Below are 144,179 nucleotides of genomic sequence, written 5' to 3' on the forward strand. Positions count from 1 at the left end.
AACTAATAACTCGTGGTTGAAGGTGAAGAAAGCATAGAAGTCCATACCAATAGCTCATGCATAGCAAAGGAGACACGAAATCATTAGATTTAGCAAGCCATAGCTAATGGTGGTTAAATATGAACCATTTCCCAATAGAGAAGAAGTTATAGCAAACGGAAAAGAACAAATCTCACATGTAGCAGGATGTAATAACAGAAATATGCAAACATCCAGTCACAGAATGCAACGAGAATAACAGTTTCTAGCAGCAAGAAGAAACCACCACTCACGGCATCATCCCACAAGGAGAAACTAGAGCCATGGCATGTAAGATAGCAGAGACAGCTCCAAAAGAAATAACCAGCACCAACACTCATGTCAAAATAGCTCAGTGGAAAAGAGGATTCATGGCAAGCAGAGCAAGTGAGAACCAATGTCTAGCTCCAAAAAACAACAAGAGGGGACCAGCAAAGAATAAGTCACGAGATCATGGATGATCAAAAAATTACAAAGAAAATATAGTCATTTTCTCCATATCGGCTAGGGTTCTCAACCGTATATTTTCCTTGTCCTTCCAATTCTAAATGATGAAAATGACTATAGTTTACCCTTTTGATAGCCCCTCAAACAAATTGAATTTTATTTCTAGTCGGAAAGTTTTCCTTTCATATGGAGATGTAATTTTATTTTTTTAAATGATAATGTATGACTTGGTTTTAGCTTTTGGAGTAAAAGATTTGGTTGTATGTTTTGTGGTGATTGATGTTATTCAGTTGTGTTTTATTGATAGACCTTTTGGATAATGTCTAATTTTGCATCTTTTATTTCTGATATATGTTATTCATAGGTTTTGAGTTGTGTTTCCTTGATATATTCGATTGTGATTTATTTCCTTTCGTATGTTCATATTTTAACCTTCTCCTAAAATATTTATGTGGATTAGCAATGCTTTCAAGCTGTGTTTTTGTGATTATTTGTTGAAATTGTTCATTGTGTTATAAGTATAACAATAATTTGCATTATCAATTCTGGTGAATCACCTTAGTTTTTATCATTTAGGTTTTCCATTTCCAAGTTTACCTCTTTACCCTTTTTCCATAGAAATTTCTCATCTTCATTAGCATAGGAGATATCAGATATATCAAATAAGAACCAACCTAGAATCTGGAGGTTCAATTAGGTCATAGGTTATCCACAACCTTTGGTTGATCCAATGTTTCTCCAAAATCAGTGGGGTTTTCAGGACTTAAAGCAATTAGGCTATAGATTTTGGTGATAACAAAGATATTAAATGATTTAGCCAATCAAGTCACAAATAAATAATTTATAAAAATTATCAACTTCATGATATAAAATATAAAGTGTATAACAAATCAAAAGAATGACTATTTCTAATTGGTTGATATGTATAATTTTAATCACAAGTTAAATGAAGTGATTCAAAAAGCAGTAAAATGGTACTTAGCCTACCGGCAAGTACTAATAAATGGAAATACATGGAATTATAAACTTTGGAGATATAAATAATCTTTTTTTTGGAAATTAAAATATAAAAAAGTTAAGTGAGTACTAAATAAAAATATATGGAATTCTAAATATTTTTAGATGTAGTAAATTAATTTTCAATCATTTTATAATGGATATCTATTGGCATTTCTTTAGATAGATTTTTTTAGTATATCTATACTAGTAAAGAAAATAGACAAATCTTGCTTAAATGGAATGACATTTGAAATAAAATGTATTTTTTTGCTAGAACAATAAAGATGGAATTATTCTACCAAATATTATAGTATATAGCAAAGAAATTTATAACCATGCTTTCTACACCAAAAATCATCTAATGAAAAGATGAAAATGTTTCTATAGTTGGCATACGGAGCGATTTTTTTTTGCTCTGTTAGAGTTTCTTGCTTCATGCAATCTTTCAATTTTTTTGTATGGCTTTTTGTCTGAACTTTCTCTTTGTTAGCTCCACTTGTCACACCACATTTAGTATAGGAGTTTTTTAGGCTAGGATATAATGGCTCTAGCCAGCAGTGAACCATTTGTTTCTGGTGTTCACGCTGCTGCTTCGATCTACCATGGTGCCTCGATAAAACAAATGTCTACGCACATTTGCCATGAAGTTTTTTCATGAGGTAATCCTAACATTATCCTTTATTTGCAAGAATTTGATGCTGCATGTGATTGGTTAGAACAGCACACCTTAATAGGTTATTTTGTGGGTAGGACTCCCCCTGAAGCTATGCTCTGAGAATGGGTTAACAAGAGCTGGACTCCTCATGGAGTCTGTCTTGACGCTATGCAAAACCTTACCAAAGGTTTTTTTTTTAATTTCGCTTCGCTAACCCCTCGCAGGCAGACGCAATCTTTAACAACAGACCATGGTCTGTGCGTTCTTCCTTGCTTGTTTTTCAAAAATGGTCACGAGACTTCACAGTCTCGAATGATAAAAAGCTTAGGGTTCCTATATGGGTCGAGTTCCTAGATTTACCCCTACCTTGCTAGCCTTTCATTGAGTCCATTGCCAAAGCCCTTGGCAAAGTTGTCACCAAGGAGCCTAAGAAATTCTTCAATGCCTGCCCGCAACGACGTGTTTGCATAGAGGTGGATCTTTCCAAGTATCTCAAGGATTCTGTGGAAATTCAGATTGGGACTAAAACCTTCTCTCAGAAGGTTCTTTACTTGAACCTCCCCAACACCTATTATAGGTGCTAGTCCATGGAACAAAAGATCAAGGACTGCCTTTTGGCTACGCCTAGGGTCAAGCCCATGCCTAAAGAGGCGCCTGTCAAATAGGTCGAAGGGAAAAAAGAAGAATGGGTTACTATTGGGTGTAAGGGAAAGGCTCTCTCAATTCTCTTTCCCCCCAAGCAGTCCTCTGCTGCAGTCGTCGTGGTTCCTCCTATCCCTACAAGAGCATCAATTCCAGCTAGCGTAGGGATGCAAGCGGGGGACAAAGGAATTGCTTCTGGAGTTTTGTAGGTTTCAAACCCTGCTGGCTCACAAGGGATTAAGGTAGCTGCCAGGGTTTCTGCCTTGGTTGGGGTGTGAACTCCTCTTGTTGCCTCTTCCATAGCAACACCAATGATGTGGTGTTCTCGCAGTCCTCCAGGATGTGTAGAGATACCAGAGGTGAAACATCAGGCTGTAAGTCTAGAGGGTTTTCCGTCTGACTTCAACCATGTTTCTACCTTCTTGCAGAATAGCTACTCCTCTCTTGAGGATGAAGATGATATGGAAGAGTTCTCATGAACTTCCTATCATGGAATGTTCGAGGTCTCACAGACCTCCCCAGAAAGTACTATGTTCAGGATGTTTGTCATAGACTTGGTAATTTAGATTTTCTCTATCTACAAGAAGTTAAAATTTTTGGTTTCGTGCTTGCTTCAGCATGTCGCATAATTTGGCAAGATGGCGTGATGTTTTCTTCCTAACATGAAGCTGCCCCAGGTGGTGCAGTTACTCTCCTATCACCTCACCTTCATTCTACTATTATTTCACACGGTTGTGACCACACACATAGAATTATTTGGCTTTTGGTTTCCATTAACAATAATTCTTTTGGAGTCATTAATGTTTATGCTTCCAATGATGCTATGGAAAGATCCCAGATGTGGGCTTGGCTAGCTAACAACTTGCCTCCAACTACTTGGGTTATGTGTGGGGACTTTAATATGGTTGAAGTGGCCTCTGACAAAGACAGCATTCTACCTTTTCACTGGACAGCTGGGGAAAGAAAAGCCTGGTATTACATGCGCAATAAATTGGGGCTTTTTTATCCCAATACCAACTGCTGCCAGGATAGTGGGGTTTGGCACACTTGGTCCAACTTTTGTGCTGGCTCTAACCGCATATTAAAATGCCTTGATTGTGCTATGATCATTGCACAATCTTTTTTGTCTTTTTCTGAGGATCGAGATTTGCCTATCATTCCCCAACCAGATGTGACGTCATCTGACCACTACCCCATTTATTTTGTCATTTCTTGGCAAACCGTTGTCCCAAAGGTGGCCAAGTCTCAGTTCTTCCTCAACACATCTATGTTGATGCATGCTTCCACCATTTCGCACATCCTACGTGTTTGGAACTTGGAGCCACGTTCGCATTCTCAAAGGGGTTGGATTCAATGGTGGAATGATGCCATTACTAGAACTGCTCGGTTCTTGCACATTTATGGGCGACAATTGACTATGTTCCGTAAACAGTCATATGAAGCCAGCACGCTTGCCCTCAAAAAAGCCTCTGAGGCCCTCACCCTCAATCCCTTTGATGTGGACTTGCAAATTCAGCTTGCCAAGCTTCGCCATGACAAACAAATTGCTGATAATTATGTTGCGTGGGGAGCCCAAATCAAAGCCCATCTCCACTAGTTGGAGGTTGGCGACAAAGCCTCGAAGGAGTTTTTTTAGGCTCTTTGTGCTCGTCATACCAATATTGGGATTAAAAAAATCAAACAAGGAAATGTTGTTCTGTCTAGTCTCCCCGCCATCCTACAAGCATTTGTTCATCACTATGAGAACATGTTTGCTTCGCAGGGAAATTCGGTTGCTCAAGAGGAAGCTCTCAGAAAGTGTATTTCTGTTACTCCAAACCATCTAGCAACTGAGCAACGCGCTTTCTGTGAGCAACTTCTTTCCCTCCGAGACCTTAAAGAGACAATCTACTGCATGGTGGATGACAAGTCCCCTGGGTGTGAGGGGTTCCCTTGTGAATTCTACAAACACCTCTGGGAGCATATAGGTCTTGATTTGCAAAAAGTTTATCTTGAAGCCTATCACTCTAAAAGCTTAGGAGCCATTATAAACAAACGAAATATCAAATTCATACCTAAAGCTAGTGATCTAGAGGATATATGTAATTGGAGACCCATTACCCTTCTAAATGTGTCATAAAAGATCATTGCGAAGGCACTCTCTCTCAAAATTAGGCAAATGTTGCCCTTAATTGTGCAACTGGAGCAAACTGGATTCATCAAGTCCAGATATATTCTTGATAACATCATTGTTGTCTGGGAGGGAATGGAATGGGCTCACAAGTCCAACCAGAAGGCCATCTTTTTAAAGATAGATTTTGCTAAAGCCTATGATTGCATTGAATGACCCTTCATCTTGGCTATGCTCCAAGCTCTGGGTTTTGGCCCCAACTTCCTCCAGTTTGTGGAGATGCTCTTTGGGGATGCTAATGCTTGCATTACCATCAACAATTCACAATCAGAGGCTTTTGAACTCATTCGTTCCATCAGACAAGGTTGTCCATTAACTCCTACGCTTTATGTCCTTGTTGCGGAAGGTTTTGGATATTTACTTGCGCATTCTGTGTCCTCAAGACTGGTTCATGGCATTTCCTTGCTTGAATCATCCTCCCAATTAGTCAATGGACACTTTGTTGATGATTCTTTTCTCACTCTTTTGGAGGATGAAGAAAACATCAATAATGCTTTAAGTTGCCTGGACACCTTTTGTCAAGGTTCTGGTTCTACCATTCAATGGCATAAAATGCTATGCTTCCACCAATTCTTTTTGCCAACTCCACCTTGGCTTAGCCAGTTTGAGTGGAAATGGGTTGCTCACAGAGAAATCTTCTGCTTTCTTGGCATTCCTTTTGCATTCCAAGCATCGCTTGTGGAACTTTGGAATGTTGTGCTAGCTAAGATTAGCAAAAAGCTTGACTATTGGATTGCAAAGCTGCTCTCCCTCGTGGGAAAATTCCAGATTTGCTCTAAGATTCTTGCAGCCACTCATGTGTATTACTCATCCTGTTGGGCTCCATCCAAAGCTTCTTACATGAAGTTGGAAAGATTGCTCAGGGATTTTCTCTGGGCCTCTAGTTCTGATCACCATGGCTTTCACAAAGTGGCCTGGGATTCATGTTGTCTCCCAAAAGAGTCTGGTGGTCTTGGCTTACTTTCCACTCGGAGACAAGGCCTTGCTCTTTGTGCAAAATAGATTATTAGGGCTCTCTCAGGATATGAAGCTTGGAAGATTCTGGTTCGGCACTGAATTTCTTCCGGCTTCCCTATCAACAGGCCTGCTTGGAAGGGGATTGGTTTCCAAACCCTTCTCATTATGTGTGAGCCTATGGTCATTCAGGGCTCCTTCGTCATCAAGAGCATCTAGAAAGCTTGGGAGGTTGTTAAACCCTAGCTTTGATGGGCTGGAGATGAATTCTGCAATGGCCTCTCCTTGAATTAGCATAACATATGGTGGTCTCCCCTGTTTTCCATTCAGGGTACTGCCCTCACCAAGACTCAAGGGGCTAGTGCTCTGGGTTTTTTCAAACATGGTATCAGAACTCCAAAGGACCTCTTTTCACAGGTCACCATGAGTTTCAGGACCTAGGAAGATATGCAAGTACAATACTGCCTTGTCCATTCAGACCGGCAGACTTTTGACCTTCTACTTTCTTCCATCCATGTTCACTTAGTTCATAAAGTAGGGATTCAATCTGTTCGCCCTTCATGGCTTGATTGAAGGTGGTTTCCTGCCACTCCTTTTTCTAATTACAAGCCAAGTTTTGGCTACAGATGGCTTTCACCTCATCTTCCCATGGTGGATACACTAAACCACAGATGGCATTTGCAATCTTCCCTTTCTCAATGGAGAAAACGCTTTGACACCATCTGGAATGCTATAACTGAACCTAAGATTGCACATTTTTCTTGGTGCCTGGCCTTCCAAGGTCTTCCCCTAGGGCCTCGGCTCAAACACATTGGGGTTCCTAACCCTAGATGCCCTTGTTGTGGACAACCAGAGTCTTTCTTGCATATTTTTTGGTTCTGCAAGCGTGCTCAAAATTATTGGCACTGGATTCATGATTTTTTCAAGCCATTCAGACCTGAGTTTTTCTCTTGGCATATGATTTTACTGAGTGACTCCCCCAAATTTCCTTGGAAGTTCACCCAGATTTGGCATACCTTCAGGCCAGAGATCCTGTTTTCTCTGTGGAAAGATAGGAATGTTGTTCTTTTCACACACGGTTTTTTGGATGTTAACATTGCTATGTATACTAAGGCATGCATTTGTAATAATGTAATTATGCAAATTCAGGTGCAAGCTAATAAAGTTGCTCACCTGTAGGAGCTGCTCAATCACTGGGGCAATGCTCCTTGTACTATCGCCAGAGTTCCTCCAGATGCCTCAGCAAAGACCTCGACGCCTCGCGGCCGCTGTCCTTGGCACTACTCCTCTGGCTGCCACTCGCACACCCCATGCTCCCAAGCTTCCCGCCGTCGCTCTCCCAGTGGTGGTGATGGCGGATGGAGTTTCCGCTTAGCTTCCCCACCTTGTGGTGGTACTCGTTGGTCCCCGGCTCCTCCTCCTAGTTCCCATCATGCGCACTCGGGGAAGTGGCCTCACCTAGACCTTGTGATTTCTCCTCTCTGGCCAGAGGTTAAAGATGCAGAGGCTACCACTATTGTTGCTACTGGTGACAATGGCTGGACTATTCCTAGCTCACCCCCCAATCCTAAAGTGATTGGGGTTTTCAAGATAAAGATGATCCACCACCCTCGGCTAGCACTACTTTGGCAGCCTAAGGTTGCCTTATTTTTATTTTTTATGAATAGTTTTTTATTCCAACTGCGGCCGTGTTTTTAGTCTGGCTTCGGCCGATTGAACTCTTGCGTGGGGTGATCTTGTATCCCCTAGCCCCTTTTTTGTGAATTGTAAACTGAGTATATTTTATTAATAGAAAAGGTAACTATTCATCAAAAAAAAAATCATCTAATATCTAACTTGTAAGTACTAGTATAATTGAAAAGAGAGTTACGAAAAAAAATTACTAAAGAAAATAGAAAGACCAACTTTTAAAGTATTAAATTGTCTTGCAATGTCTAACATTGCAAAATGTAAACCTTTATTGTCAAACTTCACTTATTCCTTCATCATGATTAATTTTTTGTAAAATATATTTCTACTTTCTCATATATGTCATAAAAACAAATCAAAAATTAAATTTTAGTTGCTTATCAACAAGAAATGAAGAAAATAAAAAAGACTTTTGATTTTTGCTTTCTTCCTTATCTCACACTTTCTGATTTGTGTTATATAAAGGAAAAAAGAACAATTGTATATCTTTTTTTAAAATAAGAAATCAAGAAAATAAAACACTTTGATTTTTACTTCATTCCTCATTTATACTTTTTTTTATAGTAAAAACCATGTATGCTTTGACCATATGTAGAGTAATGAGAAATTTCAGCATTCTGCATTGTGAGAACAGGTTCATAGTGCCTTTTTGCGATTTCTTTTTTCTGTAGTTTTCAATCCTCACTCTGTGAGCATGGAGGGGAAAGGACAAGGGTAGAAGCATGAGAGGGCAATTAGAATAGACTTGGGAATAAGCTATTGTTGTGTTCCGGTATGGCAATCACATCATAATATGGTTGAGATTATTGTGGATGAGCCAAGTAACAGAACCACTCCATCCATGGTTGCTTTTACCGTCTTGGAGAGCGTCATTGGTGAGGAGGCCAACAACCTTATTGCAACCAATCCTATCAACACCATCTTTGATGCCAAGCGATTCATTAGAAGGGGCTTTTATGATTCTTGTGTGCAGGATGACATCAAATTATAGCCTTTCACTGTTATCCAAGCAAAGAATGACAAGCCTTTAATCCAAGTCACCTAGAAAGGAGAAACTAAATTATTTTTGCCTGAAGAGATCTCACCCATGTTGCTCATGAAAATCGAAACCATTTCTGAGAGATATCTTGAGTGTAAGGTAAAGAATGTAGTTATCAATGTACATGCTTATTTCAATAATGCGAAGAAGAGGCCACAAAGGATACAAGTAAGATTGCAGGCCTCAATTTCATGTAAATAATTAATGAACCAACGGTTACAACTATAACTTATGGCTTTCATAATGTATTCATTGATGAAACAAACATTATGGTCTTCGATTTGGGCATGGGTACATTTGATGTGTCAATTTTGTGTGTTCAAAAGGGTAAGATTGTGGTTAAGGGTTAAGGCTATTAGAGGGGATATGGATTTGGGAGGTCAAGATTTTGATAACATAATGTTTAATTAGTGTGTCCAAAATTTCAACACAAAATACAAGGTGGATATGGGTAACAGTGCTAGAGCTCTTTGAAGGCTTCATACTAAATGTGAGAGAGCATAGATGGATCTTTCATACCACATAGAAACTATCATCGACATCGACTCCCTATATCAAGGAAATGACATTTTCCTAAAACTTGTCAGAGCCAAGTTCAAGGATCTCAACACAGACTTATTCGAGAGATACATAGAAATAATGAGAATGCCTAAAAGATGTCCACATGAGCATCAGCCAAATCAACAATATTTTATTAGTGAGAGATTTGTCTTGTATACCAAAGCTGCAAGAACTAGTCAAGCAAAAAGAGCTCCCAACAAAGTAAACCCTGATGAGATTGTTGCTTATGGGGTATTTGTGCATGCAACATCGTTGAGCAATGAAAGGGTGTCCCTATCACTCATTGATGTGACACCTTTGAACCTTGGAATTGATTCTGAAGGTGATCTCACGACTCTACTTGTTCCTCGAAATACCCCAATTCCTCTTGAGAGGGAGAGATTTTTCACTATAGTACATGATAGTCAAAATGATATGGATATTGGCATCTATGAAGGAGAGAGATTATTGATCATGCAAAACAATTTGTTGGGGAAATTTCAATTGAGTGGCATTCTACATGCTAGATGTGGAGTGCAAAGAATTAAGGTTTGTTTCAAAGTAAGCAAGGATGGTATTCTCACAGTCTCTGCAAAGGATGTGGGTAGCGGAGCAAGCAAAGAGATTACAATAACTGACGCTAGTGGAAGTTTGAGCGAAGAGGAGATTGATAAAATGATAGCCAATGGAGAGAAATTTCGAGAGGAAGACGAAAAAGTTAAATCCTAGAATGTGGCCAAAAAGAGATTTGAGTACTATATTTACAACATGAAAAGCAAGGTGAGTGAGACCAAGACCAAACGTAAACTTAAGGCATTTGATGTAGAAGACATCATGTCGATATTGGAGAGTGCTAAAGAATGGTTAGATGAGAATCAGGATGTTGAAGCTTCTAAATTTGAAAAGGAGTTGAAAGAAGTGCAAGTTGAATGAATGCCTCATTATACCAGGAATCTTGGTATGTCAATTCCTGAAAATACATATTTGAATTTGGTGGATGAGGAGAGTGTGCTACGCCAATTTGTTAGTTGCAGTTAGGAATCTCTTTAGCCATTTACCTCTTAGAGTAGTATTGAAATATCTTTTCATAAGTTTGAGTTGTAAGTTCAATTTTTTATTAGAAGAGACTTTTTTAAGGAGTTTTCTCATGATATTTATAACTTGTCTTGTTTACACCTCTTTATGCAAGTTTATGTAAGTGCAATTTTTTATTAGAGAAGGAGACTTTTGTAGGGAGTTTTCTCATGATATTTATAACTTGTCTTTATGCAAGTTTTTCAAGTACACCGATCAGTGTTGCATTGCACTCTATCTCCATGAATCCTTGCAACTTCATGATCATACTTTGCAGCTTTCATTTCCTAGAAGTCAGGCCCAAACACAACTTATTACGACCTTCTTCTCGCCCTTAACTCCGGTTTGGGGTGTGAAGCATCTGTACAGTCTCCCTAATATGGGCCATTCCAGATCTGTGAGACCCTGCCTTCGCCAACGACACTCCTCTCATACCACTCAACTTCATCACAAAGCCTTTGGTAGCCACATTGATTAGTCGTTGTTGGACTTTTTCCCTATGATGACAGATACCTAATCTTTTCCATGATGTCTCTTGCTTTCTTCTTCTTTTTCGTTTGTTGTATTTGTTCTTTTGTGGTCACTGTTTGGTGCTCTATTTGTCCACTATTTTCTTGTTGTAAGCTTCCAATCCCATAGACCCTCATTGTTGTCTTCTGTTGGACATTAATAATATTATCTTATCTTATCTTATGTGTTCTAATTATGTGATAGAGTAGAGCTTTATGTTATGTGTTCTAATTATGTGATAGAGTAGAGCTTTATGTGTAGCAAGTAATAGAACAAGAACACTTTAAAAAATAATTTCTAGAAGTGATTCAATTTCAAGACAAATTAGATAGCTCATTACAAGTCAAGCATGTTTTACTAAATAATAGATAAATATTGAATATATATACTTTGCATAAACTAGATATTAACATCTAAATTGAAAAAACAAGTATTACAATTAAATGGCTTGATAAATGTGTCACAAGAACTTATTGGTGATATTAATTCACCTATTTTCTTAGAACTTAATACATTAGATGCTTGCATTTGATGTTGAGATTAATATCTTATAATATACTTTTACATTGTACATGGATCTCTGCTATGAAAGTGACCTCCCTATTAATTTCCATCAATCTATAAAATTTGAATGTAAGGTCATTGTTTATAGCATTTGTGCTAATGAGTGTCATTTAAGTATGTTCAATTGACTAAAGCTAACAATGATATCATTTTTCAAATAATTGATAGCCAAATCAACCACAACCAAGGATTCTTCTCTATACAACCTCATAATTGGTGCACTACTTATCTCAATTATTTATACAAAATAGAATGGTGATGCAAACTTAACATACCTCCTTAATTAATGAGTCCTCACAATTTGGCCAATAACCTTAACCGCAACTAGTTCCACTATTATCAAATGGTCTCTTCCAACATTTTATGATTGTAATTATGGTGTTAAGACATTGTTTAAGATGCATCACCCTCTTGTTCTCTCTTCAAAAATGTCAAGACTTTGCCTTTTTTATATTGCAAAAATATGGATATATAGGAAAAGACCTTCAGCATCAAAAAATTTGTATATGTGAACATCTTATTAAATAATGTTGCAATAAAGTGAGTATTGAATATATCCCTCCTAGTAGGATCCATTTCTTTGTTTCCTTTCTCCTCCAGTATTCTATTGTTTTCCATTTTCTGTTCTTTCTTAATATGCATGTCATAGGCTTTCATTCTTTCTTTCTTTTCTAATATGGAAAATAATGTTACTACCATTTACACCTGCACATTATTTTTCAAACTATTGCCCACTCATTTGATTCTTGTCATTTTTAATCACTTCAATCACCCCTTCCCAAAATTCACAATCAACTCAAATATCTAATAGAGGCTAATCTTCAAATGTACCACGTGCACCACCCCTAGTTATATTTGGTGATTCTTCAACATGACTATAGTCATGCTAATAAACATCAAGTTTGTAGTAGTCTTAATCTTGGACTTACTAGATTGTTGCTTATTCACTATTATTGACTTTAACACAATAGTTCTCTTCATTGGAGAGATTGGAGGGATGTAGTAGAGATCAGTCAAATAGTCAATAGGCTAAGGTGTTTGTGGCTCAAAGAAGCTACACCTCACTAAAGTTATGTAACATACATGTGAGGACTGGTGTCCAATAGTATAAGGGTTAACATTAGGAAATTGAACACTATATCTTTATGAGGGTAATGAGACATTTAATGTGAAAATGGGATCCAATGATGTTGGGAACTTGAATGATAGTATGCAAACAACATCCAATGGTTTTGCATATTGTATAATTTTATGTTGTTATTCATTTTGTTATTGTAGTGTTAAGAGGGGGCATACGCTCAAATAAACGTGTCCATAAATCTTAGTTATAGGAAAGTTGAGTCTTTTATATGTAGAAATACGCACATTTAAATGATGGATGGAATGAGTCCTTAAAGCAGTTTGTTCTCTTTGGCAAGCTTTCATCTTTTTTGTCTTTTTCCTTGTTTTTTAATTTCAGGTGGAGCCCTACTTTTATATACTTGTGGCCCTACTGCCCTTCTAGTTTGTTCTCTTTGGTAGATTATGTTGTTGGATGGGTTGAGCTATAGCTCATATAGACCAGCTAGGATTCAAACCTAAGACCTTCCATTACTGCTGGAGTGCTCAATCAATTGAGCTACTGGCCCCTCTTTGGTCCACCCATCATCAGTTATTTCCAACACCCTCCTCAAGCCATAATATAGGTGCTTGGGGCTCCGAACTTGGCTTTGGTACCATATGCTGAGCTACAACTCATATTGACCACCTAAGATTCGACTTATGATGTTCCATTGTTGTTAGAATGCTCTACCAACTTAACTATTGAATCCTCATTGCTCAGCCCATCTATCAATCCAAGTGTGGTTTTTTCGAGCATCTAGGTGTCAAGGTTTACAAACTGATATTAACTTCGGTAAATTTATGAGTATTTATTTCTAGTCATTTTCCATGGACAGAATGGTAACTAAATATTAGCATTGTCCTCACTGGTAGTGCGACAGCTCATCTACACAAAACAAAGCTACTCTAGAAGTTTAGTACAACTGTTTAGTATCAATTAAATTTAATAAGCTAGGTAGGGAGATCTTAAGATTTTCTCTCTTAGGACTCACCCAACACAACAGAAAACTTAAATTAGGCGGAGCACATATATAAGCTTTCAAAAGAACAAATTGTATTTGTAAGTGTTGGCCGTACAATTATTCTACTGCCATTAACCTTTGTATCTTTCAGTGGACATATTGAATACGATGCAGCACTACAATTGCTCTACTGCCTTTAATCACTGTATTTTCAAATAACAATATTGAATATGATGTGGCATAAAGGAAGAATAGATGGTACACTTTACTTTCACCTTGAACTTAACTCACCAGAATCCAAAGTTTGCGTTGTTTGCAGCAACGTTGAAAAGTAATATATGCAATCTACACCTAATAAAGTTAGATTTTGTAAATTAATTTCTACACGATATTTAAGTGTCTCATTCACAACAAGCTCATCCAAAAACAATATGCACCAAAATATCATGAACAAGTTCTGTTGAAGATCAACTTGAGAGATGTAGGTTCAAGCAAATTAAATTGGATTTTCATGTCAAATACTCGATCCAACTTGTGTCCCTTCTAAACAGATTTTAAACATCATCCTTTGAATTTTCTAGAAGCAATAAAAGATTGAGTTTCAATATTATATTAAAAAATTGGAATATAAGATCATCTATACTTGTGCTGAACATGTTATGAATAAGCACAGATTAAAAAGGATTACACAAATGAGTGCTGTGAGTTATCAGACACTGAATAATGAAATTGAAACAATGAAAAATTAACACAGGAAACTAAAAGTAATCTATTATACTTATTCCTTGATTGATAAAGATTGAACAGTGTCAATTTTAACTTTCTGCATGGAATTTGCTTCCTAGAAAAGGGCTCTGGAAATTATAATTGAATGATTAAAGAATATTCATGTGGGCAATTGTAGAGCTTGAAATTTCGCATTGGATAAATATTGCCAGTCCAAGCCTAGAGAACCGATACCATATGTTTATTAAATTTGGCCCATACAGGCAAAACTTGAATGTTTGCAAATAAACAAGAAGAGAATATTTATATGGCTCATCACCAATACATACCAATGACATTCATAAATTAATTGTCAATTTCTATCAATGCATTCACGAATAGACTTTCCAAAGGCCAAGGCAAACAAGAAGAGAATATTACAATGGCTTGTTGCCACTATATATCACTAACATTTGTAAGTTCATTTTCAATTATGTCAATGCATTCACCAACAGACTTTCCAAAAGCCATTGCTTCTGCAAGTTTGCATCGAACTTGTTCATGGCGCGCAGAAGTGTTACTGTGTTTAGAACTGCCCAACGCACTTGAGAATCTGATTTCTTCTGAGTGAAACTCAAACTCTTAAATAAGTTATCAAGCTGGTTGCACAAAAAGATAAACATAGAGTATTATAACAATGACTACTGAATAATATAGAGAGTTCAAATAAGAATGCAGGATGTGTAGATAAAAATATGTGATAGAACATTAGAATGTTCAAGGGAAGGGAAAAACAAGGACTGAAGGGGGAGTAAGAGATCTGCATGAAAGACTCTCAATGGGAGGAAGAAATGGAATAAACAATAGAATGTATTTATTTGGTGTCACAAGATGAGGGAACTGCTTGGCCAGCTGGCTATATGGTGGCCAGGAGATTGCAAGTGGTGGCTGCTTAGCAGTAGTAACATTGCAAATCAGACATGTTATTCTTGCATAATTTAGATTTGAATTTTGCACATGATAAACCACTTTCAAATTCAACCCAAATTTTGACCATAGGAAATGCCAAGTTATAATATTTCAAAAACAAGTTATAACCTGTTGTATATCACTAAGACCTCCCTCTGAAAATCCAAAGAGTAAGTATTCGGTGGCTACACCAGCTAATGCAATGCAGGAATATTTGCTCAATGTCTGCAATGATCATGTCCAAATGAATATGTTAGCCCGGTGGATGAAAACACAGATTTTCAAACTGCTTGATACATACACGAAGCATAAAGAATTATTCTTGTGAATCATGTATACAGTTGGAGAGCATTGTGTATATTGAGATGTTGTCCACAGTGTATTACAATGGTAAAGTGCAGGAGTGGTTTACAGCATGTTGTACAAGCACAAAAAATTATTTGTTTATTAGAGCATTGTAAAACTTGGATTCCGAAGTTCTAGAACACAATCTGCTTCATCTTGGACTGACTCATAAACTAGCCATGCATGCCCAAACGAATTTGTTTCCAATTTCCTGAGTTACTGGGACAAATATCAAATCTATCAGTGAGATGAATCCAGACTGAACAATTATAATGATAATACCACTATAATATCAAAGCCAAGTTACCATATTCTCTCCAGCAACCCTCAAAGTCTGGTTCGATTCTGTACAAAGTCTGGTCCTTGTCAAATTCTGCCCAAATTCTCTAGCAGAACTACATATTTGCTGCAAATTCTGTCAGAGGAACCCAGGCAGAATTTGCAGCAAAATTTGAAAAATTTGCTTCCCAGTAGCCGAACCTGGGCTGAATTTGGTCTCAAAACATTTCTTTAGACTTTTTTGAAGTGTTTTTTTGCCTAATTTGGTCTATTTGATTGTCCCAACCCTAAAGTGACCACTAAAAAGACCAAAAAAGATGGTCTATGTTTTGTTTATGCATTTGTGAATGAAAATGAACACTTTCTTATAGAGGAAATCCAAATTGACGATTATAGAGGAATTTCTTTAAAAAAGATATGATAAATGTCAATTACCAAAAACCATAGATTGGAAATCCTAGAGCTTTGCCAATTCTCCAATAGGATTCCTAAATCAGTTCTGGCCAACGGACGGGAATAATACAAATTCCCCTGCACTTTAGGCTTCGCTACACGTAGGCGGGTAAATCTTCACCTCATACCTAACCACCTGGTTCAAAGCTTTTCTATAGACTTGGTGTTCTTAGGTTGGCAAAATCTTTAAAACAATTAAAATAAAGTTATATGAATGCTTTAATATGTGTTTGTGAAATGAATGTTATTTTAATGAAAGGAATAGTGTTTATGATTATGGATATGATGGAATATCAAACTTCAAGACTTCAAATGTTAACCCATTTTCTTAACATAAAACGCAGACCAATTCCTTATTACACCTTGGGCGAATAGAGTCAAACTTCTTTAGATCCTTGTATACAACCTTGAGATGATAGTACTTACACCATCCACTACTTTCTAGACTGAAGCTTCAATTGGCAATACAAACCTTAGTCTAGTTGAATATAATTTCTTTGGGAAACCAACTAGACAAAACTTACATAGACAACATTTCATATGCAACTTCTGATGATCAAAGACTTGTATTGGAATCAATTTTACAACTTTAGCAGCAATTAACTTTAAAATTAATAATCACAGGGGATAAATCTGAAAGAATATTCTGAACTTCAATTTTCAAGACAAATAAGCAAAACGGGGCTCTTGCATTAAATTTGTAAATTGAGTACAAATGGTCTTTACTTATTAGTTATTTACAATAATCAGGATATCGAAATTGCAAATATTATTCTATTCCTCTATTTTCTTTAATATCTCCTTCACTGCTCCTTTTGTAATTTTTTTTTTCTTAACTTCTATTTTTCACTCTAATACGTAATGGGCACCCCTGGATGTCCCAAAAAACTAAACCAATTTGCTGAAAGGAATTTTGTCAAACAGTTTGCATTCAACCTCTTATTTCTCCGTTTAATGTTTTAAACCCCTTATAACTCCGGAAATCAAACGTTTATTTGTTTGTTGTGTTTTGTGCATGGAATTGGTATCATACAACATAAACAAGAAAGAAACTACAATAATATGCAAAGTGGAAATGAACTGTTGCTAATAAAATGTTATTTTCAGAATTCATAAAACCAAATACATGGCAGATTTATCAACTCACTAATTACTTCAGCAGTATTGACATAATACTCTAGCCCATACTTTCGAACTTGCTACTACAATGCTTTGTCCTTCAATCAGTCCACTACCTTCATAATATCATTCCCTCAAAGCGGCATAAGCGTCGGAAAAGTAGTGAAGAAGATATGAGCAAAATAACAAATCTGCCTGTAGCTGGAAATGCAACTAAATTGCCTGATAATGAAGCCAATAACAAAGAATTCCAAAGGTCAAACCCTAAGGGAATGACGTCTAGAATGTTACAAGAGAGGATAGACGTCCTCAAATGCCAAGAACGGAGCTGCAACTCACACACCAATTTCTTCTCATATTCAACCTGGCTAATGAAGCCACAAATGCTTCCTTTTATTCTATTTCCAAGGGTCCGCTCAACTCATATGAGCAATGTGGGATAAAAGATTTGTAGTATATAAAACATATATTAAAATACCCCTTATGTCTCCCTTGGGTACACATCCCCATAAAATAAATATTAAAGTAACACTTTAATATTTTACAATTAAATTAGACGTTACTTTAATAAAACTTCAGGCATTAAAATGTATTAGCAATCGGACTCCGAATAATGTGAGTGATAGCTCATCGGAAAGCTCTCACCAAGGAGTATCAAATCCAATCACCAAAATTGACTTGCACTATGTCCTGCCGACTTACTAAAAATAGTATGCCTGAAACTAAGTAAATCAACTTCGTTTTGGCCCAAACTGGAAATGACTAGGCCAAAACACTCCAAGATCTCATTAAACCCTTCGTTAGCCCTCGGGACCATGTAGAACAAGGCTAACGAACACACACTTGGTCAACTGCTAAAATGGGGACATTACAGTCCGCCCCCCTTGAAATTGCTTGTCCTCAAACAATCTCAGTCCAGCCTGCTGAATAACCTGCTCACTCTCCCATGTAGAATCTTCCTCCGGCAGGTCTCTCCATCTAACCAAATACTCCTTCACTATCCTGTTTCTAAGCTTCCTCTCTCTGGTGTCCAGAATAGCCTCGGGTACTAACACAAGCTTCCCCTCCTCATCCAAAGGGGGTAAATCTGCAGAAGGCACTACATTCTGACCAATGGCTTTCTTAAGCCTAGACACATGAAACACATTATGCACTTGATTGCCCTCTGGAAGCTCAAGCTCATAGGCGACTTTGCCCACTTTGCGAATCACCCGGTAGGGACCATAAAATCTAGATTTCAACTTTTCAGCTCCGCTCTTCTTGAGCGATGACTGTCTATATGGTTGTAGCCTCAAGTAAACCATATCCCCTACCTCGAAGCTACGCTCTATTCGGTGCTGATCAGCATACAATTTCTGTTGATTCTGGGCCTGTTGTATATTCTCTTTGAGCACTTTCAGGATGTCCTGACTATCCTGCAATAAGTTTTTGGCTTTGGGCACTCTACTGTCCCCCAAAACTAAATCTATGAAGCTAGGTGCTTCATAACCATAGAGTGCTATCAAAGGAGTCATCTTGATGGACATATGATAAGTGGTGTTATAACAATACTCTCCCATATGCAACCATCTGATCCAAGCCTTTTGTTGTGCAGTTACATAGTTCCTCAAATATCCTTCCACCCATTTATTCACAATCTCTGTTTGCCCATCTGTTTGTGGATGATAACTAGTGCTAGGTGTAAGATCTGTACCACACAACCTAAACAACTCTTGCCAAAAAACACTCATAAACTTACTATCCCGGTCGCTGACAATGAATCTGGGCAGCCCATGTAACCTGAATATCTCTCTAAAGAAAAGATCTGCCACCTGTGTTGCTGTGTAAGTGGACGGAATAGCAAAGAAGTGAGCAAACTTCGTCAAGCGGTCCACCACCACATAGATGCAATCTCTTCCCTGCACTCGTGGTAAACCAGTGATGAAGTCCATCGAAATACTTTCCCATTTCCTATCAGGAATGGGCAAGGACTGTAATAAACTTGCAGGAAATGTGTGCTCTCCCTTATTCTGTTGACAAACCACACACTCCCTAACATACCTCTGAACATCATCCTTGAGCCCTTTCCATGAAAATTGCTCTCGGATCTGCCTGTAGGTCTTGAAGACCCCCGGATGTCCAGCTGTGGGTGCATCATGAAATGCCTTCAATATCGCCTCTCTCAAATGTGATGACGGAATCAAATAAACCCTGTCCTGAACTCTAATCAATCCATCTATCACCTCATAGTGATCATCCTATATGGTACCTGAAATCAATCCAGAAGCTCAAGCATCTCCGACATACTCTGCTATAATCCGATCTCTCCAATCTCCTGAAATCTCTGTCAGAGCACATAAGTGAGGTCTCCGAGATAAGGCATCAGCCACCACATTTTTCTTACCTTTGACAAACTCTATGTCAAAGTCATAAGCTTGCAATTTAGTCACCCATTTTTGTTGCCAGTCATTAAGATCACGCTGGCTCATTAAGTATTTAATACTGTTGTGATCAGTCTTGATCACAAAACGTCCACTTACCAAATATGATAGAAATTTGGCCAATGCATGCATTATGGCCAACATCTCCCGGTCATAGACAGAATAACTCTTCTCAACTCCCTGGAGCTTCCTACTCTCGAATGCAATGGGATGCTTCTCCTGCATCAATACTGCTCCAATCCCATCACCTGATGCATCACAATGAAGCTCAAAAGGCTTCGCGAAATGCGGTAGAGCTAGAACTGGACATTAAGACGTTACCTGCTTGAAATGCTCAAAACACCTTTGTGCTGCCCCTGTCCACACGAAGGCTCCTTTCCTGGTAAGATTTGTCAAGGGTGTAGCAATCTGTGAGAATCCCTTAACAAACCTCCTATAAAAACCACATAAACCAAAGAATCCCTTAAGCTGTGTAAGCTTTGTGGGAGTAGGCCACTCTACAATAGCTATAATCTTTTCGGGATCAACCCGAACGCCAACTGCACTAATGATATGCCCAAGGTAAAGGAGCTCAGTCATGCCAAACTCACATTTAGATTCCTTGGCATACAATGACTCTCTCTCCAAAATAGATAACACCTCCTCCAAATGATGTAAGTGCTCCTCCCAGGTCTTACTGAAGACCAAGATGTCATCAAAGAAGATCAAGACAAATCTCCTCAACTACTTCCTGAATAACTGGTTCATACAACTTTGAAATGTAGCGGGTGCATTGTTTAGACCAAATGGCATAACCATGAACTCAAAGTGGCCATAGTGACAACGGAAGGCTGTTTTCTCAATGTCCTTTGCTCTCATCCTGATCTGATGGTATCCGGATCGCAAATCAATTTTGGTGAAGAAGCATGCCCCATGCAACTCATCAATCAGCTCATCAATCCTAGGAATGGGATACCTATTTTTAATTGTTTTCTTATTCAGTGCCCTATAATCGATGCACATGCGCATCGTCCCATCCTTCTTCTTTACCAATACTACTGCTGAAGCAAAGGGGCTCTTACTGGACCTGATATGCCCCATCTCCAACAAATCCTTAATCGCCTTCTCTATCTCATCCTTGTGTTTTTTAGGATGACGATAGGGAGTAATCATAACTAGTTTGGCTCCCTCCTCGAGCTCAATAACATTTTCCATCCCTCTGTCAGGAGGAACCCCATGAGGAATATCGCTAAATACTTTAGCGTGTCTATCAATTATCTTTTGGATATCTGGTGGATGACTCTTTTCTTGTGGTTCTGGTGAAGTTGGCATAATGTAGCACTCTACCGCCCACTCTATGTCATCATGATGCAAAAGTCTCTGCATTCTCCTCAAGGACACTACTCTGCAACCTCCATCTGAAAGACCTCTAAGTACCATAGTTCTGCCCTCATGCTAGAATCTCATCTCCAATTTTGCTAGGTTGAGTGTGAACTCCACTAGTGAAGCCATCCATGTCATGCCGAGGATGACATCATAATCTCCCATGTCCACAACATAGAACTCATCCTTCAACTCGTAGCCATCTCCAAACCTGATGTGAAGATTAGATATCTTCCGAGTGCATGATAATTTATCGTCGTTAGCCACCATGACTCTAAACCCATCATGCTCCTCTGTCTGTAACCCTCTCCTGGCTACCAACTGTGCATCTATGAAGTTATGTGTAGCCCCAGTGTCAATAAGAGATATCACTTTCTACCCCTGGATAGTACCCCTGACCTTAAATGTGATTGCCTTTTGGGCCCCTGTCAAGCGTGCCAACGATCTATCATCCTTAGGAATGCTGCTCTCCTCTATAGTGTTACCCTCATCTGAATCGGAGTGCTGATCCTCCCCCTCTGACTCTGAATCTTCTGCTGAAAAATACTCCATTTGATTTGCCTTAGCCTTGAGAGAACATTTATGAGATAAGTCCCAAGGCTCTCTACAATGGAAGCACAGCTTCTTCTTTCAAAGTTCATTCAAGGTTTCATTGTCTAGTCCTTTTGATCCTTCTTTGGGTTTGCTATACTCTTTCTGAAACGGTTTTTTGTCTTTGTCCTTGCAGTAGGAAGAATCTGTTGAATGGTTTTTTCCTTTGTATACCGAAGGGGCTAAATCTCGTGCCTTTTTACTTGCTTCAGCTAAGGTGAGTGGATCATGTCCCTTCACCCAACCTCGTAATGGATCAGCAAGACCATCACAAAATAACACCACCAATCTCCTAGGAGAGATATCAGTAACAAGTACAGACAAGCGTTGAAACACGGCAATGTAAGCATCCACAGAACCTGACTGTTTTAACTGTGCTCGTTCCTTGAAATGTAACTCGGGATCCCTAGTGTCAAATCTCTCAATCAATGTTTCGGTGAATTCCTCATAGGATGTAATCTGATTATGCCCCAAAGTCACCATGCCATGATGCCACCATTCATGTGCAACGCCATCCAAGTGCATAGCTGCATACTTGATAGCCTCCTCCTCAGGCATAGGATTTAGCTGCAAGTATTTATCTACCTTCTGCACCCAAGCTCGTGCAGTCATCTTCCCTGAAGCATCATAATAAGGTAAGGAAAGTTTTCCAACTTTCTTTCTTAGCTCAAAGTTTTGATTCCTCCCTCCTGCTCTAGGCATGTGTCTCATCCTCAAGTCCATATAATCTCTAAGGAAAATATCCACCTGAAACTCCAGTCCACTAGCCTCCCAGTCCCTCCTGAATTGATCCTGTAACTCGGTAATCTGCGGTTCGTTTACTGGTTGAACCGGATCTTTGGGTGGGAAGGTGGGTAGAAGAGGTCTCGAGCTCGCAGTCCGCGCTGGGCGTGCAACGTGTCTAAAGTTATCAGTCTCATTCCCATTGTTGCCGTGTCCATTATTACCATTAATGTTATTCTCAGGACCATTGTTGTTGCCTTGGCCTCCATGGTTATTGTTTCCCCATTGTTATTGTTTCCCTCATTGTTATTGTTTCTGTTGTTGGCATCACCTGGATTAATATTGACACCCATCTGTCTAGCCATGAGCTGCAACATCATGTCCATTCGCCTATTCTGCTCCTGCTGCATACGTTGCCCCTGCTCTAATGTATCCAGTAATTGTCTGAACATTACGTCCCCTTGATCTGGACCGGCATTCCCGCCTCCGCCTAATCTTGTATTCCTGTCATCTCGATCACCCATATTGTTGTCCTGATCAAAGAATATCTCCTCTGTGTCTGTATGGTTGGATTCAATGTCCCCCTGCACGGATGTACTAGACTATTTGCTTTGCAAGTCTGAAATCCTATTTTGTCTTGCTCTGGTATCGCGGAAATTATAAGGCCCCTGTCGCATGCTCAAACATAAATGCTTAGCCTGTGTTTTTTTTATTTCTGATTTTAGTGTTTTGATATTTCGTCAAACACTTTTCCCTCTATCCGACTATTCCAAATTCCCTATAAGACCTCCACAGGATGGCAGGACTTATAGCTCCGATACCACTGTAATGGGCACCCCTGGATGTCCCAAAAAACTAAACCAATTTGCTGAAAGGAATTTTGTCAAACAGTTTGCATTCAACCTATTATTTCTCCGTTTAATGTTTTAAACCCCTTATAACTCCGGAAATCAAACGTTTATTTGTTTGTTGTGTTTTGTGCATGGAATTGGTATCATACAACATAAACAAGAAAGAAACTACAATAATATGCAAAGTGGAAATGAACTGCTGCTAATAAAATGTTATTTTCAGAATTCATAAAACCAAATACATGGCAGATTTATCAACACACTAATTACTTCAGCAGTATTGACATAATACTCTAGCCCATGCTTTCGAACTTGCTGCTATAGTGCTTTGTCCTTCAATCAGTCCACTACCTTTGTAATATCATTCCCTCAAAGCGGCATAAGCGTCGGAAAAGTAGTGAAGAAGATATGAGCAAAATACCAAATCTACTTGTAGCTGGAAATGCAACTAAATTGCCTGATAATGAAGCCAATAACAAAGAATTCCAAAGGCCAAACCCCAAGGGAATGACGTCTAGAATGTTACAAGAGAGGATAGACGTCCTCAAATGCCAAGAACGGAGCTGCAACTCACACACCAATTTCTTCTCATATTCAACCTGGCTAATGAAGCCACAAATGCTTCCTTTTATTCTATTTCCAAGGGTCCGCTCAACTCATATGAGCAATGTGGGATAAAAGATCTGTAGTATATAAAACATATATTAAAATACCCCTTATGTCTCCCTTGAGTACACATCCCCATAAAATAAATATTAAAGTAACACTTTAATATTTTACAATTAAATTAGACGTTACTTTAATAAAACTTCGGGCACTAAAATGTATTAGCAATCGGACTCTGAACAATGCGAGTGATAGCTCATCGAAAAGCTCTCACCGAGGAGTATCAAATCCAATCACCAAAATTGACCTGCACTATGTCCTGTCGACTTACTAAAAATAGTAAGTATGCCTGAAACTGAGTAAATCAACTTCGTTTTGGCCCAAACTGGAAATGACTAGGCCAAAACACTCCAGGATCCCATTTAACCCTTCGTTAGCCCTCGGGACCATGTAGAACAAGGCTAACACACACACACTTGGTCAACTGCTAAAATGGGGACATTACATAATATCTTTCCTTATTTATTTCCTTTTTATTTTAAAGATGTGACTTTTTAAATGAAGAGTCTCACCTTCTCTAAAGTAATCACACCTTACAACTAATCTTAATCTTTAATTAAGATTGCTGCTTTTGATGGACTTAATCATTTTAATGGTAACGTAATTGAACCAATCCATATCTTCCAAAGTTCTGATGATGTGTTTGATCATTACTCAAGCATATGCTATCGATTATTATTGAGGTCCTTTTATTCCAATGATTTCTTTGACAACATATAATATTTGTGAATGCCTTTTTTACTATGGATGTTCATGTAATGTTTTTTGTCTCTGCAGATGTGGATGTGAACATATGTCATTCCAAGGAAGAAACTCAAAACAATCGATGCATACATATCATCAAGTCTGAAAAACTCCACGATTTACATAGTGTTCAGAAATCAATTTGCCACGGTGTGCTTAATACTTTGTTGGATAAGTGCGGGACGTGAAAAGCTTGTGGTGTGATGATGGAGCAGAGAGCTCTATTGATCTTGCCAAAGTTTGTGTTTGAGGCGATGAGCAAAATTTCGATGATGGATTAGATGTGAGGACTTTTGAGTTGAAAGATTTCTTCTAAAGATCACCGTTTATTATGATGGAGTAGAGAAAAGCATTTACGGTGACAAAAAAGGCAGGGGATTCAATGGTGTTGGGGTTGTTGAAGGTGACAGCAATGGAAAGAGCGATGGAGAGAAAAGGTGAAATTGAAGTGACAAAGGCGGGAAGATTTTAGCCAGCTATTTCAGAATTGTGTGTGCGTTGGTTGTGTTAATTTCTTTAATCATATTACTTCTTTAATAACTTCTAAAGCTATTTTCATCTTGTCCCTTGAATCTTTCTCTTAACGACCATCTGGTAATTTATCCCCCAACAATCTTTCTTGGAAGTAATGCAATTATCCAAATTTATTAATCATTGCATATGATATGCCACTGTGCAAATTCCTTTTGTGGCCAGACTCTGAAAGTGATCGTTATCATATTTGGAGACCAGGTTGGACATCATTTCTGATGATAGTATATTTTATTGGACCTGCGGCTTCTCCACTTTACTTGTACATCTTCTTGTGACTCACAGATTGAATCACACACACCATGATTTTATGAGATTGAACTAGTTTGAGACATTTTGTCACATGGCTTACAGTTTCACAAGGTATTAAGTTCAAACAAATTGAAGATGTAGTCTTTGACAACAACTATCATTTAGCAATACTTCTCTTCATGTGTAAACCGGTTCCAAAGCCACCCACATCCGAGCCGCTAAGTTGGTGCTTTGATGGACAATCCTTTTATTCATCAATCTTATGTGAAACTGGAGATCAATCATTTCACAAGGCGTCATTGCATATCACGATACCTGCCCGATTCCCTATTTCAAAGCCTTTGACTTCTATAGAATTGCCATGAGAACATTGACAAAGGTTGTAGCATTTGGTAGTGCACAAAGGATAAGAATGCGTCGAAACTTTCTACCAAGGTGTTCACCTACATTTGAAACTCTAAGATTCTTCTTTGAAATGGTTGCACCCCATCCGAACACAGTTCGTTGTAGTTGCCTGTCAATTTGTGACTACCACACTAAATAAATCTCCCACTGATCTCTCAACCCAAATCTCTCCCTTGTCAACACAATCACCTGTTGAGTAGAAAAGAGATTCATTTCCACTAATTTTCTACCCTAATTTCACAAATGGAGGCCCTAAGTTTTGCAAAAATTAGAGCTCCATTAGTGGGTCTTGCTAGGGACATATGCCCCTTGTGGGCATAATGAGATTCCAGCTATCTCTAGAAAAGAAAATTGTATCTAACTTGATGCAACATGAAATTGGGTGGCCCCAGCACCCCCGAAGGTGAACCTTGATTCTTTCCTCTATCAAACACATAATTTTGATCATGTAACAACTCGCTCCTTCTAAGCATAGTATGCGTTCTCGTCATAATTTCGGTCGACTACCCATATTTCAAACTTATGTTAGGTGCACTATCCTCCTGGAGAATATTTGTTGGTTCGATTTGATTAATGTGGTCTTTGCTATCCGACCTTTATCTTGCCATTGAGAAATTGACAGGTACAACGTGGTCCTTGTTGAATTGATGGTCACTAGCATCATGCATTTTATTAATTATAAAAGCACTAGAAAAAATCTTCTTTACATGATTGTCCTCTTGTACATAATTTTCTATGTCTCCATATTCAAAATGCAGATCCTTTATGAGCTTTTGAAGATGATCCATATTTATAAGATGTCACTTTACAGGTATCAAGAGTTTGATTAGATAGGACAATTGAAAAAAAATCAGAACTATTCAACACATTCTCCTCATTATGTATGTCTGATTCCATTTCATCCTCACAAATCTGATACAACTTCTGCTCATAGGATGAACTAATGCCTGTCTCACTTTCTAAGTACCCCTCTCCACACATATCTTGAGTTTCATCACCTTCAAAATCATCACAAGGCCTTCTATATTCACTATGATGCTGATGAACTTGATTGCATAGAAAATCCTCTTCAAACAATGGATTTAAGAACATGGAGAACTCAGACATATCTTCTTCTACTTCCTCTTTGAACAATGGGTTCAAGAACACAGAGAATTCAAGCATAACTCTTCTAAAACTTCCTCTTGTTCATTTACCGTATGCAATTCTACTTCATCTCCACAATTAGATTCTTGGAAATTATCATCTCCTTCTTCTAGTACCCCTTGAATATCCATTGATCCATTAACTTGTCCATTTTGATGGATTGAGAAAAAATTTGAACCATTTCTCTCAACATGTTTTTTATACTCCATGTCTAACAAATCTAAAATTTCTTCAATGCTAAGACATTCATCTTCTTCAATTCTACATTTGTTGTCATTTGTTGTTCTACAACTTTCATTATGGATGCATTCTTCTCCAAGGTGTTCAAAAACTTCTTCTATACCTGAATCTGAAACATCATTTGATTCTTGTTTCACTTTGGTATTTCTTTCTTCATTTTCAGCAACTTCTAATATCTGAGAAAAAAAAGTTTGAAATCAAGGTCATCTAGCAAGATTCCCAATTCTTTGACCTATCTTATGGATTCTTTTCATGAAGGTGTATGTCTGTAGGTGTCCTTCGATACATATTTACCATCCTCATGAATAAGTGTGCCGAAGACTCCCCTTCAAATCTCTCCAAACTGAAAAAGTCATCAAGCAAAGACATGTTAGGATCTTCCTCCATGCTGCATTTTTGATCTTCATACAATTCAGAACACATGTTATCTTCCTCACTTGCACCATGAAATTCATATGGGAACCATTGTTCAAATTCTTTCCAAGATGAAATACCATGTGTAGGTAGTGATTCATAAGCTTGTCTCACATTGTCTTTGAATGTCCTAACAAATAGTTTCATCGCTTGATCTTCTGCACCAATCTCATTATTTTCTATGAATGTATAGAACACATCCAAATGTTTTAGTGTTGATCCATCCCATTCTCCATGGAACTTTGGTACAAGTTGTGAAAGCTTCAAGAACAACTTTTTAGGTTGACAATCAAATCTTCTGAGATCCAATAGCCTAATGCCATCTGAAATAAAAGGTTTTGTTTAAAATAATCGATACATTTCAAGAAACTATATACCATTTCCTTCTAAGTCTTCTCCCTCAACAGAGTTACCAAGTGAAATTTTATTGAAACGAGTTGCCACCTCTTTCAAAGAAAGTATTGATTTGTTGATCTTCTGGGTTCTTGTTTCCAGCAGAGTATGGTTCCAAGCAAATTGATACAATCATTTTTTGATTCTGATCTACAAAATCTAAGATTCTAGGTAACTTCACAATATATATTGTGAGCAACTCTCCCCAGTAGAGTCATCAATCTATTAGTTACCAAAACCACAGATTGGAAATCCAAGAGTTTTGCCAATTCTCCAATAGGATTCCTCAATCAGTTTTGGCCAACAAACGGGAATAATCCAAATTCCCCTACACTTTAGGCTTCGCTACACCTAGGCAAGTAAACCTTTACCTCAAACTTGACCATTTGGTTCAAAGCTTTTCTATAGCGAATTTAGACTTGTTCTTAGGTTGGCAGAATCTTTAAAATTGTTAAAAATAAAGCAATGTAACACTAGTACAAGGGTATGTCAGGACGAGTTTGGACGGGGGGAAAATGAACCTCATTTCCAGGACGACAGAAGGATGGCCAGGGGATGGCAGAAAGAGGACAAAACAGGGACGAGTGTTGTATAGCATACATATAGAACTTCAAATGCTTGTTATGAAATGATGTTTCAGTAGAACATACCAAATTAAAATACTTGAACATAGCAAAATTGCAATATGAACGAGAACCATTGAACATTCAACATAGTAACATATTACATACCCAATAGTAACATTCAAAACTCAAAATTCATAGAGAAATCCAAGTCCCCATTCCAACAACAACATGGTTGCAGAATGGTGGAGGTGGGGGTACTTGGGTATGCAAGTACCCGGTGCAGGGATGTCTTGAGGATGGGTACTCTGAGGTTTGGGAGGGGGGTGCGAGTCCTTGTGTGCCACTGAAATAAAGTTATATGAATGCTTTAATATTTGTTTGTGAAATGAATGTTATTTTAATGAAAGGAATAGTGTTTATGAATTATGGATAAGATGGAATATCAAACTTCAAGACTTCAAACATTAACCCATTTTCTTAACATAAAATGCAAACCAGTTCCATATTCCACCTTGGGCAAATAGAGTCAAACTTCTTCAGTTCCTTATATAAAACCCTGAGATGACAGTACTTACACCATCCACTACTTTATAGACTAAAGCTTCAATTAGCAATACAAACCTTAGTCTAGTCTAGATGTGACTATTAAGCAAAACAAGGCTCTTGCATTAAATTTGTAAAATGAGTACAAACGGTTTTTACTTATTTACAATAATTAGCATATCCAAATTGCAAATATTATTCTATTCCTCCATTTTCCTTAATATCTCCTTCACTGCTCCTTTTGTAATATCTTTTTTCCTTAACTTCTATTTTTCACTCTAATATCTTCCCTTATTTATATCCTTTTTATTTTAAGGATGTGACTTTTTAAGTGAAAAGTCTCACCTCTTAAGTAATTGCTCCTTACAACTAATCTTAATCTTTAATTAAGATCGTTGCTTTTGATGGACTTAATCATTTTAATGATAACGTTAGTAAACCAATCCCTATCTTCCAAAGTTTCGATGATACATTTGATCATTACTCAAGCATGTGCTATCGATTATTATTGAGGCCCTTTTATTCTAATGATTTCTTTGACAGCATATAATATTTGTGAATGCCTTTCTAACTATGGATGTTCTTGTAATGATTTGTCTCTACAGATGTGGATGTGAACATATGTCATTCCCGTGAAGAAACTCAAAACAATCAATGCATACATCAAGTCTAAAAAGCTCCAGGATATGCGTAGTGTTCAGAAATCAATTTTCCATGGTATGCTTAATATTTTGCCGGATAAGTGCAAGACGTGAAAAGCTCAAGGTGTGATGATGAAGTAGAGAGCTCTTTTGATCTTGCCAAAAATTTGTGTTTGTGGCGATGGGAAAAGTTTCAATGATGGATTAGATGTGAGGACTTTTGAGTTGAAAGATTTCTTCTAAAGAACACCATTTATTATGATGGAGCAAAGAAAAGCCGAAAACTTGACATTTACATTTATAGGACAAAAGGCAGGGGATTCAATGGTGTTGGGGTTGTTGTAGCCTATAGGTGATGGGGATAAAAAGAGCGATGGAGAGAAAAGGTGAAATTGAAGTGACAAAGGTAGGAAGGTTTTAGCCAACTATGTAGGAAGTGTGGGTGCATTGGCTGCGTTAACTTCGTTAATCATATTACTTCTTTCATAACTTCTAAAGTTATTTTCAACTCATCCCTTGAATCTTTCTCTTGACGACCATCTAGTAATGTATCCCCCAATAATCTTTCTTGGAAGTAATACTATTATCCAAATTTATTAATCACTCCATATGATATGCTACTATGCAAATTTCTTTTGTGGCCAGGATTTGTAGGTGATCGTTGTCATATTGGGAGACCAAGCTGGGCATCATTTCTGATGATAGTATATTTTCTTGGACCTATGGCTTCTCCACTTTACTTGTGAAAATTCCTGTGACTCATAGATTGACTGCACATACCATAATTTTATGAGATTGAACTGCTTTGAGACATTTTGTCACACGGCTTATAGATTCACAAGGCATTAAGTTCAAACAAATTGAAGATGTAGTCTTTGATAGCAACAGCCATCATTTAGCAATACTCCTTTGTGTGTAAACTAGTTCCAAAGCCACCCACACCCGAGCTGCTAAGTTGGTGCTTTCATGGACAATCTTTTTATTAATCAATCTTATGTGAAACTGGAGATCGATCATTTCACGAGGCGTCACTGCATATCACGGTACTTGCCAATTCCCTGTTTCAAAGACTTTGACTTCTATAGAATTACCATGAGAACATTGGCAAAGGTTGTAGCATTTGGTAGTGCATAGAGGATAACAATGCGTCAAGACTTTCCACCAAGGTATTCACCTACATTTGAAACTTTAAGATTCTATCTTTGAAATGGTTGCACCATATGCGAACACAATTCATTGTAGTTGTCTGTCAATTTGCGACTACCACACTAAATAAATGTCCCACTAACCTCTCACCCCAAATCTCTCCCTTGTCAACACAATCACTAGGTGGAGTAGAAAAGAGATTCATTTCCAATAATTTTCTACCCTTGATAAGTTAATTCGCAATGGTGGCCCTAATTTTAGCAAAAATTAGGGCTTCAAGAATATCTTTGAATCCAAGGCTTAAAATTTGAATCTCAACTTTTAATCTAGCCTGGTTGGAAATCCTCTTAACCAATACAAACTACAAATTCAGATCACTTATCTTTTGGCAATTCCTTTATTCTCAAACTGTCCCCTTGATATGGAAATATGTTCCATGCATGTGACCAAGCAAGTGTATCATGTTGTATGTATGGCTAAATGATGCAACTAATATCGTATTGAACTGAAACAAAGATATGGTGGTGTATTTTGCTATATTGCTTTACTATTAGCATAGCGATGTATGGACTTTTTTGTTGTTGCATACGTATACACACACATACATTTTTTTTTTTTTAAACATATCTTTTTGTACAGATGAACCCAAAACGAATCCGAACCCAACCCCAAAAAGATTTTGACGAATTTCAAACCCACATCCATACTGGAATCCAAATCGACAACTTAGATTATAAACAAAATATGCCAAGACTCTAGGACAAGATTGATAACTGTTAAAACAGTCTTAGATGCTTCCATGTAAGAGTCATAAAATACAGATAACAAAATTATTTGAATTATGCACATATATTATGGCTATGCATTTGTACAATCTTCTGGACCTGAAGATGTACCTCTTGAATCTGAAAACTCTGATAGAAGATTAAAGTGATCATAAGAATTATCTAGTAATTTACTGGAGCTAACTTTTCCGCCGAGAAGTAGCAGAATTTGTTTTGACAGTGCAAGGCATATGGAGTAAACTAACAATCAGAAAACTCAAAAAAAAACCTACTGAATATAGTTTGTACCTAAATAGGTGCAGAAACTTCACATGTAATAATTATTTCACAAGAATGACTTTAGAATAGGTAAAGAAGCAAAGTCAATTAGTAAAATCTTAAAAATAAGACATATTAGACAAACCCAGTTGTAGGCAATATTAATAATATTTGTACAATAGGGTGTCCTGACCAGCACATATTTTATGCCTATGCTATTACATAAATTTTATGAAGTAATTCCTATAGGGGTAAAAGGTCACTGAAAAAGACAAGCATAGTTGTCACTAAGTATACTCATTTGGACTTTGTACATGACAAACAATTGAGCAGTTCATGTCTGCCAAAGATCAAAACAACAGTTCATGGTTTCAAACCAGGTCTTTGGTTCCCTTAAATGATTTGGGAGCACCATTAGAATGAAAAAAGTAAAGAGCTGGCATTTTAACATCTTCATTCATGATGCCTGTTTCTGAAAGAAGATGACATTATGCTGAACAGTTCATAGGCTAACAGTTATCCTGCTATCTTATTTGATCTCAAGCTTGTAGAGACTCCGGGGAACAGACTTGGAAGGTAAGCTTGGTACTAGGTTTGCAATCATCATCATTCTTGGTGAAAAAGCTTAAAATGTCATTATAAAAAATGAAGCAGAAAAAATTTGAGAAATCACCAAACACTACTTTCTTTATTGTAATTTTCTTTTCCAAACTCTACAAATAGTTATTTTTATAAAATTTAAATCATAACTGCCAACCCAAAACGCACAGAACATGAATAGATAGCGTTCCATTCAAGCATTTTTTATAAGTGAATAGTAGACAAAGTATGGAATAGATATATTTTGTGTCATTTTAAATGGTTTCAAGGATCAATTGTTTGATTCTTGAAAAAAAAACTTACCCCAGATGATAGCTTTCCTGAATTGACCTGCAAATCAAGAACAATGGTTACCAATTTGTAGACAAACAGAAAAGTTGAGAGAACTCTAATGTTCATAGCCTAAAATTATCTGACAATGCCTAAAACATGTGATATGGGTGCTAAATTTCTGCCTCCTGGGAAGCATTTGCTCAAAGTAATGATTAATCAGCACAATAACTGTAACAGAATGAATATAAGCATTTTTAAAATAAGAGAGCTTATTTTCTCCCAATTAGTTTTATAAATTTCATAAACAGTGTGAAATTGTTCCTCCATAGGGCATGCTAGGTATGGAAGTTGTGACTATTGAATACAACTAAGCAATATTCGCAAAAGAATATCATTACTTCTTCAAGAAACTGGAAATCCACAAAAGCTGTCCCTGCCTGGATGTTGAGAGACCCATTTTTCTTAAATGCATCTAAACTGGATAATGAATATCCCTTTGGAAGAACACCAAGCAGATAAGCTATCAAGAAATGCCCCGCTTCATGCTGCAGAGCATCACTGCAATAAATAAGAGAAATCAAGAAATCGCTTCACTGAATTTTTGAAAATGAAAATAAGAAAGTAGCCTAACAAAGAGACTACTTGGATTTGTACAATAGCCAGACAAAATAAGAATCACACTGCACATAGTTATTATTTTAATCCCCACCAAGTCTCTAATTTTGATCCCATTAAGAGAAACTCTTTTGCATTTATATCCAATCTGATAAGCATTCAATGCTTAAAACAGAAACAAATCCGTAATTAAGAAAATTCTAACATGTTTATTCATTTCACCAGCAATCAGTTTTAGCAGCTTGATAATAGTTCATCTAAAAGGAGTATGTCAAGCCTAGATTTACAATTCTCACAAAGTAAGATGGGTATCACACTAAAATACAGGAGAATCCTCCTTTTCAACATAAAGTTAATCAAAATTACCCATATTCATTATTAAATGTCATTGAATCCAAGCACATTAAACTTCTCTATACATTGCTAAATGTCCTATAATTGATTTTAGTGATTTTAGTTTTTCTTTATGTACTAATTTCTGGCATTTTAAATTTCCATACGATACAAGAATTTTAGCTTTGTCCATGACAATCCAATTTCATGCTTCAGGCTTGTTTGGCAAGGTTCTTAGGCTAACATAAATTTGTATGAAATGGAGAAATTCTCATGCCCTGATGCCTCATGTTATACTACACTACAGGTTTTTCCATGAAATTACTAGAGTTCCTAACACTCGATTTCCTCCATGACATCAAACAGCAAAGATAAAAACAGATTGTGTGCAGTTCTATTGAAATTTAAAAGAAATCAATAACACTTAGTCCTGTTCACATATATGACTAATCTATCCACGAATAACCGTGGTCCCTTGAGGATAAGCGATGTATAATCTACTATAGGTGTCCTAGTTCAAGCTCAATCAACATTTACAGCAGAATTTTGTCATGCCAATGTGTGAGGAAGAGGTTTCTCTACGAGGAGATAATTCACTGGATGCATTCTATTTAAAGCAATATTGTGGAACCCTCTGTCATTTCTGGAGAAAGGTTTTCTCCTATTTAATTTTCAGACTATTGAAGACAATGAATTGGTATGAAAAAATTATCCCTTGTTCTTTGAAAGAGTTGGTGTTTTTTGCATACCCTTGGGGTTTTTTTGGCTCCCATGGTCCCATTACAAAAGATCCAATTTGGATTCACTTTCACAGAATTCTGTTGTGGATGAGAATTCCTGGCTTTGATTCAGAGGTTGGTAAAAATTGTGGGTGACTTCATTAGTACTGACAAGCTGAATGACTTTCAGAACATATTCGGGAGGCTTTATGCAATGGACTTACCTAAGCCTATCTGTCATTTCATTAGGATCTTTTCTTCTTCGGTTTTGTGGACTTAATTTCAAGGATCTGCTCTTTAGATCATTTTGATGCACTCAATTGGCCAAAAGGTGGTATCCCTCCCAGATTTCATCAAGATCTTTTCGTCTGTGTGCAGAAACGGATTTAGTCATCAGGTGGGCAGATCTATATTTTCTTCCTCTCCGGTTTTTGTGAGATGAAAGAGGATCAGTAGCACTTTTGAGATTTCTTTAGGAGACTGACAGTATGACTATGGACCAAATGAAGGAATCAACTACTCCAGTTGCAGAATATGAGTTCTTTGGGGAGGCTGTTATAGAAGTGATGGGATTCAAGGTCATCTAAAGGGAGAAATATTGTAGGTTTGAGGAAGATTTTGTCACAGACTTTGAGGGTAAGATTTTGCAGATTTGAAGGACATGCTATGCACACCTTAAGGACGCTCATCATTTCATTCTTTTGGAGCTTAGGTGCCACATTCCAAAACAATTGGTCTCTTACTGTGATGAACTCAAAATACACCTGCTTATGAAACAACAAATTTTGCAATAGCTTGAGGTTATAGGGAAAATGTAATTACGCAGACTCTGAGTGAAAGACTCAGAACACACTATTGAGAAATAACAGTCAGATGCAAACACCTCTACAAATACAATCCCATCAGCCCCATTCCCATAAACCATCATTTCCAAGTTTAGATTAAAGATTACAAAAAATCAATCTAGTTACTCAGACTTCTCTGGCAAATATTCCTAATTGAATGACCTTGATATGGCTGGTGAAGAACAGGCCATCTCCCTTACAAACCAAAATCCCTTCTAGATCTGCAGGTGACTAATCTGCTTCAGATTCCAAACTCGAGATCTGTATTTCGTGCAACTTCTTTAAGCATTGCAGCTAAGCTTTGCCATGTCAAAGATAAAGGCAAAGAAAACATCTTTCGCTAACTTCCCTGAATCTGAACCTGAATTCCGTGACTTCTTTGGACTGCTCTACTTTACTGCTTAGATTAGCATCCAAGCATAAAAAGACTAATTCGGAGAGATCTCATCCTGTAAAGAGCTTCCTCCAGGTTTGTGTCTGGAAGAAATTAGCATTTGTTTGATGCCAGAATGAATAAAACCTTCCAATGCTGCATTTCTGTATCCTCATTGGAAACTACCTCTATACAGTCTATCTATCCTTTTCCCAAACACCCATGGCCGTGCTGCAATGATCTTCTGCATATGAAGCAGAGCTTTCTCCTTTGCAATTTGTTCTTAGACACCTCAATTGAACTAGGCTAAAGGTGTAGCAAGCTCTTCTGAAAATATTTCTTTGATTGCATAGGCAATTCTTACCTGGAGTTCAATCTGTCTTTAGTCACTGAATCTTCAAAATAAAAGCCCCTTTTGGTGGCTTCTTGAAATGGCCTTGGATCAATTGCCCTTACTAACCCTTAAGGGTTTCAGCTAGGCCTTCTATAAAGACAAGTATAAGCCTTTTCTCTAACACATCAGAAATCATAATCAATAGCCTCAGAAATTCCACTGTCTTCCAACTCCCTCTTGCTTGAGATGTGCTAACTCTCTAAAATGAGTATTTGGATCTTTCCTATTGAAACACTCAATCAATCTTTGGCTGAGGTATTCCAAGGTGGTGATAGAATCATGCCCTTGGGTTACCCTGTCATGGCACCAACATTCATGAGCACTCCTTCAAGATGCAAGTTGGCACATTTGATAGCCTCTCCTTCAAGCATTGGGTTTTAATAAAGAATATGTATACAATTTATTCAACCCAACCCTCACTAAGGAATTACTAGCACCATCAAAAGCTGAAGTAGTTATTTTTCCCAAATAGTAAATGTATTTCCTATCTTCATACCTTCTTCCCTGCTAGTTTCTTTCATCAAATCATAGCAGTTCCTACTTGTCAAATATCACTACGTATGGAAAGGCTTAAAGAATAGTACGAAATTCGAATCATGAAATCTTGTCACATCTTCCTCCGAACCAAATTGTTCTTCCCCAATACCTACAGGTGCTTCTTTATCCAGAACTCAGCTCTGAAGGGTATTGTATTAACCGAAGCGCTCCCACCACTAGCACAGTTAGCATCAGAGCCAGTTACAATAATTTCTAAGCATTCATTGATTTTATAAGACTGGCTAAATGAAACTTTAGTAAGGGTTACATCTTACTAGGAGCAGACAATCAGGTTTCCGTCTGAATCTCTGATTTCATTTGTTTAATGTAGAGGCGATGTAAGAAACTTAATGCTCAACTCCATCCCAGAACACCTATAAATTACTAAGTTAATGAATTGTGCAAATTTCCCAAGATTGCAGTACAAAAATACCAGAATCTGATTCTGAAACAAATCTCCTGTGTGTACACCTGGGATTTGTGATTTTAAATGCCAAAATATTTAGTAATTCTAGTTTCATCTTTTAGATATTTTTAAGAAGTCGACTGCTGATTAGCAAACTCTTATCTATAATGAGATTTTGACTTGATTGTTTTGATAAAGAAACCTGAATTAAAATTTTAATGATATGTTTCAATTTTTGAAATTTATAATGGTTTCATTTAGCATGTGTATTGGTATAGAGCATACCAAAAATGTACCTAACCACCTACAAGAAATTCTGCCGTACCACCATTTTGTACCCAAGTACCTGTACCTGTTTCATTTCCCAATTCGGTAACTTAGATAAAGAAAAACTAAATCAAGTTGGCCACAAGGGAAAACCAATCTAGCCAAGGCATAACTTAGGTTGACCAAAGGGGAAGTAAAAAAAAATACAGATTTTTTTATTAAGTCTGCCAAAAAGATAAAAATAAATAATAGTTTTATTTGTTCCTGAATCGCTTGAGCAACTGGTCGGCCAAACCTTATATTAGGTTCATTGCATTTACTAAGTTGGTGCTCAGCTGTGGGGATTGGTGTTTGTAGTGGGTTGGTGCCTATGAAATCATCTCAATGGAATTGGTGTCTCCTCTAGGTTGGCACCCACAGAATTTGTAAGACATTTTGAGCACAAAAGCAACATTTTGCCATGATTTTCTCGCACAAGGGTTTCAATTTAAATCATGTATTCTTTTGTTTCTTCTTGCTAGATCTTGCATTCATGGTTGATCATTTCTTTGAACTTTTTAAGTATTGCTATTGTATCTAATCAAGCTTTGAAATGTTCTGATATACTAATCACCCCACGCCCTCCCCCACCTTCCCCCAATGATGCTAGCTTGAGTTGTGGAATGTGTAAAAGTAAAAGCATGCAATAGACCAGGTAAGCATTACCACACAAGAATTTTTTCAGTAAAAACGATGCTTCTCAAGCATCAACCCTGGGAAAAAAATTGACTTTATCTTAATCATTCAAAACATTTTACTTTCAACATATGTATAGAGATGGAACACAAAATTTATAAAGGATGCACTGCTTATACTTGAGCAACTCTGTCTCTGTATTTTTTACTGAGCATCCGTCCAATTGTATCAATTATCAGAGATTCCACACCACCGCCATATACAACCTGCAGCAGAAAATAGCAACAAATTAAAATCAAAAACATCGTGGTCCACTCACCACATTTAATTTTTCACAATAGGCATTCCTTATTTCCTATGTTATGTTTGAAACACAATGGGCCATCACAATAACTTTTCAACCTTTCTAAAGGTAAAAGTCGTCATCTAAAGTTTCTTTAACATGATGAGAAATATTGACACTCTTAATATGCTGTATACAGAACCACTAGGAGCTCATGTACAGACTTCGCTGTGTAAGAAATATTGACACTCTTAATATGCTTAAATATTAAATAACAATAATGCCAAATTATTTAAAGTGCTGGTGCTGCCATCGATTCTCTGAATTGAAGCTACATAAGAACAATTCTAGAGAACCCATTAATGCAGACACATTCATCAAAGTATTCAGAGGAAAGACAATATGCATTGACTCAAAAAGAAAATAGCATTACATGAAGAACATTATAATTAAAAAGGTTAAAAACATTTATGTAATTGGCATAAAGTCATTCTAGATTACTTCCGAGTCCTCTATCCTCACCATGCAAAAATACTTGAGAGCATACTCCCATCTTCTGTTTTACATTTTTCCTATCTTGGATGGCTACACTTGGCTTTTTCTTAACAATAGGGCAATCAAGAATTTAGCTAAAACAGAATATCATTTCCAATTCTTTAACAACAGACTGAAGACCCAACTTGTAATATTGTTACATGGGGTTACTTATCTATTAGTTCATTATAGTGTATGGAAGTGCTGGAAATGTTATCATTAAGCATTGGTAGTATTGTGTAAGAGGTGTACCAGGTGGTTGGAGATCAATGCAAATAAAGAAAAAAAAATTTGGTACTCAGTGATGATTTGTGAGAAAATGTGAAATATAGAATTCATAACATCTATTTTAGATGTTATGAAGCGTGCTTACACAGACTATCCTAACCTTGGACAGACGTATGAGACACCTGACAGTACACTTGGCTGGATAAATCATTCCTGATAGATGTTGCACATTATCATCCTACAAGTAGCAACTTCAGCCCATTTGTTCAGCAAAGAGGGAAGTAACGAACACTCCATTGGACATGGCAATATATGCACTTACTCCCAAATGGTATCCGCTATTGATTTCGATTTGGTGAAAAACATTCCTATGAAAGCCGTCAGAAAGATGTACAATATAAATGAGGAAGAGACACTTCAGAACCAAGGTTGCAGGGTTTCACACGAAAGTGCTTCAGCACAGCAGACTCAAATATTTGCACTGAAACGCTACTGGATAATGGAAGCTAAAAATTATGGAGCTACAGGTGCTGGCATTCACCTCCTTTCCTAGATTGTTATCTCCTCTACATATGATTGGAAACAATTGAGCTTAAGAAGAAATCAGCAAGCTGAATTCTGACAGAAGACTTGAAGTTGAAACTAAGCAAAACCTTATTTTTCGGAGAGAAGAGTCAACCTCATTATACTCAATCACTTGGGAAGAGCATGATGATGATGTTTTCCACTGCTAAAATTAAGTTTTGTAAGAAAATGTTGAAAAATGTCCTCCCTAAAGTTACTAGTAGATTTGGAGTCCCTATCACTTGATATACTTTAGAGTAATACATATTTTGAGAAAACATGTGTTTAGGTCGTATGTTCTTAGCTGAGTCTTTTGACAGTATGAATCTAGGTGGCTTCACTAATCTCTTTATTTTTCTTGGTTGTTTTGAGTAGATTGTACTAGAGTTAAATCTCTCTATTTTGTTTCTCTATCTTCCGTAGATTTACTTCTATTTCTAATGGTCACTCCTCTTCTATGCTTCCATATTCTCTCTATGTTCAATATGGAAACTTTCTCTCTCTCTCTCTCTTCAGAATGTTTCTATTTCTCTCTTTGTTCGTTTTTGGATTACGGTAAAAACAGGTTTTGAGGAGACCTGAAACCCTATACAAAAAACAAAAAAGATATCCAATATAGAGTCCACTAGGTTTTACAAGGACCTGGAACCTAGAGTATCAACAAAAAGCCCAAACCCAGGTTTTTACAAGGACCTAGAACTTAAATAGTAGCAAACATACATAATAAAGCTGGAAAAGGAAAAACAGAAGAAACAACCAGCAAACAGAGCCAGGACCAAATATCCGGACCGACAACCAGAACCTGCAGCAAAAAAGCAGGAAACTACTCCAGCTCCTCCACAACCTTAGTCATGTCTTTGGCAGTATCAACAACCTCCAAAAGGAGACCTTCAACAGTTGAGACAGGACCAGCTTCAATGGCCCTTTTTGTACTCAGCCTAGTCCTTCTACTTGGTCCACCAGTCATCTAGGCAGGCATAGGGGAAATGATTTCCTCATTGCTCCTTCCAATGCTAGCCGCCGCCACACACAAATTGAAAGTAATCGTGTCCATATGTTGGCTGCTATCCTTGACGAGTTGCCTCAGCCCTGCTTCATAGGTTATCAATTTTCAAGAATATTCCCAACTTTGCTCTCTAGTGTGGTCCTTTTGGTTTTTTCATTAACTAGACTCTTCTGCAAATCTTTTCCAATTTTCTTTAGGGGCATGATTTCATTGTAGAGCCAAGCATCTACCTCAAGTCACATCCACCTTCAATTTGGCTTTATTAAGAAACATAAGCCTCCCACTGATATTCGTCTCCCCATTAACCTCATCAGCAATGTAATCCTCGAGATGATCAATATCATTGTGGACATCTTCAGGCATAGAGTCTTTCTCCCCAGCCAAAGCCTTTTCCTCAGTGTCATTCTTCTGGTTAGTATCATCAATTTTTGGCTCTTGAGTAATAAGGATTGTATTCCTATCATTATCATCCTTATTAGTATCCATGGATTGCCCCTTTTTCTCATCAGCTTTAGGGGTAGGCGTATTATCTTTCACATTCTTGTCTTTGCCCTTGGAGGAATTTAGAGACACAGCTTATTCCTTCTTTCCCGGGTTCAAAGAACCCACATTGCTCCCCGTACCACCAGACTTAACCAAGGACTCATCCTAACTACCCGAATACCCGTCATTGTTGGAGTTGTAATCTCCACTCTTTGTTTCTCCCTCCTCTTCTCCATCAGTCTCCGCTTTTGAAGTGCCCTTATCATCTTCCGAAATTTCTTCAAGTCTAACCTTTGGTTTGCCCTTGATTTTACCTTCACCCTTAGTGTTTTTATTTTTCTTTTTCTTAGCATTTTCCTTCTCACTTTCTGAGTCACTATTTGACTCACTGTCCATTTCCTTAGCTCCTCACTTTTGAAATTATGGGTTTTAGTTTTTTTTTGCACTAGCCTTATCCAATGTTTCCTTCTCAATTATCTTCTTTCTCTTTCCAGCTGAGGGAGAGAACTTCACAACATTCTCTCTACAATATTCCTCAATTAACAGAATGAGCCCTTCGTGGAGAACAGGCCTGGAGCTTTTTTTCCTATGAGCACTGAGGCTATTTAACAAGGAGAATTTCACGTAGAAAGGGAAAGAAACCCTATCCTTTTGAAATGGTTTAAGAAAACAAAATGAAAACTATGCACTCATTTAGACCTCCCATCAAGAATGAAATACTCACGAATGCAGGACAACACATCTTAACATAGTTCCTTAATTTGGTCAAGATTGAAGAAATCCCCCTCCTTAACTAGTCTTCTTTCTTCTTCAAGGTTCTTCAAAAATTTCTTTACGGCAGCATTCAAGATTTTGGTCTCTTTTTTTAAATTTAATTCCCCCAACATGGAGCCCAGTAATTTCCTCTATAAACTCTTTGGTGATAGACAAAGAAACCCCATGCAAAGTCACATCCTCCCCAACCCAATTTTTCAAAAATTCTTCAGTAATATGGGTTTTGTAAGCATGCAATTTCTCAAGGTAACCAGTTACCTTAACTTTGTGAAGAATGTTCCAGATCATCGTTTCTCCTCCCAATGCTTGCAACTTGCAACCTCTTACTTCCTCGGCTCGCCACCCATACTGCAACCCACGCTAATAAAAAGACTTCTATGAAGAGGAAAAATTTTACAAGAAAAAGACTTGCAGACTTTCACCTTTATTTTCGAAATCGCCCACAATACATGCCAAATTAAGAGGGTAATAATAAAGAGGTGCCTCCTCGTTAAATGATTACCACCACCATTAAAGTTACAGCTGCCTTCATATTTTAAAAAATTCTTAATTAAGCTTTGCTTCCACTACATTTGTCACATCAAATTGAATGGGCACCTTTAATTCAACTTCATTGCTTAGGTCATCCACCCACGACAACAGCCTGTCCATATGCACTGCTTTGTTGGCAATCCACTCAGCAATTCTATTATCTTCACGAAAAATATGGGTTATGAAAACTTTCTCAAAATTATTAAAGAGACTTTTTATTTCCCAATATCTCTCTCTTTGTTCGTTATAGAAACATTCTTGTGTATATTCTTGTGTATATTTATATATATAGATCATTTATGGTATTAGAGTAGGTCAATGGGATTTCATAAAATTTGGGAGATTTTTTAAGGAAAATTTGAGCCTATTTAGATTTGGAATTTTTTCTAGAAATTTTCTTTTCAATTTTTAAAAATAAAAAATGTTAAGAGGTGTTTTATGAAACTTTTGTGGTTCATCTTCGAAGATTTTTGTTGGAAATCACAAGCCTAGTTAAGGGTTTTGATCCCATGATTTCTTGGTTGTAGCAAGTCTCTAATTTTTAGGGTTGCATGTACTTGCATGTCCCTATATGTTGCTTGCATGTGTTGTTTTACCATGTGAAGTCTTTCGTGTTGCCGCATGAAGGTTTCTTTGATGGGTTTTCCTAATTTTTCCCTTAAAAATTTTTTGATGGGTTTTCACAATTTTTTTCTCTTAAAAAATTTCTGAAGGGTTTTCATAATTTTATACCTTAAAAATTGCTATTGAGTTTTCATAATTTTTTTCTTTTAAAAAATTTCTATTGGGTTTTCATACTTTTTTCCTTAAATTTTTTTGATTCTGTAATTCGCAAAGTTGCATGGGATTCCTTTGTGGGTTTATAATTTTTTCCTCAAAAATTATCAGGTGGGTTTTATTGCTTTTCCTAATAAACAAAACTTTGTACAATCCATTTTTTATTAATTTTTCACCTCAAAAATCATGTTGGGTTTAGATCAATTTTTCACCTCAAGAATCGTATTCAATTTTTTTTATTTTTCTCCTCAAAGCTTGCACCATTTTGCAGTTTGTTTTGGGGCATCATGCTCATCTACAAAGTTTGGAGGGTTTGTCGATTTTTGCTAGTTGTTCTGTGTTAGTCTCTGTCTCTAGGGAAGAACAACTTCATTATCCAACATTAGGTTGAATATTTTGTAATGATTTCTAGTTAGATGTTTTGTAGATTCTGAGAGGATTTGAGGCAAACTTATCATAGTGGCAGAGCTCTCTTTCTAAAGAAACAACTATTCTCTATTATTATGGATGAGCACATGTCCTTACAAAAAAGATTAAGGACATCAAAAATTAGCTTGAGGTCATTGGTCGTACAATGGAGTAAGAGGATATAGTGGTCATTACTCTGAAAAGTCTACCACCATCTTATGAGTAATTTATTGAGACGCTCAACACTACAACTAATGTTGACCTCAAATTTCTAGATTTGTGCACCAAACTTTTGTAGCAGGACCGTTGGAAACAACGGTTTGGTAGTCGTGCTCCTTCATCCTCCTCTAAACAAGCATTTTCAGTCCAATTCTTTTACAAGGATAAACGCCCATCTCAATCATCCACTCAGTCCCAATATAGCTCCAAGAAGAAGCAACACCGGTGCAACTATTGCCACAAATTCGGTCATGTGAACCGAGAATGCAAGACTCGCATTGCTCCTAAACAACGGAAGCAAGGAGGGTCTCAGCCACAGGCCAATATTGCAGAACATATAGAACTCACTGATCAGCTCGAGTCTACCTTTTACGCCTTTTGAGGATTCGCCTGCAATGTTTTCGTTTTGAAGTTAGATTGACCATTAAGGGAGGGTATTAGAGTTAAATCTCTCTATTTTTGTTTCTCTCCCTTTTGTAGATTTACTTTTATTTCTAATGGTCACTCCTCTTCTATGTTTCCATATTCTCTCTCTGTTAAATATAGAAATTTTATCTTTCTCTCTTTAGAATGTTTCTATTTCTCTCTTTGTTCGTTGTACAAACATTCTTGTCTATACTTGCATATATGGATCATTTATGATCTCTATTTAATAACACATTCATTGTTTTACCATGATAGATTGGCCATGACGTAGTCAGTTAAAATGCTCCTCCATTTGTTGGAAGATAGCAATAAGGCATCATATTTCTTGCTAAAAGTACTTCATTTATTTTAAAATATCAAAGGAGCTTATACTTTTGAAAATCCTATAATGTCCCAACTAGGGGATCTACCTTTATTTGGTCCTAAACTAGTAGTTTCGACTTGAAGTGAGAATTGCAGTATATTTACAGATATAAAATTATCTAATCTAAAGATCTTTCATTGTAATATTTAACTTAAAATCCTACGGATAATTTAGAAGATAGAACTTATCTTGATTTAGTGCAGCAACTCCCTTCTCCTAAGTTGAGTATTTTCTTGTTCTATTATGAAACTAATCCTTGGGAAGGGATCATAATCAGATTCTTAGCTCTCTGGAGAGGACCTTCCCGAGATCTAGCTAGCTTATGGTCACTCTAGAATGGCCTCAAGCTATATCACCATCTCATTACGACTTTCTCCACGTAAGGTCTCATGGATATCATTTACTTCATATCCCATCCTTAAAATCCTTACGAGAAACTGTATCTCTTCCTAGGCATTATCAATATTAACATTAGGCATTGTGTGCTAAAAATGTGTCACACTTCTATAAACCTTTATTCTCAAGAACACGCATGAAAGAGAGCATCTAAAGAGGCGGCTTATAGCTCTCTATCTATGACGTTCAAAGGCTATGAGATGGTGGCTCTCAAATGAACCAAGCTATGCAACCCTTGCAAGGTACACCAAAGAATGAGAGATTCAAAGAGTAGAGGCAATTAGTGCCAATATCCAAAAATCCTCAAATGGGTATGCAAAGCAAGATGAAAGATAAACTAAATGAGATGCAAGATGCAAGCTAACAAGTATGAAAGATTACAAAACCCCTATTTAGACTAGGTGAGCTACTCTAGAGCACAAGAGGAAATCTAAACTAAAATGCCATAATGCAAGAATGAGAAAGCAAATATAAAATGCATATGCAAGAGTGCTCCAAGTGTGTACTGTACAAGGTAAACGGTTTATTAATGCATTTAGATAATACACAAGAACATGTAACACAGAAGTATTCCTTTTATTATTTGCATGTATACAAACGATATTACAATATTCGATATGATTGATTACAATGATGATTATAATTCTCCTTAGGATCCAAAGTCCATTCCGGACGGTGTACATATACCTTCCCGAAGGGGTGACTCAACCGTCACACGCCCATTCGGATACAATTATACCCGTCGGCTACAATATAGATTTTCCCGACAACATCATCCCCCAAAAAGAAAAGTCGTCTTCGGATGATAATTACAAAATATTTGAGACAAATTAACAAAATAGAATACACTAATTGTGACTAACTATAACAGGATAGATCTTTTTCCGTCACATCACATTCACATTTTTTCCCGTGCCTGCACCAAACTGGTCTTCAAAAACATGTTGCATCTGTAGCCTCTACTAACACAATACTATCACCTTAGCCAATCTGACCTTGATAGCCACCTGTGCTGCCTTCTCTACTTCCAACTCCTGGGTACACTGAGGCAAGTGTCACTCTATTGTCTCCAACTGGATGATTAGCTCCTCTCGAGCTCTCTATGCATCCACCAAGACAGCCTCCCATCCAACACCTACTCTAAGTGCCTCAAAGCGTAGCAACCCTCTCAAAAAGCTTGCTCCAGTGCTCTCTCCATCTCTGTCACACAAGCACTATATGCCTATAGCAGCTCCAGGTCTTATCAATTGATCACACTTTCCCCGACTGATAACTGAACTGACTGGGGGTCTAGGGGCCATCACCCCTAGCAGGGTCAAGGGGCAACGCCACTGTCAAGACCAAATTAGCACTCTCAAACCCACACAAAAGTCCATTGACCACACCATTTTTGTGATTTTCTTCCAATCCCACACTCTTTCTGCCAACCGCTCATGTTTTCTTCATTACCTGTTTATGTCTGTCCCTCCAGTACCATACGTTTTCCCTTCTCAACTGTTTTGATTTGTCATTGTTTTTTTTTTTTATACACTTCCTATCCCCTTCTATCAATCACCTCTACCCCTATTTTAATAATGGTCGCTCTGTCTCTTGCAACCCTCTGATTGATAGTACGGCAATGCTTCCTTCATTTTCCCACCGATCCTGCAAGGGTCGTACAACTTCTTTCACTCCTGAGCATACGGTCCAAATTTGCTCTTTCAATTGTTCAGGCCGTATGACCGTATGGGGCTCTTATAGGCTTCTTCCTCCAATCTAGCCATACGCACTGGATAGGTGTACGATATTCTCTTTTTTTCCTTAAGCCATGTGATCATGTCCATACGATTGTTGTTCAGTTTAATAACCCCCTTGCCTTTGTTGTCGTACGGTCTGTACTGTGTTGCTACATCTGGTGATCTCTTGTTGACTCTACAGTATGTCTTCTTTCTTTCTTTCCATACTTTCTCCCTTCCAATTTGCCTGTACAATCGTACGGTATCTTCCCAATGTTCACTGCTCTGTTTTGGCCGTACCTTTTCCTCTGCTTCTAGTGGTCATACGACTCTCTGTTTGGCCGTACAGTGCGTTGTGTGGGCCATATGGTGCTCTCCAAGGTTCTCCTTGAGTCTGTACAGTCCAATTCACTATCTAGTTATTACTCGTACGGTGATACTTATTCCCCTCTTGAGCCGTACAGTGTGTCATGTACAATATCTTCTCCTATTTGGCTGTATGGTGGATCACCTATGATTTTTTGTTGTCTTTTGCTTGGCCGTACGGCATCCTTCCTAGGTCATACAGCGTTTTGTTTTTCTCTACTGCCTTCATTTCTTGTTTACGCTCCTAATAGGCCATACGGCCTTGTTTTATGGCAAACGTACTCCCTTCTACTCTCCTCCACACGTGCCCGTACGGCCAAAATTCCTTTTGACGCTTGTCCATATGGTGTACTTGCTTTGCTCTCCCAAAAGGCCGTACTATTTTAAATGCAATTGTTTTTAATACTGGATTCTAGTTATCTCCCACCAGTATGTTCTTTGGTTCGGTATCATCTCCTAGATTCATGGTTTGTACTGTGGCCTCTTCATATTTTATTGACTTTTCCTTATTGAATACATATGCAAGTGTTTCATCCAGCTATGTGTTCCCTTCTTTTATTTCCCTAAATTCTTTTGGAAATCCATCTCCATTACGTTCTTCCTCTATCGTTAGTATGTTGCAGCTTTGGAAGAGTTCATAATCCTCCATCTACCAATGAAATAGACCATTTACCGAATCCAGATTGTCATCCTTCAATCCACTCTCTAACCATAGAACTCCTTCCTCATCTAGTTCCATTTGCTTCTTTCCTTTGTCCTCTCCTTTTGAATTGGACGATCCGGCTTCTTCTACCACCATTTGTGTGTGTAAATAGATAATAAAGCTCCATCCTTTGCTCTCCATTGATAGTGTATTCTTCTTTCAGTCATGTTTAACCTTTGTTTGTACGAGCCATCCTCGCCCAAGAATGGCGTCATATCCCCTTCTTTTTAGCGGGATGACTACAAAGTCGAGCAAGAATGGCTGTGTTCCAATAGTTACTGGTTGTGCCATCAGGATCCCTAGGGGCTTAATGCCATGTTGGTCTACAGTTAGCAATTGCAAGGTGGGTGGCCACAATGTCGGCTGTCCCAACTTCTTCCAGGTATCTTCTGCTAGGACATTTACCCCTAAACCTCTGTCCACAATTGTGTCTGAGAGGATCGTTCCCAATATACCCATTTCTACGACCGTCGGATGCCTTCCCGATGTGAGGGCTAGTCACATTGGGTCTGCCACACGTGTTCCACTTTCCTTCTCCTTCCTAGGTTCTTTTGGTAGTTTAGCAGCCGGAGCCATGTTTGTGAGTGTCGTTCGTAGTTGGGGCATTGTGAGGATCAGATCATTTAATTTTACTGGTACTTCAGTTTTTAATATTCACCTTATGATGTTCTGTTTTGCGCAGTTCCTCATTGAGGTACCCGCAGTGTCCCCTTTCTCCGTTTGTGATTTCTCCGTCTGCATCCCCTTCTCAATTTCTGCCCGTGCTTCTTCCAGTCTCTTCTTTTCTTCCATCGGGTCTAGGTACAGCTTTGCCTGTTTACGTGTAATTGCCAGGACTTCCTCTTCGTCCGTTCCTGATTCGATGTTGATCAAATTCACTCCTGATTTCAAGTTTGGGCACTTGGCATCTTCATGGTCTCTAGGACCACACCATCTACATAACAACTGCGGTGTGTTCGTCATTGTATAGTTTCATACAAAGTGGCCCCACAAGTTGCATGCCCAACATTGAACCATCGGTCGGTTGTTCGCATCATACTAAATTCGACTACAGCCCTCATTATTATTGTTATTATTGTTGTTGGTGTTGTTGTTTTGTCCCCTTCTATTGTTTTTGTACCCTCCCGAGGTGGCACCGTCATTGTTTGTGTTTCCGTTCCCTCCTGACGTGGAAGCTTCTTGTGTCAGGAGCACTTGTTGATGCCCTCTTGTTTTCATATTGAACAGGCATTCCTTTGTGGAATGTCCTGCCATTTGGCAGATATCACAAAACTGATTCTTCGGACAAGATCCCTTAGTGTGACCTTCTCTCTTGCATTCTGTGCACCATAGCTCGTCTTCTTTGGTCTAGTTATTCCCTTTCTGCATATTCTTAAACTCTTTCATCATCCTGATCATATCCTTCTGGAGAGCTCGGACCTTCTTACTACCCTTTTCATCACCACTACTATCTTTAGAAGAGGATTCATCCAAGTCGGATGATCCGTTTTTCTTCTTTTTTGTTTTCTATTCACTCTCTAAGTCCGTCACTCGATTGTATGCTTCAGTGTACGATGATGGTGGTACAATTTTCATTTTCATTTTTAACTTCGAGCGTAGTCCTTCTATGAACCATCTCTTTTTCAACCCGTCTGTTGCCTTACTTTCTATTTTATTTACTAATTCTTTTAGCTTTCTAGCATATACACGAACTGTTTCATTTTTTCCTTGTTTTGTGGTGTAGATTTCTGCTTATCTCATTATCATCTCGTAGCAGTTGAAAATCTGTAATAAATTCCTTCTTTATGTTTTCCCATGTCGTTAGCTTTGCCAGATCGGTGTCTAAGAAAACCAATCAATTGCTACACTTCGTAAGGTGGCTGGAAATAGCCTTGCCCATTCGTCCTGGTCATTTTCTCCATTCACTATCCAAATCGTCTCTCAAGTTTTGCAGTGTCTGATCGGGTCAGTCATGCCATCCCCGTCAAACTTTGGTAACTTTTCCTTTGGACCGGCCATCAGTACCCTTTCTTTCTTTTGTTGTGTGTTGTTGTCTGTACCTGCATTGTTCTGTACTCTCATACTGCTCTGAACACCCGCATTGTTTTGTACACCTACATTCTCAAGTGGCGTGAAGGCTTCTTCAAGGACTTGGTTGTTTCGACCAAACTGTATTTTCTCATCAAATGTATCAAGGATGAAGAGTTCACCCCACGCTCATGTTCCTTCAACACTCTGAGCCGCGCTGGTCCTTTCCCTTCCGTTCGGATTCCCCCTTGGCGTATACCAGTTTGCCAATTCTTCCTTTGTTCCCTCCATCACCTTTCGCCTTTCTCGAGCTTCTTCTATCAACCTCTCCCTTGATCGACTTGGCGACTGAACTCCATTCATCAGTGCTCCCGTGGTACCATGGTCACCTCTTGTGCCACCACTGCCATACCCTTTGCTGAGTTGTCAGAGTTTGTGCCTCCGGTCGCTTTGTTGTGTGTGGTTTAATACTTCCTGTGCCATACTTATGCCATCATCTTTTGGATTCTTATTTCTATCTTTATTCAATGTGTTCGGCATTCATAGCACCCGTTCCTTATAGGCAACGGCGCCAAATGTTTACCGTACAGGGTGTTGGTTCCCAAAACCGCAAATTGGAAATCCAAGAGCCTGCCACTTCTCTAGTAAGATCTCTCAATCATATTTTGGCCAACGAATGGAAATCGCTTAGATTCCCCTCCACTTCGGGCTTCGTGACACCCAGGCGGGTAGACCTTCACCTTGAACACTAACTACTCAATTCAAGGGTTTTCTATAGCGAATTTAAACTTTGCAAGTTCCTCGGTTGGCAAGGTCCTTGAACTCGATCAAAATGAAACTGGATGCTGAGTATTTGGATAAAATTTTAATAATAATGAATTTGATTTTTTGTAAGAAGGATATTTTAGATTTTCTGACTTTAATAACAAAAGACCAGTGCTTTGTTAATCCAGGCAATAGAGTCAACTTCGGTGAACTTTCACATACAACTTCATAATGTTCAATGCACTTATACTGCCAACAATTTTAATAATCCAGATGCGATAGACCAATTATAATGCAATCTTAAATTAGTCCAGATTGAATTTTTAACTCCACTGAGGAGACAAATTGGACAAAGGTACGGAAACAATTTAATATTTCACAACACCTATGATGATCAAATCTAAAATGCTAATTGACCATGTCCACTTATCTGATATCAAAATCATATACAAAATTCTAAAATATAATTACGAAGGACGATTCGCCTGTAGTTTAAATCTCCATGCCATTAATGATAAACAAAGAACAGTTTATTTTATTTTAAAAATAAAATAATGGAATCTACATTACAAAGCCATATTGAGCCCTTATTCCTCTTTACAAGAAAAAAATATAAATATAAAAATGCTTCTTCTCAATATCTGAATGTTCTGATATGTTATTTCTTCTTGTTCTCCCCCTATTACTTCAATTTCTAACTCATATTTATATCCTTTCTATGTAAAATATGTGACTTTTCAAATGAAAAGTTATATTACATTTTCTTTTTAATTGCACCTCTCTACCATAGCAAATTAAAATCATTTGTACACAATAAATATAATTTTAGCACCTTCCTATAATATAACTCATAAACAATTTTAAATAATTTAAAATCAATAGGCTCCCGTGAAAGGCTTGATCATCCATGGTGTATCTCTATTGAATTTGTCGCTGCTCTAGATTAATATTTGTCTTTGAATATTATTATCACATATCCCTTTGTGCCAAATTCGTTGCAAACCTAATTTCCTTTGGGCTTCCATTCATATAGATTCTTATTTTAATTCCCACAAGTATTTCAGGCCAAACCCCTGTGTTGACGTGTATAAAAAATCAATTCATTCTTGACGGAATCTAAGAGGTGGCTTCTTCTATTGGTCCCGTGCCTGATGATTTTGTACACATTAGTCTTGTTCTATCGTAGGTGTTTATCTTGGCTAGTTATTTTTCATGAGCACATAGATACCTTTGCTTCAAACATTTCCGAGTGTGCAAATCCATGATATCTGAAGTGGGAACTCCATATTTTGGTTTTTAGGTTATGGCATTTTCATACTTACCATTGATGATGGTGTTTCTACTTAGAACCAAATCATTAAATTGTTTTACTGGTTTGTGATATTTCGATGCCTCCTGTATGTCACAAAGTTTGCACTTCAACCATCTGCGGAGACTTGAATCTCATGCCTCTGGATGTTGTTCCCATATCTTGTTACTGTATGCAGACAAACAAACTCGTTCAATTTGGCACAAGACTCTAGAATTCATGCTCGCACATAATTGTTTTCATCTACTCGACCCCCTGTTGCTGTTGATTCCTTTATACACTACTTTTTTCTTCATAATGTGTCGTGGGTTCGAGTGGTATCCAAAAGTCTATGAAGAATTCATAGTCAAATGCTAGTATAAGCCTCCAAATAGAATCCCACTTCAACGATGCCTCCCAGATTCAACAGGCCTATCTTCTCCAAATTTTATGAGTATTTGCTCAGGAAACTGGTTCTCATTGTACACCTATAGAAGTATATTATGAATTCAATTAGATTGTGACTGAGATTGTAGGTATTCACACTGACCTGGACTACATTTGCACTGGAACATCTGTGACATCGTTGTGACAATTGTCCATTGTGCCTTCCTTGGATCAAAGAACTGTAGAGTCATATGCTCGAAACAATTATCCATTTGTTCATTCCACTATGTATTCACACTCCTTAATACCAGACTAGAGGCATTAGTGCTAGGAGAGCAATAATATCGTTTCTGCCCCTTTTCAATAACTATCACGTCTTCCTTCATACAATTCCCGTGACATGCAACTGTTCCATCTATGCCTTTATTATTTCTTTTTCAGTGGATTAACGAATATTAACGTGTTGTATTTGATTATTGTATCATCATCCTAGCCTCCATGTTGTCATTGAGAGTCTTGTTCTTCAAATTATTGTTCTAATCATTCATGTGGTTGTCAAGTTACATTTAGGCTATATACCCACAATGTCTGGTATTCAAAATTATTATTATTATTTAACCTCATCAATGCTATCAGGCACATTTGGATCCTTCACACTTATTGCTAGAGAAATTGGGCTTCATAAGTTCCTTTTATTTATTGTGCCATTTTATCAATAGTCTCTCACATTACTTCACAATGGAGATCCAAAATTTTGCAAACATTTTAGAGTTCCATCAATGGCTCTTTCTGGGGACGTATGCTCCCTATGGGCATAATGAGATTCCAGCTATCTCTGGAGGAGCAGACCAAACATCCATGTTTAATATGATGCACGGTGAAATTTGGGTGGCCCCCGGCCCCCCAAAAGTGAACACCAACTCTTCCCTCTATCAAACACATAATTCTGATTATGTAACACCTTTCTTTTGATCATAGCATGCTGCTCCTTAGTAGAATCTGATCCATTAGCAAATGTTAGAAAACAATCATCATGCGACATATGCCTTTCTTTTATTTCCTTGGTTTTCTGTCCATCTTTCAAATCTGCATTAGGTGAATCATCTTTATAGGCAATATATGCTGGCTTTGTTTCATCAACGTGCTCTTTGCTGAATGGAAGCTCTTTTGAGTGACACATTTGAGCAGTTGTACAAGCATCTTCTTGGACATCCTTCACACAATTTGCCCCATCACCATGCTCAAGAAATTGTCTCCTTACAAAAAGGCTTAACTTTATGAAATGCTACTTCACTTTCATCAAAGATCTGATCAGATAGTACATTTGGAAAACTTTCAGCACTGTTCTTCAACACATTCTTTTCTTTGTGTAAGTCTAATTTTATCTCACCTTCACATGTCTGATGTACTTCCTGCTGATGGGATGAGCTGAAAGGTATCTCATCTTCTATATGCATATCATGAGTTTCTTCAAAATCAGACCTGTTATCTTCATCATGATGCTGATGGACTTGATTGCAAAAAAAATCCTCCTCAAACAATGGATTTGAGAATATAGTGAATTCAGATCTGTCTTCAATTACTTCTTCTTCAAACAATGGGTTTAGGTACATGGAGAATTCAGGTGTACTATCATGAGAGCTTTCATCAACAAATGTTTCATCAAATGGTGTACTAATTTTATCCTTCTGGGAATCATCATCTTCTTGACTAGTAAGAGATATCTTCATCAACAATATATCCTAAGACTTCTTCATGTTCATATGCCATATGCAATTCTATATCATCTTCACTATATGATTCTTCAGAATGATCATCTCTTTCATCCAGTACTACTTTAGAATGTACTGATTCATCACATTGTTCATCATGGTGATTTGAGATAAAATTTGGACCATTTTTCTTAACATGCTTTTGATATTCTAAATCTAACAAGGCTGAAATCTCCTCCACACTAAGAGAATCCTCTTCCTCATTTTCACATTCACTGTCATCTGTAGGCATACAAGTATCATCATGGGCTGATTCTCCTTCAGAATGTTCCAGCTTTTTATCTCCATTTGAATCTGAAATTTCATTTGACTCATATATTACTTCAGTCTCGCATTCATTTTCTTCTACAACCAGCTCATTATCCATAAGTTTGAGAAAATTAATAAATTGATGATCATATAAGAGGTCTAATTCCCGCATCCTGTAGAGAAGATCAGATGATGGAGGTTTGTATTCTGAAGGTATTTCCTGATAAGCATTAAACATTCTCATGAAGAATTCTATTGCAGATTCACCTTCTTGCTTTTCTAAATTCAAATACGCATCCAAAGGAGATATATAAGTTGGACTTTCATCCAACATTTGGAAGAGAAGCATCAAATCAGGATCTTTTGGCGAGATTCCCAACTCACAAAACTTTCTTATCAATTCCTTGCATGAAGGCATGATGTCCGAAGGTACTTCCCGAAAAATATCCACCATCCTTATAAACAAATGTGTCGATGTCTCACCTTCATATCTTTCCAGATTGAAAAATGCATCTAAGGGGTGTATGTATTCTTCCTCCATGGTGTAACATAGATCCACCTCCTGATCATAGTATACTTTCTCCATGTTAGGTAATCAAATCATTTCCTTTTGAGTCCTTTCCCTCAACAAAGTTACCAACTGAAATCCTTTATTAAATAGAGTCGCCACCTCTTTCGAGGAATGTATTGATCTTCCAGGTTCTTACTTCCAGCAGAGTACACTTCCAAACAAACTGATACAACTTCTTATACTAATCTAGGAATTCAGAAATTCTGGGTAACTTCGCAATATCTATATCAAGCAACTATCCCCAGTAGAGTCGCCAATCTATTGGTTCCCAAAACCGCAGATTGGAAATCCAAGAGCCTGCCACTTCTTCGGTAAGATCTCTCAATCAAATTTTGGCCAACGAACGGAAATTGCTTAGATTCCCCTGCACTTCAAGCTCCACAACACCCAAGCGGGTAGACCTTCACCTTGAACACTAACTACTCAATTCAAGGGTTTTCTATAGCGAATTTAAACTTTGCGAGTTCCTTGGCTGGCAAGGTCCTTGAACTCGATCAGAATGAAACTGGATGCTGAGTATTTGGATAAAATTTTAATAATAATGAATTTGATTTTTTGTAAGAAGGATATTTTAAATTTTCTAACTTTAATAACAAAAGACCAGTGCTTTGTTAATCCGGGCAATAGAGTCAACTTCGGTGAACTTTCACATACAACTTCATAATATTCAATGCACTTATACTACCAACAATTTTAATAATCCAGATGCAACAGACCAATTATAATGCAATCTTAAATTAGTCCATATTGAATTTTTAACTCCGCTGAGAAGGAGACAAACTAGAGAGAGGTACAAAAACAATTTAATATTTCACAACACCTATGATGCTCAAATCTAAAATGCTAATTGACCATGTCCACTTATCTGATATCAAAATCATATACAGAATTCTAAAATATAATTACGAAGGACGATTCGCCTATAGTTTAAATCTGCATGCCATTAATGATAAACAAAGAACATTTTATTTTATTTTAAAAATAAAATAATGGAATCTACATTACAAAGCCATATTGAGCCCTTATTCCTCTTTACAAGAAAAAATATAAATATAAAAATGCTTCTCAATATCTGAATATTCCGATATGTTATTTCTTCTTGTTCTCCCCCTATTACTTCAATGTCTAACTCATATTTATATCCTTTCTATGTAAAAAATGTGACTTTTCAAATGAAAAGTTATTTTACATTTTCTTTTTAATTGCAACTCTCTACCATAGCAAATTAAAATCATTTGTACACAATAAATATAATTTTAGCACCTTCCCGTAATATAACTTGTAAAGAATTTTAAATAATTTAAAATCAATAGACTCCCGTGAAAGGCTTGATCATCCATGGTGTATCTCTATTGAATTCATCGTCACTCCAGATTAATATTTGCCTTTGAATATTATTATCACATATCCCTTTACAGTGCCAAATTCGTTGCAAACCTAATTTCCTTTGGGCTTCCATTCATATAGATTTTTATTTTAATTCCCACAAGTATTTCAGGCCAGACCCTTGTGTTGACGTGTATAAAAACTCAATTCATTCTTGACGGAATCTGAGAGGTGGCTTCTTCTATTGGTCTCGTGCCTGATGATTTTGTACATGTTAGTCTTGTTCTATCGCAAGTGTTTATCTTGGCTAGTTATTTTTCATGAGCACATAGATACCTTTGCTACAAACATTTCCGAGTGTGCAAATCCATGATATGTGAAGCGGGAACTCCATATTTTGGTTTTTAGGTTATGGCATTTTCATAATTACCATTGATGATGGTGTTTCTACTTAGAACCAAATCATTAAATTGTTTTACCAGTTTGTGATATTTCGATGCCTCTTGTATGTCACAAAGTTTGCACTTCAACCATCTATGGAAACTTGAATCTCATGCCTCTGGATATTGTTCCCATATCTTGCTACTGTATGCAGACAAAAAAACTCGTTCAATTTGGCACAAGACTCCAGAATTCATGCTCGCACATAATTGTTTGCATCTACCCGACTCCCTGTTGCCGTTGATTCCTTTATACACTACTTTTTTCTTCATAATGTGTTGTGGCTTCAGGTGGTATCCTTCTATGAAGAATTCATAGTCAAATGCTAGTATAAGCCTCCAAATAGAATCCCACTTCAACGATGCCTCCCAGATTCAACAAGCCTATCTTCTCCAAATTTTATGAGTATTTGCTCAGGAAACTGGTTCTCATTGTACGCCTATAGAAGTATATTATGAATTCAATTAGATTGACTGAGATTGTAGGTATTCACATCGACCTGGACTACATTTGCACTGGAACATCTGTGACATCGTTGTGACAATTGTCCATTGTGCCTTCCTTGGATCGAAGAACTATAGAGTCATATGCTCGAAACAATTATCCATTTGTTCATTCCACTGTGTATTCACACTCTTTAATTCCAGACTAGAGGTGTTAGTGCTAGGAGAGCAATTATATCATTTCTGCCCCTTTTTAATAACTATCACCTCTTCCTTCATACAATTCCCGTAACATGCAACTGTTCCATCTATGCCTCTATTATTTTTTTTTCAGTGGATTAACGAGTATTAATGTGTTGTATTTGATTATTGTATCATCATCCTAGCCTCCACGTTGTCATTCAGAGTCTTGTTCTTCAAATTATTGTTCTAATCATTCATGTGGTTGTCAAGTTACATTTAGGCTATATACCCATAATGTCTGGTATTCAAAAAATTTATTATTATTTAACCTCATCAATGCTATCAGGCACATTTGGATCCTTCACACTTATTGCTAGAGAAATTGGGCTTCATGAGTGTTCCTTTTATTTATTGTGCCATTTTATCAATAATCTCTCACATTACTTCACAATGGAGACCCAAAATTTTGCAAAAATTTTAGAGTTCCATCACAGGGTAAACAGTTTATTAATGCATTGAAACAATACACAAGAACATGTACCACAAAAGTATTCCTTTTATTATTCGCATGTATACAGACGATATTACAATATTCGATATGATTGATTACAATGATGATTACAATTCTCCTTATGATCCAAAGTCCATTCCGGAGGGTTTACATATACCTTCCCGAAGGGGTGACTCATCCGTCATGTGCCTGTTCGGATACAATTCTACCCGTCGGCTACAATATAGATTTTTCTGACAACACCAAGTTCTTCAATGCTCCAAAGTCACCAAGAAAACCTGCAGCATAACATTAGCATGAGAGTCTAAGATTAAAGAATGAGGAGAGAGGCCTCCCTTTTAAAGAAAAATGGGTGGTAGGGATTAAGAAGCAAAAGAGGTATAATCAAGGGAGGAGAATGCATCTTGAGTGATCCATGTGCACAAGCATCTCCACCAATCACGATCAATAATTGACTTTTGAGAGGGAAAGAAATGTGTGGAGGAGAATTATAGTTATTTTTAAAATAGAAGATTCATCTTAAAAAATTGTGCATTCATGTGTAGACAAAAATGTCTTTTCTTTTATTTTTAAAAATAGGTATAATGCTTTATGTGTGCACACTTAGGATAAGTGGGAAGTGAATGTGTTGGAAACCCTTCTTTTTTATTCGCTTCATTGGAAGTGAATCAAATATATTTACTTGCTAGGCTGATTTTATTAATGTCGTTGATCATACGTTGCAGGTATAGACTTTATATTCTATTTGCTGTGATATTCTTATTCGACGGCTGATGTTTCGACTGCTCTTGTATTTGCTGATGAAATCACTGTTACTCATTCCACACTGAGGAATGAACGCTGTCATTGATCGATTGCTGATGGTTGATGATTGATTGACAGTGAAAAATTTATATCTTGTATTTGGGGATAAAAAGTCACTTTGTATAGGACACAGTTAATGTCTTTACATAATCGCCTTTCTTCATTACTTAATTGCACCTTTCCATATCAATTACTAATTGTTATCTTCATGATCATTCATCGCTGACCATTAATCCTCTTTATAATATAGGTCACTGTCTTATTCTCATGCTTCTTCATGAAGGCACTAGTTCCATAAATCAATATAGTTGTCATCTGTTAATGACTGTGTTTATATTAGTTTGAATATCATTCTGACTATCATTGATATTATTTGGTTGTTAACTCTCATTAATATACAATTGATATTCTATTATCATTAATAAGCACAAGGCAGTTCTTTTATTGAGCACAATAACTGATTGCATCTCTTTAGACTTAATCCCCATTTGATGATAATTATCATATCTCTTCGATATGTACAGATGCAACACCAAACTTATTCCTTGATGCCAATTCACTACTTATCCTTCCCTCATCTTCTTATTTCGTGTGATCAATACCAATTGTGTATTCTCCTACTCGATGATTTTCAATTGGTGTTTGGGACTTCATTTTTGTTTCCATCTCTTAAAGGTCACACATCTTTGACCAGTCATATCTTCTCATTCCTAGTAATGGCAGTTATTTAAAATGAATCTTGGAAATTGATGAATTGCTTATATATTGTTGTCTTACGATATCATTGATTGTTGCTTTATTTACAATTGCACCTTATAAATAATATTTGGTTTGAACTTGCTGACTAATGATAATCTGATAGTAACTCCTGCCATGTTGAGACACGTCATGCAACAACAAAATTAGACCTAAGGAGGATGAGTGGTCTTTTCAGACAATCATTTCCAATATTAGAACCTGAACATTCCAAACAACTTATTTCTCATAAAACAAAGAGATAAAGTGAACATAAATTACTTAGCAATAGAACCCATGTATGTGAACACCTATAATTATACAAATGCAAATGATTTTTTCCATGAAGAGACCAAATACAAAGCACCACCTACAAGATATATAGTTCCAAGGGCTAGCAATCAATAGACAATAACTGGAATTGATCTAAATCCAAAAGGCGCCAGGCTGCTACACATCCAGCAATAGCCGTGATTTGTACATTCCTTCTTACAGCACCTAGTGTCATGTCAATAGGTGAGAGAAGGCTTCTTGTATCATATCTTCTCATTCCTAGTAATGGCAATTCTTTAAAATGAATCTTGGCAATTAATGAATCAGTTATATATTGTTTTGTCTTACGATATCATTGATTGTTGCTTTATTTACAATTGCACCTTGTAAATAATCTTTGGTTTGAACTTGCTGACTAATGAGAATCTGATAGTAATTCCTGCCGTGTTGAGACACGTCATGGAACAACAAAATTAGACCTAAGGAGGATGAGTGGTCTTTTCAGACAATCCTTTCCAATATTAGAACCTAAACATTCCAAACTTATTGCTCATAAAACAAAGAAATAAAGTGAACATAAATTACTTAGTAATAGAACCCATGTATGTGAACACCAATAATAATACAATGCAAACGATTTTTTCCATTAAGAGACCAAATACAAAGCACCACCTACAAGATCTGTAGTTCCAAGGGCTAGCAATGCCAATACAATAGACAATAACTGGAATTGATCTAAATCCAAAAGGCGCCAGGCAGCTACACATCCAGCAATAGCCGTGATTTGTACATTCCTTCTTACAGCACCTAGTGTCGTGTCAACAGGTGAGAGAAGGCTTCTCGTATCTATCTTGTTCAATCTCAGTTCCTCCAATGTGTATAGTCTTTGGGGTACCTATAGCAAAAAAGTTGTCAGTAGTCCATGGCATTTAATAACATCTAAAGCATAGAACCTATAGATAACTTATATCTTTGTCCTCCGAATTTTTTTAGGACTTGCAGCAATTTGCATGGAATGACATATTTTTTTAAAGAATGAAAGCTTAACCATAGAATCAGTTCCCTACATGCCTTGTTATATACTTTAATTTTAAAAATAGATGTAATTGAATTTTTTGAAAAATTGAGGTTTGATTGGAGATCCTATATGACAAGGGACCACCGTTTCTGCTCATCATTCGTTATTGTTTGATTTCTTACTGCAAGCATTTTATATGAATAAATGAACTTATACTTTGCCTCATAACAGTCAAAGTTGCTGCTTCCAATAGTAATTATCTTGCACTAGGAATGCTCATCAGCATGTTTCACTCACTTTATCTGCTACAGTGAACTATAGCATGTAACAGTTGTATTCAAAAATAGGCTTCAAATTTCATCTCATGGTCTCCACTGATGCACAAAGACCTGTTGGAAGGAAAAGCATTTCTCTTGTAGAAATAGAATGAAAACTGGAAGGTGAAATAAGGCTCAAGTATGGTTAAAAAAATCCTGAAACAGATGAACAATAGGTAGATTTAAGGAAAGAAAGGAATATTATAGTTGTCCTAAATAAAAACCTAATTGACAAAGATATAATTCTCTCATACCACTTGTGAATGATGGTGAATCTGAAAAAATATCTGTCTTGCAGTCACCTTTTTTGGCGTAAACTCAGAATTTTGCCTCCAAGTTTTTCTTCCAATATACATGTACGGTTGAGCTCTTCTTTAAGGCATCTATTTTTCTCTATAGCATTTTCAAAGACACCTTGATGGTCAATAGACATTTAAAAATATTATATCTAAGCTTCAATGCTTTCAAATTTGCTATGAGCTGGACAGTGCTGAAAATCAAACCGCATTAGACTTTTGTGCAAGATAAAATGATTTCCAAAGTAAAATGGATGTTAATACATTGAAGCAGATTCTTGGAGTTGTTGCTTTGGTCATTTGTTCTGGAGGTGGCTCTCTTCTTCACCTGATTTTGCAGGGTTGCTGTGTGCAGTACTTGGTGGATGTGTGATGGTTAGATTCATAGTTCAAAATGTGAGCAACTTATCACCAAGGGCAAAAAGATATCAGGAAAATAACACAGATAAATCAGCAAGTTATTGGGAAAATACTGGCATTCTTTTGCCTCTCCAAACACCAATTTGCAAACACAAAACTGTGAAATGCCTCTTTTTGGGCCGTCGGTCCCTGTAAGCGGACTGCAGCCTATAAGTTTTCTAAATATCCCCAATATTTTGCCAATAAGTTCATGTTTTCTCAGTGATAAGTTCTGAACTTTCCAGAGATTAGTAATCGCAATAACGTAATGTTTTTTCGCGTGGTGCTGAGCTTATTGTGATAAGTTTACTTATCAGTGAATACCAGCGCTATTTTAACCTATGGCTAGATTATCAGCAGGCTCATTCCAAGACCTTGGCAGAGTTTAAATCGAATATGGACTAAGTCGTATCTTTGGTCAAGGTGCAGAAATGTTTGAAGAGTCTGCTAATAGTGCAAAAGAAAGGTGAATATAGTGTGGTGTCTCCTATGGCTCTAGCTGCATCCCCCTGTTCCCCATAGCAGCAGACCAAGTTGTTTCTAAATAGACAGCAGTGGAAGGCTTTGCAGGACAAAATGCAGGATTGTGAACTAGACTTAGAGGTGACAAAAAAACATTCATTGAGAGGATTAAACAAATTTATCCCAAAAAGCAAGAACTAAGGAAGTCTCAAGCCAAGTAAAGGGCCAGGAATGAATAGCATTGTCAAGAACTCAAACAAGGAGAGAGGCAAGGTTTTCTTGAATAAGACAGAAGCTAAAACCTCTAAAGATATGGACCATTAAATATCTTGTAGGGGATTGGAAAGAATGATTTCAGCCTTGAACTATTTACACATTAGTGAACAAATTTAAAATACCAATTAAATCACTATGAGATTAACTAGTTAATCATGAAAGGGGAAGCAAGAAATCGGCAATATAACAATAAAACAACCAAGCTCGTTAAATCAAACACATAACACAAAATCTAAATAGTGAAAACTCTTTTGGGAAAAAAAATCCCACCAAAGAGAGCACGAGCATATATTAATCACTATAATAGTTTTACATAAATACATCTACTCCAAATCTTTAATCTAACAGCATTACTGTGCTCAACCAACAGAAAAACCATACTACAACCATCCAAGGCATCCAGTTTACTGGAATCAGAAACCATTTACTAACAAACGAACTGTTGAATTTTGAACCAGAAATATACAAAATTACAACCCACCTCAACAAGGGAAACAACCCAGCCCACCAGAAATAGAACTTTATGTAGGTTCTTAGAACAATATTACAAATTTACAAGAACTCCACCACTTTCAAAGTCTTTGAAAGCTCAGTGATATAAACCAGATCAGAATTCATAAAACAAAGTAATGTAATATCAACTCACAATATGTCAACCAAAAACACAAACATGCTATAGTTGTCTTTATATGAAGCATAGGCCCGATAACAATATTCTCAGTGCTCAAAACATAGCATGATATGTTTCTATCAAACTCAACCGAACCAAAAAACAGAATAAGAACAACATTAATCATGCTACTAGATGGCAACTTCAGTAGTCTTCACTTGGTATACCATACGATACGAATAAAGAAGAATGTACCTTGTTTTAATCTCTGTCCATATGAATGCAAAATAATAGACACCTGGCCATGAACATCTCTTCAATGGAGAATAAGAACCTTGACCGCCTATCGTTCCACATGATATCAATCGTCACGTCAATAATGAAAACTGACAGAACATAAGAAATAAGGAGGAGCTGGTGTAAATGCTGAGGAGGACCACATAAGTGCCAATGTCATCAATAAGACAGAGTTAACCTTCCACATCGATACAGACAAATACAGATACCAAAAAATAACCACGGGGAATATGTAGACAAGTGAATGATCTCAACCTTGCTAAGAGGAAGTGTTAATGTTTTGGTAGCTGCAAGAGAAAGCATTTTTTAAATATTGATCCTTTCAGTTTCTCAGAGCTTATCTGCCTTGAGTTTTTCAAAGAAATACTCTCATTATTATCTGAAATGTTTATACAAGTGGAGATGCGAAGAGGATTTTGTTTCTCATTTCATTGTTTCTTACTGGAAAGTAGCTAGCTGTGGCCACCCTTAAGCATCACACAATAAGCGAAAAATTAAGCTTGGAAAAAGTAAGTCAACTTTGACTATTTAACACTTTTAGCCTAAAAATCAAACCTTAATATGTGATGTTCAAGCCATCCCACCAGCTCTAATTCATTTTTGTGTGTACGAACTGTGACTATTTTATGATTCCTGTGATTCATTTCATGCTCAAGCTATGTATTATTATCGTGCAGGTTGTGCTATAATCAGGCATCGTGCGACTTCAATTATGTTGGTCGTTGTGTGTATACTGTGTGACTCTTGGTGTCACCATCAGTCTCTTTCTAATTTCCATGGTGTCTTATCATTACTTGCACACACCAAGAGAAAGCCGGCTGGTATGACAGCAGATGAAGAGCTGTCACTCATATATTGCTCGTTGTTTTCTGTTTGTTTTTGTGTGTGATGTGAAGTTGTATTCTATAGTATATAATATATATTCCTATTTTGTTACTATCTTTTGATCTGTGTATAGAATCTACTATAGATCAACATGCTCATTCTGTAAATCCATTCGTTTGTTCAATTTATTATATTACAAGTTGTGTGATATCTCAAGAAACAATAAGGTTGGCTTATCGATTGATTGATTATGACTTCAATCATGGGAAAGAAATTGTGTTTGTGTTGAGAACTCAATAGTTGTTGTGTATTTAGTTTTACTGGTTTATGTCGGTTGTTTATTTTATGCAATTCTGGTTTGGAAACTTAAAAATTTTGTTGTTGTGCAACATTGAAAGGTATCTTACTACTTTTGGATTGTAGAAATTCTGAAAATTATTATGCCTCAAGAAAATATAATGGTCATAATTTTCACACATGGAAAGTGAAAATGCAAATGCAATTGATGAATAAAACTTTATGAGGTATAGTTAATGGCATTAAAGTAGTACCTACAGATGCTAAAAGAAAGAATGATTGGGAAAGCGGAGAAGAAAAGGCCAAGTCTATTAGTGGTCTTGCTCTTTTACATTTAGAACTACATCATGTTGGTTTAGAAAAATCATCTAAATAAATTTGGAATGAACTAATTAAGTTGTTTGGAGCAACAGCAACATATGCAAAGTTTTCTTTGAAGTTACAGCTATTTAGTTTTAAAATGTCTGATAAAATTACTATGTCTAACCACATTAGTAATCTGAGATCTCACATCAAACAGCTAGCAGAATTTGGTGTTGTAATTGATAAGATGATGCTAAAGCTATCTTGCTAGATAGTTTGCCTTCAAAAATATAGGAATTTTATTTTCACTCTTGTTTAGATGTCTTCATTGACTTTAAAAGATGAGATTTCAGTGCTCTTGCTTGAAGAAAAGTGAACAATTGCAGGAGAATGAAGAGAAGATAATTTGATCTTGTATTATACTTGAAGAAAAATATGGGAAAGAGAATGTCTGGTAAGAATGAAACTGAATGTTACTATTGCAAAAAGGTAGAGCATATTGCAATCAATTGTAAAATTCGTTCAAGTGAGCTTCTCAAGAGTAAAATTAAATATTTGGTAAACATAGTTGTTCATGCAGAACCACCAGATGTTGTTAGTGATGACGACATCATTGAAAATGAAGAAATTGTTTTATTTTGAAGAAGTCAATGCTTTGAAGATATGAAAGGATGTTGTAAAGTCTAAAGTGATGCTCAATAGTCTGAGTTGTTGATTGATCAGGAAAGCTATACCTCATTGAGGCTATGAAACAATCATGTGAGGATCGGTGTCCAATAGTTCAAGGGAGATTTGAAAATCTAAAAGCTTAGCATCATATTTTTACAAGGGTTATGAGGCATTTCATGTGGAAATGGTGTTCAATGATGTTTGTATTACGATAATAGATAATTGTCCATTATTAGTTAATGGTAATCTATTGTAAATATTTAGTTAGCTTTAGTTAGCTGTAGCTTTTTAACTTTCTTTCAGCTAGAATAGAATGTTTCTATTCTTTACGATCGTTTCCTAAGAAAACATCGTTCCATTCTTTTGTATATAATGACCTCTCGGTCTCTGTTAATAACAAACAAGATTTTGTAGATAGTAGTTTTCCACAATCCATTAGAATTCTTAGCTGTGTTTTTTGGGTAGATTGTGTTACAATTTTTGCTTCAAGATTTTTACCAATTACTTCGTAATATGGTATCAGAGCTAATTTTTTTAATTTTTTCAAAAATCATAATTTCTTCTCCAAAACTGTTAGACCCATTTTCAAAAAAAAATTATGTGATCCTTGCTTCACCATATCAAAATCCTGAGATTTTCGAACTAGGGTTTTGTCTCAGCATTTCACATGTTTTCTAGATGCGTTTTTTGGAGAAATTGCCCTCTTTGTTTGTGATTTCTGGACGCAATTCAAGGTCATTTCATCTGGTCTTTTTGCCAATCGAGATTGGAAATTGCATTTTTTCTCGTGTCTGCTTGCACTTGCAAATCACACCTTTTCCATCTACAAATCGCGTGTAATTCTTTTGCCTACATCTGCAAATTGTGCGCCCTTTTTTTCTCAGTACACGCCCATAGAAGCACACAATCTGATCTAAACGGGAGGTCTGGTATCGATTTTGCATTCTCTGCCCATAAACGCCTCTTTGCTACACATACGACCTATCTTTTGGCCTCCAAAAACTCCATTTTTCTGCAAATCCAAGCTTTCATGGCTTCCGACTAGGTTTGTGTCAAAACCCTAGTTTTTTATAACAATTTTTTTCTGACTACAGATTCTTGTTGGGTTTTTTGAGAGCTCAACTGGGTTGTCAAATTTTTCTAGGTGCCTCAATTCTCGTGTCTTAATTTTCGAGCCAACAAATCCAGGAACACACATATTCCTTTAGGGTTTTTCAGCTCTCTTCTAGGTCACTCTCCAAATTTTTTGGGTCTTCTATTTTTTGCCTTGAAAAACGTGCCTTCATAGATTTTCACATTTTTTCATTGAAAAGCATGCCATGGCATCTCTAACAAACATTGTACTCGAGCACAACTCAAAATTCAATGGTTGAACTTATGACACTTGGAAGCAATGGATCATCGCAATTTTTGAATATCAGAATACCGATCAACTTGTTTTGGGAGTTACGAAGCATTTGACTACTCCTAGTACTAATCAAGATACTTGGGATCTGAATAATTGAGAGGCAATAATGCTTCTCAAATTATTCGTGGCTGATGATAAGCTCTCTTAGATTCCATCCAGCAAGACAGCTGCCAAGATATGGACACATCTCAAAGGTCTTCGTGACACTTTTGACAAAAGCAGAGCTTTCTTCTTGAAGAACACTTTGTTTTCTATTATCATGGATGAATGAACCTTGCTCCAGGCACAACTGAATAAGATTCAGGAAATTCGTGATAGGTTGCTTGCCATCGGTCACAAGATGGAGGAAGAGGACATTGTCGTTATCACTCTCTAAAGTTTACCAAAGTCCAATGAGCATTTTATCAAGACTCTCAACATCATGTCTTCTAGTGTTGATTTGAAATTCACTAATCTCTGCACATTTCTACTTCAGCAAGATCGGTGGAAACAACAGTTCGGTACCGGCTCCACCTCCACCTCTACAGAACAAGGCTTTGCTACAAAATCCTTTCAGAAGGATAAAGGCAAGTTTCAGTAGCTGTCTTCGTAGAAGTCTTCTGCTCCAACATTAGATGGCTCCCAAAAGCAGAACATTCAATGCAACTATTGCCAAAAGTTTGGGCACATGAAGGTTGAATGTCGGAAACGCTTAGCTACACAATCTAAGCAATCAAGTTCGCAAACCAAAGCGAACAGTGTAGAGCACAATGAGCAGACAAAATCTATCTTTTACGCCTTCATGGCTAAAAGACCTGCAGATTATGTGAAGTCGTATGCCTGGTACATTGATTCGGGTGCCTCTCGTCATTTCACTCACCGCAAAGACTAGTTTATTCACTCCCAGCCTTATTCAAATTCTGTTTATTTTTGTGGTGGAGAAGAGTACACTGTTGTCAGCAAAGGCAACATTCAGATTCAGTCTGCTGGGAGGAATCTTATTTTCCTCGATGTGTTCTACATTCCAAGGATGGAACTAAATCTACTCTCAATCAGTCAATTAATGTGACAGTTTCCACACCTGGATGTCACCTTCAATTCATCAGTGCACCATCACTGATCGGGCGACTCAGTCTACTATTGCAATGGGTCTTGAGGATCATGGTCTTTTTTGACTTACTGATTCTAGTGATTCTCGAGACTTCACTATGGCTGCTCGGCGGTCTTCTATTAGCACACTTTGGCATTAGCGATATGGACACTTAAATGTCCATTATCTCTCACAGCTTGCTCAGGAAGAGCTTGTCCTTGGATTGCTAGAGATTCAGACTCAACAGCTTGGAGTTTGTGATGCATGCGAGGCTAGGAAGCAACATCGCACACCTTTCACCAGTGGCAATTCCTAGCGAGCTTCTCAGGTACTTCAGCTTGTTCATGACGATATTTGTGGCCCTATGGCCACTCCTGTTCTTGGGTCCAGGAATTTTTTGTTGTATGTTGATGGTTTCAGTAGAAAAATGTGGGGGTACTTCCTTAAAAAGAAATTTCTTGTATTTCAGAAGTTTAAAACTTTAGTTGAAAAAGAGTCTAGGAAATTGGTGCAAAGGCACCTAAATTTCAAGAGAACAAGTAGGTTTAGAGTCCTTAAGTCATATGTTGAATTAATGTGATCCATTTATTATATATTTCAGTCTTTTGAGTCAAGATATAAAGGCTAAAGAAACCATTTGTAATAAGTTGTCAAAATTGTAGAAGGAGGTCATAATATGATCAAAAATGTCAAAAGGTTTATTTAATAGGTGAATGAATCTATTGGTATCCATCTAAAGTCATTTGAGTCATAATTTTGGTCTATGTTGGGTTTATACAAAAGTTGTAACATGAAAGTGCATAAAGTGCACAAATGTTGTCAAAGTTGCATGATGATTAAAAGAAAGTAAGGAGGTGGTTTGGAAGTTATAACCAACCACCAAAACTATAAAAATGGATGTATGGTCGAACCAAAGCATTAATTAAAAGTAACAGATACATTTGAAACAAATCTTGTGAAATTCTGAGTTGTTTTTTTTATTGGCTTTTCAGTTTTAATGTTGGTTCCAAGTCTTGTACAACCATGTACAACCTAGAAACCATGTAGATTTTGTATATTTGGATAGAGTAGTGAATAAAATTTCTTTTGGCTTTGGTTTGGATTTATTTCATTTAGAAATGAAGAAGTTATGCAAGTTTTGGCAAAGGTTGCAAATTGCAGATTTGAGGATGCCCAACTATAGTTGGATTGAAATATTTGGTACAGACACATTTGGATGAAACAGGAACTCTATTTATATTTATTGGAAAGATATGTGAACTAGCTTTCATTTCCAATTGGTTTGAGTCATTTTCATTCAGATTTGTGTAAGTTATGGATATTTGAGTGAAGACTGGTTTTTAAGGATCTGCATTGAAGTTGCAGACAAAGATTTGTGCTTATACAATGATTTATGAATTGGATGAATTTATGGCTTGCATATTATAAAAATAGATTCATAAAGAATCAAAATGAAATTGGTTTGGTTTCATTTGGAGTCGTTTTGAGGAAGTTATTGGATCCCCTAGGCAGGGTTACTGGTTTTGCTCCTGATTTATGACAGAAAATATGGGTCTTGGTTCAGAGCACATAATTTGTAATTTGTTTATTGGATTGGCTTCAACTTTGGATATGGTTTAAAAGGGATAATTTAGAACAAATCCTCCAAAGGGTTTAGGATTGAAAGTTATGAATAATATACTCTCGAATAGAAGTCAAACCATGTAAATGGTGAAGTATTCATTAACTTGGGTTGAAATATATTTAGTTTTACCTCATGAGGTGCCTCAACTTATGGAATTCATTTAATGGATTTTGAAGGGATCAGCATGTATCCCATTGATTGGTTGATTTGTAAGATTCTCTGCATCAGAAATCTATAATTACTCTTAGATCAGACAATGGGGGGGAATTTTGTTCTAATGATTTCTCTAGCTTCTTAGATACTCAGCATCAAACTCCAATTAACAACACCCTACACACTACAACAGAATGGTGTAGTTGAACGTCGAAACAAAACAATCACCGAGATGGCTCGATCCATGCTCAAGCACAAACATGTTTCGAAGAAGTTCTAGGCAGAAGCAATTAACACTACAAATTGTCTTTTGAACCGGTCACCCAGAGTGGTGATCAAAGGTAAAACTCCGGAAGAGACCTGGTCAAGTCGCAAGCCCAAAATCAGTCACTTGAAGGTTTTTGGCTCCCTTGCTTTTGTTTCAATCCCTAATGCGTCACACACCAAGTTGGATGCCAAGAGTCAAAAACTCATGCTTGCTGGATACAGTAGTCTTCACAAAGCCTACAGCCTAATCAATGTTGAGACATCTTGTCTTATCTACAATCCTGATGTAGTCTTTGATGAGTAGCGAGAACATTTCATGCCTGTTTCTCCTATTCCTGATTCAGGAGACCAGCCTATGAAGGCTCATGATTTGGGAGTTGGGCTTCAATTAGGTCCACCTGATGGGAGGGCTCTAGTAGTTCTTGTAGCTTCAGTTATACCAGTGATCCCTGTACAAACACCTCCAGCTTCTCCTACAGGATCACCTCAATTTGTAGATGCTTCACCTAAGTTTGATCCTAATTCTTCTAATGAGGAACCTGATCACCAAGTATCTCCTGATACTAATGTTGGTCCTTCTCCTCTCCGGCCTAAGTGGTGGGCTAAGAAACTTGCTGATCTTTGTGATGATGAGCTCATTGATGTGAGAACTACTTGGAAAAAGAGCAAACCTACAGAGTCTATTAACTTTTCTCTCATGGCCAACATTCACAATGTGTTTGAACCTCAAACATACTCTGAGGCTAAAGGAATTAAAGAGTGGGAACAGTTCATGGCATCTGAACACCAAAGCCTGCTAAAGAATAACACGAGTTCTTTTTGATCTTCCACCAAGGAAAAAACCCATTGGCTGCAAATGGGTTTGCAAAATCAAATACAAATCAGATGGTACTTTGGATAAGTACAAAGCTCATTTAGTTGCAAAGGGCTTTTCTCAGCATCAGAGCATTAATTAAGAGGAGACCTTTGCTCCTACTGCAAAGATGAGCACCATCAGGTTAGTCCTAGCCATGGTAACACAATTTGGCTAGAAGGTCCATTAGATGGACGTTAGGAGTGCTTCTTGAATGATGATCTCCATGAAGAGGTCTACATGATGCAACCTCCTAGTTTCAAAGTTGTTGGTAAAAACCATCAAGTTCTCAGATTGGTAAAAGCTCTCTATGGCTTGAAGCAAGCCCCTCGAGCATAGTACATAAAAATTGATAAGTACCTCAGTGATCAAGGCTTTAAGAGGAGTTCTTCAAACTCAAATTTGTAAATCAAGACTACTAACAGTGACATCATCCTTTTAGTTATTTATGTGGATGATTTGATCATCACTAGCAGTTCAGCATCTTTGATTCAGCGAATCAAATAGAATTTATGCCAATCTTTTCATATGACTAACCTTGGGCTCATGCATTATTGCCTAGGTGTTGAGGTTTGACAACAAACTTCTAGTATATTCATCTCTCAGTCCAAATATGTCAGGGCTCTATTAGAGAAATTTTGTATGCAAGATTGCAAGCATGCATCTACACCCATAGAGAAAGGTCTCAAGTTATCCGCCAAATATAATTCTCCTCCCGTTGATGATACTACATACAAGCGACTAGTAGGCAGCTTCATCTACCTCTCTGCTACTAGACCTGACATTAGCTTCACAGTCAGCTACATCTCACACTTTATGACATCTCCTAAGGTTGATCATTAGATGGCAGCAAAGCATGTGCTTCGTTATGTGAAGGGCACTTCAGAGTATGGACTTCTTTACTCTCGAAGTTCTAATCCTAGACTCAGTGGGTTCACAAATTCAGATTGGGCAGGCTCTATTGACAATAAAAAGTCAACTTTTAGATATGTGTTCAGTTTGGGATTCAGTGTCGTCACACAGACCAATAAGAAGCAATAGGCAGTTTCTCTCTTCTCTATAGAGGCCGAATACAAAGGGACTGATAAGGCAGGATGTGAAGCTATTTGGCTTCGTCGAATGCTTGGAGATATGCAAGATGTCACCAGTATGACCGACTACTCTATTTGTTGATAACAAAGGCATTATCAAGTTAGCACAAAATCCAATCTTCCATGAACAAACCAAGCATGCGGATGTTCACTGTCACTACATACGACAGTTGGTTGAAGACGGGATAATAGATTTGTAGTGTGTTCCCACCATAGATCAGACTATAGAGATTCTCACCAAACCTCTTGTTCCTGATAAGTTTGTCAAATTCAAAGGACAACTTGGTGTTGTAGATAGATTAACCATTAAGGAAGAGTCTTACGATAATAGATAATTGTCTATTATTAGTTAATGGTAATCTATTGTAAATATTTAGTTAGCTTTAGTTAACCATAGCTTTTTTAGCTTTTTTTCTGCTAGAATAGAATGTTTCTATTCTTTACCATCATTTCCTAAAGAAACATTGTTCCATTCTTTGTATATAATGACCTCTCGGTCTTTGTTAATAACAAACAAGATTTTTACCAATTACTTTGTAATAGTTTGAAGCTTGGATGATAGCGGCATGACTATACCAGCAAGTAGGAACAACTTTAAGAAGTCCTACTGATCTATGAACTATTTTCAAAGAAAAGTTTCTACATAATATATTGTTTTTCTTTTATGTTGTCACATTAAGTGTAGCTGTTGGAATTAATGATTTAACATAAATGAATAAGTAATCAAATAAGCCTAGATGCTTAATGTGTTTGAGTTAGCTGTCCACAATCTCAATTAGCTGTCAGTAAGTTCCAATTAGTTGTCAATCATATCTAGTTTGCTGTCATCTATAATGATTTAACATAAATGAATAAGTCATCAAATAAGCTTAGATGCTCAATGTCTTTGAGTTAGCTGTCCACAATATCAATTAGCTGTCAATAAGTTCCAATTAGTTGTCAATCATATCTAGTTTGCTGTCATCTATATTAGCATAGCTATTTGATCTTGGTGAAGTCGTAAGACTATATTTATTATTTCCAATTATGAATATATATATCAGTTTCGAACAAGTATTGTATTGCAATTTAAAAATGTAGATCAGTTTGCAATTGCTTATTAAACACACGCTTTTCTACATCGGCTTTGTTTTCCATCGTATCCTTTCCTCGGGAAGGACATGTATCTTTCTAATGAGCGCAGAAATCGTCAAAATAGAATTGTTACCAAAATATTCGTTAGAATTCGGATCACTTGTCATCAAAGAATGACTCAAATATTAAATATTCAGGCCGCCAAAATTCCAGAACCTAAAACATGTAAATAATGATGGAGTGCAGAAACTCAAATTGAAGTGGGATGTACCTGGGATGCACCACCAAAGCCACGAAGACCACGTGGTTTCCCCTGTAAAGAAGTAACGATCGCAAGAGCCTCTTTCTCGTTGCCACGTTCCAGCTCAAGATCAAGTTTCCGCAGCGCCTCTTTTCTGGAGACATCTTTAAGTCCCTCCTTAGATTCTGTATTGAGAGCGCAACAGACTACACGATGGTTTGCGGGACGCGAGTTATAGTAGTTATGATGAGATGGGATTTTTGAAAGAGTGTAACAACTGGAAAGCAATCTCCATGGACTAATGATCGTGGCCATCGTCTTGGGTTTATCATTGTGAACAAGTATGGCAAAATTTGGATATTTAAACGTTTCCAACGGAAACGAATGACCCTCGCCCCAGGATTCCTATCAGGTTGAGCCAAGTTCCTCGGGTTTCTACTTCAGAAACAAAAGCGTCAGATTAAAAGGTAGTGCTTATTTGCAGGATATTTTAAATATTTCTTGATTAATTATGTATTATTAAAAGAAAATAATATACTATTTATATAGAAGGAGGGTTCTAAGGAGGTATCTATAATAGACAAAAGAATAAGTTATCTAAATATAATTAAGTTGTTATAGTTGTGTAAGGTGGAGGATGGCCTTGATTATTAGGTTTCCTAGTAGTATCTTCTCTATACTCTTCATTGGCTATTAGATTAAGAGATGGTGAGCGATGTGTGGGGGAACTTGCATGTGTTTGACTAGTCTGAACTCCATCGAAGAGATGATGACATTGAAGATTGAGACCACTTGTTCATGGCCAACAAATTCCTTGGGATTTTGAAGCATGAGACAATGGAAATGAAATCCATATTCTTCGTGATTATCCTATCGAGAAGAGTAATTGTGTCCATAACAATGCCCAAGAGAGGATGTGGAATCAAGTGGAACATGGGCAAATAGTGCAAGGGACATTCTCTAGTTGTCTAACAGCTCTTGGAGATGTGCAACTTTTCTTTCTTTCACCTAAATTTGCTTAAGAACATTAGAGCAAACGATAGGTTTGGTACACAATAAAAACACTTACCAACGATGTTGTAATTAAACAATTTAATTTTTCTTTTCACATATTAAAAAGAATTTCCGCCTTGATAGTGTGTCAAATTTGGGTATACTTGTGAGGGGGGTAGGGTCGATCAGAGATGAAATCATGTTCCAAGTGACAAGATTTGGCCTAAAAGGCATGAAGAAATCATGAATATAACTTCAAGCTTTGTGAGCTTAAAGAAAAACCAAGAGAGATGCTTGAGAGACTCAATATGCCCACAAAAATAAAGGAGGGCTAAGAATACCTCTATGATTGATATGAGTCCCTAAAGGAAGGCCTTGATGTAAAAAACAAGTAAAATGAGTTGACTTAGGCTTCAAAAATATAGACCAAACACTTTGGAATGAAAATTACACCACAACATGCTAGAGGAAGGGAATTGCCATAGGGAATTAAGTTGATCTACCACATGTGCGTTTGGAGAACATGAATAATAGCATTCTAATTGATTTCAACTCCAAAAAGAAGTATATGGGAATTGTTTTCTAACTTTCCACCAAGGTTTGGGACAACACGCGCCTAGTTTATGAATCAACTACTTAGGAAGGGCAAGTAGGACTAGGAATGTCGATATAGTTGAGATGATTCCCTATAGGAAGGCCTTGATACAATAAACAAAAATTTAAAAGAGTCAATAACTTAGGCTTCAAAAATGTAGGCCAAATACTTTGGAGTCTTTTTCGTCTCAACACGCTAGAGGAATGGAATTGCTAAGGGGAATTTAGTTGATCTACCATATGCAAGTTTGGAGAACATTCCAAGGGATTGTAACACCAAAATGAAGTATATGGAATCCATTTTTTTATCTTTCCACGAAGGTTTGTGGCCACACACACCTAGTTTATGGATCAACTATGCAGGGATGACATTGATAACCATCTAGTAAGTTTCTTGATCTTGATTATAAAGTCTCTATTTTATCTTGAAAGTAAGTCGAAAGGAAGAATATTCTTGATGATTGGATGAATGAAATCTAGCAATGTTCTTACTTCTCTTTTGAAAACTTTCAAGGCATGGTTCCAAATTTAAAACAATTAATGACATTCATTGACAATCGAAAAGAGGGATCCACCAAATGTAGCATTGGTTATTAGAATAGAGATCATCTCTAAGCCAACAAAGCTATGGATTGATAACTTCCCAAGCTTTTGAAACACGTTTAATAGCAAAATTTCCTTAAATGAGAACTCACTCCTTCATGGTGAGAAGAGTGTTGAGAAGTGTGTTTGATCTTTCTAAGTCGAACAATCTTAAGGAATTCCAATGTTGATGCAATGCTAAATTATGACTTGTTATCATTATGTTAACTAATGATTCATACGACACTTAAGGAAATTCCTTGGTGACATATGGAAATCAATCCAAGATCTCCAATATCATGAGGGGGGTAACAATATTATCAAGCTAGTTGAATTTTTTTCATTCCCATCATTGGGTGCCTAGACAAAATCATTGAGGAGCTTATCAACCTCAAATAAAAAATCTTGGAAGGGACCCAACATGAAGATGTTATGTAATATTTTGTACAAAGAATAATGCAATAGAAAATAAGCTACAAATTCTTGATAGTAAAATGCCACTTCAAGGAGGCAACCTCCTTAACCCACTTTCAGTGTCAAAACCTCTAATAATTTTTAGTAACAAATCAAGTTTCAACATCATGATAATAATTAACAACTACCTCCTATAAATATCATACTTATGTCAAGGATGTCATTATGCCTCACAACTCACAACTCACTGATTCACATGGAAAAGCAAGGACCCCCTTTCTTATTTATTTTGTTTTCCTTTTTATCTTGCAACCTCTTGTCTAGGTAGCTTTTAGGATATTTCACCATCCAAGAATCGAGGAAGTTGTAAAGATATTCCCGATGCTTCAGTTCTTGGACAATAAAGTATCTCTTTTCTTTTGTTTGTTTTTTGTTGAATCTCTTTTTCTTTTGATTTTCTTCCCTTTTTTTAATCTTTTTTATCTTTTGGCTTTTGTAGTTTTGAGGGTTCAAGAATGGTCGTGATCCTAAAGGCCACCATGTTTCTTTCCTTTAGAGATTTTTGAAGGAGTGACTAAGAGCTAATTTCAAGCTTTCAAGGTTCCTGAGAGCCCCAACACTCAAAATGGGTTGGGGATCTTAGTACCCCTGACCCCTAATCATTGAAAGGTAGGCTAGCATCATCCATTGTTTCCTATAAAAAGACCACTCAAGTGGTCATTTTAATGTACTACACTCATACCTTTGTGATTTCTTAGAGCGATCATCAAGAGTTCACACAAACCACTTGCACCAATTGTGTTTGTTCTAGGAACATTGTCATCCTTTTTACTTTTAAATTTCTCTTTCTTCCCACTTTCAAGGTAAGATTTCTTGTTTTCTTGTTCTCTTTTAGGCCCTAGTTGTCAATTTTGTTAGTTGTTTTAGTAGATAAATGTTTTCTTTCCTATGTAATTTTCATTCTGATTTTAGTTTTAACATAGTTTTAAAGAATAAATTACATTGGTTTGCATGAGAATACCCCAAGGAAAATGAGAAGTTTTTAATTTTAAATGATCAAACTATTTAAGAGAAACCCAACTATATTGATCAAGGTGCGGGGATGTTGGTTCCTAAAATCCTAAGAGTTTTCAATGATCCATATTCCAAAAATCCTATAAGATTTTGAGGAAACATTTTTGAGACCCTCTTTAAAATATTGTTGTAAACTTGTTTGGGGCATTTGGTGACCCCCAACTATAAAAAGGTCGAGGATCATCATATCATTGACCCTTGATACATATATTGATGCAGGATCATCAAGCTTGGGTTTTGGTGGAGTTATACTTTTCATGGTTAGGGATGTGTTGGAGACACATTGGGGAACCTTGTCCTATGTGCGCATAGAGATTGGAGTTATCATGTTAAAATTTGAGCTATTTTTACCTTGCTATTGGAACTATGTTTTTTTGGTTTCTAGGTGCTTGTTGCAGATTGTGTAACTAATTTTTTGCAATGTGTTAGAGGATGAATATTTTAAGGATTGAAGAGGGCCTAGATTATTATCTTTTGTTAAAGGCACAAGTCCCAATTCTTTATAAGTTGGGAGATGTGGCAATTCTCCTAGAGTATCAATTTCTGGCAATTTGTGCAACAGGTTTTTGTGCATGACTTTTAGGATGGATGCACAAATATCCTTAATGAATCAACCTTTGCACATTTCAAGGGTTATAGAGGACCTAAAGTACTACCTTCAATTAAAAGAACAAGTAATAATTCAATTAGAGCTAGGATATATCACAATTTTTCTCGAGTATTAATTTTAGACATTTAATTTCTATTAGAGGCTGACTTTTGGCATTTAATTTATGTATGAGTATTTAATTTGTGTTGTGGCCGACTTGTGGCTTAGTTGGGTATAAGTAAGGGGTCTTGTGGAGTCTTTTATACATTCAAGGGAGGGATGATTATTCATTCAAAGGAATGAGTGTGGAGAGTAGCTGAAGAGCGAGTTTTTCCTGAGTCTACGAACAAAGCACCAAATGTGAGGTAGTTTGCAGCAAGATTGTGGTGGAGTTGTGAATGTGTGGATAGAGCACCGAATGTGAGGCAGTTTACACTTGGATCTTGGATCAAGTTTGAGAAGAGTTAGTGATTGCGGCTTGGAAAACAAGGAGATTTCTTAGTGGGCTTGTGAGTACTAGTTGGATCTTCCTTGGAGGTTTCTACTAGAGTGTGGATCTGGACTAGCTAGTGTTTAGGTTTGATCTTGAGGGATCTTGTAGAACTTTTATTGTAATTTCTTGTATTTGGCCATAACTGAGAAGGCCTTATAGTGTAGCACATTGCATGTAACAGTTATTTTATGAATAAATTATTGTAATTTGGTATCAGATCTTGCATTGTTATTGTGTTTCCACTGTGTGGTATTTGTTGGGGGCTAGGACATCTCCTCTGGGGATTCTCCTGCCTTGCATTGTGTCAAATGGTATCAGAACAAAGGTTATTCCAAAGCATGTAGACAAATCACTGAAGTTGAGGTAGTTTGCACCAGGACTTGGGTTGGAGAAGTAGAACTGAGTTGATCTTGATCTAGTGGTAGATTTTTTTTCTGGATTCCTAGATCTCTTGGTTAGGAGGTGGCAGATCATGGTTCTGACTTGTAATTGCAGAGGGCTTGCAGATGGATCTATGGTTACAAAGATGGAAGGTTGATCTTGTTTAGGAAGATTGATTTTTTGGTGATTTATTGTAGAGGGTTTACGAAGATCTTGGGAGATGGCTCTGAGAGGATTGGACCTTGAGATGATACAAATCCCTTTGATGTGTTGGAAAGGAGGTTTTTTGAGATATATGCTCAGGTTGAAGCTAGTTTGGCTGATTGAACTAAGAAGGTGGTTTCTCAGTTTGAAACTAGTTTGACTAATTGAGATAAGGACAGGATGAGGAAGGCATTTCGTAGATGTTTGTGGAGCTGGACTCTACCGATCTAGAAGAGAGTTGTTTGGTCAGTTAAGAGACTTGTTTGTGAGAGAAGATGGCATGACAAGGTCAAGATGGAAGATGTTGGTTTTGTTGATTAGTTTGTGAAGTTTGATACAAAACTTGCAAAGCAGCTAGAGGTTGTTGCTGAAGATATTCCTAACCTTGTTGATGTTGGGATAGACATTGGTTTTCATGATCAGTCAGTTGGATCTGACATGGAAATTGCAGAGCACTTGGCCATGGATGATCTGGTTATTGTTGGTGATGAGTTGTGTGTTGAAGAGCATCTTGTCATGAGCAATGAGGTTTCTGGTGTTGTGATTTTGGCATGTGTTGATGGAGATCTACATATTGCTACTGATGTGAAGTTTGTTGTTGCTAGTGTGGATTCACTAGTTATTAATGTGGATGAGGGTTTGTTGATGAAGCATTATGTTCAGTTTGTTCTTGGGTGTGAGCATGCTGATTGGGTTGTTGATATCTATTTGATTCTAATGTTTTAGTGGATGAAGCATAGATGGTTAATTTTTAGATTTTTTCTATTAACTTTGATGAAGTGGAAGCCTTTGGTAAAGATGAAGTTGGTTGCAGATCTTTCTTTGGGTTCAAAGTATGGGACATACTTTTCTATTTACCTGGGGAGTCTAATGCAGGAGCATCGAGCTTGGATTTTGGTGGAGTTATACTTTTCATGGTCAGGAATGTGTTGGAGACATATTGGGGAACCTTGTCCTATGTGCACATAGAGATTGGAGTTATCATGTTAAAGTTTGAGCTATTTTTACCTTGTTGTTGGAACTTTGTTTTTCTAGTTTTTGGGTGCCTGTTGCGGGCCATGTAACTAATTTTTTGGAATGTTTTAGAGGATGAAAATTTTAGGGATTGAAGAGAGCCTAGAGTAATATCTTTGGTTAAAGGAAGAAATCCTAATTCTTTATAAATTGGGAGATATGGCAATTCTCCTAGAGTATCGATTTCTGGCAGTTTGCACGATAGGTTTCTATGCATGACTTTCAAGATGGATGCGCAGATATTCTTAATGAATCAGCCTTTGTGCATTTCAGGGGTTGTAGAGGACCTAAATTTCTACCTTTATTTATAAGCATAAATTCTAATTCAATCATAGCTAGGAGATATCACAATTTTTCTTGGGTATCAATTTTTGGACATTTAATTTTTGTTGGAGGCTAACTTTTGGCATTTAATTTATGTATGAGTATTTAATTTGTGTTGTGGTTGACTTGTGGCTTAGTTGGGTATAAGTAAGGGGTATTGTGGAGACTTTTATACATTCGAGGGAGGGATGATTATTCATTCAAAGGAGTGAGTGAGTGTGGAGAGTAGCTGAAGAGCGAGTTTTTCTTGAGTCTGTGGATAGAGCGTCGAATGTGAAGCAATTTACAATAGGATTGTGGTGGAGTTGTGAGTGTGTGGAAAGAGCACCGAATGTGATGTAGTTTACACTTGGATCTTGGATCAAGTTTGAGAAGAGCTAGTGGTTGTAGCTTGGGAAACAAGGAGATTGCTTGGTGGGCTTGTGAGTACCAATTGGATCTTCCTTGGAGGTTTCTACCAGAGTGTGGAACTGGACTAGCTAGTGTTTGGGCTTGATCTTGAGGGGTCTTGCAAAACTATTATTGTAATTGCTTGTGTTTGGCCATAACTAGGAAGGTCTTACAGCTTGACACATTGCATGTAACAATTATTTTATGAATAAATTATTGTAATTTGGTATCAGATCTTGCATTATTATTGTGTTTCCACTATGTGGTTATTTTTTGGGGGCTAGGACATCTCCTTTATGGATTCTCCTACATTGCACTATGTCATATATTCATCATGTGGAGACTTCAAAATTAATTTTCTTCAAGTTTTAGTAGATCGCATACCCTGATACTCCAAAGAGTTTCAAGGATCCATGACCTATGATACCCTAAAAGGTTTTGTGTATCCTTGACCCGCAATACACCAAAGGGTTTCAAGGGTTATAAGGATCCATAACCCTTGAAACCTCATGAGTCATAATTTATATTATTTTCTTCCAAGAAGGGTTTCTTATAACAACATAATGAGTTTTATTTGGATTTTTTTGGATCCTTTGGGATGTAGTTTTTCTTTTCTTCCTTAGGTAGTTGTTTTAAAGCTCTTAGGATATATTTGGTAAAACTGGTCATGTTTTTTAACAAGCACCTTTACATGTTGGAAAATATATGACTCTAGTCAACCTGATGGAGTACAAGTACCTCAACCACTATACACCCTTAGAGTTGGTGAACAACCACCTAGAAATTATGTAGACACTAGCATAGCTCATAAGGACTGGAGGGAGTTCTTCAAAATAATGAACAATCCAAATAGAAGAACCTAGATACCACTTTCTTATTCCTATTTGGGTTGTTACATGTAACTTATACTCAATTTCTATGAAATTTGTTGATTTGGTCAGGGCTTGTATTCAAACTACAATCCTAAGGAGATAATGTTCTTTGGAAAGTTATAAGAAGATAGATTAGACATTACATCCAATAATATTGAAAAGGTCTTCAAGATTCCTCACAATGATGAATATTGTGAGGCATCAAGGGAGAATGCTTGAAAGTTATATGACGATGAACCTAAGATCATGACATTTATTTAAAATAACTACTTAGTTAGGTCAAGGAAGAAGCCTCATTTGGTGAAAAAAATGGATGTACATAGATCCTTCTTTTGAGAGGCTATCAAGAATTATATCACTCTCTTAAGAAGACTCTTTGATCCCCCAATCCAAACAATTAGAATTTTCTCATAAAGACCATTTAGAAGAGGCAAGAGAAAATGACTAGATAAAAATTATTAGTGATAATTTAGATGAAAGGTTGCACTGAGTAAATATCAACCCAAGTTTCTACATGACTTCATATGTAGCATACTTATTGGTAGCACAAGGAACTTTCTTGAGGCACAAAATTAACAAATTATTAATAGATAAGAAGAATCACATCCATTCTTGTTATCCACAATTATTTTTCAAAAAAAAAAGTGGAGAAACTAGAATATAGAATTGAAAATGATGTTTTTACCTTTGTGGTCATCGAGACCACAGAAGGGGGGTTTCACTAAGAGACTTTCAATAGAGGAAGCTTCCCAATTCAAGAAAGTGGGAAATTACTATTGATCTCCAAGATGACCTTGTCTCCTCATGGATTGAAATTATTGTACACATAGATTGGTTTGATTGATCCATTCACAATAATATTATTTTGTGTTTTCCTTTATCCCTAGTATCATGGTTTTGAAGCATTGTGGTATTGCCTTTATGCATGTCAATACAAGAGCATCTTGGGCACTTTGGCAATCTTGTATCAACTAAAAAGAATTCCTTTCATTTGTTCATGTTTGTTGTTTGAAGAATGGTTATTGTTGTTCATGTTTTCTCTTTCTACGCAGTTAGCTCCTTAATAAGGACATATTGTAGATCCTTCTCCTAAGCTCACAAAATCTAATTCCTTCAATTAAAAGAGTTGTCCTTCTCTTTATTTGAGGCATGCTAATTTCTTGGTAGCTCAAGTAATGTGAAAATTTGGCTTTAGTGAGGTTTTGTTTGACATCATGGAATTTCATGCACTTGTCAACCTCTTCTTGGATCACATGCAGACCTATCCTTGTCCCCATGAAAGTTATTTTCTTGTTTTAAAGGTCATTGAATTCTCCTTTGGGGTAGGACCTATAATTTGTAATAAATTGTTTGACAAACCAACTTGTAGTCTTCATGGCTATATAAGTAGAGATCTAGGATAGAGGAAGATACAATGAAGTTAGATAGAAGGAAAAATACAAAGATTTGGCTCTATAAGCCCGAGCTATTAATCTTGTTGATTGTTATTTGAATGTAAATGGTTGTTACCAGGTAGGCTTTCTACCTAGCATGTTAAATGAAGATTGTCTCACCATTTCTACATTGATTCTGCTATAATTTCTTCTGTTTCATCCTATTTGGTGGCTTCTATGTGTGACTCTAAGAAAGGGTGTCTAGAAGGCAAGCTGTATCCCCTCTTGCCTTTTTTTAGGTGGTATTAGAGGAAAGGTTTCATTCTTGCAAAGTTTCAGATTGTATATAACCTTATTGAAGATTGATTGTAGGGTGATAGAACTAGTTTATGACCTATGACTTGCAGAAGGTTATGATTCTTCTAGAAACTATTGTCAAAATGGTTCAATGTAGAGGAAATGCAGACAATGCTATTATGGACATGTTGAGATAGATTGGAGCTAGACTTGAAGTTATTGAAACAACCCAGTGAATAGGAGTTCATCTTGAATATGTTAGTGATGAAGAAGAAGCAGCATAAACATTTAATCCTAAATGTAAGGTAGACCGAGATGAGGAAAGACTACTGAGAGCTTTGAATAGAGAAAATTCCAAACTTACTTTTTAACTTTCTACTTACAGTTGAAGACTTGATACTTATGCTTTGTTGGATTGGATCTCTAAGATTGAGAAATATTTTGATTATCAAAGTACTCTTGAGGATAAAAATATGAGGATAGCAGCTACAAATTTGAAAGGACATGCATCTCTTTGGTGAGAACACTTACAAACTAATAGATAGAGAAGAGGAAAAGAAAAGATCAAGACTTGGGTAAAAATGACTGCTAAGTTGAAAAAGAAATTCCTTCATGTAGACCATCAAGTTAATTTATCAAGAAGAATGCAAGATTTGAGATAGAAAGATATGACTGTGAAAGATTATACCGAAGAATTCTACATGTTGGACATTAGGTCTAGACATGTTGATGATGAGGATGAGAAATTTTCTAGAAACTTGAACGGTTTGAGTAATTCTATACAAGATGAAATAAGTTTTATAAAGTTGGAAAGTGTGGAAGAAGCTCATTTATATGCCCTGAAGGTTGGAGAAAATTTTAAAAATAATCAAGAGACTGGTTAGAGGGAAAGAGGTGGAAGATTTCAACGAAGTAGAGGAAGTCTTATGAATAAAGTAGTAGATCTAATAGCACATCCAATGAAAAAGGAAAATTTGAATGGAAAGAAGATAGTGGAAGTAGAGGTAAAGGTAACTATAGTAGGTCATTATACTGGGCTATTCTAGGAATAACAATAATGGAAAGAGAGAAGATAGATCTTGGTTCAAAGTTAGTTTATTGAAGTGCGGTGAAGGACATGGAGATTTTGAATGTAACTTTTCTGGTAAGAAAGTGGGAAGTAGTAGCCAAAATGCTTTGATTTAGGAAGAAGCTATTGGTGCACCTAATGAACTTGAGAAAGGGGAGAACCTGATGATGAGAAGAACTCTCTGTAATGAATAGTTAAAGAATGAACTAGTTTTGAGGAAAATTCTCTTTAAGACCATATATAAGGTTGAAGATAAATGTTGCAAGGTAATTATTGATAGTTGCAGTTTTAAAAATTTGGCTTATGATGAATTTGTAACTAAGCTAAAATTGCAGAGATTGGAATACCCTAACCCTTATCACATTGCTTGGATCAAGGATGAACATAGATTATTGGTAAGTGAACAATGCCTTGTGAATTTTGAGATTGAGAATTATTTTGATGAAGTTTTGTGTGATATTATGCCTATGGATTGTTGTCATATTCTTTTGGGAATACATTGGTAGTATGATAAGAAAGCTTTGCATGATGGTATATTGAATCTATATACTCACTACTATATTTGGCCCTAATTTCTTTAATTAATTTATGATGGAGAGGCATATTTTGTGAAATTGGTGTTTTTTTATTTATTTTCCCCCGACATTGTCATCCATCTAACTACGTATTTTGTAAATTATTGGAATTCAGACAATAACAAACTATCATATAATAAAAAGACATACAACAAATCATTTTTACCCAAGACCATGTGTGAAAGACAAAATTCTCATTCGAGTACAAAAATGTGAGTAACACTCAATGGTGCAAACCCATCAACACCGACAATACCTGGGTAAGGACGTGTATTGCTTTAAGTTTATGTGATTTGAAAATGAGATTGCTTGAAACATGATTTATGTGGTTTAAAAATGAAATTGTGTTAAACCTAATTTATGTGATTTGAAGATTCAATTTATTAGCTTGAGACTTGATTTTATTTGAAAATGAAACTGTTTGGAATGAGAAAAAAATCTGCAAAACCACCATCAATAATGCCCTAAGAACATTGTAACCTTTGTCACATTTGAGCAACACAATTTGGGGTACCAATCTTTTTGGGATGAATTCCTTCAGCACTAAGTTACAACACAAATACAACCCCCTGACCCAACTATACAACATGCCCATTCCCGTAGCATTCATATACTCATTTAATATCTCCGCCTGTTGACCTTGATTATGTTTTATTTTAATTCTAGTTTGTGGGGGTTTTATTTATAAAGCTAGGTGGGATTTGATGAGAAATAGCTAGGATTTTTCCAAGGTGGGTAAGAATATAAACAATCATAAATGACCAGTCATTGAACAGTGTAGTTCCTTGATATACACGAATTTGATGCAATTTTTTGACTGTCACTCTCTCTTCTTTACATACAATAGGCAATCCAAATAATCCTTTATCGATCTTAGCTACTGTAATGTCCCCTTTTTTAGCATTCATAGCATGATGTTGTCGCTAGCCTATTTCCCCACGGTCTCGTAGGCTAACCAGGACATTAAACAAACTTAGAGGCCATTTGGCCTAGATAGTTTCAGTTGCAGGTCTTCTAAGGGGTTTTGAGGCAACTTTGGGCATACTTACTATTTATAGTAAGTCATCTTGGATATGGTCAAACATCCAGTAGCAGTGGTATGTCGATGGTAATTGTTTAAAATTGACAAGAAGACTTGTTTATCATTGATAAGATTTGTTATGCATTGATAAAGCTATTTTACAAAGTTAAATTTAAATATTTAACTTTATTAATGCATAGACTATAGTTTGTGGAAAATATTTAAATTAAAAGAGTCCCCTTTATTTTATAACACATTCGAGACATAAGTTACATAAAGGGAGTGATGTTTTATTCCACATTGAGAAAACGAAGGATTGAGCTCTTGTGAGAACACTATAAAAGAAAGGGAAGAGCTTCTTTTTAGGAGGCTTGGAAATATCAAAGAAATTGGAAAAAAATTTGGAGATTATGTCTCAATAGTTTTAAGGATGAAATCCCTTCAAGCTAGAAATCTTGACGCCATTGAAAGATATGGTCTTGAGATTTAACATGGTAGCAGTCCGAAAAAGCAGATACAAAAAAGCAGTCCGAAAAAGCAGAACTCAAAAAGCAGACGAAAAAAGTAGTTCGTAAAAGCAGTTCAAAAAGTAGATCCGAAAAAGTAGTTCAAAAAAGCAAAGCAGAAGGGGCAGCATTGAAGAAAAATTATTACAACCATCTACAACTAGGTTCCTTTATTAGTATTGCTTTCTTAGGTGTTATAAGTTTCAGCTGTAAGTGTGCATTATAACATCATTATCATTTTGTAATCCATGTAAATGCCAAAAGTCTTGGCCATATTTCATGAGCATTGTATTAGAAATTTCATTGCAAATTAAGAAGACAATAGTTGCTGGCGTCATTTAAGCAATTCAATATCATTATTTATTAGCTAGTTAGTTTGCATACCAACTATTTGTAAAAATGCCAGTTGGCTGTAGGTGTTCATTTCTCATGCTTAGATCATATATATGCATTGAATATTGTCAAAATTAGTAGCACAATCACGTTAGGTCATTGTGTAGTCCATTTGGAGTCTTCTAGCACAAAATTCTCATTGATGCAAATTGAAAAAGATTCATTTAAAGCTAGCTGAAATACTATATCAGTCATACATCCCTTGCATGTGAATTGTTTGATGAAATTCCTTGAGCTTTCATTAGCATTTTTGAGAGCAGATTTGAGGAGGGTCATTACAGTGGTATCAAAGCTTGCTTGCAAAGTGTTTAACGAAATGCCAAACAACTAAAGTATAAAGAACTTTGGTGTTTGAAGAAGTTATAACCTGTTGGGGTCATTACAATGGTATCAGAGCTATAAGTCCTACCATCTTGTGGAGGTCTTATAGGGAATTTGGAACAGCCGGATAGAGGGGAAGTGTTTGACAAAATGTCAAAACACTAAAATCAGAGCATTTATGTTTGAGCATGCGACAGGGGCCTTATAATTTCCACAATACCAGAGCAAGACAAAATAGGATTTTAGACATGCAGAGCAAACTATCTAGTTCATCCGTGCAGGTGGACATAGAATCCAATCATACAGACACAAAGGAGGCATTCTTTGATCAAGATGGCAATATGGGAGACAGGAATGCTCAAGATCCTGGAGAGGAAAGATTCTTACAGTTATTAGAGACCTTGGCATAGGGACAACGATTAGCAGAATAGAGGGCACAGGAACAAAATCAGAGAATGGAGCTTATGATGCAGATGATGGCTCGTCAAATGGGGTTGAACGCTAACATAGGTGGAGGAAATAATCAAAATGGTAATAATCAAAATGGTAACAATCAGAATGGGAATAATTAGGATGGGACACATAATGGAGGTGAACAAGTTGGGAACAATTTCAGTCATGCACCCCAGCAAGCTAGGACAGTGAGTTTGAGGCCCATGATTCCCACATTTCCTCCTAGAGCTCCAGAGTAGCCCGCACCAAAGCCCCAGATCACTGATATACAGGACCAGTTGAGGAGAGATTGGGAAGCCGAAGGTCCAGATTTTATTGCTGCAATTACCTTTAGGGAGTATATAGATGTGTGGATGAAGCATATGCCACATGGACATGACAGGAACTAGAGCTATGAGCTACAAAAGAAAGTAGGGAAAGTTCAATTATCATATTATGATGGCTCGGGGAAGTCTACAACAAGAGCTTGGGTTCAAAAGCTTGACACATACTTTCAAATGAACCTTATGCCTAAGGAAGAGGCTATTAAGTATGCAACAATTCACCTGGATGGGTTAGCACACAAGTGGTGGCATCATGGTATGGTCACTATGGGTCATGCACACATTACCTCATATGTAGAGTTTACGAAGAGACTGATTGAACATTTTGATAGGCCTAAGGATCGTACCTTCCCTATGACAGGCAAAAACTTGTATGAGGAGTTTAACAGACATGCTGATTCGATACAGGGAGACATTAGCACATCTTTAGGTAATGATTTATATGCATCATCTTCATAGGCAAAATGGGTTATAGATGTTGTGCAGGTTGAGCCAGTAGCATCAGAAGGTGATATCACACGCACACCGAATTGTGTGATTGACACAAATAGTGATGCCAGTACAATTGGGCTGGATGAAGTTATAACAATTGAGGATACTATCATGTTTGAGGATAGTACAGTTGATCAAAAAGTGAGCATTCAGGACTTTACAGAATATGAGTATCAAGCACAGTTGGATGCTTCTTCACATGAGATAGAGGCTAGTAGCTCTTTACTTGGTTTGGCAAGCCAACTGAAGACAAGGGACAAGAATATTGTCACAGCTTTATCTCATCATGACAGGATACATGGATTTATTGAGAATCACATTTGGATTATTCAACTGCAAGAGAGACAGAAAGAAGTCACAACAGGTTCTTCTTGTGACAAATTACAATAGATCAAGGAAGGCATGGAGGCAATAAAGGTAAGTTACATACACCTACTTTCAGATTGCGATCATCTCCATAATCTTGCAGGGATCTATTTAGATGCATTGAAGAAGAAGGAGGAGAAGGTTGACTGGCTTTCTCATGAGCTGGAGGATAATCAAAATTCCTTGGTGTGTATTCAGTTTTCTCACCAGGATTCTGAGAGACATGTGGACGAGCTTTGTCTTGAGGAGAGCTCAGTTTAGGAGTTAGTGTGAATAGCAGGGACTCAATTTTCTTTTACAGTCAAGTCACATGTTGATGATTTCTCAAAGATGATAGAGTTTACAGGAGAGTCCCAAGATCTGAGTATTACCGATGATAGCTATTCTGAGGTTACTCCTTTGGACAAGGTACCAAGGATAGAGTATAGGAGTTCAACTAGTTGGCACAATCATGTGTCTAGTCAGCTGAGAGTTGGCGAGTGAGACATTTCTATGGCTTGCGAGCATTTCGATGTTGTTCATCAGTTGTAGGTAGTTTATGGATGGGGTTCTCCTACTAGTGATGAGCAAGGAGGCAGTTATCTTTCCTTGACAGAGATCCACTCTTTATGGGAGGCTATCCAAATTCTAAGACAAAATTATAAGCAATTGGTAGGTGATAGAGATTATCTTATGGAGTGGGGCAGTACAACATATGATGCATTATTGGTCAAGGAAGATGAGGTGAGTGAGCTTACTCAGCAGCTCGAGGTGACTTCTGAGTTTCTTGAGAGTACACAGTTGGCTTTCAAGGAGTCACAATTTCATTTAGCTAAGGTGACCATGGAGTTAGAATGACTTCAGTCTTTACCAGATTCTATACAATCATGGACCGTGGTGTCTTGTGATCTGCGAATATCCATGGTCAAGGTTGATAGAGGTAGTGGAGATGAGGATATACCTATCCATGACACTAGTATTGGCATATTTGGTCCGTTTCCACTAGAGGCAAGTTCAACTAAGTTGGGTGCTACAGCTGAGCATTGTGGTATGTTTGACTTGGAGGGCACAGAGACTAGTGATGTTGTTGTTGATTATGCACTCTTGGCTATATCATCCTCTGACTTAGCTGATGATCAGTCACAGTTGGTTGTATCACATCTGCAGGATGAGTCTTTGACTGGGATTGGTTCTTTTTACTAGCATTATACTATAGGATATGTTCATCGGTTTGCTTTTGATCCATGTGTTGAGGAGTTGATGGCAGACAGGTTTGGTCTGGGCTCTCGTTTTTGATATCTACCATGTAATGACTATTCACCATCAGCAGTACATGGGTGTTATGATTATGAGACAGTGGCCGATGATCTGCAGAGTTGTGTTAGTTATAGTAGGTGTGCAGTGGGTGGATTCTCTATATTTGGTGTAATTTCATGTGAGATTATTCATCATTGTTGCAGAATTGTATTGTACATTCCACATAGGCTAGTGGGATGTGTTGATGGTATTTACTATGTTGGCAGTTTGGGTTATCTACTCTACTAGGGTTCTGATATTTCAAGAGCTTGTTTCTCATGGGTTCTTGACTTTGGAGTTTGGGTGAGTTGTATTTGCCAATTTGATTATGGATTCCTCTTGGTTAATTTTCAGAGGTTGTTGCAGGAGCTGAAGTTGACTTATAGCAATATAGTTCATGATTACATTTGGGATCCAGGTGGATTGATTGGGTTATTGTTCGACCATTGCTTGGGGACAAGCAATTTTGGGAAGGGCGAACTATAATATCCCCTTTTTTAGCATTCATAGCATGATGTTTTCGTTAGCCTATTTCCCCACGGTCCCGTAGGCTAACCAAGACATTAAAGGGACTTAGGGGCCATTTGGCCTAGATAGTTTGAGTTGTAGGTCTTTTGAGGGGTTTTGAGGCAACTTTGGGCATACTTACTATTTATAGTAAGTCATCTTGGATATGGTCAGACATCCAGTGACAGCGGTATGTCGATAGTAATTGTTTAAAATCGACAAGAAGACTTGTTTATCATTGATAAGATTTGTTATGCATTGATAAAGCTATTTTACAAAGTTAAATTTAAATATTTAACTTTATTAATGCATAGACTATAGTTTGTGGAGAATATTTAAATTAAAAGAGTCCCCTTTATTTTATAATGCATTGGAGACATAAGTTACATAAAGGGAGTGATGTTTTATCTCACATTGAAAAAATGAAGGATTGAGCTCTTGTGAGAACACTATAAAAGAAAGGGAAGAGCTTCTTTTTAGGAGGCTTGGAAATATCAAAGAAATTGGAAATTTTTCTAGAGATTATGTCTCAATAGTTTGAAGGATGAAATCCCTTCAAGCTAGAAATCTTGACGCCATTGAAAGATATGGTCTTGAGATTTAACATGGTAGCAGTCCGAAAAAGAAGATATGAAAAAGCAATCCAAAAAAGCAGAACCGAAAAAGCAGGCGGAAAAAGCAGTCCATAAAAGCAGTTCAAAAAGCAGATTCGAAAAAGCAATTCAAAAAAGCAAATTGAAAAAGCAAATCGAAAAAGAAAAGCAGAAGGGGCAGCATTGAAGAAAAATTATTACAACCATCTACAACTAGGTTCCTTTATTAGTATTGCTTTCTTAGGTGTTATAAGTTTCAGCTGTAAGTGTGCATTATACCAGCATTATCATTTTGTAATCCATGTAAATGCCAAAAGTCTTGGCCATATTTCATGAGCATTGTATTAGAAATTTCATTGCAAATTAAGAAGATAATAGTTGCTGGTGTCATTTAAGCAATTCAATACCATTATTTATCAGCTAGTTAGTTTGCATACCAACTGTTTGTAAAAATGTCAGTTGGCTATAGGTGTTCATTTCTCATGCTTAGATCATATATATGCACTGAATATTGTCAAAATTAGTAGCACACTCATGTTAGGTCATTGTGTAGTCCATTTGAAGTCTTCTAGCACAAGATTCTCATTGATGCAAATTGAAAAAGAGTAATTTAAAGCCAACTGAAATACTATATCAGTCATACGTCCCTTGCATGTGAATTGTTTGATGAAATTCTTTGAGCTTTCATTAGCATTTTTTGAGAGCAGATTTGAGGAGGGTCATTACAGTGGTATCAGAGCTTGCTTGCAAAGTGTTTAACAAAATGCCAAACAACTAAAGTATAAAGAACTTTGGTGTTTGAAGAAGTTATAACCTGTTGGGGTCATTATAGCTACAACCCCACAAACTCCTTTCTATTTCCCTATGACCTAATTTTGCATTCACTTACTTTCTACCATTATTGAAAACACACATATTCATGCACACATGCATTCTCTCTCTTAGTATTTTGAGATACATCATAGGAGAATCTTTTAACAACCCCCACCCCACAAAACCAAAACCTTCCCTCCCCTTCCTATACTGATAATGATAATGATATATACACATACTCTTCCAACACCAAGAAAGTTTGTGCCTCTCCATACATCTCATCCCATCTCATTCCCCCACCTCTCCTAACACCCATATAAGAATTCAATACATCTCGCACAACCCACATATTAGATTTTGAAAAAGGCTAAGTGTACATATGGAAAATTGGGTAAGGCTACATTGACCTATCTAGTGGAGGACATTTGAAACAATCCATTTATTTTCTTGCGTTTTTGTGAGCATATTGGGAAGAGAATTCAATAATGGAGGCTCTTAACTTTGGTTACAGTTGTAATAAGGGTGATACACACCTACCTCCTGGATTCAAGTTCCATCTTACCAATGAAGATGTCATAACACATTAACTCATTAGAAATGTTTTAGACAGTTGTTCCACAATTTCTTTGGGTTCATCTATAATGTGTGTGTGTGTGTGTGTGTGTGTGTGTGTGTGTGTGTGTGTGTGTGTGTGTGTGTGTGTGTGTGTGTGTGTGTGTGTGCGTGTGCGCGCGCACGCATGCGCGTACGTGTACACATATGTATGAGTAACTCAATGTTGCAAACCAACATAACATCGACACTACCCGAGTAAGGACATGTACTACTTCAAGTTTATGTGAATTGAAAATGAAAATACTTGAAACCTAATTTATGTGCTTTGAAAATGAAATTTTCTAGCTTGAAACCTTATTTTATTTGAAAATGAAATTGGTTGAAATTGTAAGAAAACTATGCAAAAACACCATTATGGGTCCTTGAGTTCTTTTTCACGTATGTTTTAATTTTCAACCATTTGAGATCAATTGCAAACATCTAAGAATAAATATAGAACATAAATATGTTGGACATGATTAATGAATTTTCCATGCATTTCCTTTTGCTATTCTAAATTTTGCATGCATTTCCTTCTACTATTCTGACTACATTGGAAAACTATAAAATCTATGAGCCAATTATTCTAGAATCTTTTGTCTACAAAGTAATGGCTCTCAATCAAGAATCAATATTTTATTTGGTTATTCCATCTTATATTAGTTTAATGGCTTTTAATGATGGTGTAATTATAGAATGCCATAAATTTTGTGAGCCACTTTTCCTATGATCAATTGTTTGTAATAAATGTAGTTTTGATATTGTAGGGTTGGTGGCTTACATGAATGTGTTAAATTATTGATGTGGTGTTGGCCCATATTTGTTGAAGACCTTGAACACACAAACTAATCTTAGACATCAATTTTGGTGTTACCCAAATAAGAAAAGGGTTGTTAATAAAATTATTAATTTTGTTAGAAATTAGCATAATAACTAATTATTATAGTAAAAACTAATGAAGATTTGATATTGTAGGTAAATGATGGGTGTGGATACTTTATTTGGGTCGGTGATGCACAATCAACAACTATAGTGCATGATGAAGGAATAGAGTGTAAGTGTTGTAAGGCTTGGGAGGTTGAGAGTTTCTTTTTTAGATGTCTTCTTTGCATTATGATTGCACTTTGTTGTTGGAACCATATGTAAAAAAGTGCATCACAAGAAATTGTACAAGGATTGATTTCTTTGTTTGGACCATAATTGGATCACAATTGGATCATAATTATTTAAAATTCTTTATATACATACATTTGAATGATTATTTTGATAAGATACATTTAACCATAAAGATGCATGTGTCACTACTACATTTAGGCCCAAATTGTGACTGTAGGATGTCACAATTGCAATGGCCACCCGTCGCCCAAGTGACCCCGACAGGAATTGGCTCCATCAGACGGGTGTCAGACTTTTTTCATAGGAAGTTGTGATGACAAGGTTGTCTGTCTCAATTACAACGTTTCAAGCTATCATAAATTGAAGCTAGACAGGGCAAAACACCACTTGAAACCCTATCGCACGTGTGACGTCTAGGTGATGAAAATGTTGTGGATTGAATGACTAGTCGTCAAACCTATCCATTGCAATAGAGACAGATATGTGGAAGCACCTATTGCTGAACCGATGGCTAACCATCCAAGTTGCGACAAAAACGTAATAGAAAAAATATGAAATGTGTGATGTTGGAGAGAGTGCTTTCCTAACAAATCTATTTCTAAAATTCAACTTTGGTTATGAACATTATCAGGAGACTGCAATGCTCTTACCCCTTAACTGCTTTTCCTATTATTTTTATCTTTTAAGAGACATTGAATGATTCTTTTGATAGTCAAAAGAATCATCTAGTCTCTCCTAGAAGAGTAAAAAAATAGGAAAACTAGTTATAGGGGTAAAAGTGTTGCAGTCTCTTGATAATGTTCATAACCAAAGTTGAATTTTAGAAATAGATTTGCTAGGTTCCATACCTCCAAAAGTGACATCATTTTCCCATCTTCTAGTGCATGTCATTTTTTCATTGCATCCAAAATAAGATTTTTCCACTCTAAATCAAGAATGCATGTTGTGTTCAAATGCATGGACAGTAGGTGGAGCTGATAAAACACAACACAATTACATTTATTTAAAACCTAATTAAAGACCTCTAGCAAAAATGCAAACCTATTGCATTTTTCATCTCCACATGTTGTCCATGCATTTGAACATCTTCATTGCTTATGAGCAATTTATCACATGAATACATCCAGGAATGTCCTCATCGCCTCTTGCATAAAATGAATCTAATATTAGAAAATGCCCCCTAAGAAATAATCGCTCAAGTGAAATAAACACATGAAAAATGAGAGAGAAAAAGAGGATTCTACTTACCAATATGCATTGTCATTGCATCCATGACTATGCTACCTGTTAAGTGAGTTTTATTATTTTCCTGTTGTGCCAAGATCTCTCTATTTATACACACACACACATATATGTATATTCATACATACATATATAGAGATCACAAGGGCACGACAATGAGATGCAAAGATCATAAGGGCACGAAAACAAAATGTAACAATCACAAGGGCACATACATACATACATATACATACATACATACATACATACATACATACATACATGCATGCATGCATGCATGCATGCATATATAAATACATACATGTATGTATGAATATATAGAGAGATCTTTTTTTGGGTGCTAAGTGACTTACTGGTGCAGGAGCACCTAGGAGGACAAGTGAATCATTGAAGACACCAAGGACTAAGGAGGAGATCTTTTCAACAAAAGCAATAAATTGGAATATTTTGAAGCCTATTGTGGCTTTTTGTAATAAAAAATGCAATGTAATGGATAAATGTCCTAATGGTCCTAATAGAGACCTTAGATCTAAAATGCAATGCAAATGAGGCTAATAATGCCTTAGGAGTCTAGAGAGGCTTGTTAATAGGTTTAATAGGTTCATTAAAAGATGTTAGTATTAGTTAGGGGTCGGTTGGAGTCCTTTTGTTAAAAGGTTTCAATTTTGAAATAAGCTTAAATGGCTAGTTAGAAGTTTAGTACTCTTTAGGATTGTTTTAATGTTTTATTAGTTGTAAATTGTCACAACCGAATAGAAGAAGTTAGTGGAAGTTAGAATGTGAGTCTATAAATCCTAGGGAAGCCTATGCTCATGAGAAGAAGGTAAGAAGAAGGAATTGTACGAAAAAACCCAAATTTGGAGAATAAAACACAGTTTGTTCATGTTATTTGCAATATTTCATTGAATGTTTTCATTGGCTTTACATTGACTTTAGTATATAACACTTGTGGGATGAATTAGTACTATTACATAGTCATTTTACAGTTGTTTAATGTGGCCTTGAAATACTAAAATCTCTTTGTTTTTCTGTTCATTCTAACAGTGTTTTTGATAAGATAAACAGGTTTTAAGGGATCATGAAACCCATAAGTTTTACAAAAAACAAGGCTGATAATAAGCAAAAGAAGCCCAGCCAAAATAGAGGTCCAACAGCTGAAAAAAGCCCGAAGGCCCAACCCAAAACAAAGGCCCACAGAAAGGCCAGAAAACAAACAAACTAAAACAGACTACAGAAAGCTTGTCCAAAAGCCAAAAGCCAGAAAGACAAAAATACAAAAGACAAAACTAGTCTTCAGTTATCTTCTCCATTTCCTGCGTAGTCTGAGCTGCCTCGACTATCTTTTGTTGCTCCTTTGCCATTTGATCCTGGACCTTCTCCATGCCCTGATCCATACTGGTGAATGTACTGATTGTGGCCTTGTCATCATCCGGCCTAGCCTTATCCTTGTTCTTTCCTCCCTCCTCCACCAAGAAGCCCTTGTCCTTAAGTTTACCAACAAGGGATTGGATGTTGTCATTCATCGAACTTAGGAGAGAAATCATCTGACTTGCCAAGTTGTGGTTGTAGTTTTCAAGATTTCTAAGTCTCCTTTCATTTAAGCTTTCTCTGTTATCCTGGTCCTCCTGGTTGTCAATACCTGCCTTATTCTTAGTACTTTCCATCTGGGATACCCTTTCTCTAACTTCCTCCAGCTCATGGAAGAGCCATTTGATTGATCTTAAGTTGTCAATCATACTACTATGGGCATTATTCAGAAGGTTCATTCCAGTCCCCCTTGCATTGTCTGAAATGGCCAGGATAGCTGGGTCTATGAGCTCATTGAGCCTAGGGTCCTCCAGGTTGTCCACTAGGATTTCAGGGTTCATAACTTCCCTAAAAATCCCCATAGTAGCAGTCCTCACATTGAAATTTTTCCAGGCCTTTCTTCTATTATTGACTTGCACTTCCCCCTCATTCTCACCAGTGATGACATTCACTTTTTCCCTCGAAGGAGGCTGAGACTGGACAGGGGAGAGGGGAAGAGGAATAGCATCCATCCTCTGATTTCTAGTCTCCTCAAATCTCACTACCTCCCTCTTCCATTTTTTACCGAGTTTCTCCTCTTCCAACTCCTCCTCTGACACTTTTTCAGAATCTTCTGTATCCATTTCCTCCTCCTCCTCAGCATAACTCTCTTTTGCTTGAGCTTTGCCATGCTCCCTAGGGCTTTTCCTACTGGGAGTTGTAGTAGTGGACTGTTTCCTATCTTGACCTTTTTTCTTCTTTCCTGAGGTAACATTCTCCTCCTCCAAGCTAATGTTCATTCTAACAGTGTTGTAATAGTTTAGAGAATTAATTGTTTTGAGAGAGTTTAATGATGATTTGATCCATTCCTTGGGTATTTTCTTTCTGTTTCCTATGGAATGTATCTATTGTAACATATTTCAAATTCCACTAACAATTTTAAGTGTAGGAAGAATTGATTAGAGGGTGATCACCATGACTAACCATGGAAAAGGGAGAGGAAAATGGTGCTACAAGTACAACAGTAGAAGATTTGTCTTAATAAGGGTATGTTTTTATGTTTGGATGAGTTAGGGCATGTCCTAAATATGGTGTTCCATCTTTGAACAAATCCTAGAAGTGATTGGAAGTGGGAGAACCTAAATACCATTGTTTTGCACCATTTAATGAGAGGGTTTGTTGGAAAATGTGTTTAAAAGTGTCAATTTGGTAAAAGGACTAAGGAATCCTTAGTTTGGCATCAAAATACCATATTGTAGAAAGTTTGGAAGTCTAGGGATAAGTTTAAAGGGTACTTGCTTGGTAAAAGTGGCTTAATTAGGCCTAATTTTGAGACAAACTGCCCTGTTCCGTACAATCTTTCCAAAGGAGTGATATCTAATTTTTGGTTATGTTATAAAACTCCAAAAGGGTATCTGAAAATCCTATTTATTTTCTTGGTGTTTTGTAAAGTTTGGGAGAAAAATTAAGAAAACAAGGTTTGTTGTCCTAATGAAGAGAATAGCCTAGTCAAGGAGGGTAACTTGGTTTTTGTATGAACTTGGGTTGTGGGATTGTAAAACCTATTTAAACATGTCATTTTGAGTCTGTTAAAACACTTTGTGGGGTTGAAATAGATAGTTGAAGGTCTATTCCATATTTGTGCATTTGAAGTCATTAAGTGCCTTTAAGAAGCCTAGTAAACCTTGTGCAATCATTCAACCTTTTGAATTTATCATTGAAGTTTTGTTGTTACCTCCTAGCTCTACATCAAGTGGTATCAGAGCATTAGAAAAACCTGGTAAATTTTGGTAAGGGTAGTTATGGCACCTAAGAATCAGATGACAAGGGAAATAGAAGAATTGAGGGCAACACTTGAACAAAAAGAAAGGGAGAAAAGAGAATTAGAAGCAACAAGGGATATAGAAGAAAGGAAAATGAGAAGAGAAAGACTTCAATTATTGGAAAGGATAGAAGCATTGGAAAAAGAGAGAAGAGAACCTAGGAGAGAAGAGGTTCCTGAAGAACACCATGAGGAAGAAGAAGTACACCATGAGAGACAAGTACATAAGGAGGATCCTGATGAAAGAAGGTTTGCAAGACTGATTAAGATAGTACAAGGTACTGGTGGAAAAGGTATGAATGATTTACCTATGTATCAAGGTAAAATGGAAAGTGAAGAGGTACTTGGGTGGATAGAAGCACTAGAAAACTACTTTGAGTTGGAAGACATAGATGAAGACAAGAAGGTGAAAATAGAAAAAGCTAGGTTGAGGGGAAAAACCCTTACATGGTGGACCAGCATTCAGAATGGTAGGATAGAAAGAGGATTGGACAAGATTTCAAGTTGGGTTAGAATGAAGACTATGGTTAAACAACAATACTTACCATTAGATTTGGCAATTCAATTGAAGATGAGAAGGAATAATTTGAAGCAAAGAGAAATGGATGTTATGACATATATAGAGCAATTCGACACTTTGAGCATCAGAGGAGGAGTGGAAGATGAAGATGAGAAGGTGGCTAGATACATGAGTGGGTTGAGTTGAATGTGCCAAAAACCCTTGGAGAATGTTTTCAACTTGTAGTTAGAGCAGAAGAAAAGTTGAAGAGGAAGAACAAAAGGCATAGCAATAACAACAGAGGAGGTGGATCTATGAGAGGAATAGGTGGTAGAACAAATTCTGATTTACAAAGCAATAATGATGAGGATAAAAGCAAGGACACTATTTTAGATCAGAGAGGAGGATATAGAGGTGGAAGATTTGGAGGAGGAAGAGGAAGTAATGTTTTCATAGGTAGATGTTACCATTGCAATGAAATTGGGCATCAATCATTTAGGTGTCCTAAGTGGAATGGATCAGATCAAAGCAAAGATAAAAGAGTGCATCTAGTACAAGAAGAAGAGGCTGAACCAAAGATTCTACTTTCAGAGGAAGGGGAATGTCCTCTTTTGAGGAAAGGTGAACCATTACCACAAGCAACTATATTCAGATCCAAATGTCTATTACAAGGCAAGGTAAGTGATTTCATCATTGATTCAAGAGCACATAATAATTTGGTTTCATCTGATATGGTTACTAAATTGGGACTAGCAATAGTAGATCATCCTATCCCTTACAAGGCCACTTGGGTTAATCAAGTGATGAATGCAGAGGTTAGTTAGAGAGCTCTTGTTAGTTTTTCAATTGATCCATTTCATGAGCAAGTAATATGTGATGGTATTCCTATGACATGTAGACATATCATTCCTGGTAGACCATGGCAACATATGAGAAGATCTATCCATGATGAGTATCTAAATAGGTATATTGTGCATAAGGATGGGAAACGGTATGAATTGAGACTTATGATTTCTAATGTTGTAGATATCGATATTATAATGTGTTTTGTAGACAATTTACCAGTGAATTTGCAAGGTATAAAGTTGTATGATACAAGGCGGAATGAAGAAGGAAAAAGTAAGAATGGACTAGTGGTGATAAAGAAATAATGCAGATTAGAATTAGAAGATTTTTACTATTTTCAAGTGGGCAGTATCAAATGTCCTATCAAGGAGTAGAAGTACAACAATCAGATGTTTAAATTGCAGATGCATGAAGGGAAGAGTGGTGCAGTGGTACAACAGATGCAAGACTCTAGACAAGGGTCCAAGAATTTAGTTTTTTGTACGAATGTTTCTAATAAGTTGGCTACAAGATATAGGAGGAAAAAGCTGACACTTGGAGATTTCATACAAGGAGGCAACAGAGGTATTTTATCATAGTTAGAGAAGCAACACATCAGGAGCAAAGCACATAACTCTTGGCACAAGAGTTTTCTTGTTGGTGGGGAGTATGGTACAAGAGGACCTAGGAGGAAAACTGAATCATTGAAGACACCAAGGACTAAAGAGGAGACTTGTCAACAAAAGCAATAAATTGGAATATTTTGAAGCCTATTATGGCCTTTTGTAATGAAAAATGCAATGTAATGGATAAATGTCCTAATGGTCCTAATAGAGACCTTAGATCTAAAATGCAATGTAAATGGGGCTAATAATGTTGTAGGAGTCTAGAGAGGCTTGTTAATAGGTTTAATAGGTCCATTAAAAGATGTTAGTATTAGTTAGGGGTTAGTTGGAGTCCTTTTATTAAAAGGCTTCAAATTTGAAATAAGCTTAAACGACTAGTTAGGAGTTTAGTACTCTTTAGGATTGTTTTAATGTTTTATTAGTTGTAAATCATCACAACTGAATAGAAGAAGTTAGTGGAAGTTAGAATGAAAGTCTATAAAGCCTAGGGAGGCCTATTCTCATGAGAAGAAGATAAGAAGAAGGCGTCGTACGAAAAAACCTAGATTTGGAGAATAAAACATAGTTTGTTCCTGTTATTTGCAATATTTCATTGAATGTTTTCATTGGCTTTACATTGACTTCAGTATATAACACTCGTGGGATGAATTAGTACTATTATACAATTTTTTGATGTGGCCTTGAAGTACTAAAATCTCTTTGTTTTTCTATTCATTCTAACAGTGCTGTAACAGTTTAGAGAATTAACTATTTTGAGAGAGTTTAATGATGATTTGATCCATTCCTTGGGTATTTTATTACTATTTACTATGGAATGGATCTATTGTAACATATTTCAAATGGCACTAACAATTTTAAGTGCAGGTAAAATTGATTAGAGGGTGATCACCGTGACTAACCGTGGAAAAGGGAGAGGAAATGGTGCTACAAGTAAAATAGTAGAAGATCTGCCTTAATAAGGGTATTTTTTTATGTTTGGATGAGTTAGGGAATGTCCTAAATATTGTGTTCCATTTTTGAATGGATCCTAGAAGTGATTGGAAGTGGGAGAACCGGAAAACCCTTGTTTTGCACCATTTAATGAGAGGGTTATTTGGAAAATGTGTTTAAAAGTTCCAATTTGGTAAAACAACTAAGGAATCCTTATTTTGACATCAAAATACCATACTATGGAAAGTTTGGAAGTCTGGGGATAATTTTAAAGGGTACTTGCTTTGTAAAAGTGGCCTAATTAGGCCTAATTTTGAGACAAACTGCCCTGTTCCATACAATCCTTCCAAAGGAGTGATATCTAATTTTTGGATATGTTATAAAAATCTAAAAAGGGTATCTAAAAATCCTATTTTTTTTCTTGGTGTTCTGTAAAGTTTGGGAGAAAAATCAAGAAAACAGGGTCTGTTGTCCTAATGAAGAGAATAGCCTAGTCAAGGAGGGTAACTTGGTTTGTGTATGAACTTGGTTTTTGGGATATTAAAACCTATTTTTAAATGTAATTTTGATTTTTTTAAAACACTTTTTGGGGTTGAAATAGATAGTTGAAGGTCTATTCCATATTTGTGCATTTGAAGCCATTAAGTGCCTTTAAGAAGCCTACTGAACCTTGTGCAATCATTCAACCTTGTGAATTTATCATTGAAATTTTTTTGTTACCTCCTTGGCTCTACATCACTTACCTCAAGATCCTCCACAAAAATAATGCAAACCAGGAAAAATGGGCAAAGTTCACAAGAAATTTTACAAAAACATATCATAGGAAATATTTTTAGAAAGAAACAAGCCATTATAGTAGTGAGAATATTTGCTACAAATTCCTGGGAGCCAAGGGACCCTGAACCTATGCTACATTTTCTGGAGACATGGGAGAAGTTACTACCAACTTTAGTACTTCATAACATTCTAGATCATATCCCAAATTAACAACAACAATAGCTAGTTGGGTTGCAGAGATCACAAGGGCATGAAAACAAATTCCTATAGAATTGTGATCGTATTAGGTACAATAAAACAAATGAGATGTAGAGATCAGAAGGGCACAACAATGAGATGTAGAGGTCACAAGGGCATGACAATGAAATCCTAGATCTCCACAGGATATATACATACATACATTATATAACAATGACATTAACTCTGCCAATACATGCATGGTTACATCCTTGGCTTCCATTGTTGGGCCAATGTATGGAGCCTTTATATCCAACCATTTGTTATAAATTGGGGAATGCACTTCATGCCTAACATTCAAGTGATGCATTTGCATATGCAATTTTATCACCTTGGAAAATTGTATTTGATCTTGCTAGCTAGGAACAACTGATTATTCATTTTATTGTACCTAATCTAATGATAGTTCTACAAGAATTTGTAATCAACCTATCTAATCAACAACTAGACTAGTTTAACTAGGTTATGGCTCAGGCATGTGCTATTCTCATTTATCATATGGTTGCAATGTTGGAGGCATCATTTTTTATTTGTACACGATATGGAGGAAGAGTAGTGGTGTTGGCAAATATGAAAATTTAATAATGCCAAGTCACCTTGAGGAACTTGTGTATGCTCTTGGAAACATGTCATCAAAAATGTTCATCATGACCTTTTTTGCTTCTACATATTTTTGCATGGAGCCTTCACAAGCCTAGTGCTAAAAAATGTTTGCTTAAGAATGTATGTGAACCTACAATGCACTACTATGTACTAAAATATGTAGAAAATCATATAATCCTTCATCACACAAGGTCTTTCACTTGGTGTGCTCATTCATTAAGCGATAATAGATTTCCTAGGCTCTTCTTCACCTTTAAATCAGTGAAATTGAAGAACATAACAATAGTATGAGCAAAATTAGATTCACAAAACTAAATAAATCAAGAAACTACAATGACTGACAAAGACTATAAGAAAAATTAAATAGTAAATGCAATTATAGAACTTATAGGATCTAGTTTGAAGCCATATTTTTTTAACCCAGATGCCATCATTTCTTTCCACATTAATCACTTGCATTGTAATATTTATTATTATTATTTAGAATGGATATAATTTTTTTGGGAACCATATATACTCATAAACTATATTCACAAAGTTATATCAAGTATATCAGCTCATTCATTTTCAAACAACAAGTTGTGCACTACTAAAATGTTTAAATTAAAAATAGAGTAAGCAAATATATGATAAAACTTTACAACATGCTCCCAAATAATTGACAAGAAGACAATGGTTGTTAAAACATTTCATTTTCCAAAGCATGGAGAAGTAGAAAGTTTATTATTACACAAGCATAAATGTAAAATAATATCTACTATTGTTGGCTTGTAGAAAGTTAAAGTTGTAGCGAATGTATGATGAGACCACATGAAATAGATGATGCCAAAGAAGAACTAGAACTTAATGAATGCAGAGGCATTACCAACTACACAAGTACTCAAACTCATTCAAGTTACAACCAAAATAAAAAAGAAAAGAAAATCATGTTAATCATTCTGATGAGCCTCTATAGGTAAAATGTGGAAATATAGCTTAAGGATTTGTTAATGAAAGGATCTTACATTCAAACAATTATGAGTAAGCTTGATTGCATTTCAAATTAATAAAATTTGATCTAGATTCAACGAGTAGAGAACAATTTAGTTCACTCAAGATTCCAAAATATTATACAAGCAAGTCATTTCAAATCCTATTACGTGAGAAAAGAAATTTAGATAGTGCACAACCATTTCATATGTAATAAAAAAGCAATAACAAAAACTCTGGGTGTGAAGTTAGGCTATTCACTCCTAACATACAACTATAATCATGATTGCAGGCAACCTTAATTATCTAGAGAACAAGATTAATGGAACTGAATCTTATCTGAGATTGTTTGTCAAACATTGTGCTTCTATTGAACTATGGTTAATACAAATTCCAAAACTAATAAATTTCCTAACAGTCAAATGCAAATATTCTAAGTGCGAAAATTTTCATTGAACTAATATGAGTTTCATGTTCTAAAACTTCTCCTATTTTACGTTATGAGACAGTGAAATTAAATAAAAAGGAACTTAGTGGAAGAATGAAACTGAAAAAATTCCTAGAAATTGATTAGCTTGGAATTTTGTTCTCACCAAAAATCATAAAATGTAAGAACAATTGTGCCAAAAAGAGCATAAAAAGATGATTATTGTGCACCAATCATATTTTTTAGCTCTTTTGGCACAATCAAACTTACAATTTTTTGGCTCAATCTCCAACTGGTCAATATATGTTTTGAAAATTTATTCTTGGACTGTGAGTTAGGAAAAAGAGAAATATCAAACTTGGAAAATATGTACATAAGAAACTATTGTGGTTTGTACTATTTGAAAATTATAGTTACAAGTGATAAAGTTATATACCTTTGATTCAGAGAGTGCAAATAATGGAAATGAAGTATTACAGAAGGTGCAAGCTCATTTACATAACTGTGTCCAAGAAATTCTACTAGCATGCAAATTAACTTACATTGAGTTAACATATAATGTCTTAAAATAGTTAAGTGCTACCTAGCTATGTCCAAGGCATCTACACACTGAAGACATACTTTGCCTACCAGGATGCCTTCATACTTGTATTCACGGGGTCAAGACCCTTGAACTACTCACTCTAACAAATATGTAGTTCTATTTTCTAATTATTTTGATGTAGCTATATTCCTATAAGCGCTGGTGAGCTTTACTCACCTTATACAACTCTTCGTCGTCATACACCCACTGGGGCGAATCAGGTAGTTTTCTATAATTACAATACTGTAATACCTTGGTGCAACCTTTTTGTTGTAGTTTAAATTTATGTAAGGTTAACCTATATACATCCTAACTCACTCCTTATATAGTTATGTTTAAAAGCTTATGACAATACCTGTGGCCATGCTACATGTTGAGTGAGTTTTATTGTTTTTCTGTTGTGCCAAGATCTCTCTATTTATTTACACACATACATACATACATACATACACACATATATATACATATACATAAGTATATATATGTATATACATACATAGATACATACATACATACATACATACATACATGTACAGAGATCATAAGGTGATGCAAGAGCATCTTGGGTGTAAGAGCAATCTTGCATCACCCCAAAAATATTTGTATTTCAGTCTTTTCTATTTTAATAAGGACTAGTAGATAGGGTGGTCACTATTTATGGGAACTTGCTATTTTTAGTAATTTTGTCACATGAGCTTGGAATGTTCTCATTTTCTACAGGAAGGTTCATTTTAGAGTTATAAGCTTGCCATAAAAATCTCATTGCTCAAGCATAAGTATCAGAGAAGTTATTATAGATTTTCGATGGAAAAATTTGTAGAAAAATCTTCAGGCTCATTGTTGGAGGCCTTAGAGAGCCCAGATGAGGTTCAAAAACTCGATGGAAAGGCGGTAGCACAATTTTGAGCCTATAGATCAGGAGTTGGTGTTTTTGAAAAGTGGTTATAATAGCCAATTGGAGCAACTGTTTGTGAGTTATGGCCTTTCAAAGTTGGGCTACCTGAAATATCTAAAATAATTGTTAAAGATGTATTTGGCTAACTCTATATGTATTGTTAGGGTCTGTTGGCCCTAGGTATTAAGTTTCAATGTCTAGAACCTTCCCAGGTAGCATAAAATTGCCTATTTAAGAAAGGCCTGGACATTGTCTAGGATAGCTCTGCGTGATAGTTCGCAGCTTGTCTTGCAGATTATTGTGATGAAGGCGACCATGTGGGTTAGCATATTGTACTTGAGAATTATATAATTCTACATTTATAGTGCAAATAAGAAGTCCATATTTTGTTCTTGCATTGCCTATTGTTTCTTTGTTTCTATTATGAGTTTATGGTTTTAAGGGGAGCACCCTTCATCAAGTGGTATCAGAGCTAGAGTTAGTGAGTCTGTGGATAGATTGTCAATTGTTAGGTAGTTCACACTAGGACCATGGTTTGGGCTGAGTGTGTAGACAGATCACCGATTGTGAGGCAGTTTGCACTAGGGTTTTAGCAAAAACGCAAAAATGCCTCCACGAAGAGAGCATGGCGGAAGAGTTGTAGGTGTTACACCCTAGTTGTAGATGTTAAACTTGAGGGTTTTTGAGCCCTCCAAAGGAAAATGTAAGCATTGGAAGAACAAATGAGAAGAGGAATAAATCTTCTTCTGAGAGATGAAAGTGAGGATGAGGACAAAGTAGAAGAAAATGTTGAAGAAGAGGCAATTCTAAATCCAGAGGAAGAGAGGCTTTTTAGGGCCATCTCTAAGATTGGAAAAAGACCTAAGTTTGAGGTTCCCACATTATCTGGAAATCTTAACCTAGAAGAGTTGATCAATTGCACCAATGAACTAGAGGAGTACTTTGAGTATGAAGATACTGAGGATCTGGATAAGGTCAAGTTTGCAAAGGAAAAAATGAAGGGACATGCAAAGATCTGGTGGCAAGAGGTTCAATTGGAGTGAAATAGAAAGGGAAAGGACAAAATCACTAGATGGGATAAGATGATAGCTAAAATGATGTGACAATTCATTCCTAAGAATTATGAGCTTGATCTATTGAAGAAGATGCAAGGAGTGAAGCAAGTAGAAAAATGTGTTCAAGACTATACCAAAGTGTTCTACCGAGTTGTCATTAGAACCAGTCATGCAAAAGATGATAAGGAAAAATTCACTCATTATCTTAATGGGTTAAGGCCAAGCATTTAGGATGAGCTGAGTCTGGCTCGAATTAATAGTATTGAGGAGGCATACCAATTTTCCCTAAGAGTTGAGGAGAAACTGAGCAAGAAGTTTGACAATAAGAATAGTGGAAGAGGTGGTGGTGGAAGATCTGGCAGATGATCTTATGGAGGCCATAATGATGATCAGAAGAACAAGGATGAGGCTGGAAGTAGCAATCAAAACCAAAGGAGAAACAATTCTAATCATTTTCATGATCAAAACAATAGAGATTAGAGAGGAAGAGGTAGAGAACAAGGATCTGGAAGAGGAGGCTTCTATGGAAAATATTTTCACTATGGAGAAGAAAGGCATAAAGCATTTGAATGTACCTGACACCAAGGAAGGACAGATCAAAGAATTGAAGGATTGGCTAGAGTTGCACATGTTGATGATGATGCTAGATCCTCACATTTTGAAGATGCTAAAAGAGGAGAAGGCCTAGTTAACAAAAGAGTCCTGCTAAGTGGTGAGAATGAACCTGATCAAAGAAGGAGTTTGTTTCACACAAGGTGTAGACATGAAGATAAGTGTTGTGATGTGATCATTGATGGTGGAAGTATTAACAATCTAGTGTCAGAAATGATGGTCACCAAGTTGAAGTTGAAGAGACAAAAACACTTGCATCCATACCATATTGCTTGGGTGCAAAATGACCACAAGGTTATGGTCGATGAGTAGTGCTTAGTGAAGTTCAAGATTGGAAGCTACCAAGATGAGGTACTATGTGATATCACACCTATGGACATATGTCATATGTTGCTGGGTAGGCCATGGCAGTTTGATAGACATGTTGTACATGATGGGCGAGCAAATACCTACACTCTGACCAAGGATGGAGTGAAACATAAGTTGAAACCATTGAACGATAAAGAATAAAAGGTATGTAGTGCTACCAAAATATGTTTTGTTTATCAAAAATAATTTCTCAAAGGTATGAAGTGTGAGCATGTGTGTTTTGCTATAATTCCAAAAGATAGTAAAGAAGAAGTAGAGGAGGTACCCGTAGAAGTTGTAGATATGTTGGGAGAATTTTTTGATATTATATTAGATAATGTACCTGATAGATTGCTCCCAATGAGGAAGATTAGTCATAAGATGGATTTGGTTCTACGAGTCAGTTTTCAAAACAAAGCAATGCATAAAATGACACCAACAGAAAGTGAAGAGTTGAACAGACAAGTTCATGAGTTGTTGCAGAAGGGGTTGATTCAAGAGAGTCTAAGTCCATGTGTTGTACCAGCAGTATTAGCACCAAACAAAAATGGAGAAAGGAGGATGTGCACAGATTCTCATGCTATCAACAAGATCACAATCAAGTATAGATTTCCATTGCCAAGGATGGATGATATTATGGACTATTTGAGTGGAGCTAAGTATTTCATGAAGATAGATATAAAGAGTGGATACCGTCAAATTTGTATCAGAGAAGGTGATGAGTGGAAGACTACTTTCAAAACAAGGAAAGGATTGTATGAGTGGTTAGTCATGCTTTTTGGGCTAACCAATGCACTAAGCACTTTCATGAGGCTCATGAATGAGGTACTGAATGAATTTCTAGGTAAGTTTGTCATTTTTTACCTAGATGATATATTGATCCTTAGTAAGACATCAGAGGAGAATTCAATCCATATTCACAAGGTGTTTGATAAGTTGAGGAAGAAAAGTTGTTGATAAGCCTAAAGAAGTGCAGTTTTGTAAAGGAGTTGGTGTACTTGGAATTTGTTGTCTCAATAGAAGGTCTAAAAATGGATCTAGAGAAAGTAAAGGCTATCCTTGAATGGCCTACTCCAAGGAGTGCAACAGAGGTAAGATCTTTCCATGGACTGGCTACATTTTACAAAAAGTTCATAAGAAGTTTTAGCATTATTTGTAGACCCTTGACTGAAACAATGAGAGGGGATAGGAAAGAGTTTAAGTGGACTGTAGGAGTAGATAAAAGTTTTAATCTGTTGAAATAGAAAGTTACTAAGAAGCTTGTTTTAGCACTTCCTAATTTTAACAAGGTGTTTCATGTAGATTGTGATGCTAGTGGTACTGCAATAGGAGCTATTTTGAGCCAAGAAGGTAGACCTACTGCTTATTTTAGTGAGAAGTTGAATGATGCAAAAAGAAAATATTTTGTTTATGATTAGGAATTTTATGCTATAGTTCAAGCATTGAAGAAGTGGAGACACTATCTTCTTCCTAAGGAGTTTGTTTTGTATACTGATCATCAAGTTTTGCAATAGTTGAATAGTCAAGGAAAATTGAACCAAAGACATTTAAAGTGGGTTGAATTTCTACAAAGTTATACATTTAATTTGAAACATAAGAGTGGCAAGTCTAACAAAGTTGCAAATGCTCTTAGTAAAAGATAACTTTTGCTGATAGAAATGCAGATAGAGGTGGTTGGGTTCAAGGAACTTAGTACTTTGTATCCAGATGATCCTAATTTTGGTGAAGCATGGAAGGCTCCAATAGAACCTATTACACTTGACAGGACAAGGTGGTTGGATTTCATGATCCAAGATAGTATGTTGTTCAAAGGAAGTCAATTATGCATTCCTAGTAGTTCAATGAGAGATAATCTCATCAAGGACAAGCATAGTGGAGGATTGGCTAGACATTTTGGTAGGGATAAAACCATAGCTTTGGCTACTAAGAATTATTATTGGCCAAAATTGCAGCAAGATATGAAGAAGTTTGTATAGAGTTGTAGAGTATGTCGGATGGCAAAAGGAGCGAAGTAGAATACAAGATTGTATCAATCATTACCTATACGAGAGAAGTTGTGGGAGGATGTCAACACAGATTTTATTCTTGGATTACCGAGGACTCAGTGTGGGCATGATTCTATTTTTGTGGTGGTTGAAAGGTTCTTAATGATGGCACATTTTATTTCTTGTAAGAAGACTAGTGATGTTGTTCATGTAGCAGAATTGTTTTTCAAAGAAGTCGTGCTACTACATGGCTTGCCAAAGAGTATAGTTTTAAATCAAGATACCAAATTTCTTAGGTATTTCTGGCATACATTGTGGAAGAAGTTGAAGATAGATTTTAAGTTCAGTTCATCACATCATCCATAGACTGATGGACAAATAGAAGTTGTGAATCACAATTTGGGAAACTTGCTGAGATGTTTGGTTGGAGATAAGCCAAAAGGATGGGATCTGATTTTACCATAGGCATAATTTTTATATAATAATTATATCAACATGAGTATTGGTAAATCACCATTCGAGATTGTATATAGGAGTAGTCCCAGAAATGCTTCCAAATTGAGGCAATTGGATAAAAGAGATATAAGTAGTGCTGAAGTAGAAGATTTTGTTGAACATTTGAAGAAGATCCATGAGGAGGTGAGAAAGCACATCATAAAGATGAATACATAGTATAAGGCTAAGTCATATGTGAAAAGGAGGTATAAGGAAATTTAGATTGGAGATGAAGTCATTGTTCATTTGAGGAAGGAGTGTTTTCCAGTGGGTACATATAATAAGCTAAAGATGAAGAAGTTTGGCTCATGCAAGATAGTGAAAATGCATGATTCTGGAAATGCTTATGAAGTGGAGTTGCCTACTGAATTGAATGTTTCACCTGTATTTAATATTTTAGATTTGAAAAATTACTATGAAGGAGGTGATGGAGATGAAGTTACAAAAGTGCAGTGGAGTATTCCAACAACTAGTTCGACTATAAAAGAGATTGAGGAGATACTGGACAGTCGTATTGGTAAAAGTACAAGGAATAGAACTTATGACGAATACCTAGTTAAATGGAAGGGGAGGCCACTAGAGGATTCATCATGGTTAGCAAAGGAGGAGTTTAACCATCTTGGTTTTCCTCTAAACACCTAAGACATGATGAAGTCACTTCTCAAATTACTCTAGTTGTCTGATGTAGGAGCATCTTGGGTGTAAGAGCAATCTTGCATCACCCCAAAAATATTTGTATTTCATTCTTTTCTATTTTGATAAGGACTAGTAGACAGGGTGGTTACTATTTATGAGAACTTGTTATTTTTAGTAAGTTTTTCATATGATATCAAAATGTTCTCATTTTCTACAGGAAGGTTCATTTTAGAGTTGTAAGCTTACCATAAAAAATCTCATTGCTCAAGCATAAGTATCAAAATAATTATTATAGATTTTCAAAGGAAAAATTTGCAAAAAAATCTTTAGGCTCACCATTGGAGGCCTTAGAATGGTCAGATGAGGTTCAAAAACTCAGCAGAAGGGCGCTAGCATGGTTTTGAGCTTGTAGATCAGCAACTGGCATTTTCAAAAAGTGGTTATAATAGCCAATCAGAGCAATGGTTTGTGAGTTATGGCCTTTCAAAGTTTGGCTACCCAAAATATCTAAAATAATTGTCAAAGATGTATTTGGCCGACTCTATATGTATTGTTAGGGTCTGTCGGTCCTAGATATTAAGTTTCAATGTCTAGAGCCTTCCCGAGCAGCATAAAATTGCCTATTTAAGAAAGGCCCAAACATTATCTAGGACAACTCTAGGTGATAGTTGGCACTTGTCTTGCAAATTATTGTGATTAAGGTGCCCATGTGGGTTAGCATATTGTACTTGAGAATTTTGTATTTCTGCATTTGTGGCACAAATAAGAAGTCCATATTTTGTTCCTGCATTGGCTATTGTTTCTTTGTTTTTGTTACGAGTTTATGGTTTTAAGGGGAGCACCCTTCGTCACAAGGGCACGACAACGAGATGCAGAGATCACAAGAGCATGACAATGAAATGAAGCAATCAAAAGGGCATGACAACAAAATCCTAAATCTCCACTGATCTCCACAATCCAAAAAATCTCTCTCTATATATACATACATCCATATACATACACAGATATATACATATATACATACATACATACATACATTTGTATATGTAATTTTATCACTTGGAAAACTATATTTAATCCTGCAAGATGGGAACAACTAATTGTTCATTTTATTATACCTAACCTGATGACAGTTCTATAGGAATTTGTAATCAACTGAGCTATTTAATTAGGTTATGACTTATTTCTTTCTAAAAATATCTATTATGATATATTTTTCTAAAATTTCTTGCGAACTCTACCCATTTTTCCTAGTCTACATTATTTTTGTGTAGGATCTTGAGCTAAGTTAGTTAGCATGGGTTGAGTGAGTTTTATTGTTTTATTATTTGGATTTTGGAATATGGGCTTCCTTTTATCATTGGCTTTGTTCAAGTCTTGATTTTAATGAAGTAACAAAGTGGTTTTTAGGGTGGAAAGGACTATATAATGAAGAGGAAACTTGAAAAATTGAATGTTGAAATGTTGAAATGAAAGCTATTGAGGATCAAACACCTATGATAGAGTTATCACATAATGTGAAGTTGATTTTAGATATAAACAAGAAAAAGAAAACATGACATAAATAATTCCCCATTTGTTTTGGTTGTAAAGAGCTGTGTGTGAAAGAGGGTGGAGAGCTCTGAATGAGGGTGGAGATTTCATTGTCGTGCCCTTATGATCTCTCCATTTTGTTTTCGTGCCCTTGGTGGAGATCAGTGGAGATCTAGGATTTCATTGTCATGCCCTTGTGATCTTTGCATTTTGTAGTTGTGCCATTGTGATCTTCGTGCCCTTGCTCTATGATTTCATTTCCATGTCACACCCTTGTGATTTATGTGCCCATTGCAACTCACTACAACATTTGGGGTCAAATTGTGACAACGGTGTAATTTGTGGTGTTCAGGCCCAAATGTAGTAATGCTTGCTTTGTGATTTTTTTTAAGGGGAGAAGAGGTACCTATGTAGACATTCTTTCCTTTTCCTTCTAAACATGTATCTCTTTATATTTCTCCCAGAAGGTGATTAGAGAAGCTTCTCTTTATGTATATGTATGTGTAGATATACATACACACATATGTGTGCATATGTATGTATATGATGTAGGAGTATCCAGTGGTGTAAGAGCAATCCTATATCACCCAAAAATATTCTCAATGTTAGTTTCTATTTAAAGTGTTTTCATTTCTAGATACCCATTTGGGTCAAATAAAGATTCCAACTCTCATAGTTCCACTATTGGTTTTCTAGGTTAGAGTTTTTGGGCACCTTGGGATACGTGCTAATGTAGAAAATAGGTCATTTTGTAATTGAGCCATAATTATAATGATTTAGAGGGTGTAAGTTGGATGGGTGATTATAATTATAATTTAAAGTACTTCGAAAAAAGAATTAGGACAAAAGGCTTTACGATTTGAAAGTTATTGTAGTTTAAAGTTGCCTAGAGACATCTTAAGAGCACTTCAAAGTCATATTTGAGGCACTAAATGGCCTTGTACGGGTTTGAAAAATGGGGGACAAGAAAATTTGGTCCATAGGGCTATAGAGCACTTGGAGAGCTTTCCAGAAATGTAAATGGTTTGTCAATCAGAGCCCTGGATCAAAAGTTATACCTGCTAGAAGTTGGACTACCATTTCTGGATTCTTCTAATTTTGCACTAACTTTTGATGTGTTTTCTAGAACCTTCTATTTTGGTGATGGATGCCAAATGGCATATTCTAAAATGTATTCCTAACCCTAAACATAATTTGGTTTACTTAAGGACATTTCTGGCATTGTAAAGGCAGATTTTGGTGGAGTTTGGGAGGAGGTACTGTGAGAAGGGTTTTCTCCAGAATTTGATAACATTGTAAGCCCATAGGGCATGTTGTGGAGTTGATTTTTGTTTTACTAGATGTAATAGCATATTTCTTATGATAATAATATTCTCCTTTTCCTGTTGCATTCATTTTTGTCTTGGGTTGTGTCCCCATCAAGTGGTATCAAAGTAGGTTTTCCTGAGTGTGTAGATAGAGCATCAATTGTGAGGTAGTTTGCACCAGGACTGTGTGGTTGTGGGTTTTGATACAAGAAGATGCCTCCATGAAGGGAGCATGGTGGAAGGGCTAGAGTTGTTACTCCTAAGGTTAGAGCCCTCCAGAGACAAGTCCAGGCATTACAAGAGGAGATCCATAAAGGGATGAATGTTGCCGTAGGCGACGAAACTGAGGAAGAAAATAAAGAAGGAAATATTGGATAGGAAGGGGAAGGATATAGAGAAGTACTAAACTAGGCAAAGGAGAGGTTTTTTAGGGCCATTTCCAAGCTTGGAAAAAGACCTAAAATTGATGTCGACATGTTTTTGAGAATTCTAAACCCGGATGAGTTGATCGACTGGATCAATGAGTTGGAGGAATATTTTGAGTATGAGGATATTAGAGACCCTAATAGGGTTAAGTTTGCAAAGGCCAAAATGAAAGGCCATGCCAAAATATGGTGGCAAGATATTCAATTGGAAAGAAATAGAAGAGGAAAGGAGAAAATCACAAGATGGGATCACATGGTGGACAAACTAACAAAGTAGTTCATTCCTATTGATTACGAGCTTGATTTGTTCAAGAAGATGCAAGGGTTAAAGTAAGTAGGAAAATTTGTCTAGGAATACATAGAGGAGTTTTACTAAGTCCTTATTAGGGTAGGGCATGTAGAAGAAAACGAGGAGAAGGTTTCTCATTACCTTAGTGGGTTAAGACCTAGCATTTAGGAGGAGTTAAGTTTGGTTAGAATGACTAGCATTAAAGAGGCATACTAGTTTGCTTTGTGAGTTGAGGAGAAGCTAAACAAAAAGTTTGATGGAAGGAAAAGAGGGTGCATTCAAGGATGAAGGGGTGGTTGCAGTCATTTGGAGGCCGAAATGAGAACCAGAAGAAAAATGAAGATGTGGGTACTAGCTGAAATCAAAGGAATGAGGGTTTCAATCGTTCATGTGATCAAAACTTTGGAGATTAGAGAGGAAGATGTAGAGGATGTGGATAAGGTTTAGGAAGAGGAGGCTTTCATGGTACCTATTTTCATTGTAATGAAGAAGGTCATCAAGCCTTTGAATGCCCTCAATGCTAAGGAAGGATAGATAATAGGACTAATGTTCAAGCAAGGGTTGCTCACGTGGGTGATGATTCACAATCATCACATTTAGAGGATGGGGAAAGAGGAGAGGTTCTAGTTAATGAAAGGGTCTTACTAAGCGGTGAGACTGAAGTTGGACAAAGGAGGAGTTTGTTTCATACCAGGTGCAAGTGTGAGGGTAAATGTTGTGATGTGATTGTAGATGGTGGAAGCACTAACAACTTGATGTCAAGGAGATGGTCTCAAAGCTAAAGCTCAAGAGGGAGAAACACCCCAAACTATATCGGATTGCTTGGGTGTAGGATGATCATAAGGTCCTAGTTAGTGAGCAATGTTTGGTAAAGTTCAAGATTGGGAGTTACCATAATGAGGCTCTCTGTGACATCATTCCAATGGATGTCTGCCATTTATTGTTGGGAAGGTTGTGGCAGTTTGATAGGCATGCTATACATGATGGTCATGTAAATACATGCTCTCTGACAAAGGATGGAGTTCACCACAAATTGAAGCCCTTGATAAAGGAGGGTGAAAAGGTATACAGTAATGCTAGGGCATGTCTTGTTGATGGAAGAAAATTTTTGGATGGGATGAAACATCAACATATGTGTTATGCGTTAATTCCTAGAAAAGATAAGGAAGGTAGTAGTGAAATTCCACTTGAAGTTTTAGGTCTATCAAGTGAGTATGGAGATGTCATCTTTGATAATGTTCCAGAAGTGTTTCTGCTAGTAAGGGAAATCAGTCATCAAATAGATTTAGTCCCTGGAGCTAGTTTTCCTAACAATTCTACTCATAGGATGACTCCTAATGAGACCGAAGAGCTAAACAAACAAGTTTAGGATCTGTTGAGGAAAGCTTTGATTTGAGAGAGCCTAAGTCCATGTGTAGTACCTATAGTGCTGGCACCAAAAAAGGATAGAGAGTGGAGAATGTGTATAGACTCTTAGGCTATAAATAGAATATCCATCAAATATTGGTTTCCTTTGCCAAGAATGGATGATCTTATGGACTATTTGAGTGGAGCTCAGTACTTCACAAAGATAGATCTCAAGAGTGATTATCACCAGATACAGATACGAGAGGGAGATGAGTGGAAGACTACATTCAAGACCAAGGAAGGTCTATATGAGTGGTTAATCATGCCCTTTGGACTGACCAATGTGCCAAGCACCTTCATGCGGCTTATGAATAAGGTACTAAAGAATTTTTTGGGAAAAAATTGTATTGTCTATCCGGATGATATTTTGATTTTCAATAAGTTTTGGATGAATATTTATTGCACATTCATAGTGTCCTTGAAAGGTTGAGGGAAGAGAAATTGTTGATTAATTTGAAGAAGTGTAGCTTTTTCAAAAAGGAGTTAGTCTATTTGGGATTTGTTGTATTAGTTGAGGGTCTCAAAATGGACCCAAAGAAGGTGAAGGTCATCTTGGAATGGCCTACTCCAAGGTCCACCACTGAGGTGAGGTCATTCCATGTTCTAGCGAGTTTTTACAAGAAATTTATTAGGAATTTCAGTAGTATATGTGCACCCCTAACTGAAACAATGAGGGGAGATAGAAAAGAGTTCAAGTGGACTACAAGAGCTGCCATGAGTTTTGAATTACTAAAGAAGGTGATAGAGCAATTTGTGTTGGCACTTCCTGATTTTAACAAAGTGTTCTAGGTGGATTGTGATGCTAGTGGTAGTGCTATTGGGGCTGTATTGAGCCAATAAGGTAAACCTATTGCCTATTTTAGTGAAAAATTGAATGATACAAAGAAGAAGTATTATATTTATGATTAGGAGTTCTATGCAATAGTTCAATCCTTAAAGAAATGGAGGCATTATTTGTTGCTAAAAGAATATTTTTTGTATACTAATCTCCGGGCATTGCAGTACCTAAATAGCCAAGGTAAATTGAATCAGAGACATCTGAAATGGGTAGAGTTCATGCAAAGCTATACATTTGTATTGAAACATAGAAGCATAAGGTCTAATAGGGTTGTAGATGCATTAAGTAGGAGACAGTTGTTGCTAACATTAATGCAGGTTGAAGTGGTTGGGTTTGATGAACTCAAGAATATGTACTCTAAGGATCTTGACTTTGCAGAGGTTTGGAAGGCTTGTAAAGAACCTATTACTCTAGATAGGACCAGGTGGCTAGATTACATGATTCAGGATGGTATGTTGTTCAATGGAAGTCAACTGTGTATTCCAAGGAGTTCCATGAGGGAGAACTTGATCAAGGAGAAGCACAGTGGATGTATGGCAGGACGCTTTAGTCGAGATAAGTCCATTGCCATTATTAGAGAACATTATTTTTGGACTCAATTGTCATAGGATGTGAAGAAGTTTGTGCAGAGTTGTCAAGTATGTCAAACAGCCAAAGGATTTAGTCAAAATACTAGACTCATCAGCCATTGCCTATTCCATCAAAGCCTTGGGAGGACATAAGTATGGATTTTGTTCTTAGAATTCCAAGGAAACAAAGGGGTAATGATTCAGTATTTGTGGTGGTTGATAGGTTCTCCAAGATGACACATTTCATTCCATGCCACAAGACTCATGATGTAGTGCATATTGAAGATTTTTTTTTTAGAGAGGTGGTGAGGCTACATGGTCTCCCAAAAAGTATTGTTTTTGACAACGATACTAAATTTGTTGGGTATTTCTAGAGGACTTTTTGGAAGAAGTTGAAGACAAAATTGAAGTTTAGTTTTGCACATCATCCACAGATTGATGGACAAACATAAGTAGTGAATAGAAGTCTAGGCAATTTGATGAGGTGTTTAGTAGGAGATAAGCCCAAGGGATTGGATTTCATTCTACCACAAGCAGAATTTTCTTACAATAATTTTGTAAATAGGAGTATTGGTAGATCACCATTCCAAATTGTGTATGGGAGTAGTCCAAGGTTTGCACCAGAGCTGAGGAAGATGGAGCAAGGGGAGAGGACAAGTGTTGAGGTAGAAGACTTTGCTGAACATGTCAAGAATCTACATGATGAGGTCCAAGAACATATTACTAAGATGAACCTACAGTATAAGGCTAGGGAAGATCAAAAGAGGAGACATAAGGAGTTCCAAGTTGGAGATCAGGTTAAGGTATATTTGAGAAAGGAACAATTTCCAGTGGGTATCTACAACAAGCTGAAGATGAAGAAATTTGGCCCCAGCAAAATTTTGAAGAAACATGATTCAAGGAATGCATATGAGGTGGAGTTGCGAGATGGGATTCACATTTCTCCTATTTTCAATATTGTAGACTTAATAGAATATCATGATGATGGTGCATATGAGGAGTTGATGCTAAAGCCAATTCCAATTCCTACTTTTGCGAAGGAAGAGATTGAAGAAATTTTGGATAGTTGTGTGGGCCAAAGTACTAGAAAAAAATAGTATTAAGAATACCTAATGAAGTGGAAATGATGACCGATAGAAAACTCAACTTGGATATCTGCAATGGAGGTTTCCCATTTGGGTTTTCCTCTACCAACTATAAAGTAATAGGGTCACTTTTCAATCTACCCTAGTTGTCTGATGCAGGAGCATCCAATGGTGTAAGGGCAATCCTGTATCACCGAAAAATATGTTTAGTGCTAGTTTTTATTTAATTTTTTTTCATTTTTGGGTACCCATTGGGTCAAATAAAGATTCCAACTCTCATAGTTCCACCATTGGTTTTCAAGGTTAGAGTTTTTGAGCACCTTGGGATACATGCCAATGTAGAAAATAGGTTATTTCATAATTGAGCCATAATTATATTGAGTTAGAGGGTGTAAGTTAGAGGGATGATTATAATTATAATTTAAAACACCCCAGAAAAAGAATCAAGTCAAAAGGCTTTATGGTTTGAAAGTTATTACTATTTTAAGTTGCCTAGAGACCTCCTAAGAGCACTTCAAAGTCAAATTTGAGGCACTAAATGACCTCGTACAGGTTTGAAAAATGGGGGCCAAGAAAAGCTGGTCCATAGGGCTATAGAGTGCTTGAAGAGCTTTATGGAAGTGTAAATGGTTCGTCCATCAGAGTCCTGGATCAAAAGTTATGCCTCGTGGAAGTTGGACTACCATTTTTGGATTCTTCTAATTTTGCACCGACTTCTGACATGTTTTCTAGAACCTTCTATTTTGGCGGTGGATGCCAAATGGCATATTCTAAAATTTATTCCTAACCCTAAACCTAATTTGGTTTACTTAAGGACATTTCGGGCATTGTAAAGGTAGTTTTTGGTGGACTTTGGGAGGAGATACTGTGAGAAGGGTTTTCTCCAGTATTTGATAACATTGTAAACCCATAGGACATGTCGTGGAGCCTATTATTGTTGTACTGGATGTAATAGCATATCACTTCTGATAATAATATTTTTCTTTTCTTGTTGCATTCATTTTTGTCTTGGGTTGTGTCCCCATCAGTATATATAGATATACATATGTATATACACACATACATATATAAAGATCACAAAGGCATGACAACAAGATTTGGAGATACATACATACATACATACATGCATGCATGCATACATACATACATACATACACACATATATACATACATACATATATACATACATACATACATACATACATACATACATACATCTGCATTTGCAATTTTATCACCTTGGAAAACTGTATTTGATCTTTACTCAATCACTAAGGGATAATTTAATTTGTAAGTATATATTTTTGCATACTTCATTTGGTATGAATAGTTTTGATTGAATTCATTCGAGGAGAGTGAGACTAATCATGATGATAATGGTTCCATGTATTGGGTCTTTAGAGGAGAGAGACTTATAGAAGATTAGATGTTTATGGATATGGGATGATTCATTTATGCAATAGACTTAAGCTAAAAGAACAAAATATTATGTTTTGATGAAATATTACATAATAATCAAATTATTTATTTATTTATTTATAAAAGGTTCTTCTTATCACATAGTAATATAATATGGATTGAGTTGTTCAATTATTAAATCAAATAAATAAGGATATTCATTTATTTTTAATAACAAATATTCATTTAATTTTAATAAAAATACTCAATGGTTAAAAAATGAAAAAAGAAAGAGAAAAAACAAATACTCATTTAATAATAATATTCAATTGTTAAAAGATGGAAAAGGTGATTTGGTCATTAATTAAACCCTTGATAAAATGGGTGGATCGATAATGTAACCCTCTACCAGGGCTTTTCACATCTCATAAATGGGCGTACATCAAACAGTGTGAAGGACATCAAACTGGTGAAGATGATTGGACTAGTGAAGACCATCAGACTCTGTGAAGACCATCAGGTAGTGTGGAGAGATTAGACAGAGAGGAGAGAGAGGATAGGGAAGGCACAGATCAAATAGAGAATGCATAGATCAGATAGAGTATGCATAGTTGGACAGAAGGTATAGTCGGGGAAAAAGGACAGTTGACCAGTCCTCACACAGGGTGGTATCACTTCAGCGATGCAGCACGTGCATTATCCATCGAGTGGAATAAGATTAGGTTTAAAGCAGAATATTACATGGACGCCAAGCATACATGAGTATGGGTTATGATGTTTATAATTCACAAATAAAGATATTGTTATAATGGTTATATCATTGTTGTAATGGTTATAATGGTTATATGTTATTAAAATTATAATATTTGCTTTCTTAAAGATATAGATATTATTCAAAGTCTTTAATACATAAGCCATGAATTATGTTGCTAATAAAAAAATGAAAATAAATTAGATTATTAATTGAAAAAATATGAGAAATAAAAGATTTGGGTGTTAATCTACGAACACCATATGATACTTATAGCATGGAGCATGCAAGATATTTAAGATCTCCTTGTCTATCATGGCCAAGTGTCGATATCGTAGCATGGAGGATGCGAGTTTTCCATGGTCAATAATCGACATCCATAATATTATGAAGTTGTTAACATATGCGTATGTGAATAGCCTTGGATAAAGGATTCCCGTCCAAGAAGAATCTTAAGGGATGTGCTCTCGGGATGATGATGAAATAGATATGAGCTATGAAGCCCAATCTGGAGACATCCTTGAGATTGGGAATTAACTTAGAGGGTAGAATAATATAGTTAGTATTATTGTTATTATGATTCTAACGTTTATTCTTGTAGGTATTACTTGTCCTTAATCAACTGATTTAGTGGGGACATTACAGTTTGTGTGAATGGTTAATCAAGTAAGTTGTAGAAAATTAGGGTGTTAGTTGCAAGTAGTTTCATTAATTAGATAAGGTAGTAAGCTTTGAAAGCGGGATGATCAAAATTGGCATGTCCATCCTTATGATAGATGTCTCTATCTCATAATAGAAAATTACCTCAAATGAAATGCGAAAAAATTATTAAATATATGGAAAATCAGAAGAACATTCACCTATAATATTTTTGAAGGACAAAAATACAATAAAAATATAATTTGGTGGAAAAAGCTATGAGCTATGTGGCTCCACATTGTGGCTATTCCACTATCCAGTAGTGGAAACTCTTCATGTTAAATATGAAGATCTTGAAATTAAAAAAGATAGCTATCAAAGATCTATATTTGTGTTTTAGTGATAATAAACATATAGTCTAATTTTAAGAAAAATAATAGTCTTAAATGTATATGATTAAACAAAAATAACAAGAGTACTAGTTGTGGTTGTATAATTCTAGTATTATTGATTATGTTAAAAAAAATGTTCAATAAAACAAGTTGAAGTAACATAAATGGATCATTTGCTCAATCCTATTATGGCTTAATGTGAATGCATCTAGTCATTACCTGGATATGCATGAGATCTTTGCTCAATCACCAAGAGATAATATAATCTATAAGTACAGATTTCTACATACTTAGTTTGGTATGAATAATATAATCTATAAGTACAAATTTCTGTAGGCTGATTTACATACATACATGCACATATGCATACAATCATCATAATTAGTTATCCTTGAATCTGACCAAAGCTATTATATATGAACAAGAGATACATGTTGAGAAACAAAAGAAAAGAACATTTACATAAGTACCTCTTCTCCCCTTGAATAAAATCACAAAGCAAGGGCACAAAGATCACAAGGGAATGACAAAAAAATCCTAGATCTCCACTGATCTCCACAAATGTTTAGAGCTCTCCAACCTCATTTAGAGCTTTCCACCCTCTTTCATGTGAAACTCTCCACAATCAATCAAAATAGATGGGTAATGATTAATGCCCATGTTTTCTTTTCATTTTTGTTTATAATCCATAATCCATAATCTATAAGATCTCTCTATATACATACATACATACATACATGTACATACGTACATACATACATATATACATAGGTACATATATATACATACATACATGAAAACAACAATGCACTTTCTAAGAGTTTACAATTGTTCAAAAAAATTAATGTTTTACAAGAAAATGCATATGAAGAATTGTTAGCTTAGAAGCAAGAACATGGTGTTGAAACAATAGAAAAAGTGCTTGACATGAGAGGTCCACAAGTAAGGGTGTTGACCAATCTTGAAAACTTGAATGCTGAAATGAAAGCTATCGATGATCAAACACCTACACCAGAGTTAAAACACACTATAAAGTTGATTTTAGATAAGGTAGAGGAAGATATTCAGAAGTTTGATAATCAAAATTTAAGGCACGAGAACAAAGGAGAAGGAGGGACTTTAGAAAGAGAATGGGAAGGAGCAGTTTTAAAAAGAGATTGCATGACATAAACAACAGCTAGACAACATAGAGGATATTATTGGAGCCACTCAACACAATCTAGGAAAGTTTTGCAGTAGCTACTATGACATTGGAATCACTTGTAATTGTCTTTGAGTGTCTTTGAGAATTTATAGTTCAAATATCAAATACTGATAAGAGTGTTTCAAGTATTGGCACAGTCTCCCTATGATGATCCCAAGTATCAAATGCTTATAAGAGTGTTTCAAGGTTGGGAACCACTTCAACATCATTTACAAGGTTTAGAGGTAATGTCATTGTGGTAGAGGCTTCTGGCCTCATGATTATGGCTAGTTTCTTTCTCAAAATATCTGTTATGATATGTTTTTGTAAAATTTCTTGCAATCTCTGCCCATTTTTCCTGGTCTGCATTTTTGTGTGGAGGATATTGAGGTAAATCACTTAGTGTGGGTTTAGTGAGTTTTATTTTGTTATTATTTGAATTTTGGAATATGTATGCAGCTGGATCAATTTTTCTATTGTGTAGCTAATATGTAATAAACACCTTAAAAGAGATCTCTAGATATACATGTTCAAAAGGAGATATAAAGAGATACCTATTTAAAAGGAAAAGAAACGAACATTTACATACCCTTGAAGAAAATTGTAGAGCTAGGGCATGGAAACAAAATTGTAGAGCAAGGGCACAACATGACAACAAAATTTTAGAGCAAGGGCATGAAATGACAACAAAGTCACAGAGCAAGAGCATGACATCAAAATCGCAGAGCAAGGGCACAACAATGAAACACAAAGATCACAAGGGCATGGTAACCAAATCATAGAGCAAGGGCACAACAATGGAATGTAAAGATATATCACAGGAAAGAGATGCATCAAACACATATGCATAATCATAAGGCTCATTCCCTTGTAGATGCCACAACCTAGTTAAATATATGTATACATCAACCCAACTAATCAGTAACTAGACCCATTTAACTAGTTATGGCTTGTTTCTTTCTGAAAATATTTGCTATGATATGTTTTTGTAAAATTTCTTGCAAACTCAACCCATTTTTCGTGGTTTGCATTATTTTTGTGTAGGATCTTTAGGTAAGTCACTTAACATAGGTTGAGTGAGTTTTATTGTTTTATTATTTGGATTCTAGAATATGTATGCAGTTGGATCATATATGTAATAAGCACCTTGAAAAAGATCTCTCTAAATATATAAAGAGACACAAGTTTAATTAGAAGGAAATATAAAGACATACATGTTTACAAGGAAAAGAAAAGAAAATATTTACATACGTAGCCCTTCTCACCCTTGAAAAAAATTATAGAGCTAGGGCACATAGATCACAAGGTTATGGCACAAAAATGAGATTGTAGAGCAAGGGCATGACATGACAATAAAATTGTGAAGCAAGGGCATGACACGATAATGAAATCATAGAACAAGGGCATGAAAATGAAATGTAGAGATCACGAGGGCAGAACAACCAAATGCACTGATCACAAGGGCACTACGACAACGTTCATACCTCTCCACCTCTTTCATGTGCAACTCTCTCCAAAATAAAAACAAATGGAAAATGATTATCATGTTTTTTTTTTGTTTTATGCTCATGAGGGCATTGCAATTACAACACCAATGTTAGTATTGCAATGTCCTTGGGGAAAATTGCAAAACAAATATGAAAATGACCACAAATTACACCACTATTACTAATTGCCGTCATAATTTGACCCCAAATGTTGTAGTGTGTAAATAGGAACATATTATCTCATGAGAAAGGTTTTAGAGAACAGTTTCACTGGAAGGGTCATTATTGAAGTGGACATCAACAAGTGTGAGCCTTAGGACCTCCTTCGTATTTTCAATTCCCTCCTCTATTGTTCATTGTGTATATAATCTGACATACCCATTTGATCTCAAATGATTATTTGTGCATACTAAATACTAAGTGTATATTTATGCACCCACATATCCTTATACACAAATTATGGATGGATAATTTATCATGCCCATTTATTCTCATATTATCATATAAGTTATGTATATATACTACCTCCTCCACTATAAACCATGTTTGATATACAAGTCATGTCAATGTAATCTCATACACCTAGATTTCTTGTCCTATCATCTTATATATTTTGTGTAAATAGTATACTTAAACTCTTGTTTGATATAGTAGGAATATTTTATTTTATCATCTCTTGGAGAAAGTGCACTAGGTAATTGTCTTCATTAACTATGTACATCATGAAACATAAATGCCTTATGTTTAATGGCCTTGTAATACTAAATACTTCCAAGGATCTAGGCACAAAGATGACCTCATCAACACAACATCTCCGCACAACCCACATATCAGATTTTGCAAAGGCAAAGTAGAGACATACCTTTCTTCCTTCTATACATACCATATTATATAGTTCTCCCTTTCAATATATAAACTTAGAAAATGTAATTACATAAAATTCCAAATGTGAATTAAAGAATGTCACAAGTAGCATAAATAAATTCTTTCGAGAAAATTGAGAAGATGAGCTCTTGTGCAACCAAAAACTATGATCAATGTAGGATTGTTTTAATTCACATTACTAATTTAAAAAACTAAAAATAGAATGCATAATGGCAATTGATTCAATGATTTAGAGGCATACCTTGATTCCTTCTATAGTTTTTGCAAGTGTACTTTCTATCAAAACCTTAGTATGTCTTGATACATTGGCTAATCATTTGCCAAACTACACATGTACCATTTTTAATTTTTAAAATTTGTGCTGCAATTTTTTTTAAAAAACCTACATTGATCGTAGTTTATGGTTGCACAAGAGCTCATTTTCTTAATTTGCTTGAAATAATTTATTTTTGTTACTTATGACATCAATATTTGTGTAATCTTTTTCTTAGTACACGTCCTTTTGATAGGTTTTATTTCAATGATTTTAATTCACATTTGGTCTATATATTTAAAGGGAGGATTGTATAATACAATATGTATAGAAGGAAGCAAGATACGTCTAATTGGTCCTAATGATCCACTGCAGTTCCCTTATGACATCTAATTGGTCCTAATGGGACCTTATTTTAAATGTTCTAATTGATGAATGTTGCATATTGTTGATGAATATTAATTAATGTGATTGGGGAGAAAATTCTACAATAATGTATGTGTATGTATATGTATATGTGTATGTATATATGTATGCATATATACATGTATATATATGTATATGTGTATGTATCTGTATATTTATTTGTATATGTTTATGTATGTATATGTATGTGTATGTATATATGTATGTTTATACATGTATGTGTATGTGTATGTACATGTACTTCTTCAAGTTTATGGTGTTTCAAGCAATTTCATTTTCAAATAAAATCAAGTTTCAAGCTAGGCAGTTTCATTTTCAAATCACATAAATTAGGTTTCAAACAATTTCATTTTTCCACCTCTCCTAACTCCCATATAAGAAGTCAATAGAACATCTTCCCACAATCCACATATTAGACAGTTGAAACAATCCATTTGTTCACTGTGTCTATAATCCCACACACCCATTCTATCTTGAATTATGATATGTGCCAGATTTTGAGTACTCCAAAATCATCCATTTTACACCTTTATCTATACACAATGTATTTCTAGTTTCTTTGTACTCACTCTCTCTAAGCTCTCAACTATTTACTCTTGTTTAATCATCTCATAACTATTAAATAGTGATGCACTGACAAATACATATGCAAAATACATAAGAATACACAAGGCACATTATTATTTCACATAATTCTTTAAAGAGATATCATCTCATGTAAATCCATGATTGTGGGATATGTAGTAAATGGATATATTAAATATATGTTGTTCAAACTTGTAAACAAAAGGAATTGTGCATTACCTGATGCATAATTCCAAATTTGATAGGATTTTATTAGTTGGAGAGGAATACTTCCACCAAAAATTACTATGCACAGTTCCATTTGTTTACATGTTCATAATAATTAAACTATTCTAGGTATGATTGCTAGCCTTTAACTATTTCAATTATGGACTAATAGTTCATAATAAAATTACAGTGTATAAACAGAAGTATGATTGTCAGCCTTTAACTATTCAAAGTGTGAACTAATACTTCATAACAAAAAAATGTTATAAACTTTTTATGGACCTAATGTAATTGGGCAGAACTTTATTATGAACTATTGTAATAGTCAACCTAATGTAATTGGACTGAACTTTATTATGAACTATTGTAATAGTCAGTCTAAAGTAATTGGGTTGAAGTTTATTATGAACTATTGTAATCATACTTCAATTCGTACATTGCAATATTTTTATGAACTATTCTAATAGTCAGCCTAATGTAATTGAGATAATATTGTCTTAGAATTAAATTGTAGAACCTTGATGACCTTTGAAGATCTTCTATTGCATACGTATCTTCTTCACTTTTTTTCTTCTTCTATAAATAATCCTTAATTTAGAATACATGAGGATATAAAGAGGCTTCCAGATGGATTATGATGCTATTATCATGGAATCTACTGACCCGGTAAGTAGTAATGAAATCTTTAATTATAAAAAAAGTTCAATAATGGTTTAATTTTTATAATCTTTTATGTCATTAACTAATTAAACATGGGTGTACATTGTTTTACATATAATCATGAGCATTTTTTCCTCGAATGGGGTATTTCAGGTGGACCATGTGATGCCCATGTTCTATCCCCCACTTGTGTTTTCCACTAAATATATAGGAATGAATGTTATATATTAAAGAGGAATTTAGAGTTAAATGTTGGGGTGGGGGGGTGTGGAGTGAGTTGAGATTTCACCTTCATGTGGTTGGCCCTACTAAGTAGAAATGGTAAACTATTCTTGGAAAAAAGTGAAGCTCGATATCCAATCACCTTATCAAACTATGATTATACCAAAAATATTTTACATTCAAGAGCCCTATCATATCATCTAGATCCATCTCTTCTCTAGGTATTCTTTCCCTTTCTCCTTCAATCTCTACTTCCTCCTCTTCATCTTCACTCTAATCCTCTTGATTGATCCCTTGCTTCTTCTTCCTATTTACTTTCTCCAATTCCTTCTCCATTCTTCTCATCTTTTCCATCACCTTCTTGTACTCCTTTGTCTATTGTGCCACTAGTTTGGAAAGTTAAATATTGGACATCCTTAGAGGCATTTTTGGAGCCTCTCCAAATTCTACCTCTTCTCACATGTATACCCTCTACTTCTCCCCTTGTTGTTTTGGACAGAACCCCTCAACTAGGCTATTGTGCTAATTCTTAAGCCCAAAATAGATAAATTATTATTTGAAATGCGATTGTGCACCTAGAATCATTTTAAGGTATGTTTCTCTACTGATTATTGATATTTTACATTTATTTATTATGCATTTTAGACTTTCTTAGTTTATCATTTAATGAAATTGATCATCATTTGCACTAAATCAACTATCTGCATCCATTGTTTGTGCACCCAAAATCAAAGGTATTTAACATTATCACTTGTAACTATAATTTGCAAACACTAAAAACCACAATAGTTTCTTCTAATTATGCTATTCTCTTTGTAATTTTATAAAATTGAAGTTTAAAATTAATTACATTTATGCATTTTTTTTCAAGTTTGATATTTCTCTTTTGCTTGGCTCACAGTTCACCAATAATTTTTGAAAATACATGGTGACCAGTTGGAGATTAAGTCAAAAAATTATAAGAATGATTAAATCAAATCATTTTGGAGTTCTAACTTCAATTTACTTAGTAATCTCTTTCTTTGTAAATAAAAATCACTGGTGCACAATTCTCATCTTTCTGTGCTCTTTTCTACACAATTGTTCTTGCATCTTATGATTTATAGTGACAACAAAAGCTATAGAGGCTGGAATTTTTAGATCCATAGACGAGACATTCTTGATAGGACAAAAGAGAAATTTCTATAATCAAAAGTGAATCAAGAAATTACAAAGAGATATCATCCTTATAAAGGAGATCGAAACCCTAAAAAGATCTAACCTAGGTTGCATCATAATAATTAATAAAAGAATTAATTATTAGATGCCTAAAGTTTAGCTTAAGTAGACTACAATTAATTAGGAAATATCTAATTACTCTAACACCCTCCTTAAGATAAACTTAGGGAGTACCTAAAAACCTAGAAACTACTACTGAAAGTAAATTTGGGTCCCAATAACAAGACCTGATGAGGTACCCAAGCATAACCAAATCTTTGAAAAGAGTAGAAATAAAGAAAACCACATGGGAAAAACCCTACCCCAAAAGAGATGGAAAATGCTGAAAGAAACTAGCAAAGGACTGAAGAATCCTCCAAACTAGGGAATGTCCTAGTAGAAAGGAACAAAAGATGATCACAAAGAACACCACTAAAGCATGTAGAAGCTACAAAGCTCTATCAAAAGTAACTGTTCATTTGAAGTACCTCCAATGAAAAATAACTTGACTAAGTAGAGAAGACTATAATCTGCATCGAATCAAGAGGCACACAAAGGCAAACAACTAAACTCAAAGATATAGATGGCATGAACCACCAAATCCTAAAGAGTTGATCAATTGAACTTGGAAGGCTACAACCAAAGTAGGAACAAAAAGAAAAGTGTTTATATGGTAAATGATCCATCTCACCAAAATGCATAGGTAACCATCCACTGCATCCACTTAGTACATAGGAACAAATATTGAATACATAGCTCACTCCATCAAATGAAGCAAGCATGAAAAAAAACAAAAGAAGCCCCCTAATGAAGACAAGAGTGAGGTGATAGGCAACTGGAAAAGTGGGCCAAAAGAACTGCATGTCAAGGAACTATGATCAAGATGCACAAAAGAGTACATATGTGTGTACTAAGGTAATCAATCTCAGACATGTAATGAGGCTAATTTCATGGATGTAATACTCACCAACAAAGGAAGATGGAAAACAAAGGAAAAAAATCAATCCCCCATGCACTACAATATTTGGTGTCAAATTGTGATGACAATTCGTAACAACGATGTAATTTGTGGTCATTTTCATGTTTTATTTTTGCAATTGTCCCCAATGAAATTGCAATACTAACATTAGCATCATAATTGTGATGCCCTCATGAGGATAAAAAGAAGAAACACAACAATCATTTTCCATTTGTTTTAATTTTGGAGAGAGCTACACGCAAAAGAGGTGGAGAGATGCGAACATTGTTGCGGTGCCCTTGTGATCAGTGCATTTGGTTGTTGTGCCCTTGTCATCTCTACATTTTGTTGTTGTTTCCTTTCTCTACAATTTCATTATTGTGTCGTGTTCTTGTGATCTACATGCCGTAACTCTACAATTTTTTTCAAGGGTGAAAAGGGGTACATATGTAAAAAAACATTTCTTTTCCTTGTAAACATGTATGTCTTTATATTTCCTTCTAAACATGTATCTCTTTATATATTCAAAGAGATATTTTTCAAAGTTCTTATTACATATATGATCCAACTATATACATATTTTAGAATCCAAATAATAAAACAATATAACTCACTCAACCCATGCTAAGTGACTTACCTTAAGATCTTATAGAAAAATAATGCAGACCTTGAAAAATGGGCCAAGTCTGCAAGAAATTTTACAAAAACATATCATAGTAGATATTTTTAGAAAGAAACAAGCCATAACTAGTAAAATGGGTCTAGTTGCTGATTAGTTGGGTTGATATATACATATATTTAACTGGGCTATAGAATCTGCAAGGGAATGAGCATCGTGATTATGCATATGTGTTTGGTACATTTCTTTCTTGTGATATATCTCTACATTTCATTGTTGTGTCCTTGCTCTATGATTTGGTTTCAATGCCCTTATGATCTCTATGTTTCATTGTCATGCCCTTTCTCTATGATTTTAGTGTCATGTCCTTGCTTTGCGATTTTGTTTCCATGTTGTGCCCTTGCTCTATGATTGTGTTGTTGTGTTGTGCCCTTGCTCTATGATTTTGTTGTCATGCCCTAGCTCTGCGATTTTCTTCAACGGTATGAAAATGTTGGTTTGTTTTCCTTCTAAACATGTATCTCTTCATATCTCCTTTTTTGATGAATATACCTTTTCCATTAAATTAAAAATATAAAGATACATATTCACAAAAAATGGGTCAGGGGATACAGGATCACCTCGCGAGTTCATACGACCCAAGGTTAGAGATCAACTATTGGCTCTAGATTTTTTATTTCTTTAGGCCTTTTCATCTAGAGGCCTTCACTTGGCATATGGTTCTAGATGATGCTCCCAGACTCCCTTTTCGATATGCCTAGATTTGGCATGCTTTCAAAATGGAGTTATTGTTTTATTCTCTCATAAATTTCTTGATATTTATGTTGCAATGTACTCTAAAGCACATATATGTAATAATTTCATGATGCAGATTCAAGTACAAATTGACAAAGTCATGCTAAAAGTGGCTCACTTGCAGGAGCTACTTGCTCACTAGGGAAATGCCCCTTGTACGGTTGCCCAAGTGCCTCTGGATGCTTTATCCAGTGACCATACTCCTCCTTGTGGTTGTTAGAGAGGCCAGAGCAGTTCTACTTGCTGCTTGCAAACCCCCAAGTTGCAGCCTCTTCACTACTCTCCCAGTGGTGGCTTTCGTGGCCGTCACCACTTAGCCTCACCTCCTCAGAGGTTAGGCTCGGGTTGGTCCCTAGTGGCTCCCCTTGCTACTACTAATTTGGGTTTGCTTTCTACTCCCTATGACTCAAAGTGGGCATTCCCTTGGCTGGATTTAGCCATTTATCCTCCTAGGGTTGAGGAAGATAAAGATAAAAATGTGGCTACTACTGATGGTTGGGCTCCCCCTAACCCAACCACTAACCCAAAGGATTTATATCTCCTTTTGAACATGTATATCTAGATTTATTTTTTAAGGTGATTATTACATATTAGCTACACAACAAAAAAATTGATCCAACTGCATACATATTCCAGAATCCAAATAATAAAATAATACACCTCACTCAACTCATGCTGAGTGACTTACCTCAAGATCCTCCACAAAAATAATGCAGACTAGGAAAAATGGGTAGAGTTTGCAAGAAATGTTACAAAAAAATATCATAGCAGATATTTTTAGAAAGAAACTACCCATTACCAATTAAATGGATCTAGTTGCTAATTTGTCATGTTGATTACAAATTCCTATAGAGTTGTCATCAAATTAGGTACAATAAAATGAACAATCCATTGTTCCTAGCTAACAGGATCAAATACAATTTTCCAAGGTGATAAAATTGCATATGCAAGGAATTGAAGAATAATGTCAGTGAAGAGTTGAGTGTAAGGAGTTAAAGAAGCAAGTTTTGCTTTTGCATAAATGTCATAATCACAAGGCTCATTCCCTTGTAGAAGCCTTTGGCACAATGAAATTACCTCTAAACCATGCAATGGATGTTGAAGTGGTTCCCAATCTTGAAACACTCTTATAAACATTTGATATCTGGACTGTAAACTCTCAAAGATACTTGCAAGTGATTCCAATGTCATAGTACCTATTGCAACACTTTCCTAGATTCTATCCAATGGCTCCCATAATATCCTCTATGTTGTCTACCTGTTATTTTTGTCATGCAGTCTCTTTCTAAAGTCACTCCATCTCCTTCTCTTTCTAAAGCCACTCCTTTTCCTTTGCTCTCATGCCTTAAATTTTGATTATCAAACTTCTGAACATCTTTCTCTACCTTATCTAAAATCAACTTCACATTGTGTTGTAACTCTAGCATATGTGTTTGATCATCAATAGATTTCATTTTAGCATTCAAGTTTTCAATATTGGTCAACAACCTCACTTATGAACCTCTCATGTCAAGCACTTTCTGTGTTGTTTCAACACCATGTTCTTCCTTTTGAGCTAATCGTTCTTTAGGTGCATTTTTTTGTAAAACATTAATTTTGTTGAACAATTGTAAACTTTTAGAAAGTGCATTGTTGTTTTCATGTATATATGTATATATTATAATGAATAATAATAATATTTTTATGTATGTCAAAATAATAACTAACATTACCATTGGATCATTTAATAATCAAGTAATCAACCCAGTTAATCAAAAACTACACCAATTTAACTGTTGTTTCCACTGTCATAGTACCTTCAGATGCATTTTCTTGTAGAACATTCATTTTATTGAACAATTGTAAACTCTTAGAAAGTGAATTTTTTTTTTCATGTATGTATATATGTATGTATGTATGCATGTATTTATATATGTATGTATGTATATATGTATGCATGCATGTATATATGTATATATATAGAGATCTAGTGGCTTATGGATTATGTATTATGGATTATGGATTGTAAACAAAAAAGAAAAAAAAACATGACATTAATAATTCTCCATTTGTTTTGATTGATTGTGGAGAGTTGTGCACAAAAGAGGGTGGAAAGCTATGAACAAGAGTGGAGAGATCTGAACATTTGTGGAGATTAGTGGAGATCTAGGATTTTGTTGCAGTTCCCTTGTGATCTCCATGCCCTTTCTCTACAATTTTCTATAATGGGAGAAGAGGTACCTACGTAAATTTTCTTTTCTTTTCCTTCAAAACATGTATCTCTTGTTCATATATAATGGTTTTGGTTAGATTCAAGGATAACTGATTATGATGATTGTATGCATGTGTGCATGTATGTATGTAAATGAGTTCACTATGTGAATTACTTTACATGCATACACACACTTGCATAGTACTTGTGCTAAATTAAATTAATCCTCCATGTCTTCAATTCACACAAGCAATTATCCTTGCATTCAATCAAATTTATTCATACTAATTAAGTGTGCAAAAATCTATAGTTACAAATTATATTATCTCTTAGTGATTGAGTAAAGATCTCGTGCATAATATCGTCTAGGTAATGATTAGATGCATTCACATTAAGTCATAATAGGATCAAGCAGATGATCTCTTTATGTTACTTCATACTTTTTTTATTGAACAATTTGTTTAACATACTCAGTAATACTAGAATTATACAACTACAACTAGTACTCTTGTTTATTTTATTTAATCATATACATTTAAGACTATTATTTTTCTTAAAATTAGACTGTATATTTTTTATAACTAAAACAGAAATATAGATCTTTGATAGTTATCTTTCTTAATTTCAAGATCTTCATATTTAACGTGAAGAGTTTCCACTACTGGTAGTGGAATAGCCACATAGCTCATGGCTTTTTACACCAAATTATATTTTTATTCTATTTTTGTCCTTCAAAAATATTATAGGTGAATGTTCTTTTGATTTTCCATATATTTAATAATTTGTCACTTGTTGTTTGAGGTAATTTTCTATTATGAAATAAAGACATCTATCATAAGTGTAAGATTTTGACTTAGGCTAGAATTCACCCAAGACCAAGGAACTCAAACACAAGCACAATAGTAGACCAATAGAGAGAGTATGATTGGAATGAAAATATATTCATTCAATATGCCATATATGCCACCACAAGAGTACACTAGGAGTGCTTGTATATAAAGGCCTCAGGAGAGCTTCTAGAATACATAGAAGTTAGCAACATGATAAGTCATACAACCAGGCACATGTCCACCAGATATGGGTTATCTTCCATTAAGCACAAAAATAAGTGTGATGATGTGATGATAAGCCTACAATGGGGTATCACACAAATCGGTGGTGTAGACAACATGTGCTAAATGAGGAGTGCAAATAACTGTGTTGTTAATATGACAACTCAGTGAATGATGCAAACTCCAGTGTTGTAGACACCATGTGCATAATTAGAGTTGTGTACTTCTGTGAGAGTACACAAACTCCTAAGTGTCTCACCTAAATAAATAATAAAATAATGCATTAAACTAAGTAAACTTAAGTAAGTGTAAATAGTAAATATGTATTTACACCAACACCCCCCCTTAAGTGCAACTTAGGGGAATGCCCTTGAGCTTACAAAATCTAGAATGCGATGCATGATGGATCCAAACTACTAGTCTATGTTAGGTACCCATGTACATAATACAAATTCAATCTTTCATAAAGTAGAGAAAGAGGGAAAACCTTATGGGAAAAACACTCCCCCAAAAAGAGAGATGAATGGATGGATGGAGTAATCAAGACCCCCCCATTATGACATACATCCAATATATACATAAGAGAATGATGAGAAGAGAAAGAGAGATAATATAGGCTCCCCCCCCAAAGAAGAATGTCGACCAGTGAATGCTCCGATGAAGAAGCTGATCCAAGACTGCAGAATGGTGTTCCTCCCCTTAGGAAGAAACAAGACTAAGGGTACAAATGAGATGCTTCCGCTGTGTGTGGAAAGAATCCCATGGATAAGTGATAATCTCTGAAACTTGCTCAACTAGCTAAAGAACCTATCTCAAAGAACTATCTGTCTCTGCAACTGATAAAGAAACCCTCTACAACTATTGATCATAAGTATCCACAATCATTTCAACCTATAACGATTGATCATGTAGAGAATGAAAAGAGAGTCGGATGGAGCCCTTGTGACAGTTGAAGAAGGTGTTGCTGCATCAAGAAGAAGAGGTAGATCATCAATACTATCCCCTGAATCTATCACTGAAGCTGGACCTAGAAGACTAGATGTACCCTGCTATGCTGGACCTATCACTATGGCGATGTATGCGTGTGGACTGAATTGATTTAGTGACCACTCACTGCAACTGTCGATAGAACCCCACATGTTTGAATCATTTGAAGCACTATCATTGGTGTCACTATCAGTTTCCACATGATATGATGTGTGGAGAGGATTAGAGGACAAACTAGGTGAACTTTCCTCAAAGTGTACATCCTTCTCCACAAAAATATGATGTGTCTCTAGATCTAGAAGTTTGTATGCCTTCACACTATCTTCATTACCAATGAAGGTACAAGGCTAAGATGACTGTGCCTTGCATCCCCTAGAAGATCTATTTGCTCATGTAGGACAATCGAAGACTCTAAAGTGTGTCACAACAGGTTTTCTGCTACACTATGCCTCAAAAGGAGTCTTGCCATCTAAGGTTGGATGAGGAGACATGTTAAGAATGTGAGTGGCACTGTTGATTGCTTCGACTTCTAATGATGGATCTAGAGACTTGGTTTGTATAATGCAACTTTCCATAGACTTAAGAGTTCAAATCCTCAATGCTACGACATCTGTCTTATGCTGACTAAATGCTGGTGGAGTCTGAAGATCAATGCTCTCTAGTCTAAAAAAGTATTTAAGTCTTCTGTTCACATTTTTGCTTCTATTGTCCATTCTTAGAATTTTGATGGCTTTCCTCAATTTCTATTCTACATGAGTCTTGAAGGCTAGAAACTTGTCCAACACTTCATTCTTACTATGAAGAAAGTAGACCCAAGTATATCTTGAGAAGTCATCAACAAAGGTCAATATGTAGCAACCCTGGCTGAATGCAAAAGGACCTGCTAATACAATGTGAACCATCTGTAGAACACGTGGTGCTCTTGAAGACTTCCCTCTCTGTGACTTCCCCTCTGGATGCATATCCACTAAATCTATTGAACATTCATTATGGGAAAAGTTGATTTGAGGTAGAACTTTGACCATTTGGTTTGTGCAAAGTTGCTAAAGGTAGCAGAAGTCAAGATGACCAAACCACTAATGCCATAATTACATTATTGAATTGGATTGTGATAAATAGGCCTTTGAAGGAGACTTGGGGACAAAATGAGAGAAAGAATATAACCTTTTGTTATGATTCACTTTCCCCACTGCAACCAATGAGTCATTTTTAAGACTGTGCACCTATACTGAGTTTGGAAGGAACTCAACTCTATATCCATCTCCAAGGTGAGTGATTTGGTAGATTTATAGGGAATTTGAACTTAGGTTTGGAACATAGAAAAATTCTTGAAACACTCCATTTTCCATTTCCACGTTTCCTTTTCCTTCAACTTCCATTTTGGTATCATCTCCCACAAAGATGTGTGGTACCTTTGACTGCTTCATTAAAGAAAAATCCTCCTTTGAAGAACCCATATCATAAGAGGCACCTAAGTCAAATATCCATTCCTTTGAAGAATTTGAATTTTCCATGAGCACTTGCCCTTTGCCCTTGGAATCAGAAGAAGATCCTTTATCCTTATAAGCATTAGGCAATGGAAAATTATGTTTTTGCATGATGTTGGTCAACTCATCAATCTTCTTGAGATAACACTCATGCTTTTCATGACCCGATTTCTTGCAATAGGCACACTTTTTCTTCTCTTTATTGTTGTCCCCCTTCTTGTTGGAATTCAAGGACTTGCCTTGTTGATTGTATTATGGTGTTGTCTTTTTTGCATCCTCTAATTTGTTCTTCCACTTCTTCTTACCCTTTCCTTTATTTGAAGACTATCTAGCTAAATTTTGAGAACCCTCATTGTTGGCCACCAATGCTTTAGGCTTAGGTGATTTGAGAATCCCCATTGATTTCAACTTCTTTTCTTTAGTATCCAACATATCAGCATATTCATCAAAAGTGACTTTCTTATAGGTAGACCCTCAGGTAGTCTTTGAGGTGTTAAAAGAAGATACAAATGTGGAATACTCTGGTGGCAGCTTGTTATGTATGAGATAGATCAATCTACCATGTTTGATAGAACTCCCACAATCTGTAAGCTTTGTCCTTAGTTCATTCACCATAATGATGAAATCCTATATAGAATCATATGACTTAGGATCTAAGGAGACAAGCTCATCTTCAATTTTGAAAACATCCTCTTCAAACACTTTACCATATAGGCTTTCAAGGGTATCCCAAGCTTCCTTGGATGTAGAACACTTCTTAATTTGATACATGATCTTATCATCAGCCCCCAAACATATATCACCTAGGGCTTTCCTATCCATTGCTTCCCAAGCTAAAATATCACTTGCTAGTTTAGGAAGAGTACCATCTACATGTTGTGAAACTCTATTATGCATTAAGTGATACCACATTTTGATGGACCATGTTTTTGGAAACTTAAAATTTCTCATAATGCAGAAAATGAAAGAAAAGTGCAGAAAAGAGAGAACACAACACCGAGAACACCCCCCCCCCCCCCCCCCCCCCTTTTAACTAAATCAAGAAACCCCCCCAAAAGACATGCTTTTGGCACTTTATTAGTAGTGTGATTATAATGGGCCACTTGCCAATTTTGGCTTTCATGGACTTCTGATTTTACTTGTTACAACCTCTATATGAAATACAAATCTGGAACTTTACAATGTGCTACAATTCTGAAGCAATACAAAGAAAAGAAAGGCCCTATTGCTAAAAGTGACACTTTTGTCCACACAATCCTACAATCTAACTAAGAATCTAGAAAGTAGACAAAAAATAATGCACTTTCAAAAAAAATGAAACTTGTTTTTGACTCCAGATGTGCCCGTATGGAGCATTTGAAGTTAAAAAATGCAAGATTATGTAGGTACAATCACCAAAAAATACAATTTTTGACAAATCCATGCACCAAACCAAAAAAAACTACGCCACTAAAATTTTTAGGAAATTTCACCCAAATTCAAAAAAAATTGCACCTGATTTGGAGTTTGGATGTCTAAGTTATGGCCTCCTGAAGTTTGTCTGCAAAATCAAAAATCAATCTAGAGAGGGGTTGCATCAGCAAAAGATGGGGTTAAATTTGATAGTCATATGACTGTTGCAATAGTTCAAATTTTGCCAGGAATGATGGTTAGATGACCGTAAAATTTAGGCTCGTGAAAAGATGCTATCAGTGTACCCTAGGGCCTATGATGATGTCAGCGATGACATTAACATATAGATTCATACATCTGTACTATATATAATGTATAGATAGTCTGCATGTCGACTGACTATATGTTGATGTGTCGGCTGATTTGGTAGGTATAGAATGATGATTGTATTGCCACGTGTCGTTGATTGGTCATACAACTAGATGCTAATGTGGTAGATTGAATGTACCGCATTGATTGTACAAGCTCTATCAGGTGATGACATGTGAGTTATCCAATGTGGTAGGGTTTCCTGGGCTTGCAGAGAGGGTTATCGACATGGCAGCCAACACGATTGTGTTGCAAATGCCACAAGGCACTGTGCAAAGGTCGCTGCAGGATGATGCATGGCAACCACAAATTGGTCCATGTGTCTATGTGTTCCACGCTTGCACCACAAATAGTGACAGGGAAAGCAGTGTTTCACCAGAAGAATTCAAAATGTTGTGCTGGAGGAGATAAAGCCCTTGTTGGAGGTTGAAAATAGCGGGGGCCAAAACTTTTTTCTGGAGCTAGGTTTTTACCAGCTTGGGCTAGAATCCTTTATTTCTATTGCCGAAAAGTTTGTACCTGCTAGATTTCTCTTAAAAGTCCCACATTCATGGGGATGCCTATTGCAAAGGCATTGAAAACAAAAGGTCCGTAGTTATTATGCCAAAGCAAGCACGCTGCGAGGCTGCCTTCGTTGGTCCAATGGTGTAATGGGCAACATAATTTGGCCGAGGTTATGGTCAGATTATTTGGACTGTATGGCTTGAATTTGTAGAGAAAAATTGCCCATTGAATTAATAAAATATTCCCTACAAAATAAACCTTTGAAATTGTAGAGCTAGGATCTGATAGCTCGATTTTGCAAAAAAATTTCTCTGCCTAAACACTCGATTGGGCAAAAAAAATTTGAAAATTCCAAAATTGAAAAATTGTAGAGAATGAAATAATTCAGATATGAAAATAACAATTAAATAGATCCAAAAATGATCATACCCAAACTGAAAATCGGGGCCTTTGGGTTTCAATTTGCAAATTTTTTTTGCTTCATGATCAACTTTCACCCAACATAGGCAAATTTATAGTTGATCTTCACCGAATCGACATTTTGGACACAACGGAGAGGTAAGATCTGGCTCTAGATGCTCCCAATTTCTATAGTACTTTTGATGCGAGTCGAGGTGATAAAGCATGAATGGTCTCGAATGGCTATGTGTAGAGAATCTCCCTCAGCTCTGATACCATGTAAGAATTTGGCTTAGGCTAGAATTCATCCAAGACCAAGGAACTCAAACACAAGCACAATAGTAGACCAATAGAGAGTGTATGATCAGAATGACAATATATTCATTCAATATGCCATATATTCCACCACAAGAGTACGCTAGGAGTGCCTATATATAAAGGCCTTAGGAGAGCTTCTATAATGCATAGAAGTTAGCAACATGATAAGTCATACAACTAGGCACATGTCCACTAGATATGGGTTATCCTCCATTATGCACGAAAATAAGTGCGATGTGAGGATAAGCCTACAATGGTGTATCATGCAAATCAATGGTGTAGACAACATGTGCTAAATGAGGAGTGCGAATAACTATGTTGTCAATATGACAACTCTATGAATGATGCAAACTTCAGTGTTGTAGACACCATGTGCATAATTAGAGTTGCATACTTCTATGAGAGTACACAAAATCCTAAGTGTCTCACCTAAATAAATAATAAAATAATGCAATACAATAAAATAATGCATTAACCTAAGTAAACTTAAGTAAGTGTAAATAGTAAATACATATTTACACCAACAATAAGGATGGACATGCCAATTTTGATCATCCTGCTTTCAAAGTTGATTCCCTTATCAAATTAATGAAACTACCTGCAACTGACACCCTAATTTTTTGCAACTTTCTCAATCAGCCATTCACACAACCATCTTCCTCCTACTCTACCATCTAATCTTTTGTAAGTCTCTCTCTCTAAAGACCTAATATATGGAGCCATTATCATCATGAGTAGACACACTCTCCTCAGATGAATTCAATCAAAACTATTCATACCAAACTAAGTATGTAGAAATCTATACATACAAATTAATATTATATCTTGGTGATTGAATAAAGATCAAATACAATTTTCCAAGGTGATAAAATTGCATATGTAGATGTATGTATGTATGTATGTATGTGTATATGTATGTATATATGTATGTATGTATGTATATATGTATCTCTACATCTCGTTGTCATGCCCTTCTGATCAATTTTTGGGGGAAATATAAATAGATACATGTTTAGAAGGAAAAGAAAACAACACTTACATAGGTACCTTTTCTCCCCTTGAAGAAAATCGTAGAGCAGGCACTATTACGTTTGGACCTGAATACCACAAATTACAATGCCATCACAAATTGTCAGAGCAATTTGAACCCAAATGTTGTAGTTAGTTGCAAAGAGTACAAATATCAAAAGGGCATGGCATGGCAACAAAATCACAGAGTAAGGGCAAGGAGATCACAAGGGCATGAAAATGAACTGCAAAGATCACAAGGACACGAAAATGAAATACTAGGTCTCCACTATTCTCCACCAAGGGCATGACAACGAAATGTAGAGATCATAAGAGCATGACAACCAAATGTAGTGATCACAAGGAAATGATAATGAAATATCCACCAATGTCTCCTCCCTCTTTCGCACACAACTCTCGACAATCAAAAAAAGGTGGAATGATTTATGTCATGTTCTTTTTTTTTTGTTTATATCTAAAATCAACTTTACATTGTGCTCTAACATTTCCATAGGTATCTGGTCCTTGATAGCTTTCATTTCAGCATTTCAAAATTCAAGTTTTCAAGTTTCCTCTTCATTATATAGTCCTTTTGATGAAGGGGTACACCACGCTTATAGATTCACAACCAAGAACACAACAATATGGAGACAAAGAGAAGATAAAATGTTCCGCAAAGCATGCTTTTATTATACTTGAAAATCCTTACAATATTCTCCAAATGAGAGAACTCCAAACTCTTACAATATAAGAGAGCTTCCACACTAAGAGCTTCCAACTAGCTTGCACACCAAGAGCTTCTACAAGAAGAGATCACACCTTCAAAGCTTCACTATAAGAGCTTACACTTGAAGAGCTTGCACTTGAAGAGCTTATACTTGAAGAGATTTACTACAAGAGATTACACTTTAAGAGCTTGCACTCAAAGACCTTGATTATGAATGATCATAAGCCTTGCTTAAATAGGCACTTCCAACCCAAGACACTAAAAACACAACCAATGTGGGATAAAATGTAAATACAACTACCTTAAAACAAATATTAAATTCCCACACAAATACAACTAAGCACCACCATGTGGCCCAATTAGAAAATTACATTTCTTTTGTGGATCACAACAAATATTAAATGCATGATTTAAGAAACTCTCCACAAACTTCTAAGATGCCACATACACACCTCAATAAATAAAATGACAACCATTTTCTTATTTTTCTATTTATGCCACCTATGCACCTTGAGAATAGAATTTTCTCTTTTCTCTTTTATTTTCTATTTTTAAAATTTTAAAATTATTTTTCCTCTATTTTTCATCACTTTCTCTCTCCTCTAGTTTTTTTTTTGTTTTTTTTTCTAAAATAATAATTTTGATCACATCCCCTTTTTTGTGATGCAAGATGCTCCTGCATCAGGCACCCATGGTAGGAAACAATTTGTGAATATGAATTTACAAAATGAAGCAACTAACAATGGCGATTTTTCTTTTTTCTTCTCTTCCAACACCTTACTAGAACAAGTATCCACCATCGATATATTTCCTTCTTTCTTCTTTTCCAACACCTAGCTAGAACAAGTGTCTAATACTGAAAATACTCATTTGCAATGAACTTTGTCCAAGTAAAACTTTCATCCTCCTCCAATCTTGTTGAATTAAATACACCTATAATAAACTCAAAATGCCATACCAATCTTCCTTTGCATACCACACATCACTAACAAGATCCTCATGCAAACGATCATCATCTTTCAAATTCATCTCGAAGAAAACATCCCATGATTAATAAGAACTTACCTCTTTGACATATTCATCATCTTTTCTTGCCTCTTTCATGTCGTCAATAATGCATGTAACTGCTTCAATTGTTTGACCTCCAACCAGGGCATTGTACTCTTCCTCTACTACTGTAGTCTTCAAATCATCTTCATCCACTTTGGGCTCATGAGTCTTGTCATCTTGATGTTCTTCCTCTTCTCTTTCATCTTCTTCAACTTCAAGTTCACAAATATTTTCATCTTCATCCTCTTGCTCTTCTTTTGTATCACATGCATGATAGTCTGCTGGATCTTCTTTCTTTTTCACACCCAAAGAATTGTCAACATCTCTTTTTTGGTGATGCACTCTTCTCTTTTGCAACTCTACTTCTAATTCATTCACTTGCTTCTACGAATCAAAGAATGAAACTCATAATGCCTCTTGATTTCTTGCTTTAATTTTCTCACGTCTAGGAAACCTCAGAATCCATCCAATCACAAAATTCATCTTCTTCTTGCTCTTCTCCATGATCAAGTCTATATAAGACAAACTAATGTGCAAAACAAGCACCTCATGCAAACTGCCTCACAATTAGTGATCGGTCTACACAATCAAGAACTCCTTGAAAAAGTTCACCCAACCCAAGGTCTTGATGCAAACTGCCTCACGTTTGGTGATCTATCCATACGCTTAGGAAATCCTGCTCTGATACCATTGATGAAGGGCCACACCACCCTTATAGATTCACAACCAAGAACACAACAATATGGAGACAAATAGAAGATAAAATGCTTTGCAAAGCATACTTTTATTATACTTGAAAATCCTTACAATATTCTCCAAATTAGAGAACTCCAAACTCTTACAATATAAGAGAGCTTCCACACTAAGAGCTTCCAACTAGCTTGCACACCAAGAGCTTCTACAAGAAAAGATCACACCTTGAGAGCTTCACTACAAGAGCTTACACTTGAAGAGCTTACACTTGAAGAACTTATACTTGAAGAGATTTACTACAAGAGATTACACTTCAAGAGCTTACACTCAAAGAGCTTGATTACGAATGATCATAAGCCTTGCTTAAATAGGCACTTCCAACCCAAGACACTACAAACACAACCAATGTGGGATAAAATGTAAATACAACTACCTTAAAACAAATATTAAATTTCCACCAAAATACAACTAAGCACCACCATGTGGCCCGATTAGAAAATTACATTTCTTTTGTGGATCACAACAAATACTAAATGCATGATTTAAGAAACTTTCCACAAACTTCTAAGATGCCACCTACACACCTCAATAAATGAAATGACAACCATTTTCTTATTTTTCTATTTACACCACCTATGCACCTTGAGAATAGAAATTCCTCTTTTCTCCTTTTTTTCTATTTATTTTATTTTTTAAATTATTTTTTCCTCTAATTTTCGTCACTTTCTCTCTCCTCCATTTTTTTTAAAATAATAATTTTGATCATACCCCCTTTTTTGTGATGCAAGATGCTCTTGCATCACCTTTCCACCGTAAAAACCACTTTGTTATTTCATTAAAAGCAAGATTTGAACAATGCCAATGATAAAACAAAGCCCATATTCCAAAATCCAAATAATAAAACAATAAAACTTACTCAACCCATGCTAATGACTTAGCTTAAGATCCTACACAAGAATAATGCAGACTAGGAAAAATGGGCAAAGTTCACAAGAAATTTTAGAGAAACATATTATAGCAGATATTTTTAGAAAGAAACAAGCCATAATCTAGTTAAATTGGTCTAGTTTCTGATTAGTTGGGTTGATTACAAATTCTTGTAGAATTGTCATCATATTAGGTACAATAAAATGAACAATCAGTCGTTCCCAGCTAGCAGGATCAAATATAGTTTTCCAAGGTGGTAAAATTGCATATGTAGATGCAGATGTATGTATATATGTGTGTATATGTACATGTATGTATGTATGTATGTATATGCATGTATGTGTTAGGATTAAACCTAAGACATAAATAGCAATTACATGCAAATATAGACAATAACAAAAAATAATAGATTGCATAGAAAAGAACACAAGACACCAAGATTTAACGTGGTTCACCCAATCCATGGGCTACGTCCACCAAATAGAAAGTTCAATATTATTATGATCTAGTGATTACAACCTGATTACAATCCATAATCCCTTACAACTCAATACTATCGTAAGAAGTAATGTTCGCATCATATCTTATGAAACAATCCCTAACCCTAAGCCCTTTTATACAAATCTTTTTGCTACTTTAGGGCTAAAATTAGTTACAACATGTCGGCCATAAAATTTCAATATAGTAGCCCCAAAAACAATTCTTGGGGTTTCCTGACAATCATGGCCTAATGACCCTGACTATATTGGGGGCTGCCACCCCCAAACCCCCTCTTAGGGTCTGGCCTGACCTTGAACCTTGCCAAGGAATTATGGAGTATGTACAATACTTCCCTAATTAGTCACCAAAATCT

General features: G+C 36.1%; 1 protein-coding gene and 1 pseudogene across 2 annotated transcripts; one reads left to right on the forward strand and one right to left on the reverse strand.

Annotated features, from left to right (window-relative positions):
• Window positions 1–9,252: 9,252 nt before the first annotated feature.
• LOC149532692 (luminal-binding protein 1-like) lies at window positions 9,253–9,882 on the forward strand. The gene has a single exon (XM_089805750.1). The coding sequence runs from the start codon at window positions 9,253–9,255 to the stop codon at window positions 9,880–9,882; it is 630 nt and encodes a 209-aa protein (XP_089661876.1).
• Window positions 9,883–14,310: 4,428 nt separating this feature from the next.
• LOC149532693 (uncharacterized) lies at window positions 14,311–73,480 on the reverse strand (annotated as a pseudogene). Its single transcript, XR_016357265.1, has 7 exons — window positions 73,060–73,480; window positions 60,157–60,375; window positions 38,128–38,214; window positions 33,183–33,329; window positions 32,815–32,841; window positions 15,168–15,263; window positions 14,311–14,728 (listed from the first exon to the last, which is right to left on the reverse strand). The product of XR_016357265.1 is annotated as an uncharacterized LOC149532693 (transcript).
• Window positions 73,481–144,179: the final 70,699 nt, after the last annotated feature.

This window comes from Cupressus sempervirens, chromosome 10 (assembly GCF_028749045.1).
Source record: "Cupressus sempervirens isolate cs-2001-9-10 chromosome 10, ASM2874904v1, whole genome shotgun sequence".
Lineage (NCBI taxonomy): Eukaryota > Viridiplantae > Streptophyta > Pinopsida > Cupressales > Cupressaceae > Cupressus > Cupressus sempervirens.

What these genes read in the sequence shown, in the direction of transcription:
- LOC149532692 (XM_089805750.1), top strand. Translation starts at nt 9,253, where the DNA reads ATGAGAATGCCTAAAAGATGTCCACATGAGCATCAGCCAAATCAACAA.